This window comes from Dasypus novemcinctus, chromosome 21, assembly GCF_030445035.2.
Source record: "Dasypus novemcinctus isolate mDasNov1 chromosome 21, mDasNov1.1.hap2, whole genome shotgun sequence".
Taxonomy (NCBI): domain Eukaryota; kingdom Metazoa; phylum Chordata; class Mammalia; order Cingulata; family Dasypodidae; genus Dasypus; species Dasypus novemcinctus.
Genome location: NC_080693.1, coordinates 78,100,617 through 78,244,472, shown reverse-complemented (window position 1 = coordinate 78,244,472; position 143,856 = coordinate 78,100,617).

Genomic DNA, 143,856 nt, shown 5'->3' with positions numbered 1-143,856 from the left:
AGCGACCCCTGAGGAACAGGCTCATTGTGCATGCCTCAGCCCCTCCCCCCCCCACCCCCGCTCCTGAAGAGCCAGTGCGGCCCCCTCACCGCAGATGGAGAGGAATGCATTTCCAATAAGGGTGGCTTTGGACCCTCGTGGTCTGAGCCCACCCCACCCACTCACCACTGAAGTGTCCAGCCTTGGACTTATCTCAGTTTTTCCACAACCTCCCTCCCCAGTTCTATTTCTGTGCCTTGTTCATGCCATCCCCCCCTTTTGTTTTCTTTTTAGAAAAAAAGCAAAACAACTTTCTTGTATGCTTGTAAATGTGATACTTGCTCATTGAATAAATGTATAGAACAAAAGGAAGGTAAAGAAGCAAGTAGAAAACATACCCTACCACCCAGACTTAGCCATTGTTGGCGGGAGGTGGTAAGACTCCTGGCAGGCAAGTGCAGAACCTTCTGGTTCTAACTGGAGCTCCATGACAGCCTGCGCCATGGGGGAGCCTGCCTCTGCTGGGCAGGGAACCTGAGACGAGGGCGCTGGGAGCCCTCGGCTGAGCACGAGCTGCTGGCTACCGTCCGACTCCGTGCAACCTCGCTGAAGGAAGTCCGTTTCCTGTACAAAATGGCCTCTAAGTGAGAGACCAAACTTTAGGGAGAGCTGAAAAAGCAATTAACTTCACTCAAAGTGAAGGGAATTGTTTTGTGCCACTAGGCAATTGTTTTTCCCAGAAAAATTATGCCCTCAGAATCAACATTTGATTTAGTCTTTGTTCATTTTAAGAATGACGTGAGGAGACACGCAGGCAGCACAGGGCTTTATAAAAAAAATTTAGGATGCAGCTGAAGTAATTTTAAGGCTGGATGTATCTTTGCATTTGCTTTCCGGAAAAGCCGTACGAATTTACACCCGATCAGCAGCATATGAGAAGGAACCTCGGCAGGGTTGAGAATTAGATTTTAAAAACACTGCTCACTCATAAAGAAGTCGAATATAGACTTGCCACGTGACCCTGCAATACCACTACTGGGTGTATACCCAGAAGAACAGAGAGCAGAGATGTGAACAGACATCGGCACACCAATGGTCATAGCGGCGTTATTCATAATTGCCAAAAGTTGGAAACAACCCAGGTGCCCATCAACTAATGAATGGATAAACGAATTGTGGTGTATACACATCATGGAATATTATGCAGCAGTAAGAAGAAATGACATCGTGACTCATATGACAACATGGATGAACCTGGAGGCTGTTATGTTGAGTGAAGCAAGCTAGACACAAATGGACAAATACTGTAGGATTGCAGTATTATGAACTAAAATAAACACACTGTGCAAACCCATGGATATAATAATTAGAATATAGGTCACTAGAAAATAGAAGGAGAGTAGAGAACAGAAAGCTGAGGATTAATCTGTGCAGAACTGTTAAAAAGGTTGTTTGTAAATCTTTAGAAATGAATAGAAATGGACAAAGCATATCATGGTGTTTGTATCTAGCAGTACTATTGTATGGGTGTGACAGTGGTTGAAAGGGAAAGTCTAAGGTCATGTATATCACTAGAAGGAAAGCCAAAAACTGCCATGGGACTCTACACGATAGTAAAACCTCTAGTAAAACACAAACATGTGTGATATTGCATATATAAAACTGTTTTTACAAAATACAAATACAAATATACTAGAGAGAAGGAAAAAGAATAGTAGCTATGTATGGCAGGGGAAGCATAGAGTGATTGAGAGGTGATGAGTTTGGTTGGTTGGTTTTTAAAAATTATTATTATTTGAATAATGAAAGTGCTCTAAGAATGATTGAAGTAATGAATGCATGAATATGTCATTACAACAAATACCATTGATTGTACACTTTGGATGGCTTTATGCTTTATTAATATGTATCAATAAAATTGATTAAGAAAAAAGAGAAGAAAAAAGTGAATTTGGAAAAACCAAATAAAACATACAGAACAAAAAGTGAAAAAAACCCACTGCTCATTCAATGGTGGGTTATTGCTTTGTTGAGTGTTTGTTGACATGAGGCTGACTATTTTTTTCCCTATGGCTATTAGCCTCTTGTGTCTCTTCTCTTGTTTTTCATAATAGGCTTTGTCTCTGTCCATTTTATTGCTCATTGGTTTGCAGGTGTGGTTTATATATTATGTTCAATGGCCCTTGATTATATCCAGGGGTCCTTGTTTTCCGTATTTTCATGATCTGAGACCATAAAGTTATAAGGTTGCATGGGAAAACGTAAGTTGCCATAATACAAAAATAGCCACTCATGGGCTGACTGCTTATAAACTCTCCCCTGTCCTATAAACCTCTCACGTAATATTAGCATGATTTCCACCCTCTGTCAATATATTCTGGATCAGTTTGTTCCTGTTAGACAAATGTTGCAAATGGTTTTCAGTATCGTGGAAGACAATTTCAGATTTTGAAAAAGGTGCAAAATGTCCTGGAGTTGTTCAAAATGATTTTGGAGAATTATTTGAAATCACATGCAAGGCTACTGGTGAAAGAGGATACAGCAGAATCCAGCCAGTTAACAATTACAGATGAGAAAAACTACAAGGCTGACGAAATGACAGGCACTTCAGAAGAGAGAGATTTGAATTTTAGCGGATTAAGACAGGTCATTGGGAAAATTGATGACGCCTTCAAATTTTTTTTTTGCCAAAATGTCTTCTTTATAATTGTGCTGTGAAAGTCAAATGTGAAATCAAGGATGTCGTATCATATTAAAGGACAGTTTTGTTAGAAAAAGTATGCACCCCTCAATCGACACTGGGTTAACCCTTTGTTCATTTGAAAAATTAAAGAAGACTTGCATTTATAACTTACTTCTGTTAAATGTAGATTTGGATACATTTTCCACAATTTGTAGTTTCTTTCTTTCTTTTTTTTTAAGATTTATTTTTTACTTATTTCTCTCCCCTCCCCCCCCTTAGTTGTCTTCTCTGTGTCCATTCACTGTGTGTTCTTCTATGACCGCTTCTATCCTTATCAGCAGCACCGGGAATCTGTGTTTCTTTTTTTGTTGTGTCATCTTGTTGCGCCAGCTCTCTGTGTGAGGTGCCATTCCTGGGCAGGCTGCACTTTCTTTCGTGCTGGGCGGCTCTCCTTATGGGGTGCACTCCTTGCACATGGGGCTCCCCTATGCAGGGGACACCCCTGCGTGGCACGGCACTCCTTATGCGCATCAACACTGCACATGGGCCAGCTCCACACAGGTCAAAGAGGACCGGGGTTTGAACCGTGGACCTTCCATGCAGTAGGCGGACGACCTATCCATTTGGCCAAGTCCACTTCCCTCGTTTCTTTTTTTAACATAACGCCACATTCAGGGAAGTGGATGTAGCTCAAGTGATAGTGCTTCTCCCTACCATTTGGGAGGACCTGGGTTTGATCCCTGGGGCCTCCTGGTGAAAAAGGAGAAGAGAAAGTATGCCTGTGTGTTGAGCCAGTGCTGGCATGAATGAGTCACGCAGCAAGATGATGACGCATCAAAAGAGAGACAAGGAGAGAGTCAAGGTGAAGCAGTGAGGTGGCGCATTTGACAGGGAACCTCGCTCCACATCAGAGGTCCCCAGGATTGAATCCTTGTGAATCCTAGAGGAGAGAAAATGAGAAGAGAAGACAACACAGACAGCAAAAACAGCAAGGGGGGAGGAGGGGAATGGGGGGGAGTAAATAAATAAGTCTTTAATTTAAAAATCCCCACCACATTCATGCATATATTTCTTCCCATCTTATAAATGGATTCACTGTGGCCCTTTTTTCGACTCCAATTTTTCTTGAATAATGAGGGCCTTTGAGATTACAATTTGCTTTTCTTTGGTCACTAGGGCATCCACTTTCTTCCCCAGTTCAAGGCACTACTGCATGCCCCAGTCCAACCCTGAAGCTCAGGTGCAGGGCTCTTCACCCATCCTGGTACTTGGTGGCTCCCTTAGGGAACACCTCCGATCCAGGGGATGAGGCCAGACCATGTGACATGTGCAAGTTCGGAGGACCCGCCTTGCAGAGCTCGCTGAAGGCAATGGCTGGATGCGGCTCTGCAGCTGGAGTCAGGGGAGGTCCCTTCATTCAACCAACGGCGGGGACGGTTCTGTGTCCAACAGCTCCTGGAGACACAAGCTGGGCCCGTTGCCAAGGCTCTGGGCCAGGACTGCATCCTTGGTTAAAGTCAACAATTTAACTAGTTTTCAGTGGCATGGATTATATTCACAATGTTGTACTACCATCACCACCACCTATTACCAAAACTTTCCCATCATCCCAAAGAGAAACTGCTCCTGTAAGCAATAAGTCCCCATTCCTTCTTCTCCCAGTCCTTGGCAACCTGTAATCTACTTTCTGTCTCTGAATTTGCCTGTTCTAAGTATTTCATGTGAGTGGGATCACACAACACAGGACCTTTTGGGTCTGGCTTTTTCCACTCAGCTGCATGCTTTCAAGGTTCATCCACATTGTAGCATGGACGAGAACTTCTTTCCCTTTATAAATGACTGAATAATATTCCATTGTATGGATAGGCCACATATTGTTTATCCATCATCTGGTGATGGACACAGGGGTTGCTTCCACCTTTTCACTATTAGGAACATGTTGCTGTGAACCTTTGTGTGTAAGTACCTGTTGAGTTCCTGTTTCAATCCCTTTGGGTATATACCTGGAAGTGGAATTGCTGGGTCCTATGGTAATTCTTTTTAATTTAAAAAAATTTTTCCCAAATTCATTTTATTAACAAAAAGTGCAAATTGTTTTGAAGAAAAGTAAACCATGAATCATAGTACCATATGGTAATTCCATGTTTAACTTTTTGAGGAACCACCAAGCTGTTTTCTATAGCAGCCGCATCACTTTACATTCCCACCAGACATGTGCTTGGGTCACCTCTTTTGACCCTAGACCTCTAGAAACTGTTTCCCTTTTTCCAAAATCCTTTTTTTTTTTAGGTACGGGGGCCAGGGATTGAACCAGAACCTTGTATGTGGGAAGCTGGCACTCAACCACTGAGTCACATCAGTTCCCTTGAGTCGTTTTTTCCCCTTTGTTTGCTTGTTATTTGTTTTGTTTTTGTTTTTAGGAAGCACCGGGGACTAAACCTCCCATGTGGGAAGCAGGCTCTCAACTGCTCAAGCCACATCTGCCTCCCCTGATAACCTTTTTTTTTGGACTGGTCATCTTTTATTGGCCATTTTTTCCCAATTAGCATAGGAAAGGATTCTCCAAGGATTGTGTTTGTCAAGGAGGGACCAGGGCAGAGGTGGCCATAGTCAGGAATGCAGAATGCATCCACACTGGTTCCTCAGTGGTACTTGCACAACCGTTCATGTTTGAGTTGCCTGTACGAAAGGCAGTAGCTGAAAACCACACACGCCGTCAGCTCCATAGAACGCCTGGCGAAGCTGCCTTTCTTCACGTCTACATACTTGATGTAACACTGGGAGAACCTCTTTGAAAGGCTCCAGCAGCACCTCTAGGGGGGAAATCCCACATCGGTATCGAGCTGGGCAGCTCCCCAATTTGACATACATCAGTTTCTTCTCCTTCCCTGGTACAACAGATGCCATCTTGGTGTCTGGGTGTCTGCTGCATTGGGCCACAGAGGGCTGCTGGGTCGGAAGCTTGAAGCCCTGATAACCTTTTAAAGACAGCTCTCTCGGGAAATGGACTTGGCCCAGTAGTTAGGGCGTCCGTCTACCACATGGGAGGTCCGCGGTTCAAATCCCGGGCCTCCTTGACCCGTGTGGAGCTGGCCCATGCGCAGTGCTGATGTGCGCAAGGAGTGCCCTGCCACGCAGGGATGTCCCCCTCGTAGGGGAGCCCCACGCGCAAGGAGTGTGCCCCGTAAGGAGAGCTGCCCAGCGTGAAAGTACAGCCTGCCCAGGAATGGTGCCGCCCACACTTCGCGTGCCGCTGACGACAACAGAAGCGGACAAAGAAACAAGACGCAGCAAATAGACACAGAGAACAGACAACCGGGGGAGGGGGAGATTAAATAAATAAATAAATCTTTAAAAATAAATAAATAAATAAAGACAGCTCTCTGAAAGCTCCCCTTTCTCTGCCATCAAGAGTGGCAGCCGTGAATGCCAAGCACATACCCCTTCAAAGGGGCATTAGCTTTAGTGTCTTAAAGAAATGGGACAAAATTGTTTAATATTTAGCAGGCATCTCTTCCAATTTCAATTCATTTATAATGCTTTATGACACAGAGATGCTTAATAGCCTATAGTTGAATCCATTGGTCTTTTTTCATCATGACATTTTCCATTGCTTCTAAGCTTTAAGTCTTTATTTATACTTTGACTTTTTTTCCCTATTTGGTTTTAAATACCCAGAATGTATTTCTGTAAAAACAAGGGAAGATGTACTGGATCAGTTGGTCATGGCCACAGAAGAGTTGTGTGGCCAAAAACCACAGAATCTCCGTGGCATAAAACAGTAGTAAACTTTTATTCTCAAGTTCATTAGTTCTCTGCAGGTTGGGAGGGGCTCAGCTGTTCTGTGGCTGGGATAAGACCTGCTCCCTGCATTTTCTCCCTCCTTGGACCGTCAGGCTACCTGTATATGTTCATTTCTTGGGGATGACCCAAGCATAAGAGGGCACGACTGCTCTTGCAAGCTCATTTCAAGCCTTTACTTGTTTTTCACCTGCTAACATCCTTCTAGTCAAAGCAAGTAACACGGGCAACCCAAAATCAAGGCATGAGGAAGTTCACTGTACCCGAAGGCCACGGCAAGGGTGTGGATATGTAATTCTGCCACAGGGCAGTGCAGAACTGAGACCAGAATTCAACCTACCACTGTCTTAGTTTTTCCAGGCTGCTATGACAAATACCCTCACACAATGGGTAATCTTAAACGATTGTAATTTATTGGCTCATGGTTTTGCAAATCCAGAGCTGAGGCCTCAGCAAGGCGATGCTTTCTCCCTAAGCCTGTACCATCCTGGTGCTGGAGTGGCCATCCTTGGGGTTCCTTGGCTCTCCTGTCACTTGGAGATGTCCGCTCCTTTCCTTTCCGGGTTCCATTGACTTCTGGCGTCCAGCTCCATCTTGCATTTTCCTTGGACTCTGGCTGCTGGTTTCTTTCTCTTTATATGGCCTCTAGTAATCTGGATTAAGACCCAACCTTATTGAATTGGGCCACACCTTCACTAAAAGTGCCATCTTCAGGAGATCCTCTCTACAATTGGTTCATAGCCACAGGGATGTGGATTGCCATTAAAAACATATAGAAATTTGGATACTTAATTCAATCTACCGTAGCCATATTAGCCACTTTTGCCAGCATCATTTTGAATAAGACACCCCTTTCCTTTGACTTAGGGACCTAAGGAAGCAAGGGAGGAAATGACTGTCTCTAATGTTCCTCAAACCCTCTTGAAACAGACCTGGCAGGGTAGCTAGGGGCTGCTAAAACCCCAGGTGACGCAGCTGCTGGAGCTCAGGGCTCTAGAAGGCAATTCTCATCCAAACGGGAGCAAGGCCACCAGGTCTGGGGCACTGCACTCCTGGATCCTTTGTGCAGCGGACAGGTTGCCGGCCAGCGGAATGCCTGTGGAGGCGTGGATGTGCATGCGCACACGTGGGTGTGTGGGTAGGGGCTGGGATTCAACTTTCTTCAAGGCTGCTGCTGCTAAGGGTAATAATGAAGTTGGGCAGTGCACCTTTAAGTGCTGTAGGTGCTGATGGAGCCCAGCCACGGTGAGGAGTGGGGGCTGGGGTGGGGGAGGCGCAGCATTGACTACTTGCCACAAAGAGGCCCATTGTCTTGCTCTTTCCCCTCCCTGTAAGATGATCAGCTGTTCCTCTCCTCCTCTCCTCTCTGCCATTTAATAAGGATGGGGCAGGCAAGAGAGGATGCTGCAAAATCCAATTAACTCAGGCTTCAAAAGGCACGATCTCCGTGTGGCGCCAGCTCCTACCACTACAAATAACAAGTCGATCTTGGCTGCCGACTTCCTAGAGGCAGGTGTGCTGGGGAGGAGGGCTGTGTGAGCTTCCAAGTTCCCCAGGCAAAAAGGCCTTAGGTCAAGGCTGCTTCCCTCCTCCCTGACGGCAGGGAGTGGGGAGTGGAAATAACGGGGAAGTGCTTGCATCCGCTGGAGCTCCAGGGTCCCCAGGCACCCAGTGCCCTGCTCCCTGGGCCACTGTCTTGGCTGAACTCTCACCACATGTGCTCCGATGCCTCAAAGTCGGACCTGTCCGAGCCAGTCTTGCAGATCGATCCCGGTCCTATGCTGGTGCCAAAGCCAGCGTGGGCCGAGGGACATGAGCTGTGCCGCGGGGTGGGCCAGAGGAGCTTTGCTGCAGGCAGATGTTTTTGTTCTCCAGTGGAGACGCGGCTGTGGAGACGCTGCGTGTGCAGATGGGTGGGAGGCGACAGGGAGCCTAGGGGACTGGGAACAGGAGCGATGCAGATGGTGTCAGTCGAGCACAATTTCAGCGGCAGACGGTTTGGATAAAGCGCAGAGCAAACCGTCTTGGGCACCTGAGAATTTCTCTCTGCCGCTGGCGCCCACACGCTCGCCCACCTTCACAGTGGGTTCCTCTGGAACCCAAACTCTGCCCTCCTCAGTGACACCAGCACAGGCCCTTGTGGGCCTCTCCCACCCAAGTGAAAGGATTTCTGGCTCTCTCCAACCTCTTGGGACTTCATCCCCACTCCTGCCACCCACCTCGCCTGGTCACCTCTGCCATCTCCATGGGAGCATCCCTTACCTCCCCATAGCTCACCTCATCCACCTGGGGTGGCTTTAAAATATGCCCGCAGAATTTTTGACATTCCTCCCATTGAAAAGACATGTCTGTTTCCCTCCCCTTAAGTCTGGGCGGATATGTGACTGCTCCCACCAGGAGAAAATGGCAGAAGTAAGATGGGTGACATTTCAGGCTAAGTCAGAAGAGACCAGGCAACTTCTCTTTGGGTCCCTTGGGATACTCATCTTTGGTGCCCCGAGCTTTCATGTGAGAAGTCCAACGACTCTGAAGCTGCTGCAATGTGAAGAAGCTCAGAGCAGCCTGTAAAGAGCCCCGCGGAGGTCCCAGCTGCAGTCAGCACCCACCACGAGACGTGGGATAAACACGCCTCCAGCTGGTTCCAGCTCCCAGGGGTTGAGTGGCCCCCTCCAGCTAAGCTTCCCAGATGAGGCCCCAAAACCAGGCAGCACAGGCGAGCCGCGCCTGCTGCACCTTGCCCAAAGTCCCACAGCAACTGTGAGCTTAAGAAAATGGCCGGGGGGAGGCTTGGGGTGGAGCAGTGGTACCTGGGACTCTTGGTAGTTCTGACCAAAGTGTGCCATTCTTCATCTCTGTCTCCCTCCAAGATGGGCACAGAGCTGGACTTCAGTGTCTCGAATACACTGTATGCTTATAAAAAAAAAAAAAGAATTCACTGATTAGCAGAAATTCAGATTTTACTGGGCATCTGTGTTTTCACTTGTGACCTAAAATACTAGCGGCCAGGGGCCAGACCCTTTTCCCCATAGCCTGACACCCAGGCAGGTCATCCTGCTCTGCAAGTCTACTCCATGTCCTGGCCAGGCTCCCCGCCATGTGAATGCTTGGGCACTGTGCCAAAGTGGTTGAGCCTGGTGCCCCTCCCCACTGGGCTGTGGCCCTCTGACTCGTGACATCTCTCTTAGGGCTCCTGTCTCATTGCCGGACTCTGATGCCCATTTTACAGGCTCTGGGAAAGCATCGCCCTCTGAGGTCAGCACAAAGGCTTCCCAAGACTGGGCCTCCTCCCCTGGCTTCTGGAAGCTGACCAAAGGGGCCCAGAAGGTGGCGGGAGCGAGAGGCCGAGGCCGGCTGTGCTCGGTGGTGGAGTTCCTTGCTCCTAAGGTGAGGTGATGCTTATTCTCTCTGGAACAAACAGGGAAAGGCCCATCTGGATTCTTTTCCTCTCTTCTTGTACCCTGTCTGGCCCTTGCTCAGTCAAGAAGAGTGAGAAAAGACTCTTCTTTTCCTAGCCAGCCATCCCTTTCTTCCATTATTTGGGTTCATTATCCAGTAATGAAAACCATCTCACTCTCAATTTGCCGCTGTGTCTTCTCAATAATGATGGCTGGGACACTCTCCACTCTCATTCCTGCAGTTCTCTTGCCTTCCTCCTTGGTCCCATCTCATTACCCTGAGCAGTAATAATGAGTAGATCAGCTTAATCTCTTCCTTCTCCCTCCCCACCCTGCCCTGGGCCCTGACCACAGGGGAGGGGGTTAGTGAGGGGAGAGCTTGGCCATGCACCCAGCTGGTCCTGTTGTAGGCAGCATAAACGGAGGCCTACACTGTGCATTCACTCATCCTTTCAATAAGTATTTATTGGGTGCCTGCTAGGTGCTCAGGGCTGCTCTAGGAGTTGGAGCAGAGCAGTACCTTAGAAAGTAAATGGGCAAATAAGACCAAAGACAGGTCATAGAAGAGATGGAATCACCTCTCCTGATAGAAAGGGAAGGATCCCAGAGAGTTGAGGATGGGTGCAAATAGTGACTCCATGAATCGAGGGGTATTAAATTCCTGAAATGCGTGTAATCTACAATTCTTACCATGAGATAGGTATCACCAGCTGCATTGCCTGGTTCTTTTTTCAACAGATACTTGAATAAAAAGGATCAGGATTTGGGGGTGAAATGCTGCCTTGTAGGTGAGCACAAAGATACATCTTTCCCACATGCATTTTCTCCATTCTCTTACCGTATCAGGTATCTAATGCTGTGTAACAAATAATCCCAAAGTGCAATGGCTTAAAACAACAAACTTGCATTTTCTCCTGGTTTCTGTGGGTCAGGAATCCAGGACCAGCTTAGCTGGATGGCTGTGATTCCAGGTCTCTCAGGAGGCTGTGGTCAAGATGTCAGCTGGAGCTATCTCATCTGATATTTGACTGAGGTGGAGGATCTGAATCCAAAAAGGCTCACTGCAATGACTGTTGGTAGGAGGCTCGGCTCCTTTCCACGTGGCACTATCCACAGGGCTTTGTGATGTGGCAGCTGGCTTGCCCCGAGCAGCAGAAATGACGTACCATCGGACCAACTCTGGTCCATGTGGGAAGGAACTACACAAAACTGTGAGCAGGCGAGGTGAGACCATAAGAGCCGTTGGTGAGTTTGACTACCACACTCACCTTTTTCTACTTTGACCTTCATCTGATAGTGTGTCCCTGGCCCGTTCAGTCAACAAATACTCACTGAGCACCTGGAATGTGCTGGGCACTGCTGCAGCCTCCAGGGATATAGCAGTGACCAGAACAGACCCAAATGCCCGTCTCCACGCAGCTGACATTCTAGCAGGACTTGGGCCTGCGCCGGATGAATGGCCGTTTCAGCAGAAGGGGAGGCCTGGGGCTAGTCTCCGAATGTGTGCCTTGGCCTTGTACGTGCACTTCTGAGAGAGCATAACCTTCTTTCTCTTTCTTAGTTACTGCTGTGTAACACTCAGAGGTGCCACGATGGCTGAAATTATTTCTGGAGCTCCTGTTGGAATTGCCTCAGGAAGGCCCAGGCAGATTCATTAGAACATTTTCAAAGGAAACAAAACTCCTTCCTTGGGGCCAGATATATTGTGGGGGGATCAGCCAGTCACCATCTGGAACCGGCTCTGGTGCAAACCATGTCTGCATCCTCTCCTCACTGCCCCTGACCTCCCCCAACACACCCCCAGCCAAAGTTACGGCCATTCGGCTGCGGGGTACTTCTCATGAACTCCTTCTAAAGTTGGTTTCTAAAGGTGAATTCCAAAAGAGGTGTTCTTAATAACAGCTCCATCCCTGGAACAAATTCACAGCTGCCCGGGGGAGTTCTGGAATGTCCTTGCCAAGCAGTGTTTGTTAATTCCCACTGGTGGAGATGACAAGGGTCTACCTTTCACTGCCCCCCACCCCGTGCCCCTCAGCCTCCACCTTCTCTTTCTTCTTCCCCTGTCGTCATCTTCACCTTGGCGTTGTCTGCGCCTCGCGTGGCTTTTGTCCGGAGGGGATTAAGTCACCGCGGGGCGAGGAGGCATGGTCTCCCCTCCTCGCCTCCCGGTTCCCCTCGTTCTCTTCCTCTCTGGCTGCAGGGTGGAAGCTCTGGTGCAGGGTGGAGCTCCTTGGGGGCTCGTGACCAACCTTTTCTCCTGACTGCAGCGCGCCACCTCTAGGTGCCCTCCTTGACAGTGTCTTGTGTGTGTGCGCGTGTGTACGGGGTGGGGCAGGTGGAAATGCACAGACTTGTCGACTCTATCTATGGCACATTGTCAACATCCTACCCCCTTTTCTTCTTCCCTCATGTCACTTAAGGATGTCTTTCTAGTTTGGTAAATAATCACTCTCTTTGATCTGCATTCAGTCCGCCCTCTCTTCCTGCCAGTACAAATAATTTGGCAACATAAACACTGTCAACGGTGATCATTTGCAAGCTCCTTTCCATCAAATGTGTTTTTTTTAATCCCCCCAAAAGGGGAAGAAACTCTGGAAGATATCAGAGTGGGTTATGTTTCTTTTGTCTGTCTGTAGAATTTCAGATTTGATAAAAAGTTCTGACAGCTGGCAAGCTAAGGCTGCTTTTAACTGAGGACTAATAAATAGCCCCTCAGATCAAGAGAGATTTGAGACTCGGTGTCTAAGAAAGGGCTGCTCCCCACCCCCACCACCCCACGTAGCCGCTGTGATTTGCCATGTGCAGAGCCCGGCTCGCTTAAACACACTGGAGTGGCGTTGAAACCAATCCAATAGTTCACCATCTGGCCCTGGTTGTAAACATGTGTATACAAAGTGAGTGTCACTTCAGCTAATTCAGGAGGGCCCGGCTGATTTGGCGGGTGCTGCGGCACCGGCTGCAGCTGTGCCACCGCGGGGGGTGGAGGGGTGGCCCCAGAGGACAGTGGCTGTGCAGGTGGGCGGGTGTCTTCCGGCAGGAGCTGGGGGCTGTCCAGAGGGAGGCTGGGTAGCGAGGCTTCGGGGCATCCAGGCCGGCCGTCCTGTGGCCCCATTTCTTTAGGGCCTGTGGAAGGCTTCTGTGTAGCTCTTTGGACATTATTGTTTTGATATTTGATCATTTTCCTTCTGGACCGTAAATACTCTAAAAGGCAGACCATCTTTCTCTCCTCTTTTTCTGTACCAAGAGACTTACATTTGAGAAGTTAGCATTGAATTAACGTGACTCCCTAGCAGCAGCTTCTTCATATCTAGCCAACAACCTTCCTGTTTTCCTTGCATGTATTTCTTCTCGTTCTGTTTTGGCCAGGTATGGGACCCTCACCCTTCTGGGGTGGAAAAAACTAACAATGACTTTTCTTGTTCTCTTGGACAGGTTCTCATAATCTCGCTGGGCCTCGGTTTTGCCGTCTTTCAAATGGGGTCGTTACCCGCTTCCTTCCCTTACTCCCCTCCCAGCCTCTCAGCTCTGGTCCCCACGTGAGGACTAGAGGGGTGATGCAGAGGACCCCAGGGGCACTTGCTTTGGGAGGAGAAAGTACTGCAGGGGGCCCGATCTAAGGGCCAGGCAAACACCCCCCAAAGTCAACACTTCCAGGTGCCTGGGCAGTTCAGCCAGTCAAAGCCCCTCCTGGGAAGTTTGGATTAGGTTTCACCGGGTAGGTGTGGCTGTTGCTTTGTTCTGGAAAACAAAGAGCTGCTCCAGGAGGAGGACTGAGCCTAGGCGGGCCCAGGAGGCCAGGTGTGCAGTTACACACACACACACACACACACACACACACACACACGGAGGCCCCCCCCCCCCCCCGCCGGCTTCCCCTGCCCTGCTTCCCAGCCCTCATCTCTGCCCAAAAGGGCAATTCACACATCCCCCCAATGCCCCCTTCCCAGGTGCCTCAAAAACACAACAGATTTAATTTCCTGCACATGTGAAGAAAATGTACTTCTCCAAACAGCCCCAGGGGCACAGAAAGAGGGAGAGAGCTAATTATCTCTCGTATTTGCTCTGGTGATGGGAGAGCAGGCATTGGCGGGGGCAAAAGGCAGGCCGGGGGTGTTCCCTGGGGGCAGGGGCGGTCTCCCTGGGGGCAGGGAGGGCGGGGCTGCCGGCACTTTTGGGACTTGGGGGTGAGGGAGCTTGTGCTTTCTGGGGTACAGGGGCAGGACACCGCTGCCGTCAGGTGGTCCCCAGGTGCAGCCCTGATGGGGCCAAGCCACAGCAGCACGGCCCCTGGAGAAGCAGCCACGGGGAGACCACGGGATGGCCCCCGGAGGCCGCTGGCATGTGCCTGCTCGGGCACACAGTCCTCCCAGGGTTTGGAAAAGCAGGCAAGAGGGTGACAAGGAGGTTGGCTGCAAAGGAGGGGTCACAGTAGGCAATGGGCCGGCTCGGGGATGGGGTGACCCCCCAAACCCCACACCTAAAGAATCACAATGAGCCATGTGCCGCCCTTCCCGTGGCAGACGCCTCATTAAGCTGGACGGAAACAGGCACGGAACCCACTTCATCGAGAATGTATTTGCCTTGCTAATTTAGGTGTGTGTGAGTGTGTTTTCCTGTTGGGTGAGTGTTTATAAAATCTTAATTAGTTTGTGCATATTGGGACGGAGAGGGAAATGCATCTTTTTTTCTCTCCCTGTAATGGTCTCGCTTCCCCCGGGGACATTAAAGCTCCATACCCAAACGTGGTGGCCTCTGATGGTGGTTCGGAGGCGGGGAGGAGGCCCTCTGATTCAGTCACAGACCCACGGCCGATAGCTTACTTTTTTTTTTTTAAATCAAAACCTCAAATTGGACTCAAAGCAGCTATTTATAACCTGTCAGAAGAAGCTGGCATTTCAATATCAAACTCATATTGAATAGAATTTTAGCAGCCTTTAATGTGACAGATAAGCAGGGGCGGAAGGACGCACAGAGCGGCATGCGCTCCAGCCCTCGCTGACATGGACTGGGGGGCGGGGAGCCGGGGGAGCAAGCCCGTACCTCTTCTTTCCTGTCCTGGCCCCGAGTCCCTCTCCTGGGATGAAGGACTCACCCCACTTCTTTCCAGCACATTTTAGGGCATCACACCTGGTGAAGGTCAAAAGGAATGAGCAAGGAGAGGGAGGACGAGGGCCTGGATGACAACCTTGGGGACAATTCGGGATGCCTGCACAGGGACGGCCCCTTAAAACAGGCTGACCCCCACCACAGGTTCACTCTCAGGGGTCCCCCCAGAGCCCACGATGCCACAACCGTGGTGACACCCAGCCACAGCTTGTCAGTGGCGGGGGCAAGGCCATCTACTTCTTGGATGACCTTCCCAGAAGCTCTTTTTTTTTTTTAAGGTTTATTTATTTTATTTTATTCCCCCCCCCCCCCACCGGAACAGGAATCTGTGTTTCTTTTTGTTGCGTCATCTGGTTGTGTCAGCTCTCCGTGTGTGTGGCGCCATTCCTGGGCAGGCTGCACTTTCTGTCATGCTGGGCGGCTCTCCTTATGGGGTGCACTCCTTGTGCGTGGGGCTCCCCTATGCAGGGGACACCCCTGCGTGGCACGGCACTCCTTGCGTGCATCAGCACTGCGTGCGGGCCAGCTCCACACGGGTCAGGGAGGCCCGGGGTTTGAACCGCGGACCTCCCATGTGGTAGGTGGACGCCCTAACCACTGGGCCAAGTCCACTTCCCCCCAGAAGCTCTTGAAGGGCCCCCACTCCTCCAGTTTGTGACCCAGGCTGAGATCTCCTGAAACGGGGCGGGGGGTGACATCCTCGTGCAGCAGGGAGGATGCTTGTTGGCCCTGACCTTGTCAATCGGTCAACGAGGACTTCCCTGGACGCCGGCAAGGACACTCGCTGCAATGTGCTGCGCAGCAGGTGCCCTGGACCTCCTGTTAAAACGCAGGTTCTACTTCAGTCACTCCGGGTGGGGGTCTGGGATTCTGCATCCCTCCCCGGTTCCCAGAAGATGCCGAGGTTTCTGATCCGGGGACCACATGTTGAGGAGCCTGGGTGGAGGGGCTCGAGCAGGGACTCTAGGACCCCAGTCTCAGCATCAGCTGGAGGGCACGCTCAAGCAGGACCGCGGGGCCCCTCTGGGGTCTGCTTTGGACCTGTTGTGTGCACTTCCAACAGTCCCCAGACGGTGCTGGTGCAGACTGGAGAGCGGGCTCCCAGGATGCTCGCTGGGGAAACTCCGTCCCTGCCCTGCTCTGAAGGAGTTCTCGGCCAGGCTGGGGAAAGAAGGCGGTGGTAGAAAGCAGACGGGCAAAGGCGCAGCCTTCCCACCCGCGGGGAGAGCCCAGGGCTGCGCGCACCTGGGAGGAGGCCTGGAGCTGGGTTTGGAAGAGTTGGCCAGAGGGAGGTAAGAGGGGAGGACGGGGTGTTCCGGGTGGAAGGAACTCCTTGCGTGAGGCTGTGGAAGTTGAAAACTACCAGAATGTTCAGCAGAGAACCTTCTGCCTCCCAGCCTTTCGCGTCTCCTGAGGATCACAAAGGAAGGGGCGATCCTCCCTCCACCCAGAGCTGGAGCAGCTCACAGGCCCGCACGTTCCTAGACTAGCTTTTTCAAAGTTCTTTTATTTTTTTAAAGGAGGCACCAGGGATTGAATCCTGGACCTCGTACTCGGGAAGCAGGCACTCAACCACTGAGCTCCGCCCGCTCCCCCGCCGGGAACTTTCAAATATCCCGGGCGCCTCAGCCTCTCCCCCAGAGATTCCGAATTAATTGGTCTGGGGTGGGGCCAAGCATTTTGAAAAATACAATTCCTCGGCAGATCCTACTATGCCAAAGGGGTGAGAACCACTGGCCCAGACCCAAGTGTATTTCCCCTGGCCCAGCAGCAGCTTACTGGGGAGTTAGGCACTTCCCCCTCCCTTATTCATCCCCAAAGCAGGTAGCTGAGCATCTGGTGAACATCTGCCCTGCTCCGCCCCGAGCGGGGTGGCCTCCTTTTCTGCCTGTGGCTTCTCCTGCGCGCGGGGGCTCTAGGGATGGGGTGGGGGAGCAGATGGAAATGGCAGCGCTCCTGTGTTGATGCCGCATTTGGGTGTCACCCAAGCGCTTGTTTCCCTGTCAGGTTCCGGATGCGGCATTTAGATAGTGAACCGCTGCTGCCAGGCACTTGCTGGGGAGATCAAAGCGCCCCGCAGCCGCCAGAGATGTCCTGTGCCAGCGGCCCTGGGCTGGCGGCGGGCGAGAGGGGGCTGTGCGCTGGCTGTTTCAGTTTGAGTACAGACCTTGGGGGGGACACAGGGCTCCTGGGAAGATCTTCCACCCTGGCTCTTCTAGCTACGAAAGCGTGCTGTCTGCACCCCTGACCCCGCCGAGCTCACCTGGGATTAGGCCAGGGCCCTTTCAAGTGGGGCCTGCCCTGGGTACCACCACTTGCCATCCTTAGCAGGGAGGAGAGAAGGGACCCTGTGGGGAGGCAGCCTTCTCTAGTGGGTTCCCTCTCGAGACGGTTTCATCTTGGGGATCAGATCTCTGATAGGGAATTTGGAGACTCAGGGCACTGCACTCTCCTCCTTGCCTTTGAGGAAACGTGAGACAGCCCTGCGTCCATCTGGTCTGTAGTCCCAGTAGGGGCCCCTGGGGGCACCTTGCCCCGCCTTCTGACCGGGAAGGTCTCTGTGCCCCTCTGTGTCCTGGGCACCTCTGATGTGTCTTCGGGGGCTTGGAAACCGAGAAGAGGAGCCAGAGGAGCCTGCAAGAAGCCTCTGGCTTTGGGTGTGCCCAGCCCAGGCATCCCCCTGGGAGGTGGCCCTGCTGGCTGCACGTCCTCAGTGGCTGCCCAGTGTCATCGCTGTTTATTAACCTCCCCTCTGCACAGCCAACAGCCCTGCGTCTCTCCTCACACGCTCCCAAGAATTTCAATTATTTAGTGTTCTGCCCCCCTCGCCCCCACCGTTTTGCAGCAGGAGCTGCTGTTTTTAACATCTCCCTGACTCGCTTTCTGAAAGAACCGTTCATCTTACCTTGACAAGCACGTTAGAGAGAGGTGTGAGAATGGGGACACACCTGGGCCGGGGTTCTGCATTGCCCCCTTCTCCCCAGAACTCAAGTCTTCCTGCTGATGGGGAGATAGAGGGGTCCAGCCCAGCTCCACCAGTTCCTGAGTCCTGAGAGCCTCTGGCCTTCTCATAAGGACCCCTGCCCACTCCCAGCACACGGGAAGATGCCGTTTCCACTTGGCATCTTCTCCTGCCCCCCCGTTTGTCTCCTGAGGGTGAGTGCTGAGTGCGTGGATCTGCACCCCCACAGGGTGTCACCCCAGACTGTGCTCCAGGGGGTGGATGGGTCTCTGGGGGCGGGAGGGAGGCTGCCCCTCGCCCTGCAGGCCCAGGCTGCTGGGTGCCATACCTGCTCGCAGCCGCAGGTGAGGGCAGGGATGGGAAGGTGGGTCTGCTGGGGTTGCAGGGGAGGAAGCAGAGGAGGTGGAGGAGCAGGAGCGCCAGCACCGGGTGGGAGGGCACAGGCTTTACTGTCCCTTCCAGCTCTGAAAACTTGGGCTTCTAAGTTTCCCTGAATAGAGAGCGATGGAGAGGGCCTCTCAGTGCCCATCTTTGGAAGTGCTTGAGCAAAACATCTGTTGAGTAACCCTCGGTGTAGAAAGAGGAAACGGCAGGCGTGATGTGAGCCTGGAGAAATGGTCCAGACCCCTTAGGCCTCCTTGACCAGGCCCACCCCCTCGTCCCAGCTGCACAGCTACCCGGCCCCGCCCAGCACGCTCCTGATGGCTAACGTGCACGCGCAGGTGCTCTGCGGGAACGCCTTCACCTCTGAAGTCTTGCAAGATTCAGCTCAAATGCTTCGCCTTCCACACTGCCTCCCCGCCCTTCTCCTGGCCCTCCCCTGCAAGCAGGAAATAATCTTCCTCCTTGGGATTCTCAAACGCTTCCTACTTTTCTTGTGGTTCACATCAATTTCTCCTTTTTATCCTAGTTATCTACCTGCATATCTTATATCATCTCCGAGATGGCAAGCTCCTTAATGACAGGAGGCATAGCTCATCCACCTTTATAGCCACACTGCACCCAGCGCTGCAAATGCTGATGGAATGAATAGAAAGTCAGCCTAGTGATGCTCTGGAGCTGTGTGTCCTCATGAGAAGGTCGTTCATCTTTGCTTTGCTGTTGAAGTCAGGGACCTCTCCTGGTGCAGGGCAGGTGGTAGGGAGAGCCTCCTTCTGTTGAATTACCAATCAGTTAGTAGGCATTTCCCGGGTACTTGCAATGTGATGGTGTTGGGGGGTGGGGTGGGGGACAAGACTCAGGTAGACATCAAGCTCCACTTCTCAGCCTCTTCCTAATGAACCAGCAACTCCACGACCCCCTAGTTAACATCGCCGAGGACAGTGATGGGAATCCCACTGGGCATGCTTCCTGGTTGTCATAGGTACCCCCACCGTCTCCACCGTCTTGACTCTTCTAGACCTGCCTTTCCTTGTATGTCTTTAATCAGCCATAGTGTTTTCACTCTTAGACACGTGATTTTCACTCATTTTTGCCTGCCCTCTGCAAAGTATCTTATTTGTCTCTTCTAAGGAACTTTCCTGATGTTCTCAGTAAAACTCATGGCTTCTCCTGAGATGCCCCACATCTACTGGTTTATTCTCCTTGTAGCATAGTTTTTGCATTAGTGAGGCTAAAAGACTAAGCTGCTGTACTAGGGAGATCCAACAATGCAGTGGCTTAAAAAACAGAGTGCATGTCTTACCCGCTATTTGCGGGGTGAGAGGTTTGGGCTGGTGGGACATCTGTCCTCCTTGTGGCCATTCTAGAGCAGCTTCCTCCACTGCGCTGCTTGGCCATCTCTTAGACAAGGTTGTCATAGGTGTGACTAGAGCAGTCAAAGTAAGTGCAGACCAGTAGGAAGAGAAAAGAGAGCTTGGAGAAGGCCTTTGCTTGGATGGTACCTACTCACTAAGGCCCATCTTGAGCACTATATCAGTCAGGTTTCTGCTGTGATAGTGCTATGTAACAAACAACCCCAATTACAGGTTGTAGTAGGCAGAATTCTAAAGATGTTTCCCCAAGATTCCAATCCTTGGTCATTCAGTTAAACGTGAATCTAAGTATTGTGCAGATGTAATTAAGGTTACCAGTTAGCTGACCTCAGGAGAGGAAGAGAACCCTGGGTTATCCAAGTGGACCTGATATAATCACGTGAGCACTTAAAAGCAGAAAGAAAAGCAGAAGAGTCAGCCAGAGCATGTGTCAAAGAGTGGGGAGAGAGATGTGATAGAGGGGGGAGTTGGGAGATTCCAAGCATGAGAAGGATTCGACATGCCACTGCTGGTCCTGAGATGTAAGGGCCGTGGACGAGGACCAGAGAGAGGCTTCTAGGAGCTGAGAGCAGCCCCGGCCCAAATGCCAGCAAGGAGACAGGGCCTTCAGTCCTGCAACCACAAGGAATGGAATTTGGCCAATAGCCTCAATGAGCTTAGAAGCAGATTCTTCCCAGAACCTCCCAGTAAGAGCCCAGCCAGCGACAGCTTGATTTTGGCCTTGTGAAACCTGGAGTTGACTTGGACTCCTGACCTACAGAACTATGACATAGCAAATGTGTGTTGTTTTAAGCCATGATGTTTGTGGCCAGTTGTTATGGCAGCAGCAGAAGACCCACGAGGAGGTCATACACGGCAATCATTCCATGTCATGCTCATGAGTCTGCCGGTCAGCTGTGGTTTGGCTGATCGAGGCTGGGCCTGGCTGGGGCAGGCTGGATGCCAGGCTTCCCAGCACGTTCAAGTCTCTTCTGGTGTCTTCGTTTCCCTAGACCATGCAGCTCGCACGGCAGATGGCAGAGTGCAAGAGACCAAACCCAAGCCCACGCGCACATGCAAAGCTTCTGCTGCGTCACGTCAGTTAACAGTCTAGTGGCCCCAGTAGGTCACCTGCTCTGGGTGGGAAACCCTGCTAAGTTACCTGCAAAGAGTCAGGATATAGGATTCTGCTAGAAGGAGGGAATGGAAAACTGGGGGCGGCCATCTGCTCTGCCGCACCTTTCCTGTTGGGAATTCCATCTGATCCCCCCTCCCCGGCTCCATGTTTTCTCATGGCAGCTTGCACCTACCACATACAGTCTAACGTACTACTTATTATGTTTATTTGTATGTATGGCTCCCCACACTAGAATGCAAGACACTGAAGGTGGGAAATGTTGTCTGTTTTTGTTCCCCAATGTGTCTGAACCTAGGTCAGACCTGGGACATAACGGGAAGTTGTCACGTGAGTGAGTGCATTCTCTTAGCTGTGACCACTGTCAGAGTCCCTGTCAGGGGCTGGGACTCACGTTGTGTAGGAAAAGCAGGTCCCATATGCCTTTGGGGGGGATCCAATACTCATCACATCACAAAGACAAACTCAATTCCAAGCTCTGATTCGGAACCTCCAGTGGTCTCAAGGAACTTCCAGTGATCTCAGGGTTTGTGTGAAATGCTAAAAATAACCGTCAAATTCTCCACTGTGGAAACAACCCCTTTCTCCCTCCCGCTGGCTACTGGAGGGACCCTGGTCTATAGATTCAAACAATAGGCATGCCAAGTCCCCAAAGGCTCCACTCCTGGAGCTAAAATAATAATCCCGGGTTTTGGCAGGATTTCCTGGATAGTACTTGGCTTCTGGTGAGCATGAAAGGACGGGGCGTCCCTGCCAAATGCAACCACTGAGCCAAAAAGCTGGCCGAGGCTGTTAGCGCCTTCAGAGTCAAATAATCGGTGGATTCAACTAGTGTTTGCTGGGTGCTGGGCACGCGGCCCCTCTTAACCCTTTCAGTCCTCGCAGCAGTGGGTGTTATGTTCCCCACCTCGCAGACTGGAAAAGAGACGCACTGCCCCAACGTTACACAGCCAGAGGAGACGGAGTCGAGCTTCACACGTGCGCTAGTGACTCGGAAGGAGCCAGGACGCTTGCACTTGCCACAGTCTCTTCCCTCGTAGGAGGCTCAGGGTGGCTGGTTCCAGAATTCCTGAACCTGGGCTTTGCCCAGGGTATGGCCAGATTACAGTGGCCAGAGGCTGGGCCCTGATGCAGCCGGGGCAGCCCCGAGCCTGGTGGTGAGGGTCGAGGACCTGCTTTCTTGTGTGCTCTCAGTTGCAGGTACCTCCAAGGACTCCTGGCCTCTGAAATGTAAGCCCCAGGGAGGTGGCCTGGATGGTGGTGCCGTGAGCAGATGTGTGGAGCGGCTGGATTAGACCGGCTTGATCACACGGCTTGGCCAGGGAATTGCTGCCCTGGGGTCTCCCCAGAAGCCATCCTCCTCCTCACCCCCACCCCCACAATATTATTAATAATGTTTAATGAGTATTTCCTAGGTGCGAGGTGTCCACTAAAAAAAACTTTAGTGTTGGAGTTATCATTCTCCCCATCTTACAGAAAAGGAAACTGAGGCACAGTGGAGTAGCCTGCCCAAGGACCTGTGTGCAGGAAGAGGTGGGGCTGGGTGGGGGCCCTCTTCCGGCCTCCAGGGCCCCAGGTCTAGCCTCCTTGCTATATAGCACCTGGAGAAAGCAGAGTGTCGCATTTTGGGCGCTCCAGACCCACCCACTCAGAGTAAGGAGGAGAGTCATGAGGCATCTTGCAGGGGACTGGGATCAGAGGGGCCCTGACCCCCAAGGGTGGGGCGGGGAGGGGAGGGGTAGAGGCAGTTGTATTAAAATGCAAATTTCTGCCTTGCTTGCTGGTTTATCATCTGACTCGTTATACAATTTGCCGGTTATAGAAGAAAAATTACCATAATGGGGCCCTAGGGAATGGTTGTAAAAAAGGAGACCAAACGTTACTTATCAGCCGTTCCACTACAATTATCTACTGCGTTTGTTCTTTTCCTCGCCAGAAAAATGAAACCATCAATGCCAGCGACAGGGTGCTGACCGAGGCGCGAGCACCTGGGAGTGCACAGGCAGCTCGCTCTGCAAAGCAGGGTGGGAAGGAGATGCTCTGAGCAGGGCGAGAGCTAGAAGTTTGGCAGGTGAAGTCAGCTGTCCCCTGGGTCTGACTGTTCAGGGCTGGCCAGGATCCCCTCTTCTGGGGGCAAACTTAAGTGGAGGTGGGAAAACTCGGCAGGATCCACTGAGCATCATTCGCTTGCCTCAGCAGGTGTGGACCACAGGCTCAGGTAGGCTGCAGGTAACTGGGCAGTTTCTCTCGAGGTGCTGGGCGCCCCCTGCCTCGACAACTCTTCATGTTCCTGTGATACCTTTGCACCCTCTATCTGCCAGCCTAAACCTCCCTCTGCTCCCAGGCTCCTCGAGGCCAGGGGCTGGGTCTTATGCAACCGGAATAAGCTTAGAGCTTGGAATATACAAAGTGCAAAGTAAATATTCAATGAATGGAGGTGTCTTTGTGCACATGCACCTGAGTGTTTTCAGTCTTTCCAGAGTAATCCTCCCCGAGAGCTGGCTCCTTGTGGGTTTAGCCAAATCTCCGAGGCTCAAGGAAGACTTCTCAGGCTTCTGCAACTTGCAGTCAGGGGAGCAGATGATGATGCAACTCAGGCTGCCCACACATATTGCTCAGCTTTTTTAAAATTAGATTTTGGCTTTTCTATCATTCTTTTGTACTCCACCATAAACTTAGAAATTCTTTTGCCTTATTTCCTGCAGTCCCTGCCCCCTCCCCACTTGCTTCTGCCACAATACAAAGGGTAAACCCTCCGCACTTCCTTGAGCTCAATTTACAAAAGGCAGATTCAAAGAGGTGCACCGAATGCTAAAATCCTGTCCAACCAGGAGCCCTCCAACACTCAATGATGGGAGAGTTGTAGCACGACCTTGGCTTTCCCACAACTTCTTACAAGTTATACTCGAGCGGGAGGACCCACACTCTGGAGTTTGGGGCCAGGGGGCTAGCTGGGTCAGAACACAGATTGCCAGCTTGTTCTGTGGCCACCCATTCCCTTTAGTGGTATAAAAGTCAGGATTTAAGCTCTGACTGTGAGGCAATCTAGCAGCTGTGCATGGAAGGTGATGCATTATTTTTACCTCTAAGCCTCATGACCGAGGGAACAGGCACTTTCCCCATGGCCCACGGACTTTTTTCCCCAAGAGGAGGATGAAGTGAGAGGCTGCGATGCCCTCCAGTGACCGTCACCCATCTCTAGAGCAGAATCAGCAACCAATGACCCGTGAACCATTTCCACCAACTGCATGTTTATGGTGAACTAAGAATGATTTTTACAATTTCCAAATGTTCAGGGATAAAAGCAAAATAATAGTCTGTGACATGTGAAAATTATATGAGACTAAAATTTCAGTGGCCATAAATAAAGTTTTATTGGAATCCACCACATTCATCCATCTCTGCATCATCCATGGCTGCATTTGTGCTACAATGGTTGGCGTGAGTAATTGCGACAAAGACCATCTTGTCCACAAAGCCAAGAATATCTACTCTCTGGTCCATTACAGACAACGCCCGCTGCCCCCTGCTCTAGAGTCCAGGTCACCCCTCTCCCCATACCCAAATCCCAACCTGCCAACTGGCCAATCTGTGAATATCATGGGAAATTTACTTGTCTTGTGGATAGATTTTCTCTTATCTTATATTTTTAAAAAATGAAGCGAGAGACGTTTTGAAGGATGAGGCTGGGAACTAGCAATTTCTGGAATATAATATTTTTTGCAACTGGACTTGAGTCCTCTTGATTTCTCTCTGGTCCTTATCATTTCCCCCCTGACAAACAGCGCTGGCAGAGAGTGATGTTTCCCAAACCTAGAGGTTTGTTGGTGCAGATCTTGTGGCCTCAAGAGCTGGACCTTGGAGGACTGGCCTTATTTGAAGTATTCCATCCTGTCCCGACCATGGATATAATCAGACATGCCTCCATTTTTTTTTTGGTTCTGAAGATATGATCCTTCTAACTGCTGGCATGCGACATTAAATGGTCAATTAAGAGACATTTATTTAGCACCTATCATGGGCAAATGTTGCCTTGTGTATTAAGGAGAGGTGGGAGATTAATGCACCAGGGGCCCTGTTCTTAAAGAGCTTTTAACACGTGTGATGCTGTGTGCATGCCCATCTCAGGGTGAAAACATGGTTTTCTGGGTGCCCACTACTGTGCGCCCCCAACTGTGCATTTGCAATTCTCACAACCACCCTGTGGGAAAAGAACATCAGCTTCCTTTGCAGGCGAGGTAGTCAAGGCTCAGCACCCACAGTCCCACCACCAGCAGGGAACGTAGCCCTCGCTGGAGCGGATGAGGTGGAAGCACTATTGCTTTGTGGACTCAAGGCTGGACAAAGGGAAGGGGAAGGGTGAGCTGGTCTATGGGGGAAAGTCTCTTGTGAATTCTTAGGGACCACTCAAGGAAGGCATTTTTTAAGCTCTCTGTTATGCCTCATTTTTAGCTGAGCAGGTAGATGCAAAAGAAGGTTCCAGTGATTTAGGAAGTTCATTTTGCCTTGAATTACTAGCTGGCAGGCCTGTCTTCCCTGCTGGATTATATTAATATTCAGTAAACCCCTGAATGGTAAGGATAATCTCTCAGTCACTTTATACCCCCCATACAGACAATTATTAAGTACCTACTATATGGCAGGCAATGTAGCTGCTGGGTACAATGCTTTGCATGCAGTAGGTGTCCAGGAAATGCTTGTCATAGAAAAGAACCAGTTTTCAGTTCACACCAATGCCAGGCTTTCTCAAGGAACTTCCAGGAGACACTAGGGATCTTGAAAAAGAAAAAAGAGGGAAGACTCAGATATGTGGGTGGCCATATCTCCCCATTTGCTCCCTCCACTCTGTGTCCCTGGCCCTGAAGGGAGGCTTTCTCTGTCACGAAGTGGGGTCATCAGGCAGATTTTCAGAGTTGCTGTTTCTTCCAAAGGCCAGTTCTGAGAAACCAGGAAGGAGGTAAAGTTTCTCCTCCACTCTTTTGACCCTTGTTTACTGTGTCTTAGACTCTCTTTAGCGCTAACCCTGTTTCCATATTTAGCTACCAAGTGCTCTTACTCTCAATTACAATCAAGTGACCCCAACTAAGACCTCATTCAAGTACTACTAGAAGAGGAACCACCATTTCCCTTAATATAAGGAAACCATGACCCTCGGGGTCTGGCAACAGAGGAAGCAGCTCGAGCTGGGAGAAAGAATGGGTACCCCTCACTCCAACCTCTGAGACTCACCTTCCATGTTGTGTGCACCATTGAGCCTTCAGGCTGGCAGCTCCCTCCTTGGCCTTCCAGGCCATGCGGACAGCGGAGGCTGGACACGCATCAAGACAGTACTTTGGGCTCAGGGACAAGAGCAAGGATGTAACGTGACCTTACTCACAGCCACGGCTTGCTCGCTCAGGTTCCCGGGGCTTCTTCCATTCTCCCTCCCAGATGACCATCACCTAGACAACTGCCTTCCTCGGGATGAGGGCCAGCAGGTGAAGACCAGAGGCTCACCTGGAAGTTCCAGTTTCCAGCTTGAGAACAAACCTGCTCAGATGGCTGGCACTGGGAGACCTTGACCCTCCATGCAGGGGTGTGGCCTTATAACCTACAGGCATTCAACTCAGAATAGCTCCAAGTCAGCCCAACATCCATTCAAGAGATGCACACAAACAGCAAGTGATCATTTTGTAGTCACTACTTATCTCAAGAGTTTGGGATTGTAGATAGAGTCCCAAGAAGGATAAAACCTCTTTAACATTCAAAGAGTGTGTGCTAAGTCACCATTCCCTCCTTTTTCCAGGCGACCAAATTGTCAGAGCACAACTCGCCTCCCAGACAATGCCCTACTGCTTTGCGGGCAGAGCATGCCTTGCTGACCTTGAGGTTCCCTGCACCCCCTGCCCTTCTTTACTGAAGAGCAGAGACAAGGCTTCAAAGTGTTTGTGGTTCCTAAGGTTATTCCCCAAAGGTTCTTGAGAGCTTGGGTACAAGTTGTGAAATCATTAGCACCGAATTTGCACAGCTCCCCTCAAATCCTGTCTTCTGGCCCCTTCCAGGGCTTGTCCCCTTGTTTGTTTCTGACCCCACAGCACTGGACTCAGTCAGCCTGAGCTTGTCTTAGGGATTCTTGGGAATCCACACCTGTGAGTCTGGAGTGGGTCTAAGTGAGTGTTACAGGATGAAAGGAGGAAAGGAAAGCAGGATTTCTATCTCGGCTTTCTTGACCTTAGAGGCCCGACCACTCTGTGTTGTGGGGCGTGTGGACATGGAGGGTGCTGAGCAGCACCCTGGCCGCCACACGAGATGCCAGTGGGATCCACCTGCCTCCCCCAAACCCCCCACCATTGTGAAAACCAAAACTGTTTCTGGACATTGCCAAATATCCCATAGGGGGGCAAAATCACCCCTGGTGAGAACCGCTGAGAAAGAGGAAACAGAAGAGTCAAGTGGCCTCATTTATTTTGAATTCATGACTGTGACACCCACTATAGCTCCCTCCTGCGCCCCAGACATTACCTTGGGTGCTCTTCTCTACATTAGCTTCTTAGCATTCACCATCCACTGTGAGCACCCCTACACACACACACACACACACACACGCTGCCCTGGCTGGCTTCATAGCCCCATTTCCCAAGCTTTCCCAGGAAAACTCCTTTGGCATCAGACCATGAAAGCACGGCTGATAGATGAAGGGACGTAGTGAAGGGTGAAGGACTTGTCGTGGAGGGGATGAGCAGGCTGAGCTGGGGGCTCTGTGAGATCATTTTAGGGTGTCATCATTCAAAGGGAGGTGGGACCCCTGGGCTGGGCTCAGGAGGTGGCTTCACCCGTTAAACATTTCCAGCTCAAAATTGAAGCGATTGCTTTATCTCGTTCAGCCTTCTGACCAATGGACAGTTTGATGAACTGTGACTCTCTTTGCCTCTTAAATGTTTAACTTTATAAGTTCTTGTCTCAGGTTAGCACATGCTGTCGTCTTCCCTTTGCAGGCTGTCGTCCCAGGGAGGGACAAGTCACAAGCAGAAAGAATGGAAAGGACAGGGCAGCTGTTAAAAGGACGGACAATTACATATAGTGATCCTAACTGTGCTTCAAAACACGTACCTACAGGCATGCACGCTCGCGCTGGGAAAGTCTTGACACGGATGCGCCAACACACTAACAGCGTTTCCTCTAGTCGTGGGTTCTGTGGTTTGAGTTTCACTCCTTCTACCTCTCTGCAAGTTTTGGGTTTCCTGAAATCAGTAGGTATTGCTTTTATAACGTGAAAATAAAAATCATATTATGTGCCCTTTATTATTGTTACTGTTCTTCTCTCCTGCCCTGCAGGGGCCAAGAGGAGCACAGTGTGTCTTTTCTGGAGGCGAATGACAACAATGGACAGCTGACCCTGGGCAGGGCAAAGGGCAAAGGGCAAAGGGCAAACCTGATTGGGGTCCATGTTGCTGTGACCCTCCAGAAATGGGTGTCCCCCAGCCTCTGCTCCACCAGGGCCCTGAGGCTGGAGTGACGTTCCCCCCTACACCCCCCGCAAAGCTGCCCCTCGCCCCCTCTGCTCCTCCACTCCCACAGAGGGGACACCAGCTGCAGAGAGGCGGGCAAGAGCCAGTTGCAGGGGGGATAATGCAGACCCCACAGCAGTACCTGACATTCTCCGTGAACAATTTGCCAGCTGGATTTTTCAGGGCCCGTTCAAGTCCTTCGGCTTCTAAAGTGTGTCCCCAGTGACCTGTGAGTGTCTTGGAAGAAGGTCCCAAGCAGGTGGTCTTGGAGGAGTAATTGGAGAGAGGAAGAGGAGAGTTCGAGCACTGGCTCTGTGGTTGGCACAGGGCCCACGGGGGGCAGGAACCACGTCAGAAGGCGGCTCCCCCAAACGCTGAGCGGACCCTCAGGGTGGCCGACCCCTCGTGAGCTCCCGGGGATGAGGGGTCCCTGGGTAACATCACAAGGAGTCAGATGTGGGGCAGGGTGAGGTCCTCACCACTGCCCCCTCTTCCAAGGCCCCCACTGGAAACTACTGAGAGGTACCAGCGTAGACCCTGGAGCTCACGCCCTGCTGGGTCCCTGGCTCTGGGTCTGCGCAGTGCCTTTGGGTCCTGCCCGGGCCTGGGGCAGCCTCTCCTGGCATCACGGGCAACCTTCCGTCCAGCGGGTTGCCCTCCCTTGGGAGATGGTTCTCGGCCGGAGCACGGGTTTGAGGGTGACTGGGTCGCGTGGAGGTGCCAAGGGGGCCAGGGAGTGGGAGGTGGGAGTGAGGGGGAGGCGTGGCTGGGGGTGCTCTGCCTTGAGTCCCACCTCCTTTAAGCAGAGCTCTTCCTCCCCATGTTTTCCAATTCTACTTGGAGTGTTGTTTTCAATAAAGGCTATTTTTCTACTCAAAATATTTTTCAAAACACTCGTCGAGGGTGTCTCAATTAAGTTAAAACATTTATCGAGTAGCCACCACGTACAAGGAATGGCTAGAGAAGGGGAAAGTTTTTGAAGATGGCAAAAGCCAGAAGCTCTGGCCTGGAGGAGCCTTCAGCCTTCAGGCTTGAGGAGCTCCGATGTGTCCATAATTATAACAAAATGAAGAGGGGTTAGGACAAGGATGGGCGACCCTACTGGGGAAAATCCAGGGGGGCTTCAGAGTGGAGGCGGCATTGGAAGCACAAGTAGAGCTTCCAGAGGAGGTAAGAATGGAGGTGGTGAGTATGGGAGAGTGCGGTGGTATTCTCTGGGGCTGGCCTCGACTTCTGCAGGGCTGGGACTCTGCAGTCAGCGTCCCCCGTACCTACAACCCTGGCCCCGTTTTGCCCCACCAGCATTCACCCCCTCCTTGTCCCCTGGCCGTGGTTACCCAGCACGGCCTGACTCAGCCAGGTGTTCCTTGTTCAGTCAATTCAATTACTTTGGAATTCGTGCTCATTTAATCTGAGTGGCGATGATACTTGGATTTGCATTAAAAATCTGATTCATAAGCAAATTATTTCAGTAAATAACACTTCAAGGCCAACTGCTTCTCCTACTCCAGCAAGCGCTTGTGGCTGGCGGGGGCACTTCAAAGGGAGGACGGTGACAAGCAGAAGAGGGAAGGGGCTGAGCTGGGACGCGAGCCTCCATCTCATTCGGAAAAAACCAGGAGGTGAGAACAGCATGGTTCCTGCCTGGGTCCCAGGGTGCCTTGTGCGTGTGTGTGTCGGGGGACGGGTGGTGGTAGCCAAACCTCACTGAGCACCCTGCCCCTTCCATGTGGGAGTAACAGGCAGGTGCGTGAGAAAAGCCTGATCTGAGTGTCACTGGCCTACCTGCATGAAGCACTTTAGAGCCCGTGTACCTGAATCCGGATTTGAATCCTAATCCTACTACTTGGGGCAAATAACTTGCCCTTTCCTAGCCTCATTGATACCTCAAGCTTGTGTTTATAAGTGCCAGGCACTGTGCTTAGAGCTCACAACATGTAGGCTCTTATCTCCACTCGGTTGACAAGGAAACTGAGACTAAGAACGGGGAAGCCATCTGCCCAAGGTCACACCCCTGCTAAGTAAAGGTGTCCCTTATTTCCCAGGGTTACTGGGACACTGGGCAGGTTAATATTGGTAGCGCACTCTGCATCTGGCAACAGGAAGTACCTGGTAAACGGTCATCACCATCATCATTGTCATTGCGCCCCCACCCCACCCCAGTGGCAGAGCCATTCGTCCATCCCAGAATGTGCCTCCGTAAGACTGGAGCGCAAAGGACCAGGGCAGGCTGGAGGGAAAGCCTTCTCCCGGCAGAGCCCTGATTGGAGCCCATTTACATCTTAAAACCCAACTTAGAAAACCACAATCCATCAGCCAGTGATGGTGTAAATTGCTTTGCTAAATATATTTCTGGGTACATGGTAAGTAAAAATATCATGAATTTAATAAGCCTTGGAATTCACATTTTTCCAGTCCTAATTAAGTTTCTTCTCTGCTTAGGATGTGCCCTTCTCTCCGGCGAGGTTGGGAAGGGAAGGCGGCATCTGAGCACCTGGGCCTGGCTGGGCACAGTGAGGTGCTGTGCCTCGTTAAAGTGCTGTGTCCTCTTGCAGCCAGGTCGCCTGGGTCATTATTTCCACTGTGGCAGGACCATGTCTCAGGAGTGGGCTGCTTTTTCTAGGGTCACATGCCAAGAGCTGGGATTTGAACCCGGCTGCCTCCTTTGCTGCCCCTCTTTGGGCCCATGTGGGTCAGGGAAGTGACCCCTCAGGTCCCAGGGTCTGGTGCAGCTTGGCTAGTCCCCTCGTGGGTACCCTGTGCCATCAGGTCCCTTTGACAGCTGTGCACATGCCCACGTCCGGAGGACGTGCCGTGCACATGCAAACCGCGCCCATGGGGCACACCCCGTGCAGAAGGCCCCTGGGTGCCACTGGCCTGGCTGCCTCCAGGGCTGTTCTCCATGCCCCTCTGTCAATGCTGAGCCCTCCAGCAGCTCCAGGAAGTGGGCAACTGTCCTCAGTCATTTGCAGGTGGGGAAATGGGGGCTCAGAGAACTTGAGTGACTTGCCTTAAATGCTGGCAGAGGGGTCCAGTGCTTTGGAATTAATCAAAGCAGAGTTTGCACTCCCAATTGTGCTGTGTGACCCTTGCCGTGAGCCTCCGTTTCTCCAGCCGTGGGGTGGGGATGGCGGCTTCCACGTAGGGCTTGTTTTGAGGGGCAGCAGGGTGAGCTCTGGAAAGGGCAGGCAGCAGGCCCTAACCACTGGGCTCACCTGAGAGCCACGGGACTTCCTGGCCTCCATCCTCCTGCTCCAGGAAGGACTGGCACCTGCAGGCTAGTGCCCGTTTTGCATGGGAGGCCCCAAGGAGCGAGACCTGGACACAGAGGGGCACGCAAGGCAGGCTGAGTCTGCGGGAGGGGCATGGGGTGGCTGTGAAGTCTGCAGTGGCGCTGCTGTATAACTGTCCACAGAACATTAGTCACTCATTACGGAGTTATGTTCCATGGCCCCATGTATTCCCCAGACAGGTGGGATGTCAGAGCTGTGGGCAGACCCCAGAGGGAAGAGCCCCCGCCCTTGCAGTCCTCGGCCTGAGGATGCTGCGTAGGCGTCTGAGCATCCAGGCGATGGAGGCACTTTAGGAGGTCCCCAAGACGGGCAAACCCACCTGCCCTCCCCCTTCCCTCCAGATACCGCAGGGCTGCAGGGTCCTGCCAGGAGCCAGGCAAGGGCTCAAAGGCGGCTGAGTCTACACGGGTGGTCCTAGTGCTGCCCACTGCCCTCCCATGGCCCTCCTGCACGTGGCCCTCTGGCCCTCCTCTGGGTGCCTGGCGCCCCTGTACCCCAGCAGCCCAAGCGCCTCCTGCCTCCCGGACCTTTTCCTGGAGGCCAGCTCAGCCCCACCCCAGAGGAGGAGGGCTTGGCTGCCCCCCACGCTTTCACAGCGCTCCCCAGCTCTGCTTCCTGCCTGACAGCAGGTGCCATGATTACCTGTCCCCAGAGGAGTCAGCACATCCCGTTTTAAGTCTGCAGAACCACACCCATCCCAGGTGGAGGAAGAACGCATCCCGAGTAGCCAAGACCGGGGGCTGTAGAACCAGCCTGCACAGATTTGAATCCAGCTTCTGGTACTTTCTCTGCGACCTTGGCGGACTGCATCATCTCCCTGTGCCTCAGTTTCTTTATCTTTCAAATGAAGATATGAATCGCACCTACATGGGAGGGTTGATGTGAGAATGGATGAATGTACACGTTACACTGGAGGCTGGGAAGCAGGGAGAATTTAATGCACGTCATCGCCCTAGAGGGACCCCACCCACTGTAGTCAGTCAGAGCAAGTGTGGGAAAGCAGGCAGTTCTCTCCCATTCCCACGGGAGACCTGGGGGGAAGGCTGTCTCTCCACACAGCAAGAGGGCTCCCAGGGGGCCGTTCGTGCAGCCCACAGACTTTCTGGGGGCTCCTGACCCCATACAGCATGGGGAGAGGGCTGGCCGGAGGAGCTGGTCCGGGGGTGCTGCCTGCTCTCCCGCCGACGGTGGGGTGAGGCGAGCAGGGCTCCCAGGAATGGATTCAACCAGGAAGAAAGCTGGACCTCAGCCAATTTGCAGGGACCCCACCCAAGAAGGTCTCTGGCTGGATGAGGGGCCAAGGGACCAGAGGAGATGGAGAAGGTGATGAAGGAGCCTCTCAGATCAGGGAGCAGCACTTGTAGAGGCCCTGCAGGGCACCCCCCAACCCCACCATGGGCTGGTCCAAGTTAGAAAGACCTCCTCCTGCCCCCTCGCCCCTGGAGGAGCGCCGGGGAACGAAGGGGGAAGGGCAGGTGTATACAGCAGACCCCTGCCCCGCCCCACCCCGGGACGACTGGGAGCAGGAACAAAGCTTTGAATTTTGCCTGAGACTGAAGTTCAAAAATGAACTGGACTAAACACTGGAATGAGTCTGAGCACGGCTGAAAAACGTGTGTGTGATTTGGCCAGAGGTCTTTAAGGGGGTTGTCGGGAGAGGCTGGAGAGAAGGCGGCTGGGAGAGGTACCAGGCTGCATAAACGGTGTCATGTCTGCACGCTAGCTTGTCGAAGCTCCTCAGTGAAGGTGCCCAGGGCGTGCATTTGTTTAGCAGCTCTCGCCCTGTGCTCTCCTGCTCGCCGTGGCCTCCGGGTGGGGCCCAGAGTAGGTCTCGAATAGCCTCGGGTTGCAAGGATTAAAGAGGCCACGGGGTTCTAAGCCCCAGTCCAGGGAATAGGGATTCGGCCTCCCTCCGCCTCCCCTCTCCTTCCACCTGCTGTGGCTTCACCTCGCCTTTTGGGGCTCCCTCTCCCTGGTCCCTGGGTGGGGGGGGACGGGGCTGATGGAGGGGAAAGGAGCCTGCCATGTGCTTTCGACACCAAAGCATCTGCTAATGGTGTCCTTGAAATGGGCAGCAGCTGTGAGCCCAGGAAATGCCTGAGTCACTGACAAGTAGCACACAAGAGGAGAGCCACCTCTGCAACTTTCAGACGGAGGGCGCGGGGTGGGGGGTGTGCAGGGGTCGCTGGCTGCCGCCCTGGAGGAGGGCGCTGGCCCCACGTGGATCGGGGCTCCTGGAGGAAGCAGCTCTGGTAGAGTGTCTTGGGGTGGACGACAGACCTCGTCTCCTTCTCCTTCCCCAACCTCTCCTGCCCACTTCCATTTTCTTCACTTTCCTGGAAATGCCTGGACTGCCAAGAAAAGGATTCTCAGCACCTCAGAGCACAGACGCCTACCCCAGGGCCACCGGCCGCTTGTTAGGGAGCCTGGGGTCAGGGGTCACAGTGGGGAGATAGTCCCTGGGCTCTGGCCACTTGGAACCAGCATCCACCAGCCTGGGTTCGTGTCAGCTCCCTGCAACCGGAGTGGCTGGGGACAGCTGGCCATGGCTTCAGACACACACGGGCCACCTTCTCCCTTTCTTATCAGCCCTGAGGGCTTCTATTAAGTCAAAGTTCTCTCTGTCTTAACACACACACACTATGGAGTCTGTGTGGGTGCATCAGACCTGCCTTCTCTTGCCCCTGGGTTCTCAGTGACTTGGTGGGTTGCCATGACCTAGGGGTTACTGTCCAATTTGCTTCACGGGGAAGAAAACTCTCCCTCCACAGGGTGAGCGTCCTCCCTCCAACTTCCCCTCCATGCAGGGCAGGACTGGGGGAGGGCCCGAGCCTGGCCGAGGAACCCATCCCCACTCCTGGTAGCATTTGCAAAGTCATCCTCAGGGCATGGAGAGCAGTGGACTCCCACCACTTCCTCTGCCTCCTCTTCCCTCCATCAAGAGGGCCGCTTAGGGCAGACCCACCCCTGCCCCACCTGGGGCACTTATTCTCCATGGGCAGAGGCTGGTTTTCCTGCTCCAAAGACGCTGGAGGCCCTGAGACCAAGACTAAAGCATGTGATCCTACAAGAGGTATTTTTAGCTTTCTCATTAACCGAGTGCTTTCAAATTAGCCTTCTATTAACCTCAAAGGAAAATGAAAGTGTTTTTTTTTCCCTCAGAGTCAGTCTCTCGTGCAGAATATCAAGGCATCCATGATTAACGTTTCATGCGCCTTGAAGCTGTGATGAAGTTGGGTTCTCTAATATCTAACTTGATGGAATAATTGTTTCATGGTTTCTGCAACAGCGAGGAAGACACTACCAGGCAGGGAAAGTGGTCTTTTTCTTCTCATCGCAATCACCACCCTTTGTTCCCATTTCCCCTTTTCCCTGCAGAGGTCCCCGAGCCCCAACTCCAGAAGGACCTGAGAGGCCAACGCTCCTTTCTGGTTACAGCCGGGAAACCAGTGCTGGCTCTGAACAGGTAATTCCAGAGTGTCACGTAGCAGCTTTCCCTCTCTGAAGCGCTGTCCTGATCTCAAGTCTTGTGGCCGGGGAGCGGAAACCTCTTGACTTTGGCGGTGTCCCTTAAAGAGGCCTTATCGCGCTGCGTCCAGGCTTCAGGCTGGAGAGGGGAATAAATAGCCTTCCAATTTCCGAGACTGTCTGGTAACAAGTCCAACGAGGCCGATCCAATTTCCGCTCCCCACCAGGCAGGCTAGAGATATCTGGGCCGGCCAGGGTCACTGCCAGCAGCGCGTCTGTCTCAGCAGCGGTGAAGACAGGCTCGCTGGAGGGGGGCTGTGTAGAGCAGACTCTCAGAGGTGGTTGTGGACGGAGCGGGGACCCGCCACCAGCAGGGTGGGCATCTGGACACACACTCCCTGGGTCTCTGAAGGCAAACGGGAGGTGTGGCTCCAAAGGTTGCAAGTTCAAGTCTGGATCATTTGTCCAGTGGTCTAGCCTGTCTGTGGACCCCTGGGCTTGACTCCCCTCTGTCTCCCTCTCTTTCCCAGTCCTCTCCCCCTCTTGGGTCCTTGCCACTGACCGCCTTCCTGCTGTGCTCTGCCTCCTCCCTCTCTCCCTTCATTTGTAGGTCTGTGCTCTCTAATGTCAAAGTGTCGAAGAAGGGCTCTAAGCTCCTCAGCCGGGGGCCTCTTAGGGAGCCCATTATTTGCCTCTCATCAGCATTCTGTGCCAAACGTGAGCAGCTGCTCAGTGGAAGGGACAGGGAGCCAGCGCCAAAGCGAAGCAGCGTCTCCTCCGTGAGTGGGCGGGCTGTTCAGACCCTAAGAGCTCCATCGCACAAGGAAGGGGGACCCCCCTAAGAACTCCAGCTCCACCCCGCCTCCCACTCCAGCAAAGAGCCTGCCCGCTGCACGCGGCTCACCCATTTGCCTCTGTTGGCTGAAGGCCAGAGAAAAGACAACAGGCCCACGATTTAAAGGACTCAGTTGGAAGACCAGACGCACGTGGGCATGGGTGACTTACACATCCACAGCTCCTGCACCATAGCCAGTTACCTCCTCGCCATCTCCCAGAGAAGGTCCTGCTGCCACTTCAAAATTGAAAAGTCAAAAAGCAAACTCATCACCTCCCCTGCCAAACATCTTCCTTCTGGATTCCCTGCCCAGTTAATGGTGCCTCCATCAGCCCTGTCACTCAAGACAAATCTGGGAGTCCTTCTCAACTCCTCCAAGTCCTGTCCAATTCCTCTGATCAGCCCTTCTGGCCTCCATGCCCCTATTCCTGCTTTAACTTGGGACCCCATTACCTCTTCTTCCAGCCTCCCCTCAGCTTCCTGTCACCAGTCTTCAGGTCCTAAATCTATTTTCCTTTTTGTAGTCATAGGGCTTGTTCTAAAACCTGCTTCGGATTAGGCTGCTCCCTTGCTAGCACCTTTCATGGCCCCTGAGTACCTTCAGCTAAAGGCTACATTCCTGGGAGGACTCAAAAGTCCCTGGGAGTGCCCATTTCTTCAGCCATAGCCCCAGCCACTCTCCCCATAATCAGCCATGTTCCATCGCTTGCTCTGCCTTAAACACCCCTCACCATTTCCCACCTCTGGGCTTTGCATATAATGTCGATGTTGCCTGTGACGGGCATGCTCTTTCCTCCTTGTCCATCTAGTAATTCCTATTCACCCTTCAAGACCCCTTCAAAGACATCCCCCCTCTGGAAAGCTACAGCAGCTACATTTTTCATGATGCAAATCAAAGCGCCACCTGCTTTCCCCTGGATCTCACTGCATCTGCATGAAGGCTCGATGGAAGTGTGAGCACTGCCAAACATTCCCTGGTCCTTTCCATACCGAGGTTCAGCAGTAACAATCTACAGTTTCAATCAAGGGCCCATGTTTTGCAGACCTGGCCGGGCTTGTAGCTCCCAAAAGTTAGGTCAACATTTTCATTTTGCCCTCTGTATTCTCACTCTCCTTCTTGCCTTCTTTCTCTTTATTGCATCTTTCCTCTTAGAAGAATGAAACTCCATGCTGGAAGCTGGTCCTGGAGTCTTCTGGTCTTGCCTTCCTGGAAAAAGAGCCTCCACCCTCCGCTGCTGCTTCTCCCTCCTCCTCCTCCTTCTCTTCCTCCTACATTGACTGTGGCATTTCCTTCTCACCCCCGTCTGCAGACCCCCATGCCGGGGAGAAGGAGCACCACCAAGCATCATCTGCTACTACAGAGCTGCGAGGTCCACATAATCACCGCCTGTCTCCTCCAGCTCCGCTCCCTTCGGCTCTCCTTAACACATCCACCAGAGCCTGGACGGTGAAGCAAGAGGCACAGGACTCAGTTTCATTCCTTGTTAGCAATTCAGGCCAAAGGTTTGCAGGGGAGGAAGCTGGTCTTGCGGGAAGTGGGGGGATTTTGGGTCTCCCCTTTGTCCATCCAAGCCTCCCCCCTCCCTGCCCCACCCACTTAGTCCGCGGGGTAAAGGCAGCAACTCAGGTGAGGGTCATTTTGAAAATGCCTCATATGTAAGAATCTGGTTTTAAAGTCAGATAGGGGGTAATTAGTCACATTTTTAAAGAATTCTTATGTTTCGAAAGGCTCCACGGCAGGGAGCCCATAATTAACCAGCTCCCCTGGAGGACTGATATGATGTGGGACAACCCGGCCACATTGCATTCCACCGTGTTTGCATAGCCCTGGCCATCCTTGCTACAAGATAAAGTCATTTTTAAAAATTAACTGCATTATCATGCCTTCTCTTTGAGGCAGGGAAGGCGCATGACTTGGTTTTCTTCATTTCATAGACATAGGAAACTGAGATCACAATTACATAGCCAGAAGCACAGAGAAAACAGGAGCTGCTAGTTCCACCCAGTAAGTATGAGCCCTTCCTTCCTTAGTAGTAAAATAATTATATTATATTTGGAGAAGTAATGATACCAGCTAAAACCAGCCTTTCGAGCAGCTGGGCCTAGCCATGCCACCAGATTCTCTCCATCCAGATGTGAGTAGTCACCTTAAGTGGGACTTCTCGGAAGGTTGCTCAAAGGAAGCACAGTCAGCTAGACATTAGCATCTTCCTTTGATGTCCTTCCCAGTTTCTTCCCACCATTGCTACCTGGAAGGTGATGGCTGGAGTTCCAGCAGCCATTTTGGACCAAATCAGGACCTTGAAATAAAGTCCCCAAGCTAGGATGGTGGAAGCAGAAAGATGAAGAATCTGAGCGCTAACCACAGAATTGCCTTACCAGCCCTGGACCACTTACATCTGCACATCTTTTATGTAATGAAAGAAATAAGCCGCCATCTTGGTTAAGCCAGTGTTAGTTTGGATTTTTTTTTTTTAAGATTTATTTATTTCCCCTTCCCTGCCCGCCCCCCCATTTGTCTGCTGTCTGTGTCCATTCGCTGTGTGTTCTTCTGTGTCCACTTGTATTCTTGTCAGTGGCACTGGGAATCTGTGTCTCTTTGTTGCATCATCTTGCTGTGTCAGCTCTCCTTGTGTACAGTGCCACTCCTGGGCAGTCTGCACTTTTCTCGCGCTGGGCGGCTCTCCTTATGGGGCGCACTCCTTGCGCATGGGGCTCCCCTACGCGGGGACACCCCTGCGTGGCAGGGCACTCCTTGCGTGCGGCAGTACTGCGCGTTTGCCAGCTCCACACAGGTCAAGGAGGCCCTGGGTTGAACCTTGGACCTCCCATGTGGTAGACAGATGCTCTATCCGTTGAGCCAAATCCGCTTCCCTTGTTTGGATTTTGTATTCCATGCAGCTGAGCCAAAATCCTAGCTAATAAATTAAGTCTCATGACTCCCATCTTCAGGACGACAGATCATTTGCAATCTGAAGGCAGACGGGAGGGAGTTGGTTTGCCCCAGTGTCTCTATTTATATCCAAGTTATAATTTTCCCCAAATCTGGCATCTTTCCTTTCTACCATAGCCATCTCTTATGGGCTTGTGGGCATGAAGAACCTAGATAGCATCCAGAGACTCTTAAAAAAGAGGTAAGAAGAGCCGCCCAGTGCGAAAAAAGCACAGCCTGCCCAGGAGTGGCGCCGCATACAAGGAGAGCTGACACAGCAAGATGATGCAACAAAAAGAGACACAGATTCCCAGTGCCACTGACAAGAATACAAGTGGACACAGAAGAACACACAGCAAATGGACACAGAGAGCAGACACAGGGGGCAGGGATGGGGGGGAGGAGGATTAAAAAAAGGGGGAGAGAGAAAAAAAAAGAGGTCTAAGTGCTTTCTGAGGCCACATCACTCTGCTAGAAGCATTGATAGAAACCAAGTGTATGCTGGGACTGTTTATAATGTCATAAGGAGATAAAGAGCACTGCCTTCTTTTGATTGGCTCTCCTCCCATGGCCATACCCCTTCATCCAGGTTCCACCCTCCTTTCCCAGAATCCCCTTTGACTCCCACTACTTTTACCTGTTAGGACTCTTCACTTAGCAAATGAATACCCAGAAGGTTGGTACAAGAATTCTGGCTGTATTTTCCTATCTTACATCAGTGTGTCTGAAATGGGCCCCTTGACTATGAGGCCTACCGCTTCTTCATGGAATCAGCTCAGGCTTAGTGGGTGTTTTGGCCCCTGTCGGACGGGACTTCTCATTCCTGTTCTCTTTCCAGCAACATGACTTTGGGCAAATCTCTTCTCCTTTTTGAACCTCTCATCTGCCCACCATAAAATAAATGAGTTGGATTTGAGCTCTAAGACCCTTTCCAGCTTTTAAATCTCAAGACGGGCCAAGGTGGAATGAGGTTAGACAGAGAAAGCCTCCAACACCTAATATTTTCCAGTTAGGAGTTGGACCTGCCAAGCCCCCCCCACCCCCCCACCCTGTGGTAAGTTCTCTTAGCCCCAGGGAGGCAGGCTGGCCATGATCTCAGCTCTTCTCTGAAAGTTCCTTCCTTGGTCCACTGCTCTCTCATGGAGCTCCTTGCCCAAGCGAAAAGAAGAAGGGCTAGCAAGCCAGACTTTCCTCCCCTCCTATTACCAAAGTCTTTGGAGGAGTTGATTTTTAAAATTAAGGCGTCTTCCTGAGCTCTTTCGCTGGCAAACAGTGTTAACAGCCCTCTGAGGGGCTTGGAAAGGGGGATTTGAAGGCCACGTCCATTAGAAAAAGCCACATTAGCGGAGGCGGTCGCTGCGGCTGTGGCTCTGAGCAGGGCTTTGGGAGGCCGCGAGCCCCCCGATTTCTTGGCCTTCCTGGATGGACTTCTCAACACATTTCAGCATCGATCTTTGTGGGTTTGACTTGCCCTTTGGGCCACGAAGAAGTAGCTTGTGGTTTTTAATCTACTCGTTCTTTTTAAATTATCCGGGTGCTCCATCTCTTGTTCCGCCAGGTCTTCCCTCCAGTCTGTGGTTATTTCTGCCTCTCCAGGGTGGGTGGATTGTATTCCAGCCCCCCCCCCCCTCCCCACCCCGAGGCAGTAAAGCTCATGCTGGGAAACTGTCCACGCTGCTCCCTCATGGGATAGTAGCAAAAACAGTGGACTAAGGCCCTGCATCTCTGGACGCTGGCCCGTAGTCTGTTTTGTAGACATTTATCTTAGTTCGAAGATCCAGGGGAGAGTATTTGGATGGGACACAAGTTCTACCCCCACCCCAGTTCGTGTCGGCCCTGCGCCATCTCCCTAGGATACCACTCGTTAATCCTTTCATTTTGATGGATAGTTTCCCTCTTTCTTGAAAGTTCCTGGAGGAGACAAGTCTGTCTCCCTTGGAAACACTTTTTTTGGTCATGTCTCAGAGGCTTTCGAAGAGAAGGATTTTTTTTTTCTTTATAAGAATCCTGCAGCTGGAAGGGACCCTGGAGATAATCTGGGGCAACCGCCTCCTTCTGCAAATGAGAAAAGTGAGTTTCAGAGAGGTGATGAGTGGGGCCCAAATTTGCACAGCTTGCTCACGGCAGAGCCAGTAGTAGCACTCCGGGTCTGCCGGCTCCAGGCCACTACCCTGCTTGTCTCGTGATTAGCTCTGGGCAGCAAAAGTCCTGGCTGGAGGCAAGAGGAGGTGACAGTGCCATCTGTCCCTTCCCCCTTCTCTACACTCTAGGACTGTACAAAGATCAAACCGATTAAAATCGTTAGTGACGCCTCTGCTCCAAGAATTCTCTGAGCTTCCATCTAAGAAGTTTCTTTCCCAGACTTGACCTTTAGAATTCATCCAGCTAAGAAATTCTTCCCTGAGGATCTCGGCTGGGCCCGGGCACTTACAAACGAAGCTCTTGGGCTTTCCGATGTGCCGTGCGGAACGAGCCCTATTGGGTGGGCTGGCGGCAGAGCTCTTGGAAAGAACAGGGACAGAGGAGGCTTGGGGATGGGAATTGGGAGCTGGGGTTCAGGCCTGGTCACAGGCAGAGGCTGGTCCTCCAGGTGGCTGCCTGTGGACCTCCCATCTCAGGCTGGAGCAGAAGGGACTCCATGCAGAAAAGAAAAGAGGGGCTTTCACACAAGCGTCTCCGCGTGGCATGGGGATGGGGATACAGCCCTTGCCGCTCTCACTGGAGAGGTCTCGGGTACAGAGGAAGTGGGGGCGGGTGGGAGACGGGGTTTACCCTCCCTGTCCTTGTGAGTGAAGGGGCTTCAGCACTGGAAAGCCCCCTGGGACATCCATAGACCCTGGCATCAGAGGCAGGAGGTGGCTGTGGCAGGAGGGGTGCGTCAGGCCGGGCCCCCTGGGGGGAGTTAATCTGGGAGTGTCTTTGTTTACCCAGCCACTGTAACCAGTACCACCAGATGTCCCAAATCAAGTCATTGCACTGCCGCACTTTGCCAGCGTCTGCAGTCTTCTAGGGTTGGCCTGTCGCAGCCCGTGCAGGTCCTCGAATTGCCTCTGCCTCCGTTCCATGGCCATGCCCTCGGTCTGCTCCTGTGGCTTTCGCTGACTTCTGGCTTCTCTGAATATGTCTGAATTTCCTCTCTTTATAAGGCCTCCATAACACAGGTTCAGGCCCATCGGGTTCAATTTGGGCACGCCTTGGCTAATAATACCTTCAGAAGGTCCTAATTACAAAGGCCCACAGGCACACGGATTACGAGGCCTCGAGGGAAGTGGATGTGGCTCAAGCGACTGGGCTCCTGTCTGCCACATGGGAGGCCCCAGGTTCGACTCCCGGGGCCACCTGGTGAAGGCAAGTTGGTTCGCGCTGCTGCAGAGAGCTGAGAGCAGACAGCAAGCCCAAACAAGGGGGGCGGTATAAATAAATAAAGTAAAATAAATAAAAGAAAGAGGCTTCGAACATTCCTCCCCCCTCCCCGCCCGATACCCCTCTCCCTTCCCTTTCCCAACTGATGTCTTCGTTTTCACCCCTACGCTGGTGCGACTGGGGAAACACATGCAAAGCCTTTCAGCTGTTGATGGGGTGACAAAATGGAACAAAATTGCAGCGCAGAAGGGGTGTATTTATGGGCCACACTGAGATTCCGAGGTCACCAGTGCCGCCCCCTCCTTGAGGGGCACCTGGCAGGAGGGTCCCCACAGCCGCGGGGAAGTGGATGTGACCATGGCGCCTTGCGGAAAGCGTTCGGGGCCCGTCATGGCCGCCGTGGTCGCGTCCCCTGGCTGAGGTGGCGTCTCCCGTGACCTGGGTCGAGCACCCAGCTAGAGCTGGGGGGACAGGCGGCAGGAGTGATACGCAACTTTTACGCCACTTTTGAGACTTGGGGGCTGTCTCTTGCTGCAGCTCAAGGAGACCCACCTGACCAGCGCGAGGGCGGGATTCTGACCATAGTGTGGCTTTCCCCCAGCGTAACCGCGCAGATGGGCCTCCAGTGCTGGAGCTGAGGGTCATGGTCACCACCTTGGCCTTCAATGGTGGGGGGGGGTCTCACAATTTTCCAAAGGCGAATGCGCAGATATACAGGAGGCTCAACAGTCACCTCCAAGCCAGAGGTGGATCCCGGGGGCTTCGGCATATCTAGGCTTGGCTAAAAGAGAAAGGAACGTAATTAGTCTTTCTTGAGTTCTTTCATCCCAACAGCAAATAAAAATACATTCCAGAAAATAAATCTCTGGGCCTGGAGAGGCAAAAGAACAAGCTGCATTGTCTGCCCCCTTTGCTGCTCTGTAACCAATAATAGCAACAAAGACCGCGGCTGACTTAGAGGGTCTCTGAGGTCCTTTAATACCACGGATAAGACTAGGAAAGCGATGGGAGGTTGCAAGTACCCCAGCGCACGGGCACATGCGTTCACGCCCATTGTGGACACGCACGGGCCCCTGGTCTCTTGGCAATGGCCAGGATGATATGCCAGCCCACTTGAAACCAGCTCGGAGGCTGCACGAGGAGAGGAGAAGGAGAGCTTGCTCTGGGCGCCCCGACCATCACCATGGGCTCTTTGAAAGTGCCTCGCTCCTCCGTGGCAGAGCCACAGCTTGACATTTCTTCTCCAATGGCAAGTCCCCAGATGCAGGCTGGAGTGGACCCTGGTCAGTGACATGCCTGTGAAGCTGGCTAGAGGCAAGGCAGGTCCCCGAAGTGTGAGGTGGGGGAGCAGCCCCCCGTTATTGGCAGGTGGAGGGAAGGCGGCTGGAGAAGCAGCAGAGGCAGTTCTCTTGAATTGTGGGGTGGGGCCTCCATTCCAGGGAGGGCAATGAGGCCTGCTCGGTGGGTGGTGGAGGTAGAAACTGTGGCAGGCATACATATGACACACACAGCAGGCACTAAATAAATGCTGGCAGGAATTTATGAATACACTGTAGCAGCCGGCACAGTACCCGTTTTGCACTAGTAGCTGCAGCGTAAGAGCCGCTATTCCAGTGAGTTATGGCTGTGATCAAATCAACTGGGCTGCAGAGCCCTTGGAAGAGTGAGGGCTCTTGGGTTTGGAGCTCGGAGGATGGGGTGAGAAGGAAATGAAGCAAATGACCTCGGCAAAGGAGGGGCTGACGGTTAGGACTGAGCGGCAGGAAGGAGCAGTTTCTTGACAAAGGCACCCATTAGTGCTGCAAGAAGTGGAGGGCTCCCTCCCGGCAGGCACCCCTCCATCTCCCACAGCGAAGCCAGTCCTGATGAGCAGCGCTTCCTGTGCTCTGACTTTTTGCCCTGATGTGCTCATCTCGGACCAGCCAGGGGAACTGGAAGAGGGCTCTGTCTTGGAGTGAAGCTAACATTTGTGGAGCTTTCCATATGCACTGGGCACTGTCTAATTACGTGAATTAACTCTCCAATCTTTGTGGGCCTGAGGCATAGGTACCACGATTAAGAGCCACTTTTAACAGATGGGGCAACTGAGGCACAGAGTGGTCACGCAGGTAGCCCACCGAGAGCCAGGAACTTGAATACAGGCAGAGTCTGCTCCCCTAACCCTTCCCTTTCGCCGCCCCTGCAGGCAGGTGTGAGCAAGCTGAGGGGCTCCACTTCAGTAGATGGAGAGCCTGAGCATCTGGCTGTGATGCTGCACTATTCTCCATGTTCATCAGGCCTTCTGGAAGGCGTGATGCAGGAGAGTCATGTTCACTGGGGTTTGAATCCCAGCTCTGCTTCTTAAGATCTGTTCATCCTCAGCTTCTTCATCTGTATCGTTCGTGCTGTTAGGGTTAGAGAAAATTCACAGAGGCTGTTTTGCACTTGGTGTGACATATAGTGGGTCTTCTATGAAAAGACAACCCTCAGTTAGTGCTTGCTCATGTCCTAAGAAGTGCCATCTGATGGATTAGCCGGTTCCTGTAGCTTCAGCACCTGTGTCCTCTTACCATAGTGTCAGATCCTTAGAGCTAATTCAAATTTGCAACTTGCTTTTTTCAGTTAATTATTTATTTTAGACATCTTTCCCACATAAGTCCATAGACCTTGATTTACCTAAAACTTAACTACTGAATCATTTTCCAAGCATGCAATGCTGCCTTCAGGCTTCTGATTACTTTGAGTAGAAAAGTAGCTGACTTAAAGAGATAGACAGGGGAAGCAGATGTGGCTCAAGGAATTGAACTCCCACCTACCACATGGGAGGTCCCGGATTGGGTTCCTGGTGCCTCCTAAAGAAGACAAACGAGACAGTAAGCTGATGTGATGGGCAGGTGTGGTAAACTGATGCAACAAGATGATGCAACAAGAGACACAAGGAGGAAAAACGTAATGAGACACAACAATTCAGGGTGCAGAGATGGCTCAAACGATTAGGTGCCTCCCACCCACATACGAGGTCCTAGGTTTGGCTCCCGGTGCCTCCTAAAAAGACCAGCACACAACAAGTGGACACAACAAATTCAAACAATGAGGGGGTAGGAAGAAATAAATTAAAAAAAAAAAGATACGGAGTCTGGGATAGGGATTGAAAGAAGGAAGGGAGGGGGTAGCATGGGGGCAGACATGAGCAATAGCTTAGAAGAGAAGCAGAAAAAAAAGAGAGGCTTTGCCAAGGCAGGGACTTGGGGGCCAGACTCAAAGAGGTCATTGGGGTCCGCCCTCGGGAGCTTGAACTTGATCCTACGGGAGATCCTACAGGAGACTATATGGCCTTCGAGGGTGCCATGTAGTCAGATTAGCAGCTCGTTCCTGTAACTGTGTGGTGAATGCACTGGAGGAGAGCAAAAGGCCCAGCAGGAGGCCTGTTAGGAAGCTGCGGCTCTGTCCAGGTGTTAGCCTTAGGCTCTGGCCCTTTCTACCTCCGGGCTCGTCTGCTACCTCTCTGGCTCCCTCTGCTGCTGCCTCATTGCCTCCTTCTCAAACCTCAGCTTCCTGGGGATGCTCCCGCCTCCAGGCGTTTGCCCTGCCGCTGCTTCCGCCAGACGCGCTCCGCTCCCTGCGGGAGACGCCTCCCTCACTGCCTTCAGTCTCTGCTCAAATTGCATTTTATAGGTGAGGCCCTCTCCAAGCACTCTACAGTAAGTAACTCCTTGACCCCATCCTTCTATCCTCTGACCCTGCTTTATTACTTTCTTCCTTAGTACGAATCACTACATGATGTTGTATTTATTGATATGTTTATTATCTGTTTCACCCCAATCTGCCTGAGGCTGGTTGGTGTTTGTTTTATTCTTAGCTGTTTTCCCAGATCCAGGCTTTCAAATATGCGTTGAATGAATGAATGAATGAATGAACGAACGAATGAATGAATGAGTGAGGGAGAAAACTTACCAGGGAGGTGGTTTAGCTTGATCTGGGATGAGCAGGGAGATACCTAGCAGCACGTGTCAGTACTGCATTATCAGGCTCCCTGGCACGCGCTGAACTCCTAACTCTAAGCACAGAACACAGGTCTCCTTCATGGGGTGGGGGGAGGTGGCTCTTCATTATAAGTGAGTCCCCTGGGAGTCTTGTGACAGGAACAGCACCGCACAGATAGTTGTGGAGCAACTTGACTCTCGTGAAGACAGACAAGACAGACGGAGGGCTTTTTGTCTGTGCATTGTTCCTTCCTGCAATGACATTGTTCTTGAGTGGTGGATAATTGGAGCCTCAGGGCCACCTCTCATTTTGTGGATAAGCAGGTCTCCGACTCCTCGCTCTAGGTGAAGCACCGGCGACAAGAAACAGAACATTGCAATGCACTAACACAAACCAAGACGTCAATAACTGCTTGACATTCTGGGAAGCAGATGCTACAGTGAGTCCAGCACCATGAAAGGCCTTTCCCAGTGGGTGCGAAAGTGATTCAACAGTGGTCGCCTTTTATGGAAGATAGACTTGAAAGAAATGAAAAGACCCAGGAAAGCTGGTAGCTTTTGTTCAGTTTTGGGAACAGTGCAGCTGGGTTTGCATGAATTTCATCCTAGGAGGGGTGGACACCAGCAGCCTTCTTGATGTCACCTAAGAAGGTGACATTGAAAGCTATGACATCATATTTTTCCTCCCTCATTTGGATATCAGATGATTTAAAGGGTCTTATTTCTCAGATGACCCCCCAAATAGGAGGAATTCATTGAAACATGGTCCCACACCATAAATCTTAGAGAGGTTCCATGACACCACAGGAAATTGAAGGAACCCTCAGAAATCCTCAACTAAAGGTGTCATGCTCAAAGTCTCTCTAGGTGAGTCACAAGCAACTAGGGAACCATCACCAGTGATTAGCTGTGGATAAGTTTGTGGACAATTTCATTGGTGGTAAGACTTTTCCCTCAACTGGAATTTCAAGTGACTGACTGTGGAGACATTAAGTGCACTATAAATAGATGTAAAAGAATGGGGGCAAAGAAACAATTTCAAGAGTCTTCTGTCGTCAGCATTATGATAGACATTTTTCATGCTTTCACTTAACTAACCCTACAAGATAGATATCATTATCCTAGTTTTACAGACAAGGAAACTATAGTTTCAAGTGAGGTTAAAAATTTTCCCAAAATCATACAGCTAAAAAATGTTGGGAGTGGGCTTGTAGTTCATGCTTTCCACACTGTGTAATATCCCTTCTCCGCACCTACATGATGTGCATCTATTGTCAAAATATTACTGGACTGTTAGGTGTAACACATTAGCTTGTGAGGTGCTTTAAGGAGACTTATCTTGAGTGGATGAAGATAATGATGTTGATTAGATGCTCAAGAGCTAACATTTCTTCCCTTAGAGGAAAAAAACAAAGTTAGTTTCTAATTTTCAAAAGAAATCAGTGGAAAGTTTGGATCCAGATGGAATTGTGCTGGTTTCCTCCTTCATATTCTAAGTACCTTGGAAAACACTGAGAACTCTAACCCAGAGGTATTGATGGCTCTGGACTCTGATGGCTAATGGTATGAAGTCAACTTTTGTGTTGCCTCCATGAAATAAAGAATGGAAGCTTCTCCCCTGAGGCTATATGCTCCAATATTAAGGGTCCTCAGCAATGCAAACTTGGTGAATGCCATAACTCACAAAGCTGTGCATGAAATTGAGGTAGCAGAAGCCACAGTCACACTGGCTTGAGGTGGCAGAGGACCGGGTTTGAAACTGGAAGAAAGGCAGCATGTTAAGGGGGAATCATTGAAGGAAGGTGCCACAGAGGAGGTAAACCCACATTATACATATAAGAGTCACACAAATCCTTGACACAGCAAAATATATATGTACAGGGAAGACTCTACAGCCCCCAGGGGAAAAAAGCAACACCTGGAAGTTGAAGGAATTGATTTCAGTTGCTACTGTTCAAAGAGGGAAGATGAACTTTGGAGACTGAGTCTAGCTACCTTAATTTCCTGCTAGACTAAATTAACTGAAGGACAAAAGAAATCCCAGGGTCTCTACAGTGTATCATCCAAAATATCTAGATCCAATCATAAATCCATAGACATGTGAAGAAACAAGAATATGACTCATATGCAAGGAGAAAGACGCATCAATAGAAATGGATGCTGAGATGTTGCAGCAAGGAATTTCAAGTACCTATTATAAATATGCTCGAGGACTTAATGTAAAATATATGCATTATGAAAAATGGGAAATGTTAATAAAGAAATAGAAACTATAAAAAGAGTCAAGTGGAAATTCTAGAGTACCACTCTCCAACAGAACTTTTTGTAGTGATGGAAATGTTCTATCTCTGCACCAACCAACACTATACCTACCAACCATGTGTGACTAGCTGAGCACTTGAAATGTAGCTAAAATAACTGAGGAATTGAGTTTTAAGTTAATTTCATTTCAATTAATTATAATTTAAGCAGATGCATGGTGACTACTGTATTGGGCAGTGCAGTTCAATACCCAAAAGTATGTAACTGAAAGGAAAATTTCCTTGAAATGATTCAAAGTAGATTGGAAATATAAGAAGAAAGTGTCAGTGAATTTGAAGATTGCTCAATAGAAATGACCCAATCAGAAGAACAGAGAGGGGAAGAAAGATTGAAGAAAAATGAATAGCGTCTTATAGGCCAGTGAGAGAAGATCAAGCTAAAATGTATGTAATTGGAGTACCAGAAGGAAAGGAGACAGAAAATGAGGCAGAAAAAAATTGGAATACTCCCCCAAATTGGTGAAAATATCAATTTACAGATACAGGAATCTCAAAGAACCCCAAGCAGGATAAATAAAAGGGAACCATACCTATGCACATCACAATTAAACAGCTGAAGTTAAAAGAGAAAACCTTGAAAACAGAGAAAAATAACATATTCCATTATGAGACAGTAATGATGCCTGACTTTTCATTAGAGACTGTATTACACAGCCAAAAGGGTACTGATGCAAAATACCAGAAATTGGTTGGTTTTTATAAAGGGTATTTATTTGGGGTAGGAGATTACAGATACCAACATAAGTTACTTCCCTCACCAAAGTCTATTTTCATATGTTGGCGCATGATGGCTGCCTTTTGCCTTAGACATCTGTGAGGGTTCAGGCTTCCTGGGTTCCTCTGGGCTCAGCTTATCTGCTTTTTCCACAAGGACAGCTGTAGGCTATCAGGCGAATTGCTTTGTCTCTTTCCGTGGGGTTCCAGCTTAAGACTTCAGCATCAAAGTCCAACAAAAAGAGCCTTCAACTCTGTCCTCTGCCATGCCTTCTGTGAGTCCCCACCCACCAAGGGGCGGGGACTCAATGCCCTAATGACGTGGTCCAATCAAAGCCCTAATCATAACTCAAGCCTGCTCAGGTACAGACCAGATTACAAACATAATCCAATATCTATTTTTGGAGTTCATAACCATATCAAACTGCTACAGAGACAAAGGAGACCAGAAGACAATGGAACAATAACTTTAAAGTACTGAAAGGGAAAAAAATTCCGACATCCAGAATTCTATATCCAGTCAAACCATACCTCAAAAATGAAGGCAGGGAAGTGGCTGTGGCTCAATCAGCTGGGCTTCCGTCTCCCATATGGGAGGCCCTGGGTTTGCATCCTGTGGCCTCCTTGTGAAGGGAGGTTCGCCCGCATGCTGTGGAGAGCCGACTAAGCAAGGTGATGCAAAAAAAAAAAAAAGGGAGACAAGTAAAAACACAGAACAGCACACAGGGAATGGACACAGAAGGCAGACAGCAAGTAAGCCACAAGGGAGGGGGTGCGAATTTAAAAAAAAGAAGGCTAAAGGAAGGCATTTAAAAATAAACAGAAATGGAAATTGTTTATTTAAAACAATTGTTGACATACCTGCACTGTAAGAAATGACAAAGGAAGATCTTTAGGCTAAATAAAGTGATACCAGATAGTAACTCAAATCAACAGGAAGGAATAAAGAAATATATTGATAAGTATGTGAGTAAAATAAAAAAGACTGCATATATTGTTCCATTAATTTCTCTAAAATATATGTGACTATTTAAAACAAAACTTTCTAACACTATATTGCAGATATTCTAACATAGGTAGAAGTAATCAACATGGCAATAACAACACAAGGAATGGAGGAGTGGTAAATGGGACTCTATGGAAGATTTCTATAGTTTATGTGAGATAGTAAAATATTAACTCTAAGTAGATTGTGATAAGAAGCATGTTATAGAATGTAACACAAAAATGTCAATAGAAGAAGCAAAGCAAAAAACTAAAATATATTTAAATAACCAAAAAGAAGGCAGGAAGGGGGGTTCTGAAGAAGAACAACTGGGAGCAACAGGAAACAAATACGCAGATTAAATCCATCCATTTCAGTAATTTTATTCAACTAAATGGACTAAGCACACCACTTACCAAGCAGATATTGTCAGATTGCATAAAAACAGGAAACCCACTATATAGCTACAAGAGATGGGTTTTAAATATAAAGACATAAATAGGCTAAAAGTGAAAGGATGAAAAATGATATACCATGCAAACACTAAATTATAAGAAAGCTGGAATGGCTATTTAATATCTGACAATGTAGGTTTTAAGACAAAGGAGTATAACCAGAGATAAGAGGGCCATTTCATAACGTTAAAAGAGTCAATACATCAGAAAGATGGAGCAATTTAATATGTTTATGAACCTAATAACAAAGCTCCAAAATACTTGTAGAAAATGTTGACAGAACTGAAAGGAGAAGTAGACAAATCCACAGTCATAGTTGGAGATTTTAACACCCCTGTCTCACTACTTGATAGAATAATTAATTTTAGAAATCAGTGAGAATATAAAATATCTCAAAACACTATCTATTGCCTCAGCCTAATTGATATTTATAGATATTCATAGCTGTAGAACACAAATTCTTTCCAACGGCACATTAAACAGTTGAAAAGCATATGATGGACTTTATGTTCTCTGTATATTCTCTTACAGCATACATTCTCTGACACAGTGGAATTAAATTAAAAATCAATAACAATACAAAACATCCTACAGTTTGGAAAGTAAATAACACTTCTAAATAACTCATTGGTAAAAAAAACAAAAACAAAAACAAAATACCACAAAGGAAATGAGAAAACATTTCAAACTAAAATGTGTATAAAGTTATTAAATTATATGAAGATATGTGAAATGTAGCTAAGTCATTGGTTAGAGAAAAATTTGTAGTGTTAAGTGGTTATATTATAAAGGAATAAGTGCTTAAAATAAAGTATCTAAGTTTCCACATTAAGAAGCTAGAAAGGGCAAGCAAATGAAATCCAAAGTAAATTAAAAGAGGAAACAATACAGAGAAGAAAATAGAAAAAAATCTAGAGAAAATAAAGTTGAAAGTTAGTTCTTTGGAAAGATAAATAAAATTGGTAAACCTCTACCAAGATTGAGCTAGGGAAAAAGAGGGACTAAACAACCAATATTAAGAATAACAAAGGGGCTATTGCTATAGAGTCTACAGATTGGTAAGGGATAGTAAGGCTTTATTTTGAATGATTTTATTCTAAAGGACTTGAAAAATTAGATGAAATGGACTAATTCTTTGAAAAACACAACATATATCTGACAATGGACTTATATTTGGAATATATAAAGGATGCTGACAACTCATAATGAAAAGACTGACAATACAGAATGACACATAAAGGAAGAGTTATGAAAGGCCAATAAGCACATATAAATGTGCTCAACATTTAATTAGTCATCAGGTAATAGGAAATTGAAACCACAGTGAGATACAGCCACACCACACACATTAGGATGGCTAAAATTTAGATAGTCACTACCAAATGTTGGCAGGGATGTGGTGCAACCAGAACGCTAATAGTTGCTTGTGGGAGTGTAACATGTTATGATCACTTTGGAGAAACATTGGACAATTTCTCATAAAGTTAAGCATGTACCTACCCTTTGACCCAGTAAGTACGCTCGTAGGTATTTTCTTAAGATAAACGATAACACATGTCCTCAGAAAGTCTTGCACATAATTATTCATTGCAGTTCTGTTAACGATAGCCCAAAACTGGAACAACCCAAATGTCAATCAAGAGGAGAATGGATACACAAAGTACGGAATTTGCAGACAATGGAAGACTACTGAACCAATAAAAAGAAACTGATCAGTGATACCTGTAAGGACAGGAAAGAACATCATGGAATTATGTCAAGGGAGAATGCAGACACGAAAGAGTGCATACTGCATGGTTTCATTTATATGAATTTCTGCAATAGGTAAAATGAATCTATGGTGAAAAATAAAATCAGAAGAGTGGTTGCCTGACTGGGGTGGGGCATATTGACTGAGGAAGGTTACTAAGATCATTTCAGAGAGGTGGAAATATAATAGGAGTTTGGGTTACGTGGATGCAGCCATTTATTAGTATTGTAGAGCAAAGACCTGTGCATTTCGATATATATACATTTTATATAGAAAAAAAAACTTCCAAAAATAATAGAGGAGTAGGGCGTGGGAGGAGGAATAAGTTAAATAAGAATGATGAAATGCTGATAACTGAATCTGCACGATAGGCATATGGGGGTTTGTTAATGCTATTCTGTTTATTTGTATTTATCAGACATTTTTAATCATAAAAAGGTTAAAGAAAAAAATGCACAGTGGCCTCACATTCTTTGGCTCAGGGCCATGCAGGAAATGATCAGAGAAGCGTCCTCCCTGAATGAAGACACTGTTTCACCAGCCTTGATTTTCTTCCTCGCCCCCTTGGCCGTTTGAATACTCCTACAAGAACTATAATAACCGGAGGCATTTTGCCAGGTATTGTCTGAAAATGGCACACCCCCGGGCTTTACTGTCATGCCAGGAGCCAAGACACTAGGATTGGGAGTGCCTCTGACAGTTCCAGGCTTCTTCCCGACAGAGTTTTGAACTGACAGTTCCTCAAGGTGACCTGCTTTCGGCAGAGCTGGGTCTTGGCATCGGCCCTGTGAGCGGCCGGGGCGGGAGCCATCTGCGCGGGGCGGCAGAGGTGCTCTGCGCTTTCCGCTCGCAAAAACGCTCAACGTTAGAAGCTGCTTCTGCCATTTCTGTGACATGGGGTCCTACGGTTTCCTTGGCCTGGGCCTTTTATTGCACCCTTCACCGTAAATGTCAGTTTTGGTCCTCTCCAAGAGAACTTTCTCACGTTTGCCCTCAGAACAGAATAACCCCCAAGCAAGGCATCTCAAGAATTCCACAATCCTCCAGAGGGGCAGGGCCCGGCACCGGCTCAGCAGTGAGAGAAACAGCAGTCTCCTCTGGCTGCCGATTCCATTTGTGAAATTCAAATCTATGCACAGTGACTGAAGGTGCAGATGCTATAAACCCTTTTAGGAATGAAATCGGGATCACAAGCAAACAGCTAAACAAAGACAGACTTGCGGTGCTGGTGAGAAATGTTCTTTCTATAAGCCCACAAAGCTGATCAGGCATCAGGTGTCAAGGGATGCTGAGAGCCGCCTGTCTCTCGCCCCCCAGCCCCCAGCTGCCCAGAACTCAGCATGCTTTGCCTTCCTGCCTTCACTTCACTTGCACCAAGGAGGAGTTAAGGCATTTGAACACGTCCACCGTTCCCCAGAGCACCCCACCCTGCACCAGGGAGCTTCTTTTTCATTAATTTGGAAAATACCAAATCAACCAATAATAAAAAAATTGATGTTTGAATTAAGAATTGGGAGCTCACACCTGCAATCCCACCCACTCTCCCACTCCCAGAATCCCCCCAATAGCACCCGAAAACTACTCGGTGAATTTACATCCTAAGGGTTTCCTACTGATGAGCCTTTTGGATCATAGTGGGGCAAAAAAAACCAGAGAAGCCCAGGAAGTAAGCTGACATGAGCTCCTCACTGAGGCTCCCCCGCCGCCAAAAGCCATTTTAATCTCAGGGTGTCTCCTAGGGGCCCCAGGGGCTTTGCTGCATCCAAAGCTCCCGGGAGTGTTGGAGGGAGAATTTATCCTGCCTGCTCTTGTTAGAGGATTATCCACAGTATCAGAAAAAAGGGTGAGCAGGCTACCTTGAAGGCCGTGCTTTATTGTGGGAAACTGCTCCTTTAATTTCTGTGACAGAGTAACGCAGACTCCCAGGCCACGACCTTTGCTGAGGCCGTTAGAGAAGGCAGAGCTGGTGCAGTCAAGAGGCATCATCGGAAGGCTTCATCATGAACTCCGCATGCTAGGCGACCCCGCCAAGGGCCCCGCAGAGATGGACGGGCTAATCCCGCTCGCATCGACGGCGCACAGAGAGAAGAACCTGGACAGATGGCGGCAGCCCCCGAACACACCGCCTTGGGAGGGGTGGAGGGAGAGGGCCAAGTGGGGGGGGGGGGTGCAGTGCGGAAGTACCAGATTCTGCTCCGGCCTGGGCTGGTGGTTGCAGGAGGAGACTCTGCCCTTGGCCTTCACCTCGCTGAAAGCTGTCGGCCCGATCACCCTGCCCTGCAGCAAAGCATATCCTCAACTCCTGGCTAGAGGTTTAGCAGAGCTCATTCACAGGGAGTGAAATCCTTGAACTTGGCAGCTGCGTGGGGCTTTGTAATCCTTTAGGAAGGAGGCCCAGGAAGGTCTGCGGGCTTTTCTAAAGTTACAGAGCCAGTCAGCGGCTGAGCTCCCAATCCCACTCCCTAATGCAGTGTTTGTTGTCCTAAAGAAAGTTGGGAGGAGAAAGAGGAAGGAAGAGGAAAGGGGAGGGGTGACTGTTTATTCTAGGGGTGCGTGCTATCTTTGGGGGTGAAACTCTAGTTCTAGCAGAACTCAAGGAATCACCTTTTTGTAGGGGAATGCTCCCCATCATGTGGGTTCTCTGCTCTGGAAACAGCCTCTGGGGGCCATGGCCTGTAGGGGCACGGCTGTGTCTGTTGATGGTGGTGGGCAGGCTGGGGGCTACAAAAGAATCGGAAAACGCGCTCAGGAAAAAAATTGGCCCAAGTTAGCGAGACCTGCCCTCTCACGGCAGCTCTGCCACGAATGCACTCAGTGGCCTTGGGCAAGGCCCTGTTTCTTCTCCCTCACGTTGTTACCATCGTCACCGTCGTCACCATCGCCAACGACTATTGAACACTTGCTTTGTGGAAGGCGCCAAGCCAAGCATTTTAGGTGGTTTGTGTCATTTTGTTCTCATGGCAACCTATGACGTCAGTGCTATGATCGTCCCCATTTTGTAGATCAGGAAACTCACCAGGAAGGGAGCTGCGCTTTCTGGGGTCTCTCCCAGCTCCAACGCTGGGGGGAGTCTGCACCGCTTTGCTGATTTGGCTTAATAAGCCAGAGCCTGAGGAAACGGGGCCGAGTCTGCGTCCCTTTCAGGGCACATCCAAGTGAGCCTGGAGTTTTCTGGCAATTTCTGGGGGTTTCTGGATCACTGGCATTCTCTGTGGTCCACTTGTCCCTGGAAATAGGGCCAGGGCCAGCACAGGAGTCTAGTGCAGACAAGGCCTGAGCCAATCCCCCTGTCGGGGCCTCTCGCCCTCCTTTTCTGAGAAACGTGGCTCTGGGCTCCTGCATCACCCGAGCCATCTCCCCCCACGTGGGTTTCTCCAGGAAGAGCAGTGGACATTTCCCTGTTGTCTGACAAGGACCAGCACTTGGCGACTTTCCCGAAGGGGGGGATATTTTAGCTTTTTGGCTGCCAAAACAAATGCCATACCATAAACAATGGACATTTTTGGCTCATGGTTTTGAGGCTAGGAGAAGTCCAAAACTGAGAATTCAGCCAGGCGATGCTTTCTCCCCTGAGGACTGCGGAGTTTTTGAGCCCGGCTGCTGGCAATCCTTGGCCCTCGGCTTTTTTGTCCTATGGCAATGGACATGGCAACGTCCTCTCCTTTCTCTTCTTGGGTCGGTTGCCTTCCAGCTTCTGGCTGATCCCCTCGGCTTCCCTCTGCCTGACTTTCAGTCTCCTAATAAAGGACGCAGCAATTCAGGCTAGAGCCCACTTCACTTAGTTGGGGCAACACCTTCACTGAAGTGACATCTTGAAGAACTCTTATTTACAACAGGTGCACACCCACCAGGATGCAGACAAAGACCAAGGACGTGTCTAAACTGGGGTTCACAATTCAATCCACCACAGGGAAGAAATGTGTGGCAGTGGGTGAGAGATGTGTTGTCCCAGTTCCAGAGAAGCCCCCCCTGCCCCTGCGAAGGGCACAAGGGAGAGTGAACACAAGCTCCAAGGAGCATTGCAACAGAGCCACCCTCACCAGAATGCCGCCCCCCTCCAGTGAGGGGGAGACCCGGGGTGCTTGCCGCATACCTACTGCTCACCAGCCCTGCAGCAGCTGCCCAGGAAGCCACAACAGACACAGCCCTTTCTCAGGAGGAATGTAGGGACTAAGGGGATGACGGTGGTACGCTCACACGACTCATGTACCCATGGCAGTGAAATGGCTGAAAGCATGCAGGAGTACTGCCCAAGCTGAATTTACACATACCAAGAAGATGCCCAATACAGAGGGATGTCATTGTGGGGTGGAAGTCATCTCAGAAGTGAATTTTGAGCCAGATTTGAAGGGTCTCTCATATCCACCCACTCCTCCCTCCCTCCCTCCCACTCTTCATTCATCCATCCATCCATTCATGTTTCCATCCATATTGGCTCAGGCCTTCATTGTTCCCAGACCTATGCCAAGGCCCAGGTAAAATTGTGTGCTGACTGATTCATTCATTCATTCCTATCACAACCTCGAACTTGAGGATCTGCTTGTGCCAGACACGAGAACATGCTTGCAGTGATACAGGGAGATTTTCCAGGCTGGGAAGTTTGTCAATAAAGACTCTGAGTCAGGAAGTAAGAGGGAATACAGGCAGGACAACGAAAGCCATCTGCATTCTTTCTCCACTCTCCTTTTTTTTGGAGAATGATCAAGTGGTTTTATCCGAGACTGCTTTGAAGTTCTGGGTTCCCAAATGGTGGCTTGTGGCATTCTTGCACAGGTTAAGCTTGGGTGGCTTAGAGCTACTCATTCAAGAAATATCAATTGAGAACCTACTGTGGGCTCTGCCCTGTGCTTGGCGAGGTGGGCAGTGGGGGAGAAGGCTAGTTTTACTGATGGCTCTGCTCAGACTCTACCTGTGTACCTGACTGCAGGTGCGTCTCCTTCTGCGAGCCTCGGCACACTCGCTGTAGGCAGCACCTGGTATGCACTGCCCGGACCTCAGCAATACTTGATTCATGAACGTGTGTGTGAACAAGAATAATGCACACAAGAGAGTGTGTGTGTGTCTGTGTCTGTGTCTGTATGTGTGTGTAAGAGTGAATGTATGTGAGTGTGTGAACATAAATGAGTATCAATGCATGTGTTTGTGTGTGCCTGTGTGTGTGATTGAATGAATGTGCATAAGTGAATGTGTGTGTCTCTGTGTGAGTTTGCGTGAATAGGTAGTGTATCCATGACTGTATGTCTGTGAATGTGTGTGAGTGTGTAAATAAGTGGGCGTGTGTCGTGCGAATGGTGCGCGTGTGTGCCTGCGTGTTAGTGTCTCTGTGTGTGCGCGCACACGCAGGACCCAGGGGCGTGAGGAAAGGGGCTTGGCGAGAGCCCACGGGTGGGGGGAACTCAGAAGGCTCCGCTGATGGGCCTGGAGGGCCTGAAAGCAGAGCCTGCGTGGCAGAGGCTGTGCTAGAGAAGTGGCCGTGGGAGTGGACGGGAAAAGCCCCAAGCAGGGACCCTGGGAAGGAAAGACGGGCAGAAGGCGGGACACCAGGTGGCACGCGGGCTGAGGGAGGCCAGATGGGGCGGCGGCTCCCGCCTGGCGCGGAGGAGCCTGCTGGGGCCCAGGAAGGAGCCGTGCGGGCAGCCGGCAGGGGATGCCGTTTGCAGCGGAGGACGCCGAGGGGCCGGTGTGCGGCTGGCTCGGCTGGACGTGTCCCGGAGGCCCGGGGGTCGACCCCCAGGCAGGAAGGACCAGGACTGGTGTCGGAGGAGGGGGAGGAGGAGGGACGTGCTGGGCCCCAGCGGGCGACGCCGCAGGCCTCCCGCTCGCTGCTTCTCCTCCGAGGGGGGGCCTGCAGGGGTCCCAGACGGGCGGCCGCGCGCGTGGGCATCCCTGAGGCCGCGCCGGGGACGTGCCTTGTTGCCACCCACGCAGGGGCCCGAGCGCGCACCCAGACGCGGGCGCTTCCGGGCGCTGCGCGTTCCTGGAGCCGCTCTGGCTTTCATCCCTGCAGATTACTCACCCAGGAAGGAGACTTCCCACCACATTTTGTTTTCCTCAAAACCCAGCTCATAGAAACCCCGACGGCTCGTCCTCGGCGCCGCCGTCCCTCCGCCGTTTGTTTCCTCAGCAGCTCGTCCTGGCCTCCCCACGCAGCGTCTCGTCCCCCATCCAGGGTGCTAATCCCGGGTCTGGCATGGGAGCTGTTGCCATGGGGACCTCCGCAGTTCCGCATTTTGATGATGGGTTTGGGAAGGATGAATGTGAAGAAATGGGGAAGGTGAGAAGGAGGGGGAAGAGGAATTCTCTGGTTCTCTGAGGGGGGACAGGGATGGGAGGTGGCGAGGAGGAGCCGGGGTGCTCCAACTAGAACGCAGCCGGCCGCCTGGGACCTGCCTCACACGGCATCTGCAAGCTGGGGTGGGCGGTGGTCCTGCTGGAAAGTTGCCCCATTGCGTAAGTCTGTCACCCGGTCCCCCTCTCTCGTGGTCACGCGAGGGGTCGTTAAGAGCACAGACTGCAGCTAGATGGTGGTGCATGTACTCGGCTTTTGCCACTTACTGCTGTGAGATTGGGGGAAAGGCTGAATCCTCTGTGCCTCAGTTTCCTGATCTGCAAAATGGGGACAGTAACAGTCCCTCCCTCCCAGGGCTGTGGGGAACAAGTGGGCTGAAGCTCAGGAAACCTCTAGAGCAGTGTGCAGCACGCGGGATGGCAGGGAGGTTTGCTGTGGTCACTGCTCACGGGGTCCTGACTTGTGACTTAGCCCAAGCCACTGCTCCCACGGAGCAACGTGCCTGACTTGGCCCTCCAGCTGGGAACTGTTCTTGGTAGAAAGCTTCCCATCTGGAGTGCCACCGAACACCGGGTGGGTTTGAGACTTCGACCCCCTCAGCCCGCTGGGATCCTGAAGCTCTGGACCTGCTCCTCCAGCTGTGGCAGCTTCCGTTGTTTACTCTAAGGCATCACCCCAATGTTTCCATTTCACTGTTCTCATAGAAAACTTCACTGAAACATGGTAAAATGAGAACGAGGCCAAGCCAGTGAGTTTTTTCTATAAGTTAACTTTTTTTCTCAAAAGTTTTTTTAAATTAAAAGACTGTCTTTTATTCTGAGTTTGGCCTTCCTTCATTTTTGGAATACAGTGTGCTCTCTTTTCTATGCTATCATGGATAGTGGTTTGTTCATGATTTAACATCCTGCTGTGGCAAAATAGAAAGTTGGAATCCTTAGGTCAATCTTAGCTTTTTAAAAATTTGCCTCATTTATGAGATCTCAGAATTTGGGCACCCCTGTTTTGGATATTATAATGCATTTTCAAACATTCCATCTCACTCCAGCTTCCCATTGTACAGAAAATGACATTGAGGTTTCCAGATGTTTCATATCTTTGACCAAGGTCACAAGTAGGAAAATGGTAAGGTCAGGACTTGGTCAAAAGCCTGTGCCACTGAACCGTGATGAATGACAGAGCCTGTTCTTTTTGTCTGTCTTGTTGGTGCCAACTGTTTAAGCAAGTCTGAAATCTCGCTTCCTCCAGGAAGTCCTCTTTGCTGAAGCCCAGTATTACGTTCCTCCATGCATCTGCTCGTGCTCAGAGCTCCTGCCTGTGCCAGATTGATTGACAAGTGCTGCCCTGTAATGCTTTTCAAGTTACTCTACTTCGGTGTTCTCTGGAAGACAACTCCGCACTTGTGTTCCCCTCCCCCAGGTTGGGACCACCTGCTTTTCCCTTGGGCCCCCCGTGGCCAATACTCTCCTAGGTGGCCATTTGCACAGGCATCTCACACTATCTCCTCCCCTCAGAGCAGAGCTGGGTCTAGCATGGGTCTGTCTTGTCCTTGGTCTGGGGTGTTATTCTGAAGACTCCCCCTCCCCACCCCCAGTACCCCCTGGGTGTTGATGAGCCCATGGAAACAGGCCCTCAGCACCTGGTGGACTTTGGGCTCCATGAGTGGGGCTGATTTCAGGTATGGCTTTGCTGGAAGACTCCAAGGTAACTCCTCATAGACCAAACATTGGTGTTAGCCCACCCTGCAGATAAGGAAGATGGAGACCCCTCACTAAGGGGCCTCTCAGACTCTAGATCCTGGCCCAACATTAATTCACCATTTCCCATGCTGCTCTGCGTGGTTGGAGGTCTGTTTTTTTTCTGTTCATATGGAACTGGGGAACTCCAGCCAAGGAGGGGAGAGGTGAGCTACACAATCTCAACCCATTCATGATTTGCTTCAACAAATATATGTTGTCACCTACACATGGCAGGCACAGTTCTAGGCACTTGGGATCCATCGACAAGCAATATGGATACTTATCCCTGCTGCCACAGAGCTGACATTCTAGGAGAGAAGGAAGATGGACAATAAATACTACAAGCACATAAGGAAATTTTATAGTATGTTGGAAGGTGATTAGGGCCATGGAAAGAAGGAAAAGCAGATCAGAGTAGGTGATGAGGAGTGTCGGGGGAGGCGAGGTGCCTCACAGAGAGTCTGGGAGGAAGTGAGGGAGGCAGGATGGGCAGAGTGATGTCACGTTGCAACATTGCTGCAGCGGCAGCCTCAGCCGATCCTACTAGGAGCTCTGAAGATGGCTCTTTTGAGAAGTCCAAAAAAGGGGGGCAAGCAGGCTGGGCCTTTGCACCCTGCATGGACCAGTCATGGGGTGCAGGCTGTCCCCAGGAAGGGGCATGAGCAGGCAGCGCCCCCGGCAGCTGGACAATGGGGGTCCATCAAGGCAGCACACCACCACGCCCACCCCAGGCGAGAAAACCACGCGCGAGAGGACGCCCATGCTGCCCGGGGCAAGTTGCCTGGCCCATGAAGGATGCCAAGTAAATAGCACTTGGCAGTGCTCTGAAAGGTAGTGTTCTGTCCCTTTGAAACACTTTTTTAATAGACAGCTAGGACATCAGAAACTCCTTGTTTCCCTCCTACCCCTGCTGGCTCCTCCTCATCTCCCCACCTTTAAATACAGGAGCATCTCAGGACTTAGCCCTTGGACCATTTTTCTTTGCCAGCTACACATGGTCTTTTTGTGAGCTCATCCATTCGCACACCTTTAAATGCCATTTATAAGCTGAAGACTCTTGAATTTTCATTTCTGGCTTGAACCTCGTCCATCCAACTGCCTACCTGATATCTCCGCTTACACGCCTAATGGGCTGTGGTGCCCATGAAAACGCTCCCCTCAATTCCCCGTTACGGGGAGCACGGGACTGACATCCCAGCCGCTGCCTCCCTGCATCCTCCACTGGGCTAACCCGAATCCACGAATCCTCTGGGAGGAGGATGCCAGGTCCGTTCCTGTGGGTGCGGGAAACACTTCAGGGGAGACGCTGGCCCAGGACCCCCGTCAGCCTGGGGGGTGCACTCCTGGGCCAGTGCTGCTGCCGGAGGCTCCTCCTGCAGCCTTCGTCCTTCCCTCTCCTCGCACAGGAGTCGGCCCAGCGATGCGGGGTGGAAACACTCCCACTTGCTCTCACTCTCCTCCCTTATCCTTCACAGGCCTCTCGCCCAAGAATTCTCTTGCATGTCTAGTCCCGTTTTGTTCCTTTCTTCTTGGACGACCCCACCTTATATGGTGGCAACTCAAATTCTGTTCAAAACCTAATTAACCGCTTCCCTCATCTCCCGCCAAAACCTACTTCTCCCCCAATCTTCCTCATCTCAAAAAGTAACTCAAAAAGTACTTTATGGTACTCAGGTCAAAATCTTTGGAGTCACTCTTGAGCCTTCCATCCCTCGTCCGGCCCGTCACCTCCCCCTTGAGTAAGTCCAGGGTCTGACTGTGTCCTCCCCGTCGAAGGCTCCTGCCCCGTCCCAAGCCGCCGTCACCCCCCATCCGGTTATAGGAGGTCCTGCTCACCAGGGTCCGTGGGTTCATCCTCGTCCTGCCGCACACATCGTCTACTTGCCACAAGCAGCTGGAGTGGGTCTTTCAAAATTTTATTTTATTTTATTTTTTTAAAGATTTATTTTTTATTTATTTCTCCCTCCCCCCCCCCCCAGTTGCCTGCTCTCTGTGTCCATTTGCTGCGTGTTCTTCTGTGACTGTTTCTATCCTTAACAGCAACATCGGGAATCTGTGTTTCTTTTTGTTGCGTCATCTTGCTGTGTCAGCTCTCCGTGTGTGTGGCACCATTCCTGGGCAGGTTGCACTTTCTTTCGCGCTGGGCGGCTCTCCTTACGGGGCACAATCCTTGCATGTGGGCTCCCCTACGTGGGGGACACCCCTGCGTACTCCTTGCGTGCATCAGCACTGCGCATGGGCCAGCTCCACTCGGGTCAAGGAGGCCTGGGGTTTGAACCGCGGACCTCCCATGTGGTAGACGGACGCCCTAACCACTGGGCCAAGTCTACTTCCCTCAGAATTTTAGATGACACACGCACACACATGCGCGCGCACACACTTCAGGCCATGTCACTTCCTGTGCCCATGTCACTTGGTGTAAAAGCCAAAACCCGCCCTGTGGCCCTCTGGTCCCCACGCCTGCCTTCTCCTAAGCCGCCCGTCTTTTGCTCTTGGTCAGGCCGGGGCTCACCCCGAGTCGCTCTTCTGTAGCCTGCCCACACCTTCCTGCCGTGCCGGCTCTCTGGCCTCCTCATCTCCCTCTGGCCTTTGCCCAGCTCTTACTTCTTGGGCTTTCCCCGGCCATCCACCCTAACACACATTGTCCCTCTTACCTTGCAAACTCTACCCAGAGTTTTCTTTTTCAAATGTGTGGACTGGTCTGACTCCTGTCCGTAGGTCTTCTCACTCTGTATCCCAAGGTCTCACGGCACCTGAGTCATGGCAGGTGCTCTCGGTAGAGATCTGTTGAATGAATGAAGAATGGAAACACGCAAGACCTAGCACATAGAGTCCTTGATAAATATAAGAAATGTTTTACTATTATTTCTTAAAATACAGGAACGTGTAGCACAGAAACGAAAATAGCCCACAATCTCACAGCTTTGCTTACACCTACTGACATGCTTAATGTATGCAGACAGTTAGAAAGTCCTATTAGGTATCCAAAGGTGCAGAAGGAAGACTGCTACCCCGGGACCTCCCGCACCATCTCCAGGCAACCCCACGAGGGCGCCTTTGGCTTGGGGGCTGAGACGGCGGCTGTTGGGGCAGGCATGGTCAGGCAGGATTCAGGGCTCAGGGAAGACCAGAAGCCGGGCTGCAGGGATGGTTGTTTAAACCTCGCCCACGAGGCCCTGGCACGGAAAGGATTCCATGACATCGGCATCGCATGGTATCATTCCACTGCTGAGAGCCTTCCAGAATTCTAGTGGACTTAGGAGAAAACCACCCTCTTTCTGGGGGTCTCCAAGGCACTGAAGGTCAGGCTTTCCAACCCCCTCTCGCCTTGCTTGCTGCACCCCAGCCGTGGTGCCTCGGGGCGATGGCTCATGCTGGTCTCTGCCTGGGAAGTTTTCCTCCTTATTGCTTGGCCAACCCTGGCTCACGCTTCCCAGCTTATACCAGCTCTTCTCCCACTTGAGCAAGCCTCAGAGTTACCTGGAAGCCTTCCTAAAATCAGGTGGGGGACTTGTCCCCAGAAGTTCTGATTCAGTAGCTCTGGGGTGGCCTGAGAATTTGCATTTCTAGTAGGTTTCTTGCTGCTGCTGCTGCAGCCACAGGCACTCCACCTTGAGGATGATTGGATTAAATGATGCCTCTTTAAACTGTCTCCGTGCTTGCATAACCCCCCTCAGCCTTTCTAAATTATCTTCTGTAGTACCCTGTGCTTTCTTTTCACATTACTTATCACACTTTTTAATTATAAGTTTATTTGTGATTAATGACCAGCCCAGAGCAAACATTTTTTGTTTCACTCCTCCGTCCTTTCTTGTATTAAGATGACAAAGACCAATAAACAGATATCATATGACAGTCTCTCTTGCTTCTAGAAGGGAGGGAAACTAACATTTACTGAACATTATTAAGTACCTTGCACTAGAATAGAGACTTCCAGAATAATAAACAGCAGAGGCCTTCATTTACTGAGACCCCTCCTCAGGGCCAGGCCCTGAACTTGGGCAGGATCTGTGACTTTTTTCCTGTCTATATCCCTAGTGCCTGCCGCATAGTGATACTTAATGAATATATTTTGAGGAATGAATGAACGAATGAACAAATGAGTGAAAATATCCAATCCTCCAGCAGCAGGACATTTTCTCCTTTCCTGGATGATGAGGAGAGTTTCTGTTCTAGGCCTGGGTTTTTAGACCCATCTCCTATCTGGGGGTATCTCTGGGGGCCTTGGAGGCTGGGGTCCTTCCAGATCTTGAACCTGGCCCCACCTCCCCAGGAAGACTGGCAAGGCCCCTGGGGGTGCTAAGCGTCTCCCAGCCTCTTGCAGAGATAGTGGGAGAAAGGTGGGCACCTTCTCTTCTATTACCGCTCATGTTTTAAAAAAAGCAACAAGTAAAGAGAGGGGTGGAAAAAGCCATAGACGGGTTTATTTCCATTAAATGCAAAACAGAAACTATCCAGAAGATCAAAGGCAGGCTGAAAAGAAGGCGACAGAAGACTAAAAGGAGTCAGGCCGAGAGGCGGGGAGGGAGAGAAAACCAAGGGAGGGAAATTGGCTCCCCTCTTCCTGGGTGGCCAGGGCTACCTGCCAAATCAATTGATTACATCTGTAGGCAGAGTTGCCTTTTTATTTCACACCAATTTTCATGGGCAGTGTAAGATAAAAATGGAAGAGGTGAAGTGAATGGGAAAAGATGATTGAATGTTGATGTAAAAGGGATGGTGTGAGGAGCGGGGCGGGGACCAGAAGCGGATTGCTGGAGTGGGTGTTTTGAACCATGTGGGGTTCCCCTGCCCCCTTTATTCTTTCTTTTTCTTTCTTTCTATATATATTTTGAAAGCCCTGTCTTCTATTGTCAGTGACCTGCTGGTTGCAGCCCATCTAGGCAAAAGGAACAGATTTGCCCTGGCCCTGGGGGAAGTGAGCTCTCTTACCTCCCGTCCCTCCCTGCCACCAATCCCTGGCCCCCTCCTGTCCCCCAATTCTATTCCTGACTTGGAAAGCTAGGGCCTTGGCAAGGAGTGAGATATTGGAGGCATGAGCCAGCTGATGACTTGTTGTGTGACCTCTTCTGCTCCTGGAGCCTCAGTTTCTCCACCTGGCGTGTGGTGATAATCATTCACTTAGCAGCAATGCTTGGAAATGCTAACAGGTGAGAAGTCTGAGATGTGCTTTGCAAAACAAAGGGCTCTAAGAAATCTTCATAATCGGAACAAACAAAAATCAAATACTGGGAAGGAGATGTGGCTCAAGTGATAAGGCCTCTGCCTACCATATGGGAGGACTGGGTTTGATCCCTGGGACCTCCTGGTGAAAAAGAAGAAGAGAAAGTGTGCCTGCACAATGAGCCAGTGCCCGCACGAGTGCCTGCGTGGTGAGCCAGTGCCTGCACAAGAGAGTCGTGCAGCGAAATGGTGATATAAGGAAGAGAGATGAAGGGGAGAGTCAAGGTGAAGCGCAGCAGAGACTAGGAACTGAGGTGACACAATTGACAGGAAACCTCTCTCCACATCAGAGGTCCCCAGGATTGAATCCCTCTGCATCCTAGGGGAGAAAGATGAGAAGAGAAGACAAAAAAGAGAAATAGGGATGTGGATTTGGCTCAACTGATAGAGTGTCCACTTACCACTTAGGAGGTCCAGGATTCAAACCCAGGGCCTCCTGACCCACGTGGTGAGCTGTCCCATGCACCAGTCACAAGGAGTGCCATGCCATGCAGGGGTGTGCCCTGTGTAGGGGAGCCCCACATGCAAGGAATGCACCCCTCAAAGAGAGCCACCCCACGTGAAAAAACCACAGCTTGCCCAGGAGTGGCGCCAAACACACAGAGTGCTGATGCAGCAAGATGACGCAACAAAAAAGAAACACAGATTCCCAGTGCCCCTGACAAGAATGCAAACGGACAAAGAATATGCAGAGAATGGACACAGAGAGCAGACAACGGGGGAGAGGGGGCTGGGGGAGAAGGGAGAGAAATGAAAAAAAGAGAGAAATAGATTCAGAAGATCACACAGCAAATGGACACAGACAGCAAAAAAACACAAAAAAACAAAAAACAACAGAGCAGGGGCGGGGGAAAAAATCAAATGCTACCATCGCCAAGCAGTGATCCCTTATTAGACAAGCATGCCCCTGAGTGGGCTGGCTCTGGTGGGCTCTCAGGGGTTCAGCTCACTGCTGTTCACTTGACATGTTCCTGCACCCAGCTGGTACCCTAGCCCTGTCCTTAAAGACCAGGTGACCGGCTATGGGGGTCTGTTTCCTAGAAACTCTTCTGGAAGCCTCCATCTGGACAGTGTGGGGTGTAGGGCCCTGCCAACAAGCCCTTCTGCAAACAGGTTCCTACAGTGTGTAGGCCCCTTCCAGCTCCCCCTTCTCTATCCCAAAGCCATTGGTGACACTTGGGTCCATGGGCCATGGCCCTCTATGCTGAATATGCAGAGCATTGAGGTTTTTCCTTATGCCAAGCCGTTTAGGTGGATCCCTGTTGCAAATTAAAAAGGGTAAAACAGGCTGCCACCCACCACCTACTCACCCCCTTAGCTGCCACAGTAGGCCTAGGTAGCAGCCGTGGGGGGCAGTGGCCTGGGTTGGAAGAGAACGCCTCCTTGGAGGAGAAGACTGCGGTGGGGAGAAGGCCTTGAGGCGCCTCTCTTGTCCACACAGGGGTGGCTAACTTCCCTGGATGGGAGCTGAGCAGCCTGGGGGTTCTTTATAGTCATCAAGACACAGAAAGCCAGGGCTGCAAAGGACCTTACAGACCAGCCGGCCCAGCCGCCCTCCCCCCCCCCCCCCCATTCTACAGACAGGAAAAATGAGACCTAGAGAAGCTGGCGACCTGCTGCAGGCTCGTAGCTAGTTAGAGGCAGAGGGAGGCGGGGATCCTGGTTTGCTGCTTCTTTCAGGTGTGTGTGTGTGTGTGCATGTGTGCTTGTGTGGAGAGAGAGAGCTGGGGGTGGAGGAAAGAAGAGGGTGGGAAGGAGAAAGAGGGAGAGGGAGGGAAACAGAGGGAGGGGATGGGAGGGGGAAGGAGGGAGGGAGGGGAGGAGCTCTGGGCACGGGTCTCCTCTCAGGAAGCCGGTCAAGTGGGGAGAGACCCATATCTCCACGCCGAGGCACGGGCTTGGATCCAGGGACAAGAGGCAAAAAGGCACGCTGTTCTCCTCCTAAGCCCAGAACATAGCCTGTCTGGAGAGACGCGTGTCAGGAATTTTGTGAAGCACCAGATGAAGCCGGTGCTCGTATTTCGTCTTTACAGCAGGCTGCGCTGGGCGCTCGCAGCCGCAGCCCCGTGAGGTCCCTGCACTCGGAGCCCGTCACTCAGCCTGCCACGCTAGGCGGCTCCCCCCGGCCCCCACTCCGCCTCCACATGGGGTCCAGGAGGTGGGGTTTGGGGTCGGCCTAATCCTCTGTCCCTCCCCAGGTGCCCAGAGGGAAGGGCTGGGGAGCAAGCCGGGAGCACGTGTCAGCAGGCCTTTTCAGATGCACTGGGGTGGGCAGCTGCAATGAGAGGGTGACAGAGAGGAGACCCCCAAGTGTCACTCCCACTCCCACCCGCCATGTGGGTATCGCACTTTCTTTCAGGGTCTTCCAAATTCCCCCAGGACAAGGTGCATCCCCGGGACCTGGGGGAGGGGGGGAGCCTTATCCTTTACCTGCTAACCTGCAGCAGGGGGACTTGCCAGCGGAACGAGGGAAGTGAGGTGGAGAAGTGGCTGTGGACATGAAAGGAAGCTGGAAGAGCCAGGCCCGTCCCCCCGGACTGGCAGGTGTTTGCTGAAGGCTGGGGACACGTGGGGCCCCGCCCCTCCCACCCAGGCCCGCCGGGAGGTCGGAGAGGTCAGCAGCCTCTGTGGACAGTTCACAGCCATGACCAAGCTTTCTCCCAGCTGTTCTCTGTCCGAGGCTGCTCTTTGGCCGTCGAAGGGTGTGGAAGGGCACCCTGTGTGCCCGGCAGTCCAGAAGTGCTGGGTATTTAACCCCCCGAGGGGCCGAGCCCCCAGTGCCCACAGCCGTCACCTGCTGGTGAATTGGCTCACCTTGACACTCTCCTTCCCTTTCTCACTTCTCTATTTATCACAGTGCTTCCTGGGACTAACTCCCCATAAACAACTTGCACTCTAATCCTTGCCTAAGGGTTTGCTTTTGGGAGAACTGGAACTAAGACACCAAGCTAACTGCCTTTCAGTGGCAGAGCACCCGTTTCCCAGCTCCCGGCATCCAGCTCCCCATTCACCAGCCACGTGGAGTTGGGTGTGCCTTAACCTCTCTGAGTGTTTCCTAATGTGTAAAATGAGGGTAAAAGCTCTAAAGTTTTATGTGAGTCTGTTTCTTAAACTTTGAAAAAAGCTCATTCAGGGTCGCCACAGTACAAAAACAGTTTATAGGCCATATATCTGGATTACAAGATTGAAGATCGATGCGGCATTATACATAAGCAAGTGTTCAAACGGGGGACAAGTTCCAAACAGGGTGGGTATTAGAGGAAGGAAAAGATGTAGCCCCAGAAGGTCCCATTCGAGGTCGGTTTGAGCAGGGCCTTAAAGGGTGCGCGAGTGCAGGCAGGTTGGGGCTCCAGTCAGGGTACAGAGCATGGGAAGAGGAGGCTAAGCCAGACTCGGGTGTGGGCACTTGAACAACCCTAACGAAGCTTTGTGACCCCGGGTGAGGGGACGACAGGCTGCCATTTTGGGGATTTTGAGTTGTCCTAAATGATATTGCAGGGTCAGATGCTGGACTTTTTATGTCCTGCCGTAACCCACTGAATGTACTGGGGGCGAGTGTGAACTGCAGGGTAAACTATGATCTATGTAGCACAGCAGTGCCCCAAATGTGTTCACTGAGTGTGATGATTGTGCCACAATGAGGGGGGAGTTTGTTGGTGTGGGAGAGGTGGGGTGGGGGGGGTGGGGGGTATATGAGAACCTCCTATAATTTTTTAATGTAACATTTTTTTATGTGATGTATATATCTTTAAAAAAATACAATTTACAAAAATGATGTTGTGGAAGGGTGGGGAGTGGGTTATATGGGAAAAAATAAAAGATAAAAAAATAACTGCCTGCCAGAGCCCTCAATGCACTGCAGGTGTTGGGAGGGGAGGAGTGCTCTTTTTAGCAACTGTAATTTTCTGGAAAGAGAGGGAGATCAAAGCATATGGACAGTTTACCTAAAAGACTGTCTTTCCCTTCCCATCTCATTACAGAATAAATTTCTTTTGTTTTAAGCCACCTAGTATGGCAATCTGTTGTGGCACCACAGGAAACTAATGTAACATTCCATCCCATCCCATTTGTCCCATCCCATCCCTCAAATCCCATCTCACCTTATCACCCAAATCCCAGCCTACCCCATCCCATCTCATCCCATCCCATCCCATCCCATCCCACCCCATCCCATCCCATCCCATCCCATCCCATCCCACCCCATCCCATCCCATCCCATCCCATCCCATCCCATCCCATCCCACCCCAGCAGCTAGCCAGTGAACTGTGAAACTACCTGCCCTGAGCCAGGATGGCTCTGGTCTCTAGACTTCCATCCCCATGGCCACTGGAGACTTTGAGAAGTATTATAATATAGTGGCCAAGAGCCAGATATGGGAGTCAAGCAGACTGGTTAAAATCCTGACTCTACCACTTACCCACTGTGTGACTTGAGGCCCTGTGCCTCAGTTTCCCCATCTGTAAAGTGAGTATATGAGTAATGTCTGCCTCGAAGGGTTGTTGTGAGGATTAGATATGTTATTGTTCATGACACATCTAGATAGTACTTTATACACAGTGAGCTCTAAAATAATCGTTCACTGTCATCATCATCATCATCATCATCATTTATTCTTAGAGGACGTGGAGGATCCAGACTCAGGATTGGACTCCGTAGGGAATGCGCTCTGGTGGCGGGGTGATTCAGACTTGGTGGGCCGAAGGTCAGCTGGCCGAGGATGGCCCTGTGTGGTTCTCGTGCCCCGGAGACGGCCAAGGGTTGAGCGCTGTCTCCCAGCAGTCCCCTGCACCCCTGGCAGCCCCTGCACCTCCTCTCTCCGCCCTTCTCTTCTCCTCTGTGTTCCGTGGAGGAGGCTGAGTTGGGGAGGTCTAACACCGCCAGGTTAATGGCTTATAGATCGTTGGCACGTCAGGCCTGATGGAAGTGTCTGTTAAGGTTGGCATTGGGAGTCAGAGTCAAATGGCCCGAGACAGATTCATGGCCGTTCTCCAGGCCACGCCGGGAAAATGCTCCCCGACAGGACGAAGCGATTCTCGCGCACTTGGAAAACCCGGAGCGATGCCGGGAGCCTTCAGGGGAGGCCGCAGCCCCCCGACACGCTGCCGAGACCCATGGCCCCAGCCCCCGCGTGGGAAACGCTGGGGCCGTCAGAACGGGATTCCCTGAGGATGCATTGGGGTCTGAACAAATGGCTAAGTTTTCCCAGAAACACGTGCAGGACCTAACGAATTAGCGCCGCTACAGAAAGAGGCCAGACAGGCCTAGAAACAAATTCTGAATTATGGGATTTAAAACATGATATTGCCACTCTCAAGTAAATGGGCTGCAGGAGAGGCAGCCTGTGTGCCCGTGTGTGCGTGAGAGACCCAGAGACGGGCAGAACTTAGTCTTGTCCTAAAGGAGCTCGCATTAGGCCCGGGAGACGGGTGTACGCAGTTGTATTACTTGGCGCTTAGAAAAATTATGGGACAAAACTGGCGAAACAGAAGTGCCTGAGGACCAGCTAGGATGAACAGATGAGTGACGTGTAATTGCCCACTGTAGGCTTGTATGCTAATAGGAGCTTGCGCTGAAAAACCACTTCCCTCGCCTCTGGTTTATGCCTTGTGGGTGGCTTAGCCCACCTTCTCACGCAGGTAAATTTCCGGCCTCTCAGGCTGCTCATTCATCAGTGAACAGAGAATAAAGGGGTTCTTAGCCGAATGTGCTCGGGGCCCTGGAGTTGAAATCCATCACCCTGCCTCAGAGGCCTGGCTTTTCCAACTCAAAGAAAATTGCTAAGAGCCCAGAGGCAGGCTCAGGGCCTTTGAAGGGTTTTCAGAGTCGCTGTCCTCCCCTCTCTCGGGCCCTCTGAGAACATCCCAGCGTTCACCTCCGAGGGGAAGGCTTGGCATTTCCATCTCCTTGGCTGGCAAATTGTAAATGTGGATCTGAGCAGAAAATATAGTGGCCTCAAGGTTCCTGGCCCACAGCTGACAAGATGGATAGCCCTCAGCACATGGGCCCTTCCCGGCCTCTCCTTGGATTGCTCTCCCTCCACCGCGCTTTCTTTTAACCTTTTTTTTTTTTTTAAGAAAACATTTTTGGAGGCTTTAATAACTGTGGAAGGATGCTGTAAGGTGGGCAGGGAAATCGATCATTTTTATTCGGTTGTGTGCGATAAAATGTAAGTTTGGGCAATAAATCTTCCCACCTTGAGAAGAAAGAGCAGCTTGCCTGGCCACTCACACGACTCCCTTTTGGAGCTGTGAATGAATTAACGAAGCCCGGGCCCTATTAGTGAATAGTGATTGCCCCCACCCCCCTGGAGGCCCAGACTCACTCTGGGGGTGGGGCTGGGGGCTTCACCTCCCCCCAGCCCAGGCCACCATCGGTTCCCCTTCTCTCCCCATCTGTTGCCCATAGTTATTTCCAGTCACTCACCAAGTCCGCTTAAAGCACCTACTGTGTGCGAGGCACCCCGCTCAGTGGCAGTGGGGATGCCAAGGAAGAGCTGAGGGTCCCTGGTAAGTTGTCCATAAGGAAGGCTCCTCATCAGCTTCTGGGTGAAGGTAGAGAACAAGTAGGGATGCTGGGCCAGGGACATTCGGGGACGTGAGCCAGAGGAGGCTGTGGAGGAAGGGGATTAGCATTTCTAGTTGTTATTCTTCAGGGGCTTTGATAATGAATTCTGGTTTTGAGACCAAAGTCTGACTCTTAGTACTAGGACGGGTACGGAGAAAGGACTCTCTTGCTTCCCAGCCCTTAAGTCATCACCTGTTCCCAAATTTCCCATGGACGTGGACATCAAGGGTTTTTGCGTACCCACTGTCAGATGCCCCTCCACCCAGCCTTGGCCACAGCCCCTGGAAGCGTGGCACCAGACGAGGCAAATGGCTTGGTGCTGGCTGTGGGACTCAACTCTGGGTGCAGCTGTTGACTGCCCTGCCCTTTAGCTGCCAGCATCCTGAAAAGGAAAGGCAGGGAGGTTGCAGGGCCCACCCCTGGTTTCAGTTTCCTTCCAGGGCAGGTCAAGTGGGTGGGAGGCTGGAGATCGTGATGGGAGGTGCTGGAAGGGCCAGGGAGAGAGCCCTGCTGCCAGGTGAGAAATGCCACCCACTGCTCCTGCTACAGCCTCTGAGGCCAGAGGAGGGCTTTGCGGTCCCCTCACCCTTACCCCAGGATTCCCTTCATCTAGTCCTCCTTGTCTCCAGCAACCCACCCCCTTCCCAGACCCCTCCTCCCAAATGCTCCCATGGGCTCCGGGAGCTCCCAACCTTGCCTCTCTGCCTTTAGGGTGCACTAGCACCCTGGCTGGGCTGGCAACAGGATGCCTTAAGCCTCTTGGGTGCATCTGCAGCTCTGTAAACAAAGCAAGGCAGCCAATTATTCTGAAAACAACCGCATTTTGTTTGCTGATCTGACTTGAGCTGTTTGCCCTCAGCATCACCATTGATTGATTTGAACTTTTCGCCTTCAAACATCAACAGGAGTCCTGATGGGTGCTGGGGAAGAGCTACCAGGGCCAGGGGCCTCCTGCTGCTGGGACCGGCACTTGCATCATCTCACTTCACCCTGATAGAGCTGGTATCGCGATTCCTATTTTAAAGACAAGAAAACTGGTGCCAGGGGAAGATATTTATTGAAATTCCCCAACTTGGAAGTTGGTGGAGACAGGGTCATCTGACTCCAAAGGCTGCGCTCTTTCGAATGTGCTAGGTGTCTTTCGTGTGGGGACACAGTCTTGCATGGGACACCCCAATCCAGAATTGTACTCAGACAGCAAGACGAGAGGCTAAAAAGGGCCCATGGTGCCCTCATTTACATGGAACCAAGGGGAACAATGAGGGAATGATGCCGAGCATGGAGTTTGATTGCTGGGTCAGTGTGACATCTGGAAAAATGGTGCCTGATTATAGTCTTCAAATTGTCATATGAATTTTGAATCATATATGAGTCAAGGGTGCCCCAAATCAATTCTGACACATTCATATGCTGGTGAATGTAAGAAATTTCTCCTGTGGAAACAAAGTGGCTATCCATCACTAGGGCGCCGGGTACATAAATTACAGTACCTTTATTGAAAACAATTAATTAGGCTTAGAAAGATTTCTCTAAGGAAAGTAAGCAAGAAAAGAAAGATACAGGAAAGTGTTATTTTGTGTAAAACAATGGCAAAAGGCACCTATATATGAATAATAAGTATATATATGTTTACGTATGTGGGTATGTACAAAAATTATACATATATGCATATACAATATTATATGTTTAAAAAGAAAAATATGGAAGGACCCTTCTGCGTTATTAACAAGGGGTCCAGAGGCTGTGAGGGGAGATCGGAGGAGAGGGGGAAAGGAAGGTTAAACTAGGAAAGAACAGGAAAAGAAAGGAGCGCACCTGAGCACACCATACAAACCATGCATACGATCACATTTATGTGTTTACATGAAGGTACAGGAGTCATGAAGTAAATTCAATGCAAAATTAAAAAATCCTTATTTTTCTAGAGCCTTTGAGCTATCACCTGTAGATCTGGGTGGAAAAGCAACAGAGAACAGGCGTGAGCCCTCTCAGGGGAGACCCTTGACGAGGTTCTGGGTGGGCAGCTGAAGAACCGGGAGCTGAAGGAGAACTCCCGTCATGGGCTCCCCAACTCCCCCCGGCCCTGGGAAGCAGGAAGGGCTCTCGTTCCTTGGCGTTAAAGCCGGCACAAGGAGGAAGGGAACCTGTGCGCACTGGGGGCTTCCCAGGCTCTGCTGCGGAGGCTCCCTCGGCTCCAGGGCAAGCTCCGCAGCAGGAGGGAAGGAGGTCCTCTTGCGGATCCCTGCTAAGACGAGGGTGACCAGGGCGGTACTTAAACAGGCACCCTTTTGAGGGTGAAAGGGGGCCTGTGAATGGTCAGTCAGGACAGCAGGTGCAAACCAGGACTGGCGAAACCGGGTGTCGGGTCACCCTGGCTATCGGGTGCCTTTCTCCCGTCAGCAGCCAGAACGGAGCTGCTGCCTCCTGGGGGCCATGTTGCTTGTCCTGGAGCCACGGGGACCAGCCCCACCCCCCGGTCACCTTCCCCTCTGAGCCCTCTGCTGCCTCCTAATGGGGCAGGTTTCTGAGTGGATGCCCTGGGGTGCCCTTGAGAGCTAGTCTGGGGAGGGCGGGTGGAAACCCCATCCAGCCTCCCAGATCTGATGGCTTTGACAGCTTTGCCAAATTACGAAGCAAAGGCCCCATTTGGTGATGAGAAAAGCAATATTGAGGCAGGGACATCTCATTCCTCTGAAAATCAGCGGTAAGTGAATTTGCATCCTCTCAGTAGTAAATATGCCTGGCTGGCCCCCTCTCCAGCTATTGCGGGGGATTTAAATGCACCCCGGGTCTGCCTGATCACTTTATGATGAAGAGAAGGGGGAGAGGGAAAGGGAGAAGAGGGAGAGGGAGAGATGGAGCTGGATTTCTTAGGGAGAGAAAATTGAGGAGGGGGAGCTTGCCTGCTTGTTGCTTTTCCAGGCTCCTTCACTCGTGGCTGCGGGGCCAAGAACCAGGCTGGACGAGTCACTGTTGGGAAAGGAAGTTGTCGCCCTTCTGTTAGGTTCCTCGTGTTAGGATTTAGGAGATGCCGAAGGACCCTTGCCGTGACATGCGCTCTCAAACCCTCTTTAAAATTCAGCTGCAAAGGCCCAGGGAGAAGCCGCTTGGGGTTCTGAAGGGGGCAGGAGAGCTGGAGACAAAGCGGGAGGTGCCGGCCAGGATGCGGCCGCAGGCAGCGTCCCGTGCAAACCTGTTAAAGGTCCCAGGTCCGTGGCCGCTGGGCGCAAGAGCGCTTCATCCTTGTTCAGAATGAGTGGACACCACCCCTTCCCGACCGGAGGGACGCCAGGACATTGTCCACACGGGAAGGCCTCAGCGGCCCTCTTTGCTCTTGACCCCTGCTGTCAGGATGAAGGAGGGTCCTGGTGGGAAGAGAGGAGCAAAGCTGCCTCCGCAGCGGGTGTGGGAGGGGCCGTGGGCAGGCCACGTCCTGCGTGGGGACGGCCGCATCCGCAGTGGGGCGGCCAGCAGGAATCGAGACCCAATGTCCACGCGGCCGTCGAGGCCTCCTCCATGGAGTTCCCAGCTTCCCCTTCCTCTCGGGCGTCTTCTATCCCTCTGCTTAGTCCGTTTTTACTTTTACAAGGTACACAAGTCACTTCAACTGAACTACAGGAAAACGGAGTTTCGGGAAAAGATACCGGAGCATTGCCAGAAAGTCTTTGGTTCCTCCCGGTTTCTCCCTGGATGGGCGCGGTAACTGCTTCCTCCCCTGGGCTCGCTGGTGGGCTCGGGAGGACACGGCGTTGGAACAGTCTGCTACGTAGACAAGGGTTCCAGGGGACTGCATTCGTGGGTCACGTGCCACGTGGTGCTTAACACGCTGGGAGGCCACGAGGTGCCTCCCTATAGCTTACACCCTACATGCCTCGCTTGCCTCACCCTAGGCATCATCAAACACGCTTACCCAACCAGACAGGGCCTGAGCCAGGTGTCAAACGCAGGCCGTCTCGCTCTTATCCACGGCATCATCCTGCCCTGCTGATAACCACAGCCTGTGCTTACTTAGCACTGATCTACACCAGGCCCTGGGCTGCTTTATTTGACATTTATCACCTTTAGTAATCCTCACAACACTTCTGTAAGGCACATATTATTATCTCGTTTTCCAGAGGAGGAAAGCAGAGCACAGAGAGGTCGAGTAAGTTACCCAAAATCACCCGGCCAATAAGTGGAAGAAGAGGCTTTTAATTCCAGGCCCACCTGCCTCCAGGGCTGCCTTCTTAGCCAAAGCACTCTAGATTCCACAGCTCTGCAAACTCAGCATCACACTGTATCGTAGGAGCTAGGAGTCCCCGTGGGTGCCCTCAGAGAGTCCGGTGTGTGCCGGGATGGTAGACAGGTGACTGGATGGCTGCGAAGCAGTGAGCTGTGCTGGGGGGAAGCCGGCGGCTGCCGGCAGGTGGGCTGCCTGCCGGTGGGTTGCAGAGCTGGCCTGGACTCTGGACTTGGAGCTGCAGGCATCTCGGGTAGAGAGCGGGCAATTGTTACCGGGAGTGGTGAGTACTGCCCTGCTCAGTTGCTCGGAGAGGTCAGGACCGCAGAGGGGTGGGTGCCGCCACACCACAGAGGTGCAGCCGCCCCCCCAGGCCCCCCCTGCTCCAGTGACAGCAACCAGGGCAAAGCGTTCTTGCCAGCTGTGCAGACCCCCGTGGCGACGGGCCCACCTGGTGGCTGCTTCAGGCTTGTTTACTGTCGCCCTTACTGAATCTGACTAGTCTGGAAATAATTGCGCTAATATTATTGACATGAATCGTACGCCAGGATGTATTTATATCTTGCTCCTTCCAATGCTGAAATTCAACCTTGTCATTACTCTCCCCCTGGGTGGGAGGCGGTAAGCCAGGCAGCTACACAGAGGAGGGGTTACCTGCAGGAGGGGGAAGCAGACCCACCCAGGGACTACACCTGCTTGGAGCCAGAGGCTCTGTGCCCCAGACAGGGGAACTTGTGATTTAAGAGCTAAAGCTGTTTTCCTGTGGCCCCCTCAGCCAGGTGATGGGGCACTTTGAAGATGAAGAGGGAAGCGTTGATGGGATTTTCAGAGAGGAAAGGCAGGCTTCCCCAGAAAGTTTCCAAATGGATAAAGTGGAAGGTGATGCTCCCGCCCCTTTCCCAGGTGCCCATTCTCCCTCTGCTCCCCTCGTCACTTAGGGTTAAAGTGAGGGCTCTAACCCAGCTGCTCTAACCCAGTCGATGCACTACACGGCTGCTGCACCAGGAAAGCATACCTCTCTGCATTTATCTTACTAGTTCTGCTCTCCCGCTGCACTTGCGTGTAGCTGGGAGTCTGACGGAGGAAACATGACCCGACAGTCTCTCTTTGGTGTCCAATATTGCATGATTTGCAAATTGGGGTGTGGTGTGTGTGCGTGTGTGTGCATGTTTTATTTCAGAGGTACACATAATACCTACCTTCTCAAAATTTAGACTTTCTGTAATTCACTAGGTTTATTTTACTAGTCACTTGGGACTTAAATACAAGTCTTCCTGTTTCTTTTTTATTCAAAAGAGTGCATAAAATGTGTATGTATGGTCTAAAGAATAATAAAATGAACACCCATATGTTTACCACCCACCCTGAAAAATAGAGCATTGCAAGTTCCTGAGAAGCCCCCTGGGTATCTGTCACCATCACATTCCTCTCCCTTTCCATCAGAGGTAACTGCCATCTTGAGTTTCATCCTGATCATCTCCTTGTGTGTGTCTTTCTCTTTTGTTAAAAAACTTTTTTTAACAAAGTTTTACCAGATACATATGCATTCCTAGGCAATGTATTATTTAACTTTGCCTAGTTTTTAAACTTTGTGTAATAGGATCATGTTTATTTTCTTCTACAGGTTGTTTCTTTTTCTCAACGGTATATTTGTCAGATTCAACCATTTTTAATGTAAATGGGTATAGTTCACCCATTTTCACTTCTAAGATTTATTTACACAGTGTCTGGCTGCTGGAAATTTGGATTTTTTGCTATGATGAATGTTGCTGTAAATATTCATTTATGTGACTCCTGATTGCCACTCTAAGTGTGGTCCTCAGAGAAGTGGCACTGGCATCATCCAGGAAGTGTTAAATTGCAGAATTTCAGGGTCCCAACCCAGACCTACTGAATCAGAACCTGCATTTTAACAACATCATGTGCCTATTAAAGTTTGAGAAGCACAGCTCTATGTATCTAGGATTATACCTGTCAGGGGAATTGTTGGGTCCCACGGCAAGCTCATACCCAACCTAACAATGAAAAGGCAAATTGTCTTCCAAAATGGCTATCCCCGTTCACACTCAAGCCCAGTAAACAGAGGAGGTCCTGCAGTTGCACATCTTCCTCCACAAGTCGCTCACTCATTAGAGTCTGCCAGTGTGGGAGGGATGAGATGGCCGTGCCCTGTGGCTCCCGATGGTGCTGATGCTGCAGCTCTGAGGTCCACACTTGGAACAGCAACCAGGAGTCATACCGTTTCTCATGCTTGGGTTCCATCACGAGTTCTCTGCTATCGAGTGCCTAATGAAGGTGTCCATTTTCCTATTGGGGTGGTTGTCTTTTTCTTATTGATTCATGGGAGATCTTTCGATTAAGGCATTTCATCTTTGTTTATGCACCAGAGGCCATGCAAGGTGTTCAGCCCACATTTTCTTTTTCCTGGGCATGAGGAAGAACAAATTTCCCAGGCTGTTTTGCACTTAGATTGGGGTTTGTATGGTTGAGTCCCAGTGAAAGAAATGATGGTGTAAGGCACTTCCATCTCTAGCCCTTAAAATCAGCCTTCTCTTTCCGTCTGGGGACAACTTTGGAAGCCACATCTAGGTGACACAGCCATAGGGCAGAAGCAACCTAGACCCCTGAGCTACTGTTGGGGTTACTGCAGCAGTATACGATGACACGAGAGAGAACCAAACCTTTATTGTGCAAGACCATGGAGATTTGGGGATTTGGTACTGCAAAATGATCGATCATGACTAATGCAATTTACGAATGAGATTAGACTGTATTTTTTCTTTCTTATATTGACCTTGTCTAGTTTTAGAATTAAGATTATGCTGGCCTTTTAAAATTGTCTGGGGAATGTTTCTTCTTTTCCTCTTTTCTGGAAGAGTGGTTTCTAAAACATTTGGTAGAAGGTGCTAATAAATCACCTGGACCTGTTTTTTTCTTTCCAGGAAGATTTTAAACTAATGATTCAATTTTTTTAAAGGTCATTAGATTTTTCCATGTTTTCTATTGCTCCTTTGGTAAGTTGTATTTTTCTAGAATTTATCCACTTTGTTTAAAGTTTTCAAATGTATCATAATTTTTTTTATGTTATCATCTTTTATCTGTTTAATCACTTTAGCTTTTACAGTTATGATCTCTCTTTAATTCTTAATATTGTTAGCCTTTGCAGTCTCTCTTCCCCCACCTCTTTTTTCCCCCTTGATTAATGTTACCAAGGAAAGGTCTTTTAATGTATTCTTTTTATTTAAAAAAACAGCTTTTTGCTTTGCTAATTCTTTCTATTCCGCTTTGTTTTGTGCCTTTAATTTTGCTCTTAATTTTAATATTCTATTTCTTTTGCTTTCATTAGGTTTATTCTGCTCCTCTATTTTAACATCTTATATTGGTTGCTCAAGTCATTAATTGAGTCTTTCTTTAATTTAGCATAAGCAGTTAGGTCTATAAATTTTCCTCTAATTACATCCTTAGTTGCACCCCCACACATTTTGATATGGAATAATTTTATCATTTCCATATTCTAATTTCCCTTATAATTCCTTCTTTGACCCATGAATATTTAGATCTTTTAAAAATTGTCAGATATATTGATTTTTATGATTTTTTTGTCATTAAATTTCTTACTTAAATGCATTATGGCCAGATAACATGGTCATTTCTGGAATTTGTTGAAGTTAGCTCTGTGGTCCAGCACAGTCAATCTTTATAACTTGTTTCATGTATGTTTTGAAAGAAATGTGTATTTTCCTGTAGTTGGGTGTAATACTTTATATATGACCTTGGCATCTTTCTTATTTTTACAGTTCAAACTTTCTAGTATGACTTTACTAACTTTTTTTTTGTCTGCTTAATGCGTAACAGAGATGGAGGTATTAAAAATGCCCAAATACAATTGTGAATTTTTCTATTTTCTCTCGTAGTTGTGTCATTTTTGACTTTATGTGTTTTGAGTTTTAATTTTGGTGCATGAAAGTTTGGAATTGTTGTATTTTCTTGGTCATTATGTAGTAAGTCCCTTTATTTTTCATAATACTCTTTGTTTAAAAGTCTATTTTGTCTGGTATCAATATAGTTTACTAGCAATTTTTTTTAGTATTTTGTTATGTCTTCCTCTTTGATTTTACTTTACCATTTTTTTGACCTTCAATCTTCATGTTTTCTTCCTCTGTCTCCTCTAAACCACATTAAGTTAGATTTTTAAAAAATTCTGATAATCTTAGTCTGTTAGCAGAATGTCCCAATTCATTTATTGTGATTGTTGGTGTATTTGGATTAATTTCTAACATCGTTTACCGACTTTCTATTTGCCTGGTTCTTTTGTTTGTTTTGTTTCTCTTTCTTTTAGAATGACTTTTTAAAATTTCTTTGTCTCATTCCATTTTTCCCTTCTACTTGCTTTTGGAATTATGTGACCTAGGCCTATTTTATTTAGCAGTTATTCTAGCCATTTTATATGCATCCTTGGCTTAACAAGGTTTAAAGTGAATCAATACCTTGCATTCCCTTTGAACCATTCAAGAATGCGTTAACTATAATCACCTCCGCCCAAATCATCTGCTGTGTTTTTCACCTAAACACTGCTTTGGTTGTACCCCTACATTTCTCAGAATCCCTTCCCACCAGGGTTGCAGTTTAAATTCTGAGAATGAGAGGCACTGGAGATTTGGAAGGTATGGAGGGGTTGGAAGTCAGCCTTCCTCAGGCAGGTGGTGGTGGATTCTACAACAGTGCTGACGGCTTCCTTCCAGCTTCAGACCCTACCACCCACTGCTCTTCCAGCTTTAGGGCTGCCCGGAGCTATGGCTTCCTCTGCAGCTTCTCTTAGTTTTCTAATTTCTCAGTTCACACCGCACCTAACATCTAACTTTCACTTCTCTGCCCTTCCAACAATTTAGCAAACACCTGATTTTCTGTTACTTTCCTTTCTGCTTAAAATACCTACACTCCTTGCCCCGCCCCCCCCACCCCCAATTGTCTGTTCTCCATGTCCATTCGCTGTGTGTTCTTCTGTATCTGCTTGTATTCTTGTCAGCAGCAGCCGGAATCTGTGTTTCTTTTTGTTGTGTCATCTTGCTGTGTCAGCTCTCCGTGTGTGCGGCGCCACTCCTGGGCAGGCTGCACTTTTTTCATGTTGGGCGGCTCTCCTTACGGGAGGCACTTCTTGCATGTGGGGTTCCCCTACACGGGGGACACCCCTGTGTGTCAAGGCACTCCTTGCTTGCACCAGCACTGCATGTGGGCCAGCTTATCACATGGGTCAGGAGGCCCTGGGTTTGAACCTTAGACCTCCCGTGTGGTAGGCAGATGCCCTTTCCATTGGGCCAAATCTGCTTCCCCCAGTGTTGGTCTTAAGACATGGACCATAAGACTTTTTGCTCCTTCTTTGTAGGTTATCAGTCTTCTCACTCTGGATTCCTTCCTCCCTCCCTCCCTCCCTCCCTCCCTCCCTCCTTCCTTCCTTCCTTCCTATTTATGGAGTAAAATTTACCCCTTTTTTTAAAAAATATTTATTTATTATTATTATTTTTTAATTACATTAAAAAAAATATATGAGGTCCCATTCAACCCCACCGCCCCCGCCCCCCACTCCCCCCACAGCAACACTCTCTCCCATCATTGTGATACATCCATTGCACCTGGTAAGTTCATCTCTGAGCATCACTGCACCCCATAGTCAATGGTCTACATCATAGCCCAGACTCTCTCACGTTCCATCCAGTGGGCCCTGGGGGGATCTACAGTGTCCCGTAATTGTCCGTGAAGCACTATCCAGGACAACTCCATGTCCCGAAAACGCCTCCACATGTCATCTCTTCCTCCCGTTCCCCACACCCAGCAGCCCCCATGGCTACCGTTCCCACACCCATTCCACATTTTCTCTGTGGACATTGGATTGGTTGTGTCCATTGCACACCTATGTCAAGTGAGGGCTTAGATTCCACATGGGTACTGGATGCACTCTTCCCGCTTCTAGTTGTAGACACTCTAGGCTCCATGTTGTGGTGGTTGACCTTCTTCAACTCCATGTTAGCTGAGTGGAGTAAGTCCAATAAGTCAAAGTGTAGGAGCTGAAGTCTGTTGAGGCTCTGGGCCTGGGTGTCATATTATCAGTCCAGAGATTCAAATCCCCTACATATATCTTAAACTCAGCACCAAATACAATTCCAATAAAGTAGCATGCAAGTCTTGTGAAAAGAGATCCCCTCTGAGTCCATTTCCATCACGCAGAAACACCAGCTCCAAAGAAGGGCCATCTGTCATGGCAGTGAACCCCTTCTGCCATGACCATAGAACCCGTGGGTCTCTTTATCCCTCAAAAGAACCAATACCTGGGGTTGTATCTACCTTATCTGTCTCTTAGACTCTGTTCAGTTGTACATAGGGGTATTCCTTCCGACAACCTCCAGACTCTTTTTTGGAGACTCACAGCCTTATAATCTCATTTCTTCTTTCCATTTCCCCCTTACATTAGGTCAAACCGCTTCCCGAAGTCATGTTATTCTATGTAGACAGGTATATTCTGCTGTTCCGCATTGAATCTTTAATTCAAGGTCATTTTCTAGTTGCTTCTTCAGCTGGTATGTGGTAGTGATCCCTCGGTGCCAGGGAGGCTCATCCCCGGGTGTCGTGTCCCACGCTGGGGGGAATGCATCACATCTACACGCTGAGTTTGGCTGTGAGAGTGGCCACATTTGAGTAACATGAAGGCTGTCAGGAGGAAACCCCCAGGCACAATGCTACTCTAGGCCTTGTTCTTATTGCAGGTGCATAGGCTCAAAAGTGTAGCCATTAGTATCAAGAGCCCACTGTTGGGCCCTCCTTCCTTCCTGGTTCTTGCCGTTGCACCTGGAGGATTGCCGCTGCTCTCCCAGGGCCCACAACAGTGACCCCCCGGCCAGGAGCCCACTACCCCCCCAGCTGTTGTTTTTAATTGTTTCCACTATGGGTATATATAGACATTACCATATACCCTGAGCATATGCCCTGTATAACTCCCTGTCAACCATATATATCCTGTCAATAACATCCCATATCAGTATTCCTCCGCTGCCATTGTTGAACCACTCTGTGATCCAAAACTTCCCGTAAAGTGAATCCCAACATAATGTCAGCTTCAGAAGAGTCTTAGATCACCAAAATTCATATATACAATATACAGTATTTCCCCAGATCCACCATAAAACCTTTTCCCTTCCACAGCAATAATCTTTTAACTTATTCATATCATATTTCCTGAAACTGATGTACAGATTCCGAAACTATAGTTTTCAAACAAGGTAACATTTGTGCTTACTATGTGGTCCATACTTTAGGTTGTACAGTTTTCTAAATTTTTTAGTTATCCTATGTTTTGTCTTATGGTTTTCATTATTAGTCTGTCGTCCCCTATATGTTTTTGGTGTAATATTAGCTGTTTTATATTCATCCTCGTGTACTCTCACATAACTCCTCTTTTGCCCCCTTATTTGCCTTTGTTCTATCCATTGCACGTCCATTTTCCCCTCCCCTTCGGCCCACAACGCCTGCCAATCTAATGCCCTGGGAGCCGTCCTTTCTCACGAGAGATACAGTTCTCTCTATTCGACGGCATTAGTCTTCCCTAGGATATGGGTCCACCCACCCAATGGTAGAACCCACCTTGGCAAAATGAGCCTTCAGCTATTCCCTCCGGAGTCTGTCCCGCATCAGACCATACCCCCTGAGCGTCCTAACCAGGTGACCCTCCTACTTATACTTTGATACGTTTTACTCAACATTTAGTTCTCAACGAACTTCTGGCACTCTCCCATGTTTGTATGTTGCCCCTCCCTCCCACCTATTTCTTGGACCATATTACCCCTCTTCCCATCCCCAGCCCCCCTCAAACCCAGAAAACCCCACCCGAAGGTAACCCCTTGCCCCCATTTTGTCCCTTCTTTGTGCTCATACTTACCCCCAGCTCATCATAGATTCCACCCCTACAGACATTAACTCACATCCTTCCTCCACCCCCCGATTTCCAGTAAGCCACTTTTCCAGACTCTAGCTCTCTGAGGCAGTTAACTTATTTCATATCATTGAGGTCATATAGTATTTGTCCTTCAATGCCTGGGTTACTTCACTTAACATAAGATTCTCAAGGTTCATCCATGTTATCACGTGCGATTGTAGTGTATTGGTTCTTACAGCTGAGTAGTATTCCATTGTGTGTATATACCACATTTTATTGATCCACTCATCTGTTGATGGACTTTTGGATTGATTCCAACTTTTGGCGATGGTGAACAATGCTGCTATGAACATTGGTGTACATATATCGGTTTGTGTCCTTGTTTTCAGATCTGATGGGTATATACCCAGCAGTGGTATTGCTGGGTCATATGGCAAATCTATGGATAATTTTTTGAGAAACTGCCAAACTGTCCTCCAGAATGGTTGGATCCTTCTGCATTCCCACCAGCAATGGATGAGTGTTCCCCTTTCTTCACATCCTCTCCAGCATTTGTATTCTACTGTTTTTTTCATGGCTGCCAATCTTATGGGAGTAAGATGGTATCTCATTGTAGTTTTGATTTGCATTTCCCTGATAGCTAGGGATTTGGAGCATTTTTTCATGTGCTTTTTAGCCATTTGTATTTCTTCTTTGGAGAAGTGTCTGTTTAAATCTTTTTCCCATTTTTTAAATGGGTTTTTTATCTTTTTGTTTTCGAGATCTATGAGTTCTTTATATATGCAAGTTATAAGTCTCTTATCAGATATATGGTTGCCAAATATTTTCTCCCACTGTGTGGGTTCCCTTTTTACTTTCTTGACAAACTCCTTTGAGGTGCAGAAGGCTTTAATTTTGAGGTAGTCCCATTTATCTATTTGTTCTTTTGCTGCTCGTGCTTTTGGTGTGATATTCATGAAGCCATTTCCTATTACAAGGTCCTGTAGATGTTTCCCTACACTGCTTTCTAAGGTCTTTATGGTCTTGGCTCTTATATTTAGGTCTTTGATCCATCTTGAGTTGATCTTTGTATAAGGTGTGAGATGGTAATCCTCTTTCATTCTTCTACATATGGCTATCCAGTTCTCCAGGCACCATTTGTTGAATAGGCCATTCTCTCCCAGTTGAGAGGGTTTGGTGGCTTTATCGAATATTATATGGCTATATACATGAGGTTCTATATCTGAACTTTCAATTCAATTCCATTGATCTGTGTGTCTCTCCTTATGCCAGTACCATGCTGTTTTCACTACTGTAGCTTTGTAGTATGTTTTGAAGTCAGGAAGTGTGATTCCTCCTATTTCGTTTTTCTTTTTCAATATGTCTTTGGCTATTCGGGGCCTCTTTTTATTCCAAATAAATTTCATAGTTAGTTTTTCTAGTTCCTTAAAGAAGGCTGTGTTGATTTTTATTGGGATTGCATTGAATGTGTAGATCAGTTTTGGTAGGATAGACATCTTAATAATATTCAGTCTTCCTATCCATGAACAGGGAATATTCTTCCATTTATTTAGGTCTTCTTTGATTTCCTTGAACAATCTTGTATAGTTCTCGATGTATAAGTTTTTTACCTCTTTAGTTAAATTTATTCCTAAGTATTTGATTTTTTTATTTACTATTGTGAATGGTATTTGTTTCTTGATTTCCTCCTGATCTTGCTCATTATTGGTGTATAGAAATGCTACTGATTTTTGCGCATTGATCTTATAACCTGCGACTTTGCTAAACTCATTTATGAGTTCTAGGAGCTTTGTTGAAGATCTCTCAGGGTTTTCTATATATAGGATCATGTCATCTGCAAATAATGAAATTTTGACTTCTTCCCTTCCAATTTGAATGCCTTTTATATCTGGTTCTTGTCTCAGTGCTCGAGCCAGTACTTCCAAGACAATGTTAAATAGGAGCGGAGACAATGGGCATCCTTGTCTTGTTCCTGATTTTAGAGGGAAGGATTTCAGGACTTCGCCATTGTAAACAATGTTGGCTTTAGGTTTTTCATATATACTCTTTATCATGTTCAAAAAGTTTCCTTGTATTCCGATCTTTTGGAGTGTTTTTATCAGGAAGGGGTGCTGTATTTTGTCAAATGCCTTTTCTGCATCTATAGATATAATCATGTGGTTTTTTTCTCTCAATCTGTTTATATGGTGTATTACATTGATTGATTTTCTTATGTTGAACCATCCTTGCATACCTGGGATAAATCCCACTTGGTCATGGTGTATAATTCGTTTAATGTGTTGTTGAATACGATTAGCAAGTATTTTGTTAAGTATTTTTGCGTCTAGGTTCATTAGAGAAATTGGTCTGTAATTTTCCTTTCTTGTGGTGTCTTTGTTTGGCTTTGGTACTAGGTTAATGTTGGCATCATAGAAGGAATTAGGCAGTGTTCCTTCTGTTTCGATTTTTTGGAATAGTTTCAACAGGATTGGTGTTAGTTCTTTCTGGAATGTTTTGTAGAATTCACCTGTGAAGCCATCTGGCCCTGGGCTCTTCTTAGTTGGGAGATTTTTAATGACTGATTCTATCTCTTTGCTTGTGATTGGTTTGTTAAGATCATCAATTTCTTCTTTCGTCAGTATGGGCTGCTTATGTATTTCTAGGAATTTGTCCATTTCCTCTAAATTGTCATTTTTGTTGGAATATAGTTTTTCAAAGTATCCTCTTATGATAGTCTTTATTTCTGTGGGGTCAGTGGTGATATCACCTTTCTCATTTCTTATTTTGTGTATTTGCATCTTTTCTCTTTTTTTCTTTGTTAGTCTCGCTAAAGGTTTGTCAATTTTGTTGATCTTCTCAAAAAACCAGCTCTTGGTCTTGTTTATTTTTTCAAGTGCTTTCTTATTTTCTATTTCATTTAGTTCTGCTCTTATCTTTGTTATTTCCTTCCTTCTTCTTCCTGTTGGGTTACTTTGTTGTTGTTTTTCTAATTCCTTCAAATGTGCAGTTAATTCTTCAATTTCTGCTCTTTCTTCTTTTTTGATATATGAATTTATGGCTATAAATTTCCCTCTCAGTACCGCTTTTGCTGCATCCCATAAATTTTGGTATGTTGTGTTATCATTATCATTTGTTTCAAGGTAGTCATTGATTTCTTTTGAGATTTCCTCTTTGACCCACTGTTTTTCTAAGAGTGTGCTGTTTAATTTCCAAATTGTCGTGTGAAGTCTGGGTCTCTGTCCCTTGCAAATTTCCAGCTTGACTCCACTGTGGTCAGAGATATTGTTTTGTATGATTTCGATCTTTCTGAATTCATTAAGCCTTTCTTTGTGGCCTAGCATATGGTCAATCTTGGAGAATGTTCCATGTGCGCTTGAGAAAAATGTATATCCTGCTGTGTTTGGGTGTAATGATCTATATATGTCTATTAGATCCAGCTCTTCTAATATACTGTTCAAATGTTTTGTTTCTTTAGTGATTCTCTTTTGAGATGTTCTGTCCAGAGTTGATAGTGGTGTATTAAAATCCCCCACTATAATTGTAGATGCATCTATTCTTTCACTTAGTTTTTCCAGCGTTTGCCTCACATATTTAGAGGCGCCCTTGTTAGGAGCATAAATATTTATGATTGTTCGATCTTCTTGACAAATTGTCCCTTTCACTAAAATATAGTATCCTTCTTTGTCTCTCACAATTGTTTCGCATTTAAAGTCTATTTTGTCTGATATTAATATAGCTACTCCTGCCTTTTTTTGGTTGTTGTTTGCTTGTATGATTGTTTTCCAGCCATTCACTTTCAACCTCCATGAGTCTCTGGGTCTAAGATGTGTCTCTTGTAGGCAGCATATAGATGGGTCGTATTTCCTTATCCAGTGCCCCAGTGTGAATCTTTTGATAGGTGAGTTTAATCCGTTGACATTCAGTGTTATTACATTTAGAGAGTTATTTATGGTAGCCATATTTTGGTTGGATTTGTGTTTGTTATATTTTGTTTGTATTATTTTATTTTCCCCTTCTATTTTTGTCTTTCTTGTTGCTTTTACACTCTCCTCCATCTCTGACTGTCCTGTTTTTTCCTTTCTTCCTGCAGAATTCCCTTAAGAATTTCTTGAAGGGGAGGTTTCTTGTTGATATACTCTTTCAGTTTCTGTTTATCTGTGAATATTTTGAACTCTCCATCATTTTTGAATGCTAGTTTAGCTGGATAGAGTATTCTTGGTTGGAGATTTTTTTCCTTTAGTATCTTGACTATATCATACCACTGCCTTCTTGCCTCCATCGTTTCAGATGAGAAATCAGCACTTAATCTTATGGAGTTTCCCTTGTATGTGATGGTTTTCTTTTCTCTTGCTGCTTTTAGAATTTTTTCTTTGTCTTGAGCATTGGATAATTTGACAAGTATATGTCTTGGGGTGGGCCTGTTGGGGTTTATGACCAGTGGAGTGTGCTGTGCTTCTTGGATATGTACATCTGTCTCTTTCAGTAGATTTGGGAAGTTTTCATTCATTATTTCCTGCAACACTCCTTCTGACCCCTTTCCCTTCTCTTCTCCTTCTGGAATGCCTATAATACGTATGTTTGAGCGTTTTGCGTTATCATTCAGGTCCCTAAGTCCTATCTGGATTTTTTCTACCTTTTTATTGACCACTTCTACTATCTGTTTGATTTCCAATGCACTGTCTTCCACATCACTAATTCTCTGCTCTGCCTCTTCTAGTCTGCTGATATTTGCTGCAAGTGTATTTTTGATTTCTTGAATTGTGGTGTTCATTTCCATCATATCTGTTATTTTTTTGCGCATGTCTGCAATTTCCCCTCCAAGTGTTGTCTTCACGCTGTTAACCTCTTTCATTACTTCATCAAATTTGTCGGTGATAAATGTTCTGAGATCTTTCATTGCTTGTGTGAAGTCCTGCCCCCCTTCCTGATTTTCAGTTTGTTGATTGGATTCAGCCATGTTTTCCTGATTACTGGTTTGGTTTGTAGATTTTTGTTGCTGTCTTGTCAACATTTTTTCTTGACGGGTTTAATCAGTTCCTTAGCTTCTTTGTCTAGTCTTGGAGATTAATTAGCTGTTGTTTTTGCGTAAGTGTTATATCTTCTCTTTGTCACTTTGTTCTTCTTATTCCAATTTCTTATTGCTAGTTAAGCTCACTTTAAAGGAAAGTATTAGTGCTGGGGAAAGTCAATTGTGTAAGGAAGGAAAAAGTGTGAAATAGTATTGGTGATATATGTTTACAAAGCAACAATATGAGTTCTGGGAGGATGGAGGTTAGATCATGTAAATTGTGTAGAGTTATAGTAGTAGGAAAGTACCTATAATGAGGTATACGACTGAATATGGGAGGAATGTGGTACGTACTAAGAGGCTATTGTTTTCGTGAGAGAGGGAAAGAGAAAAGAAAGGTAATAGTTTCAGGGATGAATACCAGATGGAAAACTAAACAAAGGTATTAGAAATTAAGAGTTAGACACTTTGTGGATCAAAGAAAGGGAGATGGAATATAGGAGAGATAGCAGATGGTGGAGGATATCAAGTTGTAGGGGAAAGGGGATAGTGTAGATAGGCTAAATCTATTCACAGAGAAATGAGGCAGTGGAGGGTGAGGAAACCCAGCAAATGTGAGGTATTTCCTGTAGGACCTATTGTATTGTTAAGGTAAAATAGTATAAGAAGCATATTGGGGACAAGAAATAGAGGATTGAAAAAAAAAAAAAAAAGAACAACAAGAACAACAACAACAACAGAAAATTAAAAAAAAAAAAACAAAAAAACCAAAGAACAGAAACCCCGCCGCCAGGCTCGGCTGGGCTCAGCTGGGCTCCGGTGCCCCGCCCGCCGCCCGCCGCAGCTCGGCTGGGCTCGGCTGGGCCCAGCTTTCCCGCCCGCCGCCCGGTGCAGCGCGGCCGGGCTCAGCCGAGCTCAGCCGGGCTCGGCCCCCCTGCCCGCCACGGCTCAGCCGGGCTCGGCCGGACTCGGCTCTCCCGCCCACCGCCCGCCGCGGTGCTAGCTGCCTCGGCTCCGCCTACCCAAGGAGGGAGTCCTCCACACGTAGCTGGGATCTCCGTGTATATTTCACAGATGGATCCTCTCTGTTACCTTCCCTCCAAATCGATGTCCAGACACCTCCGGACCAGGAAAAATCCCGAAACAGCCGGTCCCAAAGAGTCTCCGACGCCTCCCAGCCGATTCCCCCCAGGAGCTAGTAACCGGGAAGTTCACTCAGCCGCCATCTTGCCTCCCCCTCCTGAAAAAATCCTGAAAAAGCCTGGTCCCGGAGAACCTCCAGCGGTGCCCAGCTGCCTCTTCCCAGGAGAGACGGCAAGGCAAGCTCACTCAGCCACCATCTTGCCGGAAGTCGCTTCTTCCAATTTCAAATTTACCCCTTTTAGGCACAGAGTTCTTGAACTCAAATAGTGTGATTACATATATATAGTCTCAGTTTTTGCTTTATATTTTTTGAAGATCTGCTCTTAGGTACATACATGTTTTAGATTGTTATGTCTTTCCAATTGATTGACTCAATGGTTAGTCAATGTCCCTCTTTTTCTTTGGTAATATTCCCTATTCTGCACTGCACTTTTTCTACTTTTAATATAACCATTCTAATTATTTTTTATTAATGTTTGCATGGGTCTATTTTTTCTATCATTTATTTTTAGCCTATGTTTTTTTATTTAAATATATTTCCTATAGACCATATGTAGTTGGGATGTGTGTGTTTATTCAGTCTGCAATCTCTGCCTTTTAACTGGGGTGTTTCAATCATTTACATTTAATGCTATGATTAATATGGTTTGACTTAAATCTACCATATTGCTGGGTGTTTTCTATTTGTTCCATCTTTTCTTTGTTTCTTTTTTCTTCTGTTTTTCTGTATCCTTTGTGATTAACATTTTTTATGATCCCATTTCATCTCTATTATTGGCTTTTTAATTATACCTTTTAAAAATGTTTTAGTGGTTGCCCCAGGGTTTTTAATACATGTATTTAATTATATCACAGTATACCATCAAGTACTATTATATGAATTCATATACAGTATAAGAACTTTACAGTATTGTACGTTCAATTTCTCCCTCCCATGCTTTATGCTTTTGCTGGCATTCATTTTACTTTTGCATATGTTATAAACCCCAAAATATTGTTACTATTTTTGCTTAAGTAGTCAGTTGTTTTTAGAGTAAGTAAAAATGAGGAACAATATTTTTGGTATTTACCTCCATTTTTGCTATTTTTGGAGCGTTCATTTATTTGTGAGGATACAAGTGTCTGTCTGTTATCATATTCCCTCTATCTCAAAAACTTTCTTTGAAGTACAGGTCTCTTAGCAATATACTTGAAATTTCAGCTTTTGTCTGTCTGAAAAAGTCTTTATTTCTTACTGCATTTTTGAAAGTGATTTTCATTGGGACTCCAATTACACGTACATTAAGACCATTTGATATGGTTGTATAGCTCTTGTATATTCAAACATTTTCTTTTTTCACCTCACTTTTTTTTTAAACCTTTGTGTCTCAGTTTGGATCATTTCTATTGACTATTTTTTGCTGCGCTGAGTCTACTGATGAACCTGTTAAAGGACTTCTTTACTTCTCATATTGTCTGTTGTATTTCTAGTATTCCCAATGGCTCACTCTTTTTTAAATGTTTTTATCTTTTAGCTGAAATTCACCATCTTTTCATGCATGTTGTCCACCTTTTCACTAGATCCTTTAGTGTTTCAATCATATCTTAAAGTCCCTGTCTGATGGTTCTAACATCTGGTCAATCTGAGCTTTCTTTTGGCTATTTTAGCTCTTGTAATGATTTGTGGGTTTTGTTTTCCTTTTTTCTTTTTTATGTGTCTCATAATTTTTGATTGAATGTCAGACATGTGTAGAACAGATTAGCCTGAGGTAAAGAGTAGTTTTGCCTATTGCAAGCCCTTAGGGTGGGGGATTGAGTCATTCTAGTTAAAAACTGAGTTGCTTGGGTTTTGTTGTTGCTATGGTTTCTTTCAATGGACCACAGGCTTCAAGTTCTTCTAGTGGATGGCTTTTCTCAGTGTTAGCGCTCCACCTTCAGCTCTCATCAGTACTTAACCCACCTGCGTGTGGAGTGAGCCTCTCCCCCATGCTTTCACCCCTCCCCAGGCAGTAGACCGTTGTTTCTTGGTACTCCACACTAGGCTTGCAGTGGGGCAGGAAAATTCTCTATTGTCTGGTCCAGCCTCAGTCTTAGGGAGGCTCTGAGGTTTGGGGATGAAGCTTTTTCAGCATTCTTTTCCCCTTGCCTTCCTTCCTGTGACAGCCAAACTCTGCCTTGTATATGAGGTTTGTCTTGGACAGGAATTTCCTGCTCCTCCCCTGTTGGTAGGAGACTTCAACTTGCTATCAGTATGGACTCTTGAAACCAAGACAATTACTTGCTCCTTCCTCCACACTGGAAAGTTTTTCTTTTATCTTTCCCCTAATGGTATGTTGTATCTTTGCCTGTGGCAAGAGGCTTAGTTGTCTCTACCCAAGTGATTTATGGTTTCTGCTTTGAAGGAAGGAAAAATCTAGGGAAGTGGGCAGGGATTTGAATATCCTCCATCCCCATACCTGCTCATCTCCTCCTTTGAACCCTATAGAGCAGGGTTTGCAGCCCTTTTTCTAGTGGCTTAAGCCTTTTACTTCATAGGAGAAAGGGGTCCAGGGGACTGGCTAAGCTTTATGCCTGCCTTGCAGTGGATTCTGATCACTTCCTGCAGATCTGCACCACTGATGGGGATTAACTTGGGCATCCTACCCTGACCCCAGTCTTTCTCAAGAGCACCTGGTAGAGGGTTGTGGGAAATAGCTTGTGAGTGAACATGAACTTCCCTTTCATCAGGTGCCCCAAGCTATTTTAGACTGATACACTGGCACACACTTGGCCTTCAGGATTTTTTTCTTTTAATTTCTATTAATAGCTGATTCTTTTTATTACATGTGTTGCAGCCCACGTAGCACTTCTTCTCTCATGCTCTGCTACAGGTGAGATGATTCGTGCATCTCTTCTTCCCTTGGAGGGGCTTGTTCCTTTTTGGATCTCAGGTTACTTGGACATCTTGCAGATAAGTTCAAGAAAAGTTGTGATTCAGTCATTTAAGCTTTTTCTTGTTGTTTGGATGAGAGTAACATTTTTTGCAACTTTCTATACATGTAGAAGAAGCTAGAAGTGTCAAACATTCTTTCAAGACACCAAACCTCTTATCCAGAAATAGCAGCATGTTCCAGCAGAGCTTCCTAGATATGAAAATTTGTGCCTTGCAAACATTTTTGAAAATTCTCAGCTATTATCTTTCTGAATACTATCTTTTTCCCACTTTTTATATCATCTTGTGGAATTTTGATTAGACATATGCTAGATCTTCTCATTCTCTTTTTTCTTTAACCTTTCTTTCCCTCTTTAGTTTTTTATTTTCTTTATCTTGTCTCTCTGGAATGCTAACAGGATAATTTTGGGGCATCTTTGATTTGGGGGATCACAGAGAACTTTATAAGAATTGTATGAAGCATGGTGGAAATAGAGTTTCCCAGAGAGAACTTATGTTTGCTTCTGACAGGCTCTATGAAGCTGGACAACTTTAAACTTCCTTCTCTTCTTGAGGTCTTTTGAATGACAGTTAGCTTGAATTATGACCACGGTTCCATGTGAGGGCTAGCTCATGATTACAAAGTCTCAGGGGAATTATTTTTTTTTCTCTCTACCCAATGCCAAAGATTGAATAAGACAAGCAAGTATCCCTCCTACCTTCTTCTGCATGGTGGATATATTGCATGTTTACCCTTACATGAAGAACACCCTTTGGGGACCCAGATTGATGTGGGGTTCTCCTACCACATTGAGGATTTTTCTCCTTCTCCTCTGCCCCCAGACTACCATCAAAATGGATGCTCAAGTTTCTCTAGAAACTCTCAGGGTAAAAGCTGATTTTGGCACTTTCTGCTTTCACTTTGTTTGGGGGCTCTGGGGGCTCCTACCTCTTGGGCATTTTTAAAAGGTATTCCTCTATCTTTCCACCATAATTTTAGTTGTTTCAAAAGGAAGGTCATTCAGAGCTGCTCATCTGCCATCCTTCTGGGATGGAGACATCACCTCTGTGTTTCTTGGCATGTGGAGCAGTGTGTGACCCCACTCGCTATCCATCCCCATAACCCTGGCCCCCCACACAGGGCCAAGCACAGAACAGGCTGCTTGGCATGTACCTGCCAAAGAGTAAATGAATAAATGCAGGCAATGATAAATATCAAGCTAAGCAGGATTCAAAGCAGGGGTATGTGGGACCACTGCTGGGGCAGAAGTTTGATGAGAAGCATCTATACTCAGCTCTTCAACAAGAATTGGGAGTGGGGAGGTATGAGTGTTTATGAGTGGAGGGTGGCAGGAGTTATTGAGGACATCTGGAGTTGATGAGAAAGATGCCAAGCATGGGAACAATGATTCTATAACTATTAGTTTATCAAGCCTCTGCTGTGTACCCAACACTCTTCTTGGCTCAGGGATAAGGTGAGGATTCCAGACAAGCTTGCTTTCCTGTGACCCCTTGATGAGGTCATCACCTTTGAAAGTAAGGTTTCTCCTGTGCTTAATATGCACTGTATTGCACTATGAGGAATGTACTCTTATGCTCATTACTGCAATTTAACAGAGACCCCTAACTTCCCTGTGCTGGCACACCAATAACTGGAGGAGCCAGATGCCCCAGGAAGTGTGCTCTCAGCACCACTGGGTATGGGAACACGGGAAGCTCTCTGGGGTGCAATCTAACTAATTGTCTCTGACAGCTCACATTTCATTGGCCTTGACTAGTTTCTTATGGGCCGGAAGGATTTGCTGCCAGACTTCTTAAAGGTGCTGTTCAGTATTTGACATTCTGGTAATGTCAACATTGATGAATAACGACAGTTCATGGAAGCTAAAACAAAACAGCCACTTGGTTTAGTTTGGGAGAGTTATGAATGATAGTAGCAAATTTTGATGATTTGCCAAGACTTAAACAACTCCTTCATCTTTTTAAAAATAAATATTTATTTTAGAACAGATTTCACCTTACTGAATTATTGCAAAGATAGTACAAAGAGTTCCCATATCACTTACACCCAGTTTCCCCTGTTATTAACGTCTTAAACGAGTATGGTACATTTGTCACAATGAATGAACCAAGAGTGATACATAATTATGAGCCGAAGTCCTCACTTTCATCTTATTTCCCCAGTTTCTCCCTAATGTCCTTTTTCTGTTCCCGTTCCCATCCACAGTGCCACGTTGCATTTTGTTGACACATCTCCACAGGCTCCTCTTTGTTGTGACTCAGACTTGCCTTGCTTTTGATGACGTTGATGACCTTGCCAGTACTGAGGAATGCTGCTCAGGTATTGTGTAGAATGTTCCTCCACCGGGATTTGTCGGATGTTTTTCTCATGATTAAACTGGGGTAATGGGTCTTTGAGAGGAAGACCACAGAGGTAAAGTTGTCCTTTGTATCATATCATATCATATCATATCATATCATATCATATCATATCATATCATATCATATCATATCATATCATATCATATCATATCATATCATATCATATCATATCATATCAAAGGTACATACTGTCAGTATGACTTACTACTACAGATATTGACCTTGATAAGCTAGTTTGTTTAAGCCTGGTTGGCTTGAACAATAGGAATTTATGCTCTCAGTTTTGGAGGCTAGAAGTATCAAGGCATCAGTTATCAGTATTAGAGGTTAGAAGTATTGGGATGCTTCTTCCCAGAATCTGTAGCATTCTGGTGATATCTTGCCAGAAATCCTTGGTGTCTCTTGGCTAGTAGATGCATTGACACTTCCATCACATGGTGCTCTCTCTCCTTTTCTGGCTTCTCCATGTCTGAATTTCCTCTGCTTATAAGGACTTCAGCCATGTTAGATTAAGGCCCACCCTGATTCAATTTGTCCTCATCCAAATAGGATTTTCAAAGGTCCTAATTAGAAATGAATTCATACCCACAGGACAGTGTTTAGGACTTGAATATGTTTTTGTGGGGGTCACAGTTCAATCCTCAACAGGTATTTTTGGCTGGGTTTCTCCACTACAAAGTTACTGTGTGTGTGTGTGTGTTCCTCCTTTTCCATACTGTACATTTTGGAACTTGGTCACTATATACCTTTTGAAAATTGTGCTCCACTTCCTTCAAGTGGAGAAGATGCATAGAATGGAGTAGCTACATAGGGTGGAGTAGCTACGTAAAGTATTTGGATTCTTCTGCCTGAGAGAGCTGTCTATTTCCTCCATTTATTTATTTATTCCATCATTTATCTATATCAGTATGGACTCATGGACATTTACTTTAAATTCTGGGTTATAATCCATTACTACTTTATTTATTTTGTTGCTCAAATTCTTCTAGCTTTGAACATTGGGAGCTCTTTCAATTCTATATCTCTTTGACATACCCATATCATTGTGTATGCTTTTTGTTTTAGCATTTTCTTACTTTCTTGGCTCTACAAGATGCTCCAGGCTTATCTTGTATATTTTTTGCCCCCGTCCTAGAACTAGCCATTTTTTCAAGGAGATCTTGTTCCTTTCTTGGAGAATGGGATTAGAAACAAACATGGCTCTTGTTACTGGGGTGTCACTGCTTCTAGGCCCTCTCAGTGGAGAGAGCAGGGAGGTATGTATGTATATACAAACCCATGTATATACACACATATTTAAATATTTCTATATGTGACCATCTGAAACTGTATTAAGCTAAACTGATATCTCCAATTCTAGTCTATAACCACTTGGATCATTCTGACTTCCTCCCTTTGCTTATCTGCAGTTTCCCTCTCCAATAGTGGGACACAGGCTCCCGCCATATGCTATCCATTTACTTAATTGTTCAGTTCTGGAGCACATGTACAGCAGTTTCAGAATTCTTAACCTGTACCTCTGCAGCCAACAACTTTATCAATTAAAGTTGAAAGACTAAAACCTTTTGCCTTTAGTTTAGCCAACTTCACTCATTTCCAAAGTGACTCCGGTTAGCATCTTACTCCCTTACCTCCTTCAGTGAGGTTGTTTCCTATATTTGTAAAACACAGATAATTTTGTTGCATTCCATCCTGAGATACCTTAATGTTCTAAATGACTTTTTAAAATATGCATACATTACGGTTTACTCTTTGTGTTATAAAGTTCTATAGGTTTTAACAAATGCTTAATGTCTTTTTTCATCATTACATAAACTTTTTTTTAGTCACATGTGATTAAATTCGTTTTCACTAGACTGGCACATTCCAATTAAGTGGCCATCAGCCACATGTGACCATTTAAGTTTTAATTAATTAAGAGTGGATAAAATAAAAGATTCCATTCCAAACAAGAGATTCATTAGCCAAATTTCCTGAGCTCAGTGGACACATGTGGTTAGTTGGCTCCCACATTGGACAGCATAGATACAGAATATTTCCCTCATTGCAGAAAGCCCTATTGGACAGTGCTGCTCTAGGCTATGGACATTTAAAGGCAGACAGTGTGTCTTGTGGAGCCACACACCCTGCACTCACATCATACCTGGCTCCTGGTGGATGCTCAGAAAATGTTTATCAAATAAATCTGTGAGCCAGGAGTCCTGAACTGTTGGCTAGCATGTCCTCTCTGGAATGGTGCCAGTTTTGTATGCCTTGTTTTTCACAACCTTTGATTATGTTAAGATGGTGATGATGATGATGACGATGAGAGAGAGAGAGAGATGTATTAATGGAGGTGAAGCTGAAAGAGACATAGTTTCATTTTATTTTATTATTATTATTTTTAAAATTATTTATCATAGTTTCATTTTAATGAGTGAATCAGTCAGATTTTTGTTGTAGATGCAGAATCCACTCCAGTTGGTTAAGCAGGAAGGGATTTATTACAGGATATTGAAAGATTTATAGACTCACAGCACCTTCCCAGAGTCACAGCACAAAACACTGTGAGTGGAGCTGCTGGTTCTTCAACAATGAGGAAACCATACCTGCAGGATCACTCAATCTCGGCCCCAGAGGAGAAGAAGTGGGGATGGGCTCGCGTGCAGAGAAGGTCTGAGAGAAAAGTCCCAGGGGTCATACAGCTGAGGTAGGATTTGGAGAAGACAAATATCTGACACAGGTTTTTAAGTTGTTTGTTGTGATGTGTCCAATGTAACACCCTTCTCCCCCCATCTCTTCTCTCCCGAAAAGTCTAGATAGCTCATTGAAATCATGGAGAGTGGGGGTACTTGAAAACAAGCCAAACTCTGTGTCTGGGCAGAGGGGCAGAGGGGCAGAGACAAAGAGCATGTGTAAAACCTGGCAGCGGAGAATGAGTCTGTGATATTTGGTTTGCAGGAATAGTGATGCTTGGAACTGGAGAGTCTTCCCTTTTCCTGCCAACCATGACAATCTTAGAATCTGCGTGTTTCTAAGACTCTCCTTACAAGGTAAGTAGAGAAGATGATGGCAGACAAGGAGAGGAGGTGCAAGGAAGCTACTGCCTACCCACGGTCACTGGTGTTTTGGCCAAGCCGGGAGTGCACCCTGGTGTTCTGATGCCCAGGTCCATCTCCATTTCTCTCCTCCATACTGCATCTATCCAGGTCTCATCAGCCTCTTGGAAAGTACCCACTTTATTGCATGAGGAGTGACAACATTAAGTTGGCATTCCATCCGAGTCTAGGGCTCTAAAGAACATGCCCGACAAACCAAGCCACTTAAAGTGTAAATTCCACTGACACTAATAAGCAATCTATATACACGTGCATTTACACATGCAAATGAGAAGAGCGGGACTCAGGCCTTTCTCCTGTAGCTCGCTGCACATCAAACTCCATCTGAGACCCCACATCGGAGTGGAACTGGAGACCTCGCCAGGCTCTGTCCTTCAGACATGGGGGGCTCACCGTGTCCCTCGGAAGCTCAAAGCATCTTCCAAGCTGGAGGCTCCCTACTAAGCTCCGCCTCCTGGAGCCTCCGTTGCTCGTCCAGGTGATCTTGCCCCACCTGTCTGTCGAGATCTCCCTCAACCTGGGAGGCCCAGGCAAGCCTTGCAGGAAACAGTACCTCTTTGTCACAGCCCACGCCACTAACCCAGGGATGGTAATCTCCTTCTGTCACCTTTACTCACTGTTTAACCCTGGATCCTCAGCTGCCAACCCAGACCCTTTCCTGGAAGATCTCTAAGTTCCTGCCACCATCATATCTTCCCTTCAAAGTGCTCTGGGATTCCTGGCAGCTGGATAACATTTGGGGTTTTTGCCATGGATGTCTGCAGCCAGGGGCAGGGTGGAAAATAGCTTCCCAAGATTATACTCAGGTACCGCAGATATCCATCTGGTAGCAACAGGAAATGAGCTTTTCCACATACTTATGTTTTCAACAACAGCTGGTTCCTTCCTCTAACGAGAATAGTTGACATTTGGCCATTGTGGATGGAAATCTTTCTAAATTACTTGATTGATTTATTTCTCCTCACCCCCTCATTGTTTGCGCTCTCGTGTTTGATGTGTGCTTGTCTTCCTTTTCGGAGGCACTGGGAACTGAACCTGGGACCTCCCATGTGGGAGGGAGGCACCAGATCGCTTGAGCCACCTCCAGTCCCTGCTTTGTTGTGCCTCTCATTATGTTTCCCTCCTTTTGTTGTGTCAGCTTGCTGTCTTGCTCGTCTTCTTTAGGAGGTACCGGAAACTGAAGCAGGGACTTCCCATGTGGTAGGAGGGAGCTCGATCATTTGAGCCACATCCACTTCCCTCTAAACTACTTTACACATCTGGCTGCCTTCCTAAGCGAGGCTGAGCTCTAAGGGTCCCCGTGATGAACACCATTTATTTGAATGTGTGACACTGGGATTCTTCTCGGGACCCGTAGGGTTCACAGCACACTTAATCCCTTCTCCAAACAACCCCCTTTTCGTTCGTTTGTAGCCTGGCCTTCTGGGGGTCTCACCAGGCTTTTGGGGAAGGGGGATGAAGCAAGGCAACAAAGTAGCATATTATCATTTCATTTGTGGAAAAAAACTCATGTGTGTGTGTTTGTGTGTGTGTAGCCAGAACTACGCACAACAACACGTTGAAAGTTACCTCCTGGTGATGGTTCAAGAGCTATTTTGTCTGTCAAATATTTTCCCACCACACGCTTTTTTTTTTTTAAGATTTAATTTTATATATTTATTTCTCTCCCCTTCCCCATCATCTCCTCAGTTGTCTACCCTCCGTGTCCATTCGCTGCCACCACACACTTGTAAACGCTGACCTGGCACTTCCTTACATGGATGTGCTGCAGGTTGCCGGGCCTGAATCCCGTTAGGTGGCTTCCCGTTTTTTCTCTGCTATAAGGAACATTCTGACAAACCTCTTTGGACTTTGATCTCTGCATACACTTACTTAGGAAAATTCCTAGAAGTGGAAATGCTGGATCAAAGTACCTAGCTCGTACTTGCCCTCCAGCGCTGTTGGGCCGGCTTCCACGCCCCCAGCGCTGTGTGGGGCTCCAGCCTCTAAAGGCATATGCCCCACTCTCTTGCACCCATCAGGGTCTGATGGGATTGGCAGGGCCGCCAGCCCCGGGTATGCTTTCTCTGCTCTCCTTTAGCACCTGCAGGTCTTCGCACACTGCAGGCTCCCCATAAATACCTGCGCTTACAGGAAGAGCATGCCATCTCCCAGCCCTGGCCCACCCCGCGCTCGGGAGCTGGCCTGTCCTCCTCCTTGGAAGGAGGCAGATAATAGATGGCCCGGAGCGCGCCTCAGCCTCGGTCTCCGCCTGGGGACGAGGGGCAGGATAAATGCGAAGTGAGCGGCAATATTTCCTGAACGCGGGAAGCGGCGGGATCTATCACTCCCCGCCAGCGTCTCCCCAGGCTGCGCAGGGAGCTGTCTGCGCGAGAGCGCTGAGCTGGGCCGAGGGTCAGGCCAGGGCCAGGGGATGCGGGGGGCTGGAAATGCGCCGGGACGCAGCGGCGCAGGAGGCAAACGCAGCAGCCTAGCAGCCAGCTGGAGCCCCGCTGAGAAATGGAAGTTTCTGCACAGTCATCTCCACTGCACGCACTCCCCAGGCAGGAGGGGGGCGGGGGGAGATGGGGAGGGAGAGAGGGAAGGTGGGGGAAGGCCACACAGGGTTTGCTGAATCCCAAGGACTTTTACCTGGGAATTTCGCAAGCCTTTGGGTGCTGTTGCCAGGGCTGTATTTGATTTCTCCCTCCTCTCTGTGCTCTTTCTAGTGCTTTCACCCTCAGGCGTCACCCTGAGGCCCCAGGTGAGTTTTGCAAGTCTGCTTGATCTCCAACTAATTACAGCTGGGGATGCTTTTCCCTGCTGCTCTTTATCTTTAGGGTGGTGGTTCCTGCAGCAGGGAAGACTGGACTTCTTTTTCCCCAAGCTGAGCCTGCTGTGAGGAGGCTGCAGGGACCAATAACCCACTCAGAAGCCCAGCGCCCCCCACGGATGCTGTGACAGCTTTGGATAGTGGGTCCCTCAATCACTGCGGGCTGCTGGAGGCCTGGAGCTGGTCTCCTGTGGTAGATGGATCCTGCCGCTGGCCTCTCTAAATCCAGGCCCTTTGGCAGTGACCACCCACAATGAGGCTTGGCTTGGTCTCGTGACCTGTTTTGGCGAATGGGGCAGAAGCAAGCTTCACCCAAGCAGAGGTTGGAAATGTGTGTGCGCGTTTCCACCGTGCACTTGTGCTACCGCCGTGAGAACATGCCCGGGTTAGCCTGCTAGGCGGGCGAGAGCCACTCGCCAACCACCCGCTGATCACAGAAGCATGAGCAAGCCTGGCTGAGATCAGCCGAGCCCAGCCCAGCCCACTGCACAGACTAAATGATCGTTGTTTTAAGCCATGGCATCTGGGGATGCTTTGTACACAGTGATAGCTAACAGCGACATCTCCCTGAGAGACACATTAAAAGCTATTCCAGAGGTCAGCCTGAAGTAAGCCACCTGGGCCCTGACCTTGGGAAGCTCTTGCTGAATATCTGTTGTCCAAGTTTCCACTTATGAAATGGGTCTGCAATAGTTCTATGAAGATCTGACACAGTAAATTTAGGCACTGTGAGTACTAGGATCCTCTTAAATACTACATTTCTCCAGTGTTTTAGATTTTACTGGTGTTCATCAAATTGTATGAATAACACATGATTACCCCCTCCAATTCCATTCCCTAGGACTAACTGTTGTTAACAATTTGGTGTATACCCTTCCAGATATTTTTCAATGCATTCTCACATGAATATAGGCACAGGTTTTTTTTAGATTTTTTTTGTCTTTATTTTTTTAATGTTACATCAAAAAAATATGAGTTCCCTATATACCCCCCACCCCCTCACCCCACTCCTCCCCCCATAACAACAACCTCCTCCATCATCATGAGACATTCATTGTATTTGGTGAATACATCTCTGAGTACTACTGCGCCTCATGGTCAATGGTCCACATCATAGCCCACACTCTCCCACAGTCCACCCAGTGGGCCATGGGAGGACATACAATGTCCGGTAACTGTCCCTGCAGCACCACCCAGGACAACTCCAATCCCCGAAAATGCCCCCACATCTCATCTCTTCCTCCCACTCCCTACCCCCAGCAGCCACCATGGCCACTTTCTCCACACCAAGGCCACATTTTCTTCGATTATTAATCACAATAGTTCATGAATAGAATATCAGTAAGTCCACTCTAATCCATACTCTATTCCTCCATCCTGTGGACCTTAGAATGGTTGTGTCCACTCCACATCTATATCAAGAGGGGGCTTAGATTCCACATGGATGCTGGATGCAATCCTCCTGCTTTCAGTTGTAGGTACTCTCGGCTCCCTGGTATGGTGGTTGACCTTCTTCACCTCCATGTTAGCTGAGTGGGGTAAGTGCAATAAACCAGAGTGTAGGAGTTGCAAGTCTGTTGAGGCTTAGGGCCTGGCTATCACATGATCAGTCCAGAGATTCAGGTCCCCCTGGGTATACATTAAACCCCAGCCCCAACTACAGTTCCAGTAAAAGTAACAGGAGAGACTTGTGGACAAAGATCAGATCTGAGTCCAGCTCCATCACACAGAAGCACAAACTCCAAAGTATAGGCACAGTTTTGTTCTGTTTTTTTCCATTTTACAAAAACAGAATCATGATATTGTTCTGAGACCTGTTTCTTTTACTTAAAGACATTGTACATGTCTATCTCATGCTTTTAAATACTTTAATGCCTTTAATATTAATTATTTTTGTGCATATCCCTGATAGCTATTTAGATGGGTCCAAGTCTTGTTTCTGTAACTGAAGTGAACTTCTTTGTTTTTTTTTTTTTTTTTAAAGATTTATTTTATTTATTTAAATTTCCCCCCCTCCCCTGGTTGTCTTTTCTTGGTGTCTATTTGCTGCGTCTTGTTTCTTTGTCCGCTTCTGTTGTCGTCAGCGGCACGGGAAGTGTGGGCGGCGCCATTCCTGGGCAGGCTGCTCTTTCTTTTCACGCTGGGCGGCTTTCCTCACGGGCGCACTCCTTGCGCGTGGGGGCTCCCCCACGCGGGGGACACCCTTGCGTGGCACGGCACTCCTTGCGCGCATCAGCACTGCGCATGGCCAGCTCCACACGGGTCAAGGAGGCCCGGGGTTTGAACCGCGGACCTCCCATATGGTAGACGGACGCCCTAACCACTGGGCCAAAGTCCGTTTCCCTGAAGTGAACTTCTTTGTAACGTAACATCTTTGTGTACTTATGGTGATATTCCTGTGGGAAACAAACCTAAAGGAGGAACTGCAAGGTCAAGGGAACTGCTCATTTTTCATTTTAATACATATTGCCAAGCTGCCCTCCAGAGTGGTGGCAGGAGACTGTCTGCTTCTCCATACCACAACAACCCTGGCTATGATCAATCTCACAACCCTCAGGCCAATTTGATGGGAAAAATTAATACCTTGTCTTAATTTATTTTTGTTATTAGTGAGGTTGAAATTGCTAAGATATTTATTGGCAATTTGCATGTCTTGTTTGTATAACTTGATTATCTCTCATTGACTTGTGATTGTTTTCTTATTGAATATGGAAGGTCTTTATATATTATGGCTACAAGCCCTGTCATATTTGCCTCCAATTTTCCCAAATTCATCATGCCTCTGCACGTTAGACTGACAACCCCATTAAAAGTGCAGAAATATGGATCTTAATTTTCTCTTCAGGAGTCTACACTCCCTTTGTTTAAATATCATATAAAGGCTAGAAACCTAAGGAGTATCTGGGGAAGTGAAGCAGGCTAGTAAGATAGGGAATTAATAGATGGATCTGGAACCTGGCAGAGTCCACGTGGACATCAGTAACCCCCAAGATGGCTGCTGGAAAACCCCAAACCCCAAGATTCTGCTATCCAGAACAAAGACTTCTTCTGGAACCAAAGAAAAACCTGGACATTCCCCAAGAACTTTATCATTGGGTCCTCACTGGGGGATTGATGGGTGGGGTGACCAATCAAAACAGCAAACAGCTGGAACCCCTCCCCTGACATTAGCAAAGGGGTGGAGTAATTGATAGTTTATAAAGCAGACCACGAGGCCTGAGTGCTCTCACCCCGCTCTCTTGCCTCTGGCCCCTCTCTGCCCTCTGTGCGCCGTTCTCACCATTTCTCCTCTGCCATGTGGCCACGCAAAGAAACCTGGGGATTTATAACCTACACTGGGAAATTGTAGTCTGTAAATCAACCCTCTTTATCCCTTTTCAGCTCCTTCCTCTCTTCCTGGGACCCCTGCTCTGTTATTTTCTCCCATTTCTTTTCCCTCCTGACCTGAATAAATTACTGGCCTAACTCACCGGGCATGCTCTTGAAATCCATTTCTGCAGCATAACCAAGAACCTAGACAAAATCTGGTAACAGAAGCAGCCACGAGAGCAGACTTTTCCAACTCGTTTGCACCTCTAGCAGTACCATTAGAGGACTTAAATTCCTCTCCGGGATCAGATTTGGTGACATTATGATTGCGGGTGATAGCAAATGCTTTTGATCCCCCATCAGAATTTCCTCCGCAGCTGTGCTGGCCAGCTCCCAGGGATGCACAAGGCCTCCTGCCTCCCCCACCGGCGGCTCTCGGCTTTCCTGCCAGAGATCCTTCCCCAGTGCCTCGGGAGCTCACACACCCTGTGCAACCTCTGTACAGGGCAGCCTCGAAGAACCTGGGAGTTCAACATTTCGGGGGAAACCCTCAATCAACGTGGGACAAGAGCCAATGGAAAAGCGCTCCAACCTCCCGATACCCTGGAGGGACAATCCCGAAGCCCACTCTCCTTGATTCTTCAGAGGGTCCCAGTGGGATTGAGGTTCAGTTGCCATACTCATACCCCTGAATTGCTTTTTCTCTTTCCTGCCTTGCTTTCTTCACCCACTGACATCCCCTAAATAAACTGCCTGCATCCTTGTCCTTGTCTCTAAGCCAGGCGAGGAGAGCAGAGCCATCTATGGATTTCATGTAACCTTGTCGTGGCTTTGCATTGCTCTGATAAAAAGGTGATTTTTCTAAAGTCCAAGAGTTGGAGCTGGAGCAGGCTTTTCCCTCTCTGGGTGAGCATGCCTTTACCTGGAGACACAAGCCCGCAGGTAAGAGAGAACACTCCAGCAAGCTTTAGCCTCACTTTCTGTTCTCCTGCAACACAGTGTAAAAGCGAGGAGAGGGTCCCTGGTGGAGGAGATCGGGGCTCCAGGCATGCTCAGGTCAGAGCAGGGGTGGGGTGGGGTGGAGTGGGGAGAGCCAGGCCTGTGCTGACACCAGGAGACCCCAGGCACCTGGCTCCTTCCTTTTCTGTCGGGAGGTGTCATTTAAATGAACAAGCCCCAACAGTGTTCCGGAGAGGCAACCCCTCCTGAAAGGGCCAAGGCCAGGAGCCTAACCTTAGCAGCCCAGGGACAGGACAGCAGCTCCACCATGCCCAGGGCTCCTCAGGCAACACTCACTCTCTTAAGCAGATCCCTAGGAGCTTTTCACATTACCGCTCAAAGACGGTAGCAGTCCAGGATTCAAACTGCTGCATTATAACCAGAGAGGTCCCGCAGGTGAGAGCCGAGGCCTTCAGGCATGGACAATTTGCAGGACAGTTCGGGACATGGAGAAAGAATGCCTGTTACCAGGTAGCCCTTGCTTGGGGAGCCCTCGCCCCCAGGAAGGGGGGTTTGCAGGAACTTCTTTCCAAGATACCGAAGCGTGGGTTACACTCGAGAACCTTCCTAGTGACTGCAGTTTCCTTCCCTGGCGCCCAGGTCTCCTGGACTCCAGGGCTGCTTTCTCTCCCTCTTGTTCACCTCCCTCCTTCAGGGTTGCCTTCCCAGGTCCCCTCCCCTCTCTCCTGCACTGCTCAGGGAACCTAAACTTCCTCCTACTTTATGATGCCGAGCAAGTCCATGTTTCTTTGTCTCAGTCTTCTCCCATCTAGAAGCACCCAGGGGCCAGCAGGCCCATTAAGGTGTTTCCTAAACAAAAGAACCGGTAAATCTTCCATTGCCCTCCAGTGAAAGGCTCATAATGCATCGAGCTCGAGCTCTTAAAATAACTCGAGGTCTCCTTGCTGCTGGACCTGTAAAGTGCTTTAGACTGCCTGGCACAGCGTGAGCCCTTGGCTCGCGGGAGCTCTTAGTAAGTGAAGGCAGTAGGGTGCTGGAGACGAGCCGTGGGCTTGCTGGGGGACAGGGGAGATGGTGGTTGGGGAGACACAGGGGGCAGTGCAAGTAAACTCAGAACATGGAGCTTTGAGGGCGCTTGCCCAACACACAAGGGGAAGTGGAGTGGGAGGGAGGTGGCGGGTGAATTCTTGGAGTTCATCTCCACTTTCCTTTTTCTTGGAGAATCAGCTGCCCAAGCACCTCACAGCCTTACCAGCAGGCAGACTTGCCATGAGCCAGGGGTAGATCTTAGAAACTCCCTGCTCACCTGGGCAGGTCCCAGGCAGCAGCCTCCTTTGGACTAAGGAGTAAGGGGAGGAGGGTATGACCTTGGGCAAGTCCCCTTCCTTCTGTTTTCCCTGGAGCTGGCCTGGAAGTCCCGGCTGTGGAAGTGAGCAGTGGAGCCGGGGACCACCCTGCAGCCTTCAGGGAGCTCCAGCCACCTGCAAGGCTCCACTCAGGCCCCTGATGGCAGAGGGTGGAGGGCAGGCGGCCCAGGTCTGCTGGAGCCCAGGAATCTGCTCGCCTCGTTAATGAGGAAGTAATTCGGTGAGCTGGGATTTCCCAGCCAGCAGCTTGTGGTAGATTCAGAAGCAGCCAGTGGGGATGGCTGGGGGAGGCAGGTGGAGAGAGGCGAGTTGTTAAGCAGAGTGGGAGGGAGCCGAGGGAGCGAAATAAAAGAGAAGGCGAAGCAGGGCTGCAGAGAGGGACCTCAGCACAAAGCAGCGCGGAGGAGGCGCAGGCAGGGGTCGGAGTTCTGGGCCTGGTGCCCTGGCTGTGCTCGCACGGCCTACTCAGGGGCTGCTACAACCAGCCTCGCTAGAAAGGCCGCTTGCCTTCCGTCCCAGCTCGCTGTGGAGCGCGGAGCCCAGTAGCCCGGCTGCAATAGATAAAAACCCAGCAGCCGCCTCGCAGGCTTCCAGACGGGAGGGCAAATCCAAGTGCTCGGAGGCCACTATGGCACCGCTGGGGCCGGCCATGCGTCCAGAGGCAGCTGCTCAGGCCAGGGGTGCTGGTGTGGGGGTCATGGTAAACGAGAAAGGTTCCTTTAGCGAAAGGGATGGGCCTCGGGGTGGCCCCAAACCAAGGTTTATTGGGAGTGGGAAGTGCATCAACATCTCAGGGGTCTTATCATATTAGAAGTCCCAGAAAAGTTAAATCGGGGGTCAGCAGGCTATGGCCCACAGAGTGCATACGGTGCCTCCTGTCTGTGTGAATAAAGTTTTATTGGAACACAGCCCCGCTCATTCGCCTCTGTGTCGTCTTGACTTTTTGGCTCTGAGGGGCAGAGTTGAGTGATCGTGACAGAGCCTTTGTGGCCCGCCAGGCCTGAAATGCTTCCTCTGTGGCCCTCTGTGGAAAAAGTTTACCGACCTCTGAGTTTAATGTCCTGTCCAAAGTCACAGGACCAGAAAGAGGCAGAGCTGGCGCGTCAGTCCAGCTTTGGTCCTGAAGCGCTGCCACAAAGGGCTCCCCAAAAACCCTCAGGTGGGGGAGGGGTGAGGGACAGCGTGATGGGGGGGGGCAGGTAGAACAGCTGGATGCTGGGAGGGAGCCGGGCAGAGGTCCCGGCAGCTGGTGGGGCGGGGGCATCCCTGGGAAGAGTGGGTCTTGGCCAGCTGCCGGGCAAGGCCCCTGCCTACGAGCACTCGGCCTCCCCTGGGTGGAGAAAGACTGGCCGGCACCCCAGCTTCTGCTGCCCCCCCTCCCCCAGAGCCTGAGCAGGGCACGGGAGCCCCGGGCCAGCCCGGCCAAGCGGAGCCTGCAGCGGGGCGCTCCCCTCTCTTCCGGGTTCCACTGAGGCTCAGCTCCTGGCTGCTCCCTCTGTGGCGCCTCCTTCTCCGTCTAAATTTTGTTCTGCTTATACAGGACTTCAGTAGCAGGCTTAAGACCCCACCTGATTGCACTGGGCCACCCCTGGGCTGGAGAAGCCTCCTCAACGGTCCTTACAGAGGGTTCACACCCACGAGAAGGGATTGGATTTAAGAACAAGTTTTTCTGGGGTACAGACAGCCTCAAACCCCCGCAGAGGGTGACCGCAGCCCCGGGTTTGCCTGGGAAGACTGCTGCTTGTGTCTGTCATCCTGGTGTCATAAAGAATTCTCTGAACTGTTCCAGTTTCCACAACAGCTAATGTGGTCATTTTCCCACGAGGGAGCTACTATCTTTATCCCCATTTTACAGATGAGGAAACCAAGGCTGAGGGAGGTGAAGTCACAGGCTCAAGGCTCAACAGCTCAACAGCCAGTTTCACCAAAATAGGTGTGACCCCCAGGGCTGCGCCCCAAACCCTTGTGGATAAAAGTTTTGTTCTGAGCACAACGGTGGACACCAAGAGGGTCGGGATCCCTGCTAGGCACGTCTGGATGTGTGACAGAGGCCTGGTCCCCATGGGGCAGGGGACGTAGAAACCCCCCTCAAATCCCGCATGTGACATAAACAATAAAACACGCAATTTGTTCACAGATCAGTCGCCATGTGTCTGGAGCTCTTCCAGGGCTGCCAAATTCCAGGCTTTAGCCTATCCTGTCTGAGGCAATGGCTGTCACGTGTGACCCATGGTTACTGGTGGTCATGAGGTTTGACCATGTTTCCAAATTCAAAGTGAACTTGGAAAAGTTCCAGGCTGTGAGAAACTGATCCCAGATCCACAGGGTGGTCACAGTCCTCCTCCTGCACCCCTGGAAGATGTGACAAATACATCGTGGCCTTCTTTGCAGCTTATCTGGGTCTGTGCCTCAGAATCATGCTTAACACAGCATTCCGTCCCCCACCCTCTCGCAGTCAAGAGTTGGTTTCCAAGAAGAATCTCATGGCTGTACTTTATTTAGGCAAAGTTTTCCCTCTAAACAGGGAGATGTAGTAAATGGTCTCTGTAGGTATCCTCCTAGGAGGTTTTTGTTTTTTCTGTGACCCTTATCCTCACATGGTCTAGGTTTCTGTTCCAGAGCCTGTGCCTCTGAGCCCTGTGATGAGAGGAGGGAAAAAACTTGAGCCAACAGGCACCAGTGAACCACGTTTTTTTCTACCTTTAGGAAGGCGTGCGTTTTGCTGTGAGAATCAGCCTTCCAGGCAGACTTCATCATGACCCCAGACCAACTACTTTCTTCTTCCTGAAGTTTTCTTGGGAATCCTGCCTTTCTAAGGAAAGCTGCCTCTTTTCTCTGTTTCTTTTCCCTGCACATATTTCTAGAATGGCAGATTAGCATCAAGGTCCAGGTGCATGGACACTGGCTTCCAGCACAATGATACCAATGATCTCAGCTAAATTGACTCATAAATATCAATGGAAAAAGTGAAAGTAAGTGGCAAATTCTTTTCAAGGGCACACTGAATTTAGTGGTATTCCAATAGCTATTGTTGCTGTTTGTTGACTACCTAATGTATGCCAGACTCCTCCAGGGTCCTGAACTTCTCAGCATCCGTCACTTCACGCAGTCCTCTCTGAAACTCGCAAGGTAGTGACTTGTATTCACTTTAAGGTACAGGAAGGAAAGGGCCAGCGAGGCTGGGAGAGACCGGCCTGCCAAGTTCACGCATCCCTAGGCTCAGATTCTGCCTCCTCCTCAGCCTTAGGAGTTCCCCAGACCAGGAATGAATTCCCACCTAGGTCCCTGACAACCGCCCGAGGCTCGCTGTGACCGCAGGCAACAGGGCACTTCAGGAGGTGGGAACTGCTGGACCTCCCCTCGCCAGCCCCAGGAGCGATCAGCCCTAGATGCGAGGGCAGCCCTGGGCGATTGGGGGAAGGGGCAATCTCACAGGTGCCGGGGAGTTGGGACCAGACAAGGTCTGGGTGGTGGGTCTGGAAGCCCTTGCCTGGGTCTTTAACACAATAACACAATGACCAGGGCTTTGATCCACCTTGTTTCTAGATCTTCCCCAAACCCTGGTCACTAGGCAGGGAAAGACCTGCCCTTCCTGCTGCTGATGATACTGAGGTCAGGAGAGGTGCCTGGGTCAAGGTCACGCAGCTGGTAAAAGACCAAGCGGGACCCAGCTCTGCCTGACTCCAAGTCCACATCCCTTTCACCCAGAGGGCGGCTGATCTCTGTGGGTAGTCAGTGCGGGGCCTGAGCCATCCACTCCCAACCTCAGCTGGTCTATAGCTCCGTCCCTCACCCCCACCCTCACCTCCACCCTCACCCCCACCCTCACCCCCACCCTCACCTCCACCCTCACCCCCACCCTCACCTCCACCCTCACCTCCACCCTCACCTCTATCCTCACCTCACCACCAAAGGCAGAGAGCAGAGTGACCTGCCTGCTCTTGAAAATGAGTATTTACCTTTTTAGTGAAATGGACTTTTTAACAATTGTTTTAATAGACAAGTTGCTTACAACAAAGTACTCAATAACCTTTAGTTATCATTATCATCACGGTCATTATTATTTTTCTTTTTTTTAAATTGTTTTTATTAGCGATGATACAGGTTTTCAGAAAGATCATGCAGAACATACAGAGTTCCCATATACTTGTCCCCATTTTTAACATTTTGCATTAGTGTGGTACCTTTGTTACAGTTGTTGAGAAAATATTATGATTGTACTATTAATTATAGGCCATAGTTTACATATGGTTCACTGTGTTGTTCGATCCTATGGTTGTTTTTTTAGATTTTTAAATTCTAAACACATATCACTTAAAATTTCTCCGTTTAACTACACTCAGAGCTCTAAATCAATGTTAGTTACATTCACATGTTCTGCTACCATCGCCCCTGTACATCACCAAAACTTTCCCAGCACCCCAAACAAAAACTCTGCACAGGTTGAGAATTCACTGCCCATTCCCTACGTCCACCCTAGCCCTAGCCAAAGGGGCCATTGCAGACACTAACGGAAAAATGATGCCTAGGAAGAAGCATCCTCTTCTTGATGGGACATTATCCTTTATGTGTGACAGAACCACAGCAAACCTTTCGGCATCATGAGGGTGAGGCCGCCCTCCTGCTAAGGGTGCTGCAGGGGACAGAAGAGAGACCTGAGTGTCTGATGATCTTATCAAGCTTCTGAAGTATCCAATTTTGGAATCCTACCTACCTCCAGCCTTTATGTAAGATTAAAAAAACAAACAAAAAACAACCCCAGTTGTTGAAGTATGCTTACGTAGGTTTTTTTCCCCTGCTACTTGCAGCCCAAAGCATCCTAAAGGGCTCATTTCAAGGGCCAGGTGGGCCTGGGCCAGCATGTCACCTGCCTAGGCTGCCCACCCTGACCACCACCCTGGGCCTTGCCACAGGGATGTTTTGTCCAAGGCCAAGTCCCTCGGGGCCAGTCAGTCCCTTGTGGGGCTTCGGCTTAATTAATCTTGTTCCGAGCGTGGGTGCCAGAGTGATCCCAGCAATGCCCAGGTGATGGCTGTGCTGGAGCGAAACAAAAGGGAGCCGCCAGACTGTGACAGCTGATATTAAAATGACTACAACTCACTTCATATCCAGAGTCAATGCATTATATTCCCAATAAATAATGGGTTACTGCAGGTTAAGTGTCTGTTGCAGCATTCCAATTGTTGATATTTAATTAGCTCTAAAATGAAAGCGTTCTTTTATTGCCACACTGCTCAAACTACTTTCTTCCTAATTGATTGAGATTAAAGTGTCTCCCAAAGATCCTGCCGTCCCTTTGTCAGCCCAAGTGTGAGAGGATTTAATGAAAACGTTTGACATTTCAAAGGGTGACATAAATATCTTTAAATTAAGCGAAAGACGGCGTTTTTGTTATATTTTGCAATCAGAGTGCTGATGGGCGAGGGAACACTTTTTAATAGGGATTCGGTTTTATGAGAGGAATGATGGCTGATTCAAGGAAGTAGTGAAAAGGTGGTGGCAGGGTCGGCCGTCTCTTCCTGGGGACGCCGTGGGCTTGGCGTCGGTGTCGAAGTCTGGGAAGCAGGGAGGCAGCAAAGTACGGCGTTTCCCAGAGGACCGTCTGCTGGTCTGGAGGCAGAGGGGGTGGGGGACTAGTAGAAAGAGGACTGGCTTTGGAGCCCAGTGTGGGTTTGAATGCAGCTCTGCCACTTCCAAGCTGAAGGACCTTCAGCGAGTTCCTTGGTCTGTCTGAATTTGTTTCCTAATCCTTAAATTGGGATAATGGCACCTCTTCCTCCAGTTACCATGAGACTAAACCAAGATCATTATGTTGACAAAAGAACTGAGCTTGGGCCATGGCAGATGCCCCATGCAGGACGGCTCTTGCTAGCCCTGCTAGCAAGAAAGGGCTTAAAAAGGGCTGTGTTTGTATTTGAAGATGACTCAGCTGGGCAGGGTGAGGCTCGCCACTGGTCCCAGCTCTGTGAGGGGTAAGTGCACTGCTCCATCAGCCTTCAGACCTTCCCACCTTGATGCCATCTTGGACAGGCATAAGGACCCCCAGCCTGGCTCTGCAGATGGTCTGGCACACCCCTTGGCTCAGTTCCAAATTGCTGCCCTCTACGTATACTTTGGTCCTCTCTGGCTTTGATCCACCCCCAGATCTTAAACATTACTGTATGTGCCACTTCTCCTCCAGTTCTATTAGTTATCTACTGTTGCATGACAAATTATCATGAAACCCAGAGGCTTAAAAGAGCCCTCATTTATTATCCAGTTTCTGCAGGCCAGGAGTCCAGACATGGCTGAAGTGGGTCCTCTGTCTTGGGGTCTCTCCCAAGGCTGCAGTAAAGGCGTTGGCCAAGGAAAGACCTGCAGCCAAGCTCACGGGGTGGTAGGCAGGGTTCAGTTCCTTGAGGTTGTTGGACTGAGATCCAGAGGCCACTTGTACCCCTTTGCCATATTCTATTAGTTAGAGGCAAGCCTCAGGTCCTGCCCACCCTCAAGAGTGTGAATGGAGAGGAAGTTGGGATCACTGGGGTCCACCGTGGAGTCTGCCAGGGGCAGTCCTTGTCCCTCCACTGGGGCTGCTGGCTGGCGGTCTCCTTAGGTGTTTTCTGGGGCCTTATCTAGCCCCTACCCCTAGGCCAGCCTGGGCTCAAGGGGTAGACCACTGGTTTCCAGCAGGCGGTGATGTGTGTCCACTGGCCCAGCCCTGCACCACCTTTTAGTCCACACCATGGCTGGTGACCCTGGTGGCCTCGGCCCTTGATCCTCAGAATTGAGTGAGATTCATTTGCCCTTCAAAGGACCCCCAGGAGCAACTTAAGGAAGGGCCCCTATGCCTTCTGCTGGGGTGCGGCTCCCACAGGACACAGGGCATGGGGCATGTCTGTTTGAGCACCACTGTATACCAGTACTGGGCATGTAGTAGGCATTAAGTAATGTCTGTGGAAAATAAAAAGGCAAAGAACAGCAGTCAACAGATTGGGAACTAAAATCACAATCTTGGTCTTAATAGCACCATGGCATAAACAAGAGGCTAACTAGGGCTAACCAAGTCCATATTGTACCCTGCCTCTCCTCATCTCCAACTTCAGGGCTGTATCTCCTGATTTCAGCTTTTCCTTCAGACTGCTGAGTTCTGCAAGTTTCTGAATGACCACCTTCTTATGACAAGTGATGAAGGCTGATTTCATTCATCCAGAAAGTATCTTAAAGATTTAATTCCATTCCCAACTATTGCCAGAGTCACCTATACAAATGGCTGTGCCACCTTTCCCAGAAGTCCATTCAACCCAAAAAAATCTGTAGAATGAATTTTCTCAATTGAATCAGATCTGCTTCTTTGTTACTTCCACCACCGGTTGTCTTTGAGCTGCTTAACCTCACTTACGATGGTCACATGTGGCCTTTGTCCAGTACAGATTCTCCCCTATTCCATGCACGTGGTAGAATTGCACTAACCTGTCCCTTGTGGTTGGATGGAAGCAGGTGATCACTTCTGGCCAGTGAGTTGTGTCACTTCTGGGTCGAGCATTTAATTGCTGATGTGAGACCCACCATGGTTCTCTTTTCCCTCCACTGTGGTGATCAGCAAAGTTTCTGGTGGTGGCTGCTCCTGATCAGCCTGGGGTCTGGAGCAAGGACACTGATATGACAATGCAGGACCAGAGGCCCTATGGAGATACAGTGGGAATTAGAAACAATTTTAGTGTTTGTGAAACTGAGATTTGGGGACCTGTTTGTTACTGGAGCCTCACCTAGCCTATCCTAACTAATATTGTCCCCTCCTCAGTACTACCCTTTAGTTTAGTCATTTTGGCCATTGGGGGAGGGAAAGTTGGGTAAACACTGGGGAGGTTGGGATGTTTCCCAACAAGGCGGCAGATATTTGCTCCATCAGCAGTTATTGGTCGCAGATGGACAGCACAAAGGCTATGGGAAGCCAAAGGGGACAAGTGGCAGACCTGATAATCCCATTTCCCACGGAACGTGGCATGAAACCTACTGAGATGCTCACCACAAAGAACATAGCTCCTGGAGATTGCGCACACACTATGCATCTGATTGGAGCCCCAAACAGGTGTGAAGCCTCCTCGGCTGCTGCACATCAGCTCTCCTTCCAGGTCCTGGACTTAGGGAGAATATCATGCTCTTCTCTGCTCACACTAGGTTCAAATACACTCACAAGTGGGAAGGAATAGTTTCTGGCTCTGGTGCCAGAGGGGCTAACAAGCAAGTTGGCGTATCATCCTTCCGATTAGCCTTTTTTTCCATAACTTTGTTGTCTGGTTGAGAGGGATCATTGGACCAGATAGGATAGAAAAATGTATTATTTTCTAAGTTTGACTATCTGCTAAAATTACTTGGCTTGTGAAGTTCAAACATATGTATGAAAAATAGATGCCTATTAAATCTGACAATTAGCTTTGGGAGTAGAAAGTGAAACAGAAGCATAGTTCTAATAGCAATTAGTTGATCCTATCTTCCTGAGCACGTCCACGCTATTCATTAGTCATAATAAGCACACATCCATGCACACTCACACTCACTCACCTACATGCCTGTGCATACACCCATAGATACAACACTCACAAATGCCCATGCACACATACCTATGCACACACAGACAAACACATACCCATGCACACACATACCCATGCATACACACCTATGAACACATGCTCACACACACCAGGTTTCTCAAGAGGTAGGCAACAGGGGCTGCAATCCCCCTCATCTCCTAACATCTCTGCACCATCACCTTGGGAGAATGAGAGAACAAGGACGCAGAGGCTCGTATCCCAGCGGAGGCCCAGGGGGGAGCACTGGAGATACCAATCCTCGGAGGTGTCTACATGCCCACAGGCAATTTTAAAAAGTAAATGGGGGTCAAATTCTATCAAAGGAAGCCAGTGACAGGATCTCCACAGCTCAGGACATAAATCGTGCTCAGACTCTCGTTTCCAGTATGCTTTCTCCTCTCTTATCCTGTCACATGGATTTCCATCTCTCCAAACCCACACTGGGACTGCAGTCTTACCAGTTGCATTCACTTTGCAGATAACTTGACCCCAGGGTGGAACAAACTTCCCAATGCAAACTTGAAAAATCCCCAAGGTAAAGAGGCCAAGGTAGAGGTCCTGAGTCCCAGTCTCTTGCAGAAGAGGATGGAAGCTTGTCTGCTCCCCTCCAGTTCCCTGCCCCGCAAGTCTTCACCATTCCCCGTGGTGCACCTAGGCCAGTGGTGACAGCACAGGAGAAACCATTCTAACCCCAGGGCAAACTCTCATGACCTAGAGCCGCCCAGAGATGACCCCTAAGAGATCCTCTTTCTGGATTTGGGGGTCTCTGTGGCCAGATGCAAACTGGAGCCCTCCAGCCTAGAGGCAAGTCTCAACTGTGAGTCTGAAGGCAGCCTGAGCCATAGCTTTCAGGCTGTGTTGGCGTATTCCTGCCGGGGACTGTTTTATGTTCTGACTGTCCATAATGGGATTTAGTTGTAATGATTTGGTATTGAATTCCCCTTAACAATCAGGGAGAATGGATCCTGACTGAATTGTAAATGTGTTTGCAAATAGTAGAACGATTAAAATTTTTTGTGCAATTCCTCTCTTGGTGTGCCAAAAGTGGGCATGTCAAGATGTTTGAGCAGAGGGGAGGAAGTGGGCTTTGAGGTGTGGATCGAGGCCCTGACCTTTGAGGTTGGGTGGGTGGGCAGGCCTGCTCTCTGCCCTAGAGCCTTCTGTCCATGGGCTTGGATGGCATGTGATCAGTTCCATGTGCTAACTCAGGTCAGTACTTAAGCCCATGATTATTATAATAAGTCTTATGAGTATTTATATGATATAATTGATTATTAACATTGTCTCTGTTGCAATCATTTTGCATATATTCTTTAATTCAATCCTCACAATCTTCCTATGATATAGGTAATATTATTGTACCCTGATGCTAGAGCTGATGCTAAATAAGTTACCCAAGAGTCCCCCAACCACAGAGTAGAACATCTGGGATTTATAATCCAGGTGATTGAGTTCCAGAGTCTATGTCTTAAATGTGTCTCTGCTATCAAGTGTAGAATTAGGTATGACTTGGTGTTGATCAGGAGCCAGGGGAATATATTGGTTATCGACAGCTGTGTAACAAACCACTCCCAAACATGGTGGCTTAAGACAATGCATGTTTACTATCTCACAGTTTTGGTGGGTCAGGAATCTGGGCAGAGCTTTGCCGGGTCCTCTGCTTCTGGGTCTCTTGCAGGCTTCTGTCAAGGTACTGAGCAGGGCTGGGATCTCATCTGAAGGCTCAACTGGGGAAGGATCTGCTTCTGTGTTTACTTGTATGATTGTTGTGTTTACTTATATGGTTGTTGTCAAAACTCAGATCCTTACTGGTTGTTGGACTGAAGTCCTCAGGTCCTAGCTGACTGTTGGCCAGAAGTTGCCACACAATGAATGCCAGCAAGGGAGAAAGTCTACTAGCAAGACAAAAGTTCCAATCTTATGTTGACTAATCCCACAAATAGGTTCCACCTTTGACCTATTGTACTGGTTAGCACAAGATACCAGTTCAGCCCACACTCAAGGAGAGAAGGTGTGGACCATTTTAGACCATCTTAGAGCCTGGCTGCCACAGAGGAGAGGAGGAAAGTCTGCCCACTGTCCATGAACCAAGCCCAAGACTAGGTGAAACATAGGACCATGGATTTCCTACCAGTGTCCATAGCAGTTCACTTATACCCCAAAGCAGCAACTTGGAAGGGAGACTTCCTGGTAGTTTTATCCTCAACACCCCCACCCCCACCCCCATCTGTAGGAATCAGACTAAGTAGATGGAATCTTATTTCTAAAAATGGTTCTGAATGCTGTTATATGGTCCTTGGTTTAAATCATTACCCACCAGCATGTCCCAAACATTTCATCTACCCGTTCTTGTTGAGGGGCTGATTCATTTGTTAATGTAACAGGCATTTGTTAAGCATCTGCTATGTAATTGGCACAGCACCAGCTACTAAAGCCCTAGGAAGAAAAGACAAAGTTTCTGGTGTTAAGAGAGCCCAAATACTAATGTCAAGGCAGACCTTCCTCAAAGGCAACGCAGATCTAGGAAGAGAAGCTAAACAGGATCAGGGGAGGGCCAGCTCATCCCAGCTTGGAGAGGCAATGCACAAGGGAGTCTTCCTAGGGGAGTTTCTAGCGAATCTGGAAGAGAATGATGAGAATTGGACATGTGGGGGAGGAAAAAGAAGGGAGCCCTAGAGGAAGAACGCACCTGACACAAGAGTCTAGAGACTTGATGCGATTAGGAGACATCTGGTGGGGCTAGACTAGATGTGGGGGTACAGTGAGGGCTGGGGCATGCTGCAGGTGGTTGAAAATGTGTCCTTCAGTTGCTGGCTCCATTGGGATAGTAAGAGCATTTACTACCAGCAAATGCTTCCGAAGTACTTATGTGCCACACATGGCCCTAGGCAGTGGGAGGACAGCAGTGAATATTAGAGGCAAGGTTCCTGATTCAGGGAGTTTGCATCCCAGGGGGAAATGCAGGTCACATACCCAGCACCACCACCACCACCAACAACAACAACCAACAGCAATAACAATAACCATCATCCAAGAGTGTGACTGTAGTCAGTCATAAGTGCTGTGAGAGAACAAATCAGAATACTGAGATGGAGGAGCGGAGGGAGACTTTGTTGCTAAGGTGGAGAAGGCAGACCTCTCTGTAGACTTCTGAGATATGGTTTGAAAGATGAGAATTGATAAATAAAATCCAGTGGGTGCCAATGGAGGCACCCATGCTAAGTCCCATGTCAGCAAAACCAAAAACCTGAGCTCATTTCTATTTCCTGTTCGTCCTAAAAACCAAAATTAAATACTGCTGATCAGTTAACTTCCTCATTCGTAAACAACTACCTGCTCCCCTTTGTAAGATCCCCCCCAAAGTAAAATGGAAACAGTGTCCCAACCAGAACATTTCCTCACATGCCTCCGCATTCGCTCTCAATGAGCTTCTACTTTCCACCCCCTCGGTGGAGCTCCCTTCTTTCTGAATGGAATGTTGCCTGATTCATGAATTGTTCAATAAACCTGTGAGATCCTAAATCTCATGAAAAGTGCCTTCTTTTATCAGTTTTGGGGACCATGAAGGATGGCTCTGGAGACCAAGAGAGAGACAGGTGAAGGTGCCATTGAAACTTTTGACTTCTCTGTCCTCCTCACCATCTCCCAAAGTCATGGGTGAGTGTCTAGGATTCAAGCTCCAATCTCTTTGTGTTTAAGTTCTCCATTCTCACTAGCATTTAGCCCAAAGGATCGAGGTCAATGTTAATTGATGAGAAGGCTCAAATTCTTAACCTCAGTTCCTAGCCTTTTGGTGCAATCCCAAGCTTCATTTTTGCTACTGCTGGTTTCTTCATCCTTTGCACAAAGTAAGAAGTGAAATGATAAAGATGGGATCCTCAAACTCTAAAAACTTTGATTTTCTATCCTCTGGCACCTCAGCATATTACATGTTCAAAAATTAAGGGGCCGGAAGCTGTGCCTTTCTAACCAAATAGCAAACTCTCACCAAAGACAACCTAGAATTGCAATGGCCATTATTGGGAATGCTGCAATTAGACAAATTTACTCATCTCATATGTGTACTCGAGAGAAAGGGCTCCCAAATTAGGCCAAACAGGATGCCTATTTTAATTGGTATTTGGAGTCTACTAAGAAATTGCAAGACTCTAAATATAGCTTATATAAACTCAAGTTTTGTATTTCTATGTTTTCTGTTTCTGTGTTTTTATGTCTGACTAATGGCTGAAAAGCTTTCTATTTGTGTCTGTCTATACATTTGATGTATGATATTTTCCTACCTCCAGATGGTATTACCAAATTAACTGATAAAGTTCCTTAAAAGAGCTCTACTCAAATTTGCTTAAAGATAAATAAGTGCTTAAATAAGAATAATCTTTTTGAGGCTACCTTTGATCTAAAGGAGGGTGACTCTAGAGACATTGTGTTCCAATGGAAAACTCTAGCACACTCCTGTGGGTCCTCAGCTTCTGTTCCTGTTCATTGCCTGAGTTATTTTGCACCCCCTTTGTAAACTGCAGGTAACTGCATATGTCTGTTCCCTACCTCTAAACCGAACTGGATCCTGTGATCTTGCATGTATTGTCTGCCTTAAATGCCAGATAGAAAGCTGATTCAGTTGTCTTTTGTACACCAGGCTGGGAACTGACAAGAGAAGGCTCATACCCCCAACCCCTTGACCTACTGTAATACAGGGTCCCACTCTTTCATCGGCACCATCATACCTTCCTGAGGATCGCATGACCTGGAGCGAGCGGTTGTACACACCTAAAGTTATGACACAGCATTAATACCAGCCAAAAGGCTCTTCAGGCCCTCCAGGCTGAAGCTGACAGCCTAGAATCCATGTTCTTGAGAAACACTGTGTTCTTGCAAAACACTCGGGCTCTGACTGCTCATGAACAATGTTGCATTCATGTTAATAAGTCTGGCACAGTGATAAATAACCTGAATATTTTTAAACATCAAGTTCAGGTGATTCATGGTATCAGTTAGGGTCAAACATCCCAGGGCAGAGCTGGTTGGCATATGCCAACCATATGCCAACCGGCCCTCTCGGCAGTTCCCTTTGAAACTGATAACAGCTCTGGAGCTTCACATGGGACTACTTTGCTTAATTTACCCTCCAAAGCCAACCACGAGTTGTCCTGGGGTTAGCACTAATGTTGGATGGTCCTCTTTCGTTGGACTTTCATTTCCTTGGTTAGAAGTTAACATAAATGGAAATATGTTGAGAAACTTATCTGTAACAGTAGGAGGAATTGCGAGTCCACTGCAAAAGCTATCGCTGCACAAGAAAAATCTTTAGATTCTTTAGCTAGAGTTGTTTGCGCTTGACTACTTGCTGGCTGAGCAAGGGGGGTGTTTGTGCTGTTATCGATACCACCTGCTGTTCTTGGATAAACATTTCTAGGGACGTGGAAGTGCAGTTCCATGAACTAGTCAAATCGGCCACATGGCTCTGGCGAGCAAGTCCTCCCTCGGGACCGTTCTTCAGTCTCTTTCACTGCAGTTGGTTTGGGGTCTTGGAATCTTGACTCAGAAGCATACTCCAACCACTGGGCATTTTACTGCTCGTGGAGATCATCATAATCTCCCTGGTGTACTGTGTCCTCTCTCCAGTTTCGCACCCAGCCTCCACTCCAAATGATGTCCATCCATCCAGAATGACAGAAGCACGAGGAGAGAAAAAATGACCAAGCCACTGACATCGGTAACCTTGAGTTAATCACCGACAAGAGCTGTCTGGAGCCAGCAGATGGTAACTGAGGGGCGCTAATGCCTTTGATTTTGATTTCAGCCCTCGGCCTGGCCAAGGGTTGAGAAAATCCAGGAGGCCCAACGTGGGGCACCCTAGCTCAGCAAAACCAAAAACCTAGTTTCTATTTCCTATAAATGCCTGCCTTGCCCAGATAACCAAATTTAAATCCAACAGATCAGCTATCACCAGCTGCCTTCCTCGCCTGCTCCCTACTTGGTAAGACTGTCCTCCCCCCATGTAAAATGGAGACTTGACTTCAGCCAGTCTGAATACTGCCTCACTGCTTCGGCAGGTACCCTTGAGGAGCGTCTCCTCTGCACCCCACCTCCAGGGACCCTCCCAGTTCATGAATCGCTCAATAAAGCTGTGAGATCCTAAACTGCATGAAAAGCTTTTACCAGAATGAACCATCCATGCACGGTAAGTTAGGGGGAGGCAGCCCAGGCAGATGGAACAGCAAGTCCAAGTGCGTGGAGCAGGAAGAGGTGTGGTCAGGAAACAGAAGGAAATTGATGTGGCTGGAAAGAGAGCAGAGGGACAGAGGCGTGCAATGAGCTGTGCACAGCTTTGCAGGCCATGTAAGGAGCTGGAATTGTATTACAAGAGCAATGGAACTAAAACACACAAATCCAGCCGGCTGATGGCATTTGACGAGCGTGAGACACCCAGCACATCCAAAAACAAACCCATCCAGAGCCCGTTATTGTGCAGAGCTGCACTTTGGGGAAAGGTTCTCTTAGAGAACCACTCAGAAGACCCTCTGGGGAGAAAGAAAAATGATGGATGAGCAGCGTGAGACTTTTGCAAAAGCAAAAGAAATAATCTGTGGTCCTCTTTGCAGAACTGGGAGCATTCTGGTTGTCGTGTGGATTTTAAAGGGTGTGTGGGTGGGCGGGTGCCTGCTGCCTGCTGGGGGCCATGGTGGCAGGCCAGGGAGCAGGATGTGGGTGCAACTCCACGGGCTCTTCCTTGTCCCCAGGAATCTCAAGAGAGTTGACCTTGCCCCACACAAGGCCGGGAACCTGGGGTGGAAACTGCAGTGGGGAGAAGATCTAATTTCTTGAATCAGTCCCTGAAGGTATGTGAAATTTTGAAGTCTTGTGGACTCAGAGTTTTTAGACGTTTTCTGCAGAGAGCTGGGGTTCATCGTGGGATGAGGCTCGCAGGGACACAGGCCTTGAGGGAGCTCAGAAGATTCTGGAAGCCGGGAGGGTGAGAGTTGGTGGGGAAGAGGAGTGAGGCCTTGTCATCCGGCCACGCCCATACCAGGAAATAAAGTGATTTCACCTTTATTAGCACCGATAAGAGTAATAGCCCATTCTCCAGGCTTCTAAATCTTACTCGATCATCATTTTGCAAGCCAAGCTGCTGAGCATAGCGGGACGACAGGCTTGATGCAGTTAAATCATTTCTCAGCGGCTGGAGCGTCTGCCAAAGCAAGACCCCAGAGAGGGCCAAGCTCCCCTCGGTTCACCTTGGAGACCACAGGGATTCTCGAGGGCAGGGGCTGGACCCTGCCCCTGGCTTGACCCAGCACAAAAAATAATATTAACACCAACGGCGGGGAGAAGTCCTCAGGTACCAGACTCAGATTGCCTGGGGTCAAATCCTGGCTCTGCAACCTTGGGCAAGACACTCAACCTCTCTGGGCCTCGTTTCTAGAACAAGGAGCTATCGTGGAAGCTCATCATTAGACTGCTATGAGGAGTAGTTGAGTTACTACAGTTAAAGTGCTTAGACCCGTGCCGGGTGCATCGTTAACGGCCCCTTTCCCTGTTGGCTATTGTTCGTATTCATTGGGTGCTCCCTCCGCGTCTAGCGCAGGATGCCATCTCCCCCGACGAACAGGTGAGGATGCGGAGCGAGGTGGGGTGGAGCTCGGCAAAGAGCACACCTCGTGCCTCAGGCAGAGCTGCGATGTAAGGCAGACTGTCTGCTAGGATCTACCTTCAGTTTCCCTGCTGCTGCCCAAGATTGGTCACAGGCAGCTGTGTGGCCCGGGGCTCCGTGGAGACTTTGGGAGGCAGAGGAAGAGGAGCTGGGGGTCAAGAGGGCAGGGGACCCTCGTCCCAGGCACCGCACATCCCACATCCCTTCACTTAGGTTCCCAGGCTCTTCCAGGACGACCAAGGGGGTAAAGGCAGGGAATGGAGTGTGGATGCCAATGAGAGGAGGACGGCTCAGCGGGAGGAAAGGGGGAGCAAAGGAAGGGGGCGCGCAGCCCGGGTGCAGCGGCGCCGACAGACGCAGCACGCCTCCCAGCAAGCACTGCTCCTATTGATCTACCTGATTTTCAGGAGCGCATTGATCTTGGCTTTTAACAACTTATCTAGGGCAGAGAAGTCTCCGGGAAGCCTTTTCACATGGTAAGCCGCCGGGGGCGCCTGCGCTGGTGAGAGCACCACGCCGGCCCAAATCCCAGCCAAGCGCCCGGGGCCGCGGCGGCCGAGCCTCCAGCCGTCCCGCGGCAGCCGCCGCAGCCTGCGCGGATCTGCTCTGGCCTTTGGCAAAGTGGTTTTCCCCAGGGTCCTCGGATCTCAGGGCTGGGGAGGGCCACGCCGAGGGAACCAGCATTGGGATGGAAGGAGGAAATCTCCGGGGCAGCTCATCGGGGCCCGGCGAGCTTCGGAAGGGGGTGTGAGAGGAAGACGCCACCTGGCAAGGCAGCGTGGGGAGGGGGCGGGAAGGACGCGAGGTGGGTTTTTACTAGAGGAATTCTGCGGGGCGGCCTGGCCCCCCTCTTCAGAGGCTGTTCTCAGGGGCACCCCCTGCCCTTTTGGGATGAGCCCCTTGTCGAGGAGGAGGAGGGGACAAGAGTGTCCCTCTAGTAGTTAAACAGGAGAGTGGGTGACAAGGGGCAAGTGTGCCCATGGCCCGGGCAGAATGATCGCGTCCCCTGCCCCCACGGGGGGCACCGAGGAGCTGGGGTCATCGTCGGGGACCCCTGGTCCTGCTGGTGGTTGCCGTGGCAGAGAAGGCGCAGGTGGGTGGGCTTGAGGCCTGAGGAGAGGAGCCCCCTGGGGAGGCCTAAGGCAGCGGGCCTGGCAAGGCCCCATGGGGCTCCCGGCGCATAGGGGAGCGCCGCGTCTCCTAGTACAGGGAGGAAGGGGAGAGTTATTGCCCATCACCGGAACCCAGGGTGAAGCTGAGCAGCCTGCGGTGGGCTTTCACCACTGATCAAATCTGTCTCCCTGCCAGTTTTAAGTGCTGCTTAATAAGCGAATGTATAATTTAAACTGCGATTTGGGAATGGGCTCCTACGGGGCGACAGCTGAGATTCCCCACCGCGGGAGCAAAGGCCCTGGAGGAACAGTCCAGAGAGGAGTCATCCTTCTAGAACTGACTAGAAGGTGCTGGGAGGCGCGTGGAGGAGGACGGGGCTTGCTCTTCAAGAAGGCGATGGTGGGAGGAAGACGTGGCTCAACTGATAGAGCGTCCATCTACCATATGGCGGGTCCAGGGTTCGATCCCCAGGGCCTCCTGACCCGTGTGGTGAGCTGGCCCACGTGCAGTGCTGCCGCACAAGGAATGCCGTGCCATGCAGGGGCGCCCCTGTGTAAGAGTGCCCTACACCCAAGGAGTGCGCCCCTCAAGGAGAGCCGCCTCATGTGAAAAAAAAGCGCAGCCCGCCCAGGAGTGGTGCTGCACACATGGAGAGCTGATGCAGCAAGATGACGCAACAAAAAAGAGATGCAGTTTCCCAATGCCGCCTGATAATGCAAGCGGACACAGAACACACAGCGAATGGACACAGAGAGCAGACAATGGGGAGAAGGGGAGAGAAAATAATTAATTAATTAAATCTTAAAGAAAAAAAAGAAGGTGATGGTAATAGTGGGGGCAGGCTCAGCTGCTTCTAGGTCAGGCAGGGATTTGGGGTACCATCAGGGCAGGGCAGGGCTTCTCTGTACCCTCCAGCAAACGCCAAGTCTTCAAGGAGCAAATAAGTGAGGAGATGTCCCTGGCCTCTGGGCAGTTTTGCAGTGGGACAGATCAAGAAGAGTGTCCCTGGGGGGGCTAGAAGGGAGTCTGAAGGTTACCCACAGGGACCCAGGGAGACCACATTAAGCAGTGTCACCCCTACTGCCCCTGTGCCCTCAAATCTTGCAGGCTTGACCTGCTGATGGCCAATTTTTTCCCCCCACCTGCTCTAGGGAAGTTCTGGGAGCCTGGGCGGTCCTGGGCATCTGGGTGGCATTTTGCCATTTATAGCATCCCCATCCTCCAACGGCTCTGTGGGTCGTGAGTCCCATTTTACAGTTGAAGAAACAAAGGCAGAGGGTGCTAGGACTCAGATGTGGCTTCCGGGCAGTGCCTTTGAAAAGCAGAACAGGGGTACAAGGCGGGGCACCTGGCAATTCCCAGAAGCCCTGCGATGAGGACCTTCGGGACTTCCTCACTCTACCTGTGTCCTCTTGGCCAGCCCCACGCCAGGCAAAGATGGCCCAGGTGTCCAGGGTCTGGTCTCTCCCCTGCCCCCACCGGCCCCAGGGTCCATGCCCCTGTCTCTCCCTCCATCCCCAGGGGCCGAGTCCCCCGGTGCCATCCTCCATCCTTGGCCGCTCAGAGACAGGAGCCTTCCTCGCCCTTCTCTCTCCCAGACGCCAGCCCCCCCCCCCCGGGCTCCAGCTGGGGCTTGTGTGCCTGCGTGATAAAAGAGCCATTTGCACCTGCGGGAGGGCGTCCCTGGGGAGACCGAGGCGCCCTTGGCTTGTTGCTGGCGGTTCAGGCAGCTCGAGCACCCCACAAAGCACATGGATAATCACAGGAAGAGGTAAAGTTTATTGTCTGGGCTATTTCGGGGACTGGAGGTAAAAAAAACAATGTATGAATTGCAATGATGAAAGATTTACCGCAGCTGTCAGCGCAGATAGAGGGGTTGCCTGGAATTATTGCAGACGGGAAGAATTGTGTTTTAGGATCTGCCCCAGGTATTAATTTGTGGCGGGCTTATCCTGTCAGGAACATACCATGCTCATGGTGTCGAGAAGCAACAGTTAAAAGGGCCTTAAAGCCGATTGCTTGGGAGCTGGAGCTGGAGCCCGGGAGGCCGCTGATCCCCTTGGCGAGGTTTTCCAATAAGTTCCAGATGAAAGGTGCGTGGCTGCCGAGGACCGTCCTCGGCAGAGACTCTCACGTGACGTCTGTCTCCATCCACCGTGCCGGCTGGTGGCTCACCCTCCTCCTCGAGGCCACAGCAGTGCTTGTCTCCCATACCCTCGGGGTCTGGCGGGCTGCAGGGTGGCGCTCAGGCCAGGTTTGATCCGCCTGGTCCCCCGAGACCCGGAGCCTGCAGCCCTCCCCCCACTAGTTGAAAGGGAAGGGCAGAGAGTGGGGCGAGGTCCCTGCAGCCTGCCCCCTCTTCAGGGAAGTGTGCCCCACCAGCCCCCAGCCACCCGCCCCCAGCTCGGTCCCAGGGTCGAGTCTTTCCTGCCCCTGCCAGCCTATCCAAAAGCCAGTTTCCACTGCCTTCAACCCTCTCCTTGGTCTCACCGATGTCAGGTCCGATCTGCGTTTGCCAAATGCCACATCTAAAAAGGGGAACTAGTTCAGAGGCACATACGGCTCGCACTCTCCCCTTTTTAACCCTTTTCAAGCTTGGATCGTTCTGATTCCAAGTGTTCAGACCCAGGCGTTTTCCCTGCCATACTTCCTTCTCGCTCTCTCTCTTTTTTTATAAGATTTATTTATTTATTTCCCCTCCCCCCCCACCCCAGTTGTCTGTTCTCTGTGTCTATTTGCTGTGTTGTCTTCTTTGTCCGCTTCTGTTGTTGTCAGCAGCACGGGAATCTGTGTCTCTTTTTGTTGCATCATCTTGCTGTGTCAGCTCTCCATGTGGGCGGCGCCATTCCTGGGCAGGCTGCACTTTCCTTCGCGCTGGGCGGCTCTCCTTACGGGGCGCACTCCTTGCGTGTGGGGCTCCCCTACGCGGGGGGGACACCCCTGCGTGGCAGGGCACTCCTTGCACACATCAGCACTGCACATGGGCCAGCTGCACATGGGTCACGGAGGCCCGGGGTTTGAACCGCGGACCTCCCATGTGGTAGGCGGACACCCTAACCACTGGGCCAAGTCTGCTTCCCCCGTACTTCCTTCTCATTCGCTCTCTTCCTTTGGTCCAGGCCCTCCTGGAGCTGAAACGTCCAGCAGAGATTGGAGTGGGGCGGAGAGGAGACACGGGTAGGAAGACTGGAGTCCCCGCACATCCGTGGGAACCACCAGCAGCCCCCGTCCTCTGCACCCAGGCTGCAGCAGCAAGCGGAAGCCAGCTAGGACAGGGAGGCCGTGGTCCTGGGGGGGATGCCGTGGGAGGGAGGGGGTGGATGTCCATGCAGGCAGCTCCCCTGCGCCCTCCTGCAAGTTGTGGAGGAGCTGGCTGCAGGAGCTGCCAGGGGCTCAGCAGGAGGCTCTGGTGTCTTCGAAATCACCTGCAGGCATGGGCGGCACAGGCTGTCGCATCCCAGGTTGATGAGGAAGATGCACCCAGAGCACTTCCGAGGCCCCGAGTCCTGCTGGGGCTGGGGGACAGCTCGAGCCCCGGGGCAGCTGGATTTGTTTATGGGGATTCAAGAGTACCCCCAGAAGCCAACATCCCTCTGCCCTCCGGCTCCAGGAAACCTCTCTCCCCTCTCTGGGCAGAGGGGCGACAGGTCCTGCTAAGAACACGGCATTGGGACGATTGGAGAAACAAGTCTTTCCCTTTACCTGGTGGGGGAGAGCGAGAGCGGGGCTGCAGCCCGGTCATGGGCAGCTCACCTGCCAGGCTTCTTACCCTCCTTAAAGCAGCCAGGCCACCTCTCCACACCAGGGCCCTGGTAGGTGCCATTGCTTCCCAGGGGGCTTCCCGACAGCTCAGTCCATGCCGTTGCTCAGGAAGGGCAGAAGAGGCAGGGAGGGCGGGGAGGGCAGGCTGGTTTCTCTTGACCTTGTAAGGTCAGACTGACCTTGAGAGGTCAGAGGAGGCAGCTCTGGCTGGGTCTGGGGGAGCTGGTGGTAAATCTATCTTCCTTTGGTTTGGAGCCCAAAGCAGAACAACTGGAAAAGGATACTGGGGGTGCAGGTGTCCTCAGGGCCAAGAGCAGCTTAAAAATAAAAGAACCGTTTCCTTGCATTGATCAGATATATCCAAAGCATGTTTTGGCACCTCCACACCCCTTCCTTAGACACAAGGAAAAGGAATCTCATTCCAGTTGGCTGGACATGTGGCGTCAGAGCTGCTGCCCTCTGTCTCTACAGAATTCTGACCTCCGTGGCACAGGGGACGCCATCAGGGTGGAGAAGCTTGTCATCATGAGAAACAAGAGCGTTTCCAATGAGAATAGTGTCCTGTTGGAGGAGGAGCAGGGAATGCCCGTCTCCTGGAAGCCCATTGTGTGAGTTTTGTTGGGTGTTTACAGTCTCCAGCGATACCGTCCCTGGGTCTAGGCTAGGTCCACTCCTACCACCTGAGCTTGACCTCTCCTAGGCTCTGGGGAGAGACGTTCAATCATAACCTTGTCCTGCTCTCGGAGTTTGGAACCAGTTGAGAGATGGACCCAGGCATCAGAGAGAGGGGTTCCAATTGCCAGCTTTATTACCCCTAAAAGGTGGATTGGATGGGTGTGCGGGCCACGATGGGCCTCTGCAGTCTCCCTGCTGATTTGAAAACCCCCTGCAGCTGGCAGCCCTCACCACCTGCCATGCAGGGAAGAGTGTGCTAGCCCAGAAAGGTTGAGCTGGGTGTGAGCGGTTACTTCCTCCTCCCCCGTGGCTCAACAGACCAGCCCCCCATGCGGAGGGGTCAGTGAGGGCCAGGAGAGAGGCTGGGGGTGCCCCCTGCAATACTTCTCAGGGTACTTTGGGTGTCCAGGTGGACAGTCCTTTCCATGTGGGTGTGCTCAGGGCATGCACAGCATTGGGCGTTCTCGGTCCCCAGGTTCTAAGTGCCAGCAGAACCCCGGCATTGTGACAAGCTGCTCTATTAGTCAGGGTCCTCCGGAGAAGCAGAATTGACAGGAGATGTGAGAGCTGGCACACACAACCACGAGGACTGGCAAGTCTGAATTCCTCAGGCTGCAAGCTGGAAGCTCGATGAAAGTGAAGATAATTCCCCAGGAGAGGCTGGCTGGCTGAAGTAGAGATAGAAATTCTTTCTGACTGCTGAAACCCTCGGCTCTGCCTTAAGACCTCTAACTGATTGAATGGAGAGACTCCCCCATTGCTGGGGGCAATCTCCTTTGTTGATTGTAGATGCAATTAGCTGTAGGCGCAGTCAACTGACTATAGATGCTAATCCACCCAGGAAATACCCTCCCAGTAACAATCTGGCCACTGCTTGCTTGACACTGGACACCACACCCTAGCCAAATTGGCACATAAAACTAACCATCACACCCCGCTCATTTCCAAATGCTCCCAGAGGGGCAATATCACCCAGGTGAGAGCTGAGGTCATGGAAAAATAAGACAAGAGGAGTGGGGACTACCTCCCTCATCCATTTTGGGTATGACACAGATTAGGAAGGCCCCAGGGGAACTTCCTTGAATCCACACAGAGAAGAGGCAGGTCTGGGAGACTGTGGGTCAAGAAGGGCTCAGATGAGAGAAGAGAGGAGCGACTAAGGAGGTGACCATTAGCTGGAGGGAGACATGCCTAGAGTGAAGGGTTTGCCCAGGGTCAGAAAGCAGCAGGGAGCCCTGGAAGAGGTTAAGTGAGCTTCTGGTCACAGAAGAGGATAAAGATGAGGAGCAGGTAAGAAAAAAGAGGGCTCTGTCCTATATAGGAACTGCCAAAAGAAGGCTTTCTAGTCAACTGGCTGTTATTATTTTTTGAAACTTTTTGTTCAAAAATATTCACAGAAAGTTGCAAAAATAGTACAGAGGGGTCCCATGTACCCTTCACTCAGTTTCTCCCAATGGGAAGCTTTAGATTACAAAAATTTATGTCAAAGATACAACTGTATTTTCTTTTTCCTTTTTAATCATTGTTTATATTTTCTATTAGTAAATATACAAAATAAAGTTTTAAAAAATATGGGGGATTCCCATATACCTCACGCCTCCCTTTCCCCCACTTCCTCATTAACAGCATCTTTCATTAGTGGGTACAATTGTTACAATTGATGAACACATATTGAAGCATTGCTACTAACAATGGTCAATAGTTTACATTAGAGTTCACGCTTTGTACCACACAATTTCATAGGTTCTGACAAAATGTATAATGGCCTGTATCCATCATTGCAATGTCATGCAGAACAATTCCAACGTCCCCAAAATGCCCCATGTTACACCTGTTCTTCCTTCTCCCTCCCCTCAGAACCTCTGGTGGCCACTGCCTTTATATCAATAATACAAGTTCTTTCATTGCTGTAATAATAATGTCTGCTTTAGTCCATAGTTGCATCCGCCTCTTATGTTTGTTCATTACTCAGTCTTGAGGATTTTGGCATGGTGATGCCCACTCTGTTTCCGATTGAAAGGGGACTTAGATCGCCTGGGGCAGATGGATGGAACTGTGTTGCTTGCAGTTGTGCATATTCTTTGTTTTTTGGGATGGGCATTGCCCATCATCATTCTTTTGTTAGTTGTCTTAGGCAAGTTGCATGAACTGGAGAGGAGGTGTTGCAACTCTGCTGAGGTTCAGGGTTCAACCAGCACATGAACAGACTGAATATTTAAGTCTCTGGAACATATATTTAATGAGTATAATGCTAATTATAGATTCAAATAAAAGGGGCAGAAGAGCCATGTGTAGGAAAATTATAAGTGACTCTAACACAGTTACATTGTGGAGCATGTATTCCCAAGTATGGCCCACTGACAGGATGCTGAATTCCTAAGATTTTCTGCCCTGCCTATAGTGTCTAGATATCTCTAGAGTCCTCAGGAGCCCTGCTATTAGAGGTACTGTGGCAGTCAATGACATCCTGCTAAGAAGCGCATAAATGTAACCTCTAGAATGACTTCCTGACTCACTTTGAAATCTCTTAGCCATAAAAACCCATTTGCATTTAATATTTCCCCCTTTTGGTCAAAGTCTTTTTCCAAATGCATCACTAGTTGGCACTTGGTAATAATCCCTTGGTGCCAGGGAGGCTCATCCCTAGGAGTAATGTCCCATGCCAGGCAGGAAGGTAGTGCATCTATATGCTGAGTTAGAGAGGCCACATTTCAGCAACAAGGAGGCTTTCAGGAGTTAACTCTTAAGAATATAAAATACAAGGCTAAGTTTCAATTTCACATGAACAAGGTTCATAAGTACAGTCATCAATATCAAGGGCCTGGTGTAATGGTATGTTCTCCTTCGCTAGGCACTGCCCATATACTCAGGGGATTCTTGCCCCTCTATTAGAGAATGTAGCAGGATGGGAATACAATATTCTTTTGGTTATTGTGTGACAACACCCCATGACCACTTGAACATATTCATATGCCATAGAGGCATTTCCCAGGTTCACCCTTCCCCCACATCTGCCCATCATTGCACTAGTGATTTTTTTTTAAGGAGGTAACAAGAATTGAGCCTGAGACCTTGTACATGCAAAGGAGGCACTCAACAGCTGAGCTAAACCTGCTCTGCATCTCAATGGGAATCTTTTACAGAAGTACTGTGTAGTATCAGAACCAGGAACTTGACATTGATACAACCCATAGACCTTGTTCAGTTTCACCTGCATTTCTTTTTGTGTTTGTGTGTATGTGTTCGTGCACCTATATCTACTTCTACACAATTTTATCCTGTGTAGATTTATGTAAACATGACCACAATCAAGATACAGAGCCATTCCATCACCACTGGATCTTTCATGCTACCTCCATCTCCTGACTTTCCCCCTTCCCACCCTTTCTCTCACCTCTGGTAATCACTAACTGTTGTCCATCTCTATAATTTTGTCATTTTGAGAACGTTATATAAATGGAATCAAACAGCATGTAACCTTTTGAGATTTTTTCACTCACCACAATTCCCTTCAGTGTGCATGTATCGGTAGTTTATTTCTTTTTATTGTTGAGTAGTATTCCGTGGTACAGCTATACTATAGTTTGTTTAACCATTCGTCCACTGGAGGACATTTGAGTTGTTTCCAATGTTTGGTTTTTAGAAATAAAACTGCTATAAACATTCGTGTACATTTTTTTTCTGGACACATGTTCTCTCATTTTTCTGGGATAAACTCTCATGTTATTATTGTTATTGATTGATTGCTGAAAACAGTAGCTGGCATTTATTGAACACAAACCCTGGGCCAGACACTGTCTACTCATTGTGCGATCTTAGGCAAGTCAGGGAACTTCTCTGAGTCTGTGTCTTCTCAGGTGTCATGGGTTCTATCACATGCCTCCTGGGATGATTGTGGGGGTTCAAGGATACAAACAGAACAGGACTCAGAATATCCTCCCTGCTTCCCCTTTCTGTTCACTGTGCAGGCACAACCCCTTGGCCTCTAGGCACATCACTGGAGAGATGAAGGGACCTCTCCCCCGAAGGGATCAAGCCCCCCCAGTGGCATTAGGCTCTGCTTGGTTGACTCCACCTGCCTGGAAGCCCACTCATTCGGTGAGGTTGATCTCAAATGCCTTTCTTCCTTGGCTCCCAATCACCCTAGGACAAATCCTGCCCTCTAGGGCGTTCTCGGGGCTCCCCATACCGCTTATTCCTCTGCTGAGAGTGTCCGTGGGCACTCTGTGTGAACCAGTCCCTATGAGTCCAATTCCCTCTCTGAATCCCTGGGAGTAAGTTAGTGCTGTGCACACAGCAGAAAGCCAGTAAGTGATTATTGAAGGAAAGAATGAATGGGCGTATGAACAGGTGAGGGTTACAGCTTTTGCTGTGATGCCTTCCTCCCTCTCTCTCCTCCTGTCCAACTGGAGGGTTCTAGCCGTTCACCCCCAAGCTTTCGGGAGAAGTGGGTCCTTTTCCATTCCCCCCAGGCCCATCCAGCTGGCCTCTGCTTGAAGCAGTTCCCCCAGCAGCGGCCCTCTCATAGCCCCCAGAGCCCACCTGGCCTTCATCTCCCCTACCTGGGAAAGGCGATTGCTTCCTATTTACCTTGTCTTGCCCTTCCTCCTGCCTCTCCCCTTGTCAGAGCTGCTCTGCAAAGATGACCAGGCTTCCCTGCCACCTCCTTTTCCTGCCTGAATCACCATTTCCTAAAGCGTGTCTCCCCCTCAGCACGACTCCCCCCTCTCATGGCACCCCTGTCCCATTAAGGGGTTCACAGCACCTTCCCCTCTTTAAGGCAGCCCCCATCTCTCTCTCCAGGCAGTGGTCACCATTGTCTACCCCCACAATTCACATAGGCACAAATGCAGGCCCTGCCTGGGGACAGCCCCTAATTCAGAATCATTTTGGTGAGTCGAGGGAGGCGCTCTTGCCACGGTAGGATCTAGGGAGGGGTTTAATGTTTTAAATAAGATTGCAGGACTTCCTCCGGGTCAGGGCTGCCTGCAAATGAATCGAATGGGAGTGAGCTGCCCGTCACTGGGCATGCCCAAGCATCAGCTGGACTCTGAGGGCCCTTCAAGAGGTAAGGGGGATTCATTTAGAATAAAGGGAACAGTTTCAGATTAGAAACCTGTGGTGAGGAGGGGAGAAACACATCCAGGCGCTCCTGTGAGACTTGAACCAGTGGCAGAAGGGGTTGGGGAGGCCACTGCAGTGCTTCTGTGCTTGGGAGGTGCGGGCAGCAGGGCGCCTGGCTGGTGGGGATGTGGGAGGGAAGATGGGGCATGGCGTCTGGGCTGTGCACACTGCCGGGGCCAAAGGCAGCCCGGGACCCTGTTCACGGGAAGCTGCGTACACAGAATTCTTCTCGGGTGGGGGTGGCAGGAGCACAGGCTGAGTCCAGGTTGCCATGACAATGCTCTGCGGCCCTCAGCCTGCCCTTGCTGGGATGAGGGTGAAGACAGACATACCTACACGGAGAGTCACCTGCTTCCAAGGGAAAGACCAGTGGTCCGCTCCTTTCTGTCGGTTTCTCCTCTCGAGCCGCTGCAGCTACTGGGCTCATTTCTTTCAACACCCCAAGAAAGGAGGAAGGATTTCCGCTAGCCCAGTAGCCCAGTGCTGGCTGGCTCCTCATAGAGCTCAAGAAATACATTTTTAAAAAACAAATATGCTTAGCCACAGATCGCATTTTCCAAAGATGTCCTCAGTAATATCTCCCATTCCAGAGACCCTTGTCACAGTGTGACCTTGACCTTCCTGCCCTTGCACCTGGGAGGACCTCTGTAACTGCCTTGACCATCAGTCTATGGTGGAAGTCACTAGGTGACTCCCTTGGCTAGCCAATGAAAATGCCATGTAATTCCTCATGCTCCCTGGAGAAGCTGGTGCTTGGCTACCAGCTGCCATGCTGTGAGGAAGCCCAGGCCCCACACAGAAAGACTGCGGGTAGGTGTTCTGCTGACAGTCCAGCTGAGGTCCCAGCCGCCAGCCAGCATCAAATCAACCATCAGAGCTATGAGTGAAGACCTCTACAGGTCATTCCAGCTTCAAACTGTTGAGTTGTCCCCAACCGAGAATCTGGACATCCTAAAGCAGACACACATTCCAACTGTGGCCTGTCCAAATTCCTGACCCAGAAAAACCATAAGAGATAAGATGCTTCTTGTTTTCCTCCACTAAGTCTGAAGGGTTATTTGTTACACAGCTATAGATAACCAGTATGGTCAGCATTTGATATGGAGTGTTCTTGCTGGCCTCCCTTGTGTCTGGCTTACCCATTACTGCCTTTGGCTAGAATGCAGTGTCCTCTGCCAGTCAGCGGTTGCCAAGGTAACTGGGTCCCTGGGCACAAGGTATGGGAGGGATTTTTCAAGGAAGTGCCTGTAGCGGCTTTTCTTGGAAGAGAACACTTATATTTTCAAGGCTTGGTCAGGGCAAAAGAATCTAAAGGTCTGCCTTCTCATTCTTCCTCCAGTACCCATTCTCTGTATGACTCGACACATCATAGCCTGTGTCTGGTCCTCAGTTTCCCTATCTGCATAATGAGCAGATTGGACGAGGTGAACTCTTAAGTCCCTTTTGGTTCTAACTTTCTATGAGTTGATTTGTTGACCCTGAATCTGACCTTGAGGGTTTTAGTACAAGGGGTAAAAAAACAGGGGCGAGTCCTGGTGGCCCCATGAATGAAGAGCAGCCCCTCCCTTCTGCCATTCATTGAATGTTAACCATGTGCTAGGGCCTGCATCTAAGTAATTGATAACACTCTGAACAGATTGGCTTTCTTTGTTATTTTCTTGTCTCTGCTGAGGGTCATTTGCAGATGATTAATCTAAATCATTATTTAGATTCTGTCTAATCAATTTTTTTAGACCAACATTGAAAACCACAGGAGACTACCATCTACTGTCCAAGCAGTTGATAATTTCTATGGATGGAGCAATTCATTGAGGTTTATTCTCCTAACAGGAAGGGTGATTCCCAGAGTCAGGAATCTTGGGTTGACCATTGACTCAGTTTACCTACTTGAAAAATTTCCCAGCAGATGATCCCAAAGGCAGGCTGGCTAAAGAAACTGGTCTCCCACTCCTTCCCTTCCTAGTTATGCAACTTGGGAAAAGTCCCGCTCTCTCAGAGTGCCAATTCCTTGGAAAATACTGTGCCCTCTGCCTGAAAACCCTCTGCCTTGTACCTAGTCCTTGCCTCCACCCCAGCCTGGCCAGCTCCCATTCATCCCTCAGGCCTCAGCTTCCACAGTGCTTCCTCCAGGAAGCCTGCCCTGCAAGCCATCCCACCTCCTGCCCCCAAGGCCTGTCAAGTGCCCCTCCAGAGGCAAGTGTGTAGCAGGACCGGGCCCGTCTCCACCCCCAGCCGAACAGAGGCACTCTCAAGAGCAGAGACCAAGTCTATTGCATTTCTGGACTGGTTCCCAGGGCCCAGCACAGCCCCTCACTCATAGTAGGTGCTCAATAAATATTTGCTGAACAAACGAAGACAGATAATGCCGATGTCCCTGTCTGCTTCCCAGGGTCGCTGTCGTGCTCCGACAGCTTGATGTATGAGCAAGCACTCCTGCACAGCAGGATTCCAGGTGAGGAGTTATTACTGCTAATGATGCCACGCAGCCGATAAGCAGCCCGGCGCCTCTCCCTTCTTGGCTGGAGGAGAAGTCAGCCCAGATCTGCAAACCACGAACAACTTGGCTGGGAATGCCACTTCCTCACAGGTGCAGCCGGGGTTCTGGAGCTGAAAAGGGTGATATCAGTGCTCCCAAGTGCTGTGGAAAATCTTCCTAGGGCAGCTAGAAGGCAGAATCAAAGAGGTCCATTTCATCTAGCCTTGGCAGGCCCCTACCTCGCCCCCGGATCTTCCTTTCCACTTCAAGGAGAGCACAGAACGCTGCAGGCGGCACAGTGGCAGGTATTGGGGCTGGCGGAGGGCAGCCCCCATCTCGGGCTGCCAGTCCAAGGATGGCTGTCACTACTGCTTCTCAGGAGGTGGCAGATGGAAAAGTGGCCACATAGGGAGGAAGAGGGGGAGGGGGATGCACTTCCTAAGAAATGTGCATCAGGTGGGCTGGTTTCCCTTGACTTCTAGACACCAGCAAGGCTGGGCTGAGGTCGTGGTCTCACCTTGAGGAGACCTGGCACTGTTCCCCGCTCCCAGCCCACACTGTGCTCCAACTCTACAATCTCTGCAAGTGCAGCCCCAGGGCATAATCGGGTGTGGAAGGGAGAATCAAGTGTGGGCATTACACTGTGAAAACCCCTAACTGCCTGGCCTGGCAAATGAATTAACTTGTTAAACATAATGCATACATCTGCATATATTTGCATACATGAATAGGATCAATTCAGACCCGCCCAAGTCCAACTTCTCTTGGACAGAGAAGGGGGAGCGGACGGGAGGATCCTGGAAAAAGAAGCTCGGGCTCCTCCTGAGGCTGCACCTTAAACAGCCGAGTCTCTGCATGCTATATTTATAGATTAAACACAAAAAGCGTCTCCCTGCTGCATTAAAAACTACCCATCAAGGCTGAGGACTCAAAGGAGCAGTAAAATCAATCTCATTGCATAAAGACAACAGCAAGCAATTGGCATGACATTTTAAGTAAATGCTACAGCCATTTGTAAATGTTCATTTTCCAGGAGACCCCATCTATTATATGACAGCTATTTTCTTAGCATCCCAGTGTGAATTCAGTCGGTTTACAGATAAGCCCGTTGAGGAGAATGGATATCAAGATGTAAAGTGCTATAATATGGACAATTTGTTACTAGCACACCAAGTCGCTCTCATTACGTATCTGCCTCTTGCAGGGGTTGGAAGGCACTTGGCTATTTTTGCAGTTTGGGGGTTAATGAGGGAGGGGCTCAAGAGAGGGGAGGCGAAGTGGGTGGGGACGAGCGCGCCTCACAGACTGCAGATTGGGAGGCAATCTGGGCGCACTTGATGCGGGGACCGCCAGATAAAGACTTACCCTTTCCAGCTGCTTCTTTCCAACGAGGCCCAGAAAGAAGAGACGGTTCCCACCCAGAACAGAGAGAAGGACGGACCCGGCGCTGGCCCTTGTTTTCAGCAACGCCTCCATTCCCGGGAGGAGAGGGTCTACCAAAGGCAGGGAAGGCTAACAAGGAGGCGGACAGCGCTGCTTCTCAGAGGCCCCCGCTTCCCGCACTTAGACAAACCCGCTCATTGGACTGGGCTCTAGAGGGGACCCCTTTTCCCAGGTTTTCATCTCCCAGCACCCTGCACCTCCTGCCAGAGGTGGTCAATCGGGGCTGCTGCGTGGAAACCTGCTCGGCATCTGCCCGGGTTGAAATATGGCCTGAGAGAAACCGAGGGCCCTTCAGCCTCATAACTCACCGCTAACTCTGACAACTCAGACGTTTCCAGGGAGGAAATAAATGACCCCCTCGGCGAACCTGGAGGTGCGCTGAAGAGGAGCCAAGCTGGGTGGATGACGGATCACGCCAGGCTCCCCGGTGGGCTGGGCCGGTGGGTCCCAGCCTCCAAGAGCGAGTACACCACAGGCCTCGGGGTTAAAACCAGTTTCGAAAAGGGTGGGAGCCTGCGCCACCAAAGAGAGGGGCTCCCCGACTTGTTTGCTTAGAGCACAAATTTCAGGGGACTGATTTCCAAGGCAAGCCCCTAAATGTGTTCCTCCCAGATGTTACCTGCCCTTGTACTTCCAGCTGCTCCCTTTTTGGCATTCATTTGTTCATTCATTCATTCAACCAACATCTGGGTGTCCACCAGCTCTCTGGCCCGGCGATCCTGACCTCTCTTGGGCTTTGCTGGCAGCCGTGAGGCTGAGCTCAGGGCAGCTGTGCAGCCGGCTGACTCTTTTAGGGTATAGCCACGTCTGATCTGTTCTTCTAACTGTACATGTCTGGCAGTGCCTGGAACAGAGCAGGGCACAAACCTTGGCTGAGCAAGCAGATAAACGAACAAGCGGACGAAGGAGTGCGTGCACGAGCGAAAGCACCTGTCCTCAGTGCCGTTTCCCCAGCAGGTTTGGGCTGGCCTCGCGTCCTCAGCAGGTGAGTCCGACGGCCTGAATTTTTTCACCTCACCTCTGACCTGAGCCAGTTGTAAGCATGACCAAGTCACTTCTCTCTGTAAGAAGCTTCCAGCAATTAGATCCTGTGACTCCTGCAGAGCAGAAACTGGAGGGAAATATGTTGCTCTGCTCAGAGCTCAAGGCAGGTCCTCGGCGAGTGGTAGCTGCCCTTTCATCATCCAGGGTCTGGGCTGAGGAAACGGCCTCCGCTAGCTGCAGGATTGTGGCTCTATCCCAGAAACGCCCATGTGGGCTCTCCTCAGGCTTTCAGAGTCGTTTGCTCAGAACCGGCCTCTCCTGGCCCCATCCTACTCCTCCCCACAGAGAGAATAAGGCCAAGTCACAACCTGTCCCAGGAAACTCCTCAGGTCCTGGAGGCGAGACAGTCCGGGCCTCATGAGCTCCCTCAGCAGAGCCCTCCCTGAGGCACAGGCCTTCTCACTTCCAGACCAGCTCACCTCTGAGGAGGGTGTTTCTGTGGAAGGGTCGGGTGAATCTCTCACACCGGCTGGCCAGGGGACCCGTCCTGGACCCCGGCAGGGGAGAGAGCGCTGTCCGAATTAGGCCGTCCTCTGAGGTGATGGAAGTTCACGCTGGGGGAGGGGCCGTGTCCAGGCTGGTCTGAGCTGGGAAGAGTTTGCGGTATGTGAAGAAGAGTTTGGGTGCAAACATCAGTTCTTCTTCTAAGATAAATAAAGGAGCAATTGCCAGCTGAGGTGCCATGGAGAGTACTTAGTTTAATCAAGCCGTGTCATCCCTGAGGTAATTTAGAGGCCCCATTCATCACCGCTCTCTCATTCTCTCTGTGTCACCGCTGCTAATAGTTCTCGCCTTGAGGCAGAAAGTTGCTGAGGTAACTTTCAGTCACGTCCTCATTTCTCTCGACCAGCTCTGACATCTCTGGGTAGAGGCAGAGGTGACATTCAAAGTGGTTGGCATTCAGGGGTGCCCCGGAACTGACCAGTCCTTCTCCCCATTTCATATCTGGGCAAACTGAAGCGGATGACCTGACGGGCATCCAATCTACTGTGACGGATGACAGTGGGCTTTGGAAGCTCTCAGGTCTTCTGGCTCAGTGTGGGTTTGCCAACTGCCTGATCTCCCTATCTCTCAATTCCCCCTGCTATAAAACAGGCTCGATGACACCTTCCTCACTGGGTGTCTGAAGATTAAATGAGATCAGTGTGTCTGAGACAGGACAGACATTGAAAAAATGGGAGTCAGCTACAGAGAAGCCGGATGACTTGCCTCAAATCCCACGGTGGGTCAGGGTGGGGGGAAGGGGGGTGGGGGGGTGAGGTCCTAACTGCCTGACTCTCAACCCAATGGTTTCCATAGTAACAGATTCTAACCTAGGGATGAGTACTGCTTGATTTTGTGACATTCCGTAGCATATAACACCATCTGAGGGCCATCCCAAAATCATCAGATCGTGTGCCCTCCTGTGCTTTCTCCGGGTGGGAATGTCATGAAGATTTGACAACAATGACAAGATGTCAGCTCAGTTCCTAGGGACTCAGGCATCGCGGGTTCCACCCCTTGAGATTTCACCTTCAACTCTGACATGGGAAAAGTTAGAGTCAGATCCAACTGTGCCTTTCTAATGATCCCCCAAATGCTCAACTCCCAGATCCTTTCCTCCCAAATTTCTGACATGCCCCTCCGTCATGCCATGGCTCCAGTCCACCTTCTTCCAGCCACAAAAGCTCTCTCCTGTCCTCTGCCCTGCTCAGCTTAAACAGAGGGAAAATAGACTAAAGCCCTGCTCCTCAAACTGTATTGTGTAAGAAAGTCACCTGGACAGTTGGTAAAAACATAGGTCCTGAGTCAGGACGGTTGGGGGGCAGCTGCTGTGTGTAGTTCTAACCGGCTCCCAGGTGCTGCTGCTGGGATCACACTTTGAGTAGCAATTACTAAAGCAGAGATTCTCCAACTCGGACATGCATCAGACTCACACCTGGGCCCCGCCCCCACGGTAGTCTGCTTTGGTTGGTCTGGGGTGGGACCTGAGAATCTGCATTTCTAACATGTTCCCCGGTGATACCGATGCTGCTGGTCCAGGACCACACTTGAGGGGGCATTGCACGAACGGGGCTGGGCTGTTGCCAGGTGATGCCAAGAGCCCCTCCTTCCCAGCCCAGCTCCCTAACTTGTTCCACCTGCGCCATGACCAGGTGGCTCTCACTGGGCTTCCTGTCTCTCCCTGGACAAATCTTTCAGACGACCCTCTTCTCTTGCAGCACAGAACCACCCCACTGTCACTGCAGTGAATATATACACAGAGCTAGATGGGGAGAGACTAATTTTGCAAAATCTGCACAAAAATCAGCCGAATTTATGTTTCCACTGCAAGAGAAATGCTGTCGAGTGGAAATAAAATGCAGGATTCCTGGGCACTTCTATTACCTCTTCACGTCACCGGCAGTGACTGATGGGGAAAAGTAAGATTGCAAACGGAATCACTTTCGCTTTGCCCAGAACAAACTCCACCCGACAATTGAGCCTTCTGCAAATCCGTGCTTCTCCCAGGTGTCACAGCCAGCACCGGTGGCAGGAGCCAGGAAAGCAGCCAGCGCAGAGGCCGTCGCCCAGCCCCGGCCCCAGGGACCCGTCCTTCACCTAAAAGCAGGACCTTCCGGGTGCAGGGGATCCTGCCAGATTTAATAGGGTTCATTTTTCTTCCTTGTTTTAATCACAGAGTAATAATAATACTAAACTTGCCTCTATGTAGTGTCTTGCATTGCCAGTGTATCACCACACACTTTACAGATTTAATAATAGAGTTTCAGAAATAAGTAATGGGGAATAATAATAGGAAGGATAAATAACATATTTATGGAATTGTGTTGTGGTTTATGGCGGTAAACAGCTCCTCAGACAGCCGCCGGTTTTAAGAGGTTTGGAAGGGAGAAGGGGAAAGGAGAGAGAGAGGTTTTCAGGTGCCGTGTGAGCTGAGCTGGGGTTTGGGGGGCTGCTGGGTTGGGGGTTGCTCCTAGGCAGGGGGCCCTTGGAGGGGGCTTTCCTGCCAGAGGAGAGGGACTGAGGGGGGCCCAAGAGGGCTCCACAATGAGGCAGGTGTTCATGGAGAAGGGCTGCCCCAAGTTGCGTTCCCCCCAAACAGGTGATGAGTCGGAGAAGCAAGATGCATATTAGGGATAGATCCTGTGTCGGGCGGGGGAGGAAATGGGATTGGACAGAGGTAGGAGCTGGGCCAAAACGGCCGGCCGCTGACCCCACCTGGCTCGGTCGCTGGACCGGGCAGTGTTCGGCACAGATGCTGCCTCTGAGCCCTGCCTTGGAGGGCGTGCTGGTGAGTCTCCATGCCCCCCACAGGGGCGGGGGGTGTGTGTCCTGAAAACCAGCCTGAACTGGGGCCACGGAAAAGAATGGGGCGCTGCGTTAAAATGACTCCTAACAGTGACCGTTCCTCCCGGAGCCTCCGGCTGGGGCCGGGCCTGCGACAGCTGAGGGTCGGTGTGGCCAGAGGTGGAAGGGAAGCGGCCGAGGACAAGGCGCCGGCCCTCCTGCCAGGCCAGACAGAAGTTACCAGGGTTCTCCTCCTGCTTTGCCCCCGCCGTCCCCTCCCCTGGTCACTGGTGCTGAGAGTGGAGAGCTGATCCTGAGACTATCGACAGGCCACGCTCTGGCCTGGTGGTGATTTAGCTGCAGTGTTCTAAGGAGTTCAACAGATTGTGTCTGTCGTAGATGAGGAAACCGAGACGCAGAGGCCGAACGACTTGCCCCGGGACAACAGTTGGGAATGGCCAAGTCGGCACTTGACCCCAGCGCCATAGGCAGTCCCTTTCCTTCTGCAGAATAAAGGTTTCGGTGGAAGCCATCACGAAGCCCATGCCAAGTGCTGACAGTCAGGAAGTAAAACTTTGCCCTCGGTCTCCAGCCCCCCGGGGCATGTCAGCCTGGCTTGCAAAGGAAGCTCCAGACACCCCTGGGGGGAGGGGGGGCTGGGCCTGCTGCGGGTGCCCTTGGTGCTGTGCCCCAGCTCGATGTCCCCCCGCGGGGAAGTCCCTCCAGCCCTGTGCTCTGCTTTGGAGACAGCCACTGCTCGGGCAGTGGCCACTGGAATTGACGTGGCCCTCGGAAACCCCTGGACTCCCTCCTACTTGGAAAAAAGTGGCTCTCCCACTGGCTGGTGCCTCACGAGGACTTTAAATGTCTTTGTCCTCTTTGCTGTCTCATGGGAGGAGGATTGCTCACCCACGGAGCACAAGAGCATGTCCCTGGCCCTGGTCTGGGTGCCCAGCGGATGTCACCAGGTGAGGCTGAGGTGCAGGGAGAGGAGCAGGTGCTGGACTGCGTCTGATTTGGACAACTGCCCCCTCCCAGAACCCTGTCTCCACCGATCCACGCGAGGCCTGTTTCCTAAACACCGAAGGTGTGCCAGACTCTGGGCCAGGTCCTCTGGATAGAGCCGCAATGAGCCAGACAGAAGCCCTGCCCTCCCCGGTGATTCTAGAATGAACTGCATACTGGCAGTCGTGTAAGTAGCCAGGGGTTTGGGGCGACACCTGCACACTCGACACTGAGAACCTCCATCTCCCCATCTGTAAACGGCCAGGGACCCCTCCCACCCGTGCTCCACTATCCAGTAGACAGAGGAGGCTGTGCATGGCCCAGGTGCCGCCTTGCGCAGCAAACGCTGCTCTACTGCGCTGGTGACGGCCTCCCTGCCGGCCGCCGATGGGTTGCAGGGGGATCCCCATTGGGCACGGGGTTTAGTATGAGAGTCAGACAGAGGACCGGCATCTTATTCTTT